This window comes from Diadema antillarum, unplaced genomic scaffold (assembly GCF_040938485.1).
Source record: "Diadema antillarum isolate AM-2024a unplaced genomic scaffold, OU_Dant_1.0 scf00000018, whole genome shotgun sequence".
Taxonomy (NCBI): domain Eukaryota; kingdom Metazoa; phylum Echinodermata; class Echinoidea; order Diadematoida; family Diadematidae; genus Diadema; species Diadema antillarum.
In genome coordinates, this window is record NW_027270907.1 from 420,297 (window position 1) to 564,475 (window position 144,179).

At 39.4% G+C, this 144,179-nt stretch overlaps 3 protein-coding genes across 3 annotated transcripts; 2 read left to right on the forward strand and 1 right to left on the reverse strand.

The window, feature by feature from the left end:
* The first annotated feature begins 505 nt into the window (after positions 1-505).
* LOC139728099 (F-box/WD repeat-containing protein 7-like) lies at positions 506-40,599 on the forward strand. The gene is made up of 12 exons (XM_071639065.1): positions 506-787; positions 4,711-4,828; positions 6,173-6,745; positions 26,093-26,178; positions 27,199-27,349; positions 29,009-29,143; positions 33,663-33,923; positions 35,169-35,282; positions 35,896-36,077; positions 38,587-38,812; positions 39,463-39,673; positions 40,331-40,599. Exons 2-12 carry the CDS (start codon positions 4,724-4,726, stop codon positions 40,597-40,599), a joined length of 2,313 nt encoding a protein of 770 aa, XP_071495166.1. The 5' UTR covers positions 506-787; positions 4,711-4,723.
* A 9,720-nt stretch (positions 40,600-50,319) lies between these two features.
* On the reverse strand, positions 50,320-90,637 carry LOC139727548 (TBC domain-containing protein kinase-like protein). Its single transcript, XM_071638532.1, has 21 exons — positions 90,613-90,637; positions 88,868-89,116; positions 88,419-88,491; positions 87,642-87,756; positions 86,972-87,045; positions 85,210-85,501; positions 84,890-84,951; positions 83,468-83,616; positions 81,640-81,775; positions 79,552-79,701; positions 77,100-77,196; positions 74,779-74,913; positions 74,149-74,338; positions 73,933-73,983; positions 73,274-73,357; positions 71,985-72,107; positions 70,988-71,149; positions 70,198-70,379; positions 69,190-69,365; positions 51,942-52,101; positions 50,320-50,537 (listed from the first exon to the last, which is right to left on the reverse strand). Exons 2-21 carry the CDS (start codon positions 89,058-89,060, stop codon positions 50,427-50,429), a joined length of 2,715 nt encoding a protein of 904 aa, XP_071494633.1. The 5' UTR covers positions 89,061-89,116; positions 90,613-90,637; the 3' UTR covers positions 50,320-50,426.
* Positions 90,638-96,896: 6,259 nt separating this feature from the next.
* LOC139727754 (carbohydrate sulfotransferase 15-like) lies at positions 96,897-117,272 on the forward strand. The gene is made up of 7 exons (XM_071638735.1): positions 96,897-97,187; positions 98,005-98,245; positions 102,167-102,316; positions 106,343-106,496; positions 107,561-107,699; positions 115,928-116,090; positions 117,106-117,272. Exons 1-7 carry the CDS (start codon positions 96,897-96,899, stop codon positions 117,270-117,272), a joined length of 1,305 nt encoding a protein of 434 aa, XP_071494836.1.
* The last annotated feature ends 26,907 nt before the right edge of the window (positions 117,273-144,179 follow it).

Genomic DNA, 144,179 nt, shown 5'->3' on the forward strand with positions numbered 1-144,179 from the left:
TTATGATGCTATATATCATTTTTTTTTTCTTTTACCTTTTGTTGTTTCAAAATATAATTAATAATGATTAAAAAATATATATGATGTGCTGGTCACATTTGAAAAACAGTTATGTTTGTGTATCTGAAAATGATTACTCTCATAATATCAGACATGGGGAAACAAATAAACTTATATATAGAAATACTAATGTAGACATACTCTTACAAGTGCTAAAATTATGTGTTTTTCGAATTTTATGTCAAGTCAGGTAGTTTGTAGTTTCTTGTTGATCGATTCAAGACTAATAAGTTAGGTAACTATCGATTCCAATTAGGCTCGTTCATTGCAGCGCCACCATTCGACGACTGCAAACACACAAACACGCACGCATTTACGACGACGAAGCACACACACTCGGCTATGTACAAGGTTTATCACGACCACACGCTCAGCATGCACACTGCACCGACCAACTGGACATCCACCTCAACTTATTGGAGCTAGTTAGCTGCCTACGAAAGCTAATCGGCCAACTTGTTTACCAGCGCAGTGCCGGTGCTACGTGCGGTTGTTTGCTAAAATTCGACGTGATCGCTTCATCGAGGTTGTAAAATGCGTTAAAAGTTCTGTTTTTCAGATGCCAGATTTGGTAGAGAATGATCATATTGTCGGAGTGGTGGCATCGCGTGGCTCCAAATCGACTGAACTTCTCGTTTCCAGCGAACAACGCCTTGTTGGTTCGGTAGCCATCGCGGTTGCGGTGACATCCGTCGAATGTGTTTGACGTGTGGCGTGATGCGGATAGGTAAAGTGAAGTGCAGTGCAAGTGAAGTGGGGCGGTAGTAGGCACCTAGCACCTAGTCAGTAGCCTAGCTAGGGCCATCTGATCTGTTTCTCAAGTAAACTTACATTGTATAAGGACGTTGAGACTTGAGACTCTAGTCGTAGAATTTTACAGTAATTCTGATTTCAATAACCTCATGTACTAAAGCTGCATCTTCTTGCATCTTGTGTGCTTCGAAATGTCAACAAAGTAATATTTAGTAACGTGTTAAATGTTGACATAGATACAAGATAGAAATCCTAGACCATGTGATGTAACAAGAATTTCTACCGTAAGTAAGAACAGCTGTGTCTAATATTACAATAGCAGTAGAACTCTGTCACCTGGAACTCCATTTGTCAAATGTTTGTGCAAAAAAGACCTGGGCAATCATGCACTTTAGGGCCTTACACTAGATTCTAATCGGTGCGACTCAAGTGTCGGGTAGAGTATTTATACCATGGCTTCGAGAGCATGTGTTCCGATACTGTGCTGTGTGCATGTGTGTGGTATTTCCATGGGATGCAGTGTGTGTGTGCATAATAAAAGCCACACCGTTTGCATTGTTCTAATGCCCTTTTTATTTTTGCGTGTCATATGTTCTAGTAGCTGATGTCTTGATTCCGCAGAATAAAAAACACGCGAAACTCTTCTAATTCGGCCAAGCGCGAAAAATTAGTTGTGCGAAAATATCCAAAAATAACAGTAGTGACATTCCACTTTGTACATATTCCAAATCACATTGACTGCTGTTTCTTCTGTCCACCTGTGCCTCTAACCAAGGAGGTTTGAGAAATGGAGTTCCAACTGGCTGTAAACATTCAAACAGCTGTCAGTTTTCTTTTGACATACAAAAGAATTCCACAGATGTGCATTTGTAACTTTAGCCATGTTCAGACGTATTTCTAGTCGGAGTTAGAATTTATGGCTCAGCAATTAAAATTCAAGTACCACGACCCTTGTGTCCACATGACGGTCGTGGGAAGAAACTTCAACCAATTTATGTGCAAGGGTCGGTGTAATTCCCGGAAGTGGCAGGGCTGCGCACGTCGACCATGCGATTGTTTTTTACCAGTGCCATTTGTCTTCTCCATTCTTGTGGATGGAAATTTTGGCAAGAGCGGCAGCTTCTTCGTCGCGATCGATTAGGTTAGAATTGCACTACACGCGCACGTGTACTCGCAAAATGTCAACATTACGATTTGACCCAGGAGGTTGTACCTAGGTCGTAAGGTATGTAAGTTCATAGATACTCCGAAGGCTTGTCCGCACGGGCAATTTACTCCGACCGGCTAGTCGTGGTAGCGAGATACTCCTGAGAAAACTCAGGAGTATCTCGTTCGGAGGAAGAGGTTGTGGTAAGTTCCTCTGATCGGAGGAAGTTACCACGACCTTTTTCAAACGGGCACAACTCCGACCTATGTATTCTCCGAAGTTACTCTGACCAAGCTTCCTCCGACCCTCCCTCCAAAGTTACTCCGACCAAAACTGCCTCCGTCTGAACACAGCTATTGATGATCGGGATTCAATGCCGCCGTCTTTCCAAGCAAAGAGATGATTCATTTGGAACGCTAACATAATGTCGGCTATATTTTGTTTGTTTTTGTATTAAAGGAGATTAAATTTTAGCTAATGAGAAGGCATATGAAAAGGAAAGTAACTCCTGTCCAGGATTGTACGTCAAAAAGTGTAAATCTGAGCTGTACGTTGTAAAAATGTTTGGACTGCACCCTTACTGGAAAGTCGATTTTATCATCTTTTCGATTGATCACTTCCAACAAATGAAACTGATATGGTATAATCTTCAAGTGTAGTTCTTTATTCATTTATATGTTAGATTAGTGTAAAAATATGTAAAGTCAGGTAATTTTGATTCTTATTTCATCAATTTTTGTGGAATTTTTATTCGCACATCCCTGTGTCTGTACATATTGTACCTTTATGTACCGCTCATGTTTCATAAGAAGGGACAGCGAAAAGTAATTACCATCATAAAGACATATATCTTCCATTGAGAGTGACGAGTCATGATGCAATGCCACATGAATCAATTGTCTTCCTATCTGTGAGGCAGCTCCAGTTTAGCACATATACAGTACTTCAAATATTTCTTAGTGGCCGCATCAAACATAGGATCAAAGGGAATAACGTTGTTGTTACTCCATCTCTTGAACCTCCTTGCGCTAACTAGGATATTGACGGAGTTACAGTCACTTTGTGATACAGTTCAATGTACAATTGTACAGCAGTACACCATGTCCACAGTAGCAAGTTGTAAGGTAACTGTAGAATGTGTGACAGATCTTGATGTAAATAAAATGTAAAAGTGAAATGTCTATTTTAGGGATCACTTTGCTTTGTTCTAAGGACGGTGAGTTTTCATATTTGCACAGGCATCATATGGTATACTGGCATAGCCTCAGGACTTGAGCATTGTCTTTTGCATCAGAGAATATTGGAGTTAGAGCTGCACTGTATTGAGAAAAACAAAATTGTGACAGCAGGAACAGCGTTGACATTTCACAGAAATTATGTTGCTATTTGAGATGGGGAGTGGGTTACTGCAACTTTAATTACTGTGGACCACAATGGACATTGTTTTGTTTACATTACAGGGTGCAGTGCTAACTTTTTCTTTGGTGACCTATTTGGGCCACTAAAATCTTTGACTTTGACATTGTAGCCAGAAAATGTAGCCATATGTAGTTGCCCAAAATAAAATGAAACATACAATCCATCCAGTCTTATTTGTCCGAGCAGGCCACCAAAAGATACAGGCCACAGCTTATGCTGTACAGAGTATGTCCAGCCCTGCATTACCAATAGAAGTGTATACATACACTGTCTGTACACACACCCCTCTCTTGACTGAGCAGATACATGTAGGACACCACATGAGGTACATTTCTAGAAAAAGAAATTATTACAAATTCAGTGGACTCCCGTTATAATGAAGTCCTCGGGACCAGCAGTTTTCTTTCGCTATATCAAAATTTTGATATAACCGAACAAATAAACGATAAAAAACAAAGAGCAGATGATGTTGCGACCTGAATTTTTACTTCGTTGTAACTGGAATTTTGCTATTTAACTGTGTGTGTTATAACGGGAATGCACTGTATAAATACAGTATATAATTAGTGTAAATTCTTATATTGAAAAAATTCTGAAAGATATGAAAAGTTCAAATGACAGAAAAGGGATGTCAGGGGAAAGATTAATTATTTACAAGGCTTGTCATATCTTTCCAATAATAATATATTGCCCAACATATTAGTTATATGTGTATGTGCTACTAGTATTTTAATCTGCTTGTTGTTGTGATGATCACTTGAATGTTCAAACTTGATTCGTTACATTGTACATCGTATGCCTTTCTCTCCCTTCCATAACACATGTACACTTGTGGAGTTGGGCTACTGCAGTTTACCTTGAACAGTAGATGTATTTAGGGCTCATCAAACAGATAAAAAGAATTTGGGCTCATGTCCAATACTACTGTAAGTTGGCAGTACCAGATGGGGCATAGTGCAGTCTCTTTCCATAGGGCAACAGGGACTTTCCAAAACTTGTATTAAGCAGCCCAATGTGCATAAACAGAATGCACATAGAAAATGTGTTGTATGCATGCATGTATGTTTAAATCAAGGTTTCAGTTGTGTGCAGTAATACTACAGTGCTTGTCTAGTTGTACCTTCCCTTCCAAAACATGTGGAATATTGCTTCAAAGTCACTATCCAGTATATGCAAAATGCTCTGATACACTCTGTACAATATGTAATGTATTCCTGAGTAATTTAATGCATGTATTTTGCATCATGGGTGCATGAATTTTTTGTTTTGCTTGTTTTTACTACAGTTGACCATTTCCTTTTCTGTCAACATTTTGATGTATTGATATGCAGTGTTGAAGGACCGATGATGTCAAGAAAAGTGGATATCAACTCAGCTGGGGTCGACGAACTCTCAACATTGCTCGGTGTTGGTAGAACACGTGCTGAAGCGATAGTACAGCGCAGAGAGGTACGTTTAGTTTTAAAATATGCCTGGAAAGTTTTGTGCATATATGGTGCAATGTACAATGTGTGTATGTGGAACTACTGTTGTCATCTTAAAATATTGTATGCGTAGGTTTTCATTACTGTAGGTGCTATTCCAGTGAAACATTAATGTCCCAGTTCTGACATTTTACCCAGTCACTGAATGCAACAAATAAAACAAAGTATGCAAAGTTCTACAGTTGTATGTTAACTCTTTTATACCTTGATAGTTACGTTGTACATTGATCATGAGAAGGGTACAGCTACTTAATGTAACTTTCTTTTGATTTAGCTATGTATTTTTCTCATAATTTTGTCCGTTTAACTTTCCAAAATGAATACATTTATTCAATGAAAAAGATGTTATTTTAGATAGGAAATAATTACAAAGTTGATTGTAGAATGTTCACATGAGTACTCCGTGGCAAATAGCTTCATCTAATTTTTTATTTCATCACTTCGTACTAATTTCTTATTCGGACAAAATTGTGATGTTAAACTTCTAACCATAGAGTGATAGGAAAGCTTGAATGAAATCGTCAAAACAGCATGAATGGCAGCAGCTGGATTTCCTTCAACATGAAATCTGTACTGAAGTGTGAAATAATTGTTTTATTAAGTAATTGTTATTACAAATTTTGTATTAAAGAGTACCAAATGTTTTGGTCACTGTTAATCAAGTACAGGCATAATTTCTCATAACAGATTGTTAGGCTGCAGTATACTACACTGTACAGTTTGTACATGTACATGTATGCAGTCGTACGAATTCTTTCAAATGCAAGCACTTTTTCATTTGAATAGGGTTATGCTAACAATAGGAAAGACATGAAATTCTTATGTGTTTCTGAAAGTGAAGTCTTTTTACTTTCAGTGTCGTCCTTATGTGCTTTTAAAGGGATTGTGTAGTTTTGTTCGAGATGGGGGATTCAGATTTGTATTTTTTGTGAGATACGTAATTAGAAACCACATGAAATATTAAAGAGCATACAATTCTAAAAGGTATTCAAAGGTTATTTGATGAGAATAGGTACTAAAATGGCTTAGATGTAGAAAAAAAAACAAAGTAAAACAAAGTAGTCCTATTGTAATAAAAAGTGGATCCCGCCTGTTATTATGACCTGTTTGTTGACTACCTCAACCATTTCAAACCAATTTTCATCAAATAATCTTTGAATTCCTCTTAGAATTGGATGCTCTTTTATACTTCATAAGAGGTTTCTCATCATCTCACAAAAAAGTTGGAAACCTGAAGCCCCATCTCAACCAAAACTATACCATCCCTTTAACTGTGTAATGTTGTTATCTTTTTTTTTCCAACTTGCAGACACATGGCGCCTTCCACAACATTCAGGAGCTGACATCAGTCCAAGGCATTGGAAGCAATGTGGTGGACAGCAACAGGAATCGTCTCCAGTGTCACAGCCGCAGTTTGGAGCGACTGCAGCAATCGTCGTCATCTCATCTCAGACACTCGACACATTCAGCGACATCATCATCATCATCATCATCCTCTTCTGCATCATCTGCCGCCTCATCAGCCCCGTCATCATCATTATCATCATCCTCATCGTCATCATCATCATCATCTCAGTCGCAGCCCACAAACAGCAGCGGTGGCCACTTGCCCATTTTGCGATCATCTAGACACTCTCAGAGTGCGTCCTCGGCCTGCCCGGGCCAGCAGCAGCCGTCAGCGGACAATGTCGCCGTCAGCTCGCGCAGGAGATCGACCCGGCAAGGCACCTCCTTGGAGGCAAAAAATGAAAGTGACTCAGGAATGCACGCGGTGAATGGGCCCGGGTCGGGTGTCACTCCAAGGGCCTTGGGCAAAGTCCTACGGTCTGGTTCAATCACTGCCAGCGGAGATGGGGAACATTCAAGTTCTGAGAGCAGATTGGTAAGTCAGATTGCACTATTGATGAAGAGCCAAACTTCTTTCAACCGATTGTGTTCTCTGCAGGTTCATGTTTATGGGGATTTCCTGCACAGCAAGTATTGGTACAAAGTAGAATGAAAGGTCATCAGAAAGTTCAGCTATAAATGGGGCTGGTAATTAGGCATGGAAAATGAAAGTACAATCTTGACAATCTGATTTAATTATCACATATAATTTGACATCCTGTGGGAAGGTGAAAAATGGTGTCTTAGTCATTTGACAGGGAAGATGATAAAAGGCAACTTGGCATCCAGACTGAAGTCTTTAAACATATCCATGTTAGGGATAGGGCTCATGAATTCTGTGAATTAGAGCATGCCTGCATGTAGTATATTTGAGTTCAATATGATGTAAAAACTCATGACCACCTTGTTTTCATTTAAGCGGTACTTTGTGTAAAAAAAACAAATCTGGGATGGTTCTTAGATTAAATCATGGTTGCATGGCTAGGGAGCTTTCGCTACACGACGGGAAGTCGAAGATCGAGAGGACGTGGAAGCAATCAGCTGTAACGGTCCCTGCACTAGGACTCCCGTCCCCATTTCTATTAAAGCAGTTTTGCTTATTGGCTGATTGATTGGCTGCTCATTCATGCCCAACATTGGGATCGGACGCTATTTTGGCCGCAAACTGTTCTTCTTGTAAGCATGCGCTGAAACAAATTTTGCACACTGCACGCTCAACTAGCGGCGGCATCATGCCTGCGAAAGCTCCCTACAGTAATAACTGTTATGCTACTGCATTTAGGTACTAATGCAGTGATTTTATTCAAACTTTTTTTATGTTCGGTTTTTTTTTTTTTTTTGCTCAAATACTGTAGCAATTTGTTGAATGGTCTCAGTGCCCTTTTAGTATGTTACTGTTTGTTTGTGACCAAATTTATATTTTTGTAGTCTTTCCAGCTCTTCTTTAAAGCTGCCAAGAAATCAAAGGTCCTAATAACGTGCACACAATAATAAATCGTGCAGTTGTAAACAAGCACTGTCACATTGCGATATTTGCTTGAATCATGCAAACTGATATAAACTGAAAAGATAGGACTGACGGTTGATTTAGATAATGAATGATAATGATATCACTGTTTGGATGAAATGTGCCCCTAGAAATATTTTCCTTTTAAAAACAACTTATGAAATGAGAATACCCAAACGGTGTACATGTAGGTGTTCTTTAATTTAGAATAAAGTCAATTTTCTTTTGAGTTTGATTACTGACAATATGTGGAAACTTGGGAGCCTTGCCTACACAGAGAAGCACTGCAAGTGTGTGAAAAAAAAAAATGGATATTGATGCCTCTCTGCATGGTTCCATGACATTTGCTCCTGCTTCAATTGCTCCCATGAAATATCTTCATGCTAAACCAAACATACATCTACCCACAAACATAACCCTTCCCCTATCTGAATCTTCTCATCTAACTATAAACCTAAAACCCTATCTCAACCCTAACCCTTACCCTATAAAGTCCTTGGAGAAAATATCAAAGACCGGAGCAATTGTTGCAGAAGCAACTGTCGTGTCACCACTTGCATCTTCACCTTTAATGATAGAACCAGCGGCTGTCCCGGGCCCCCTGTCCCAGAATTTATTCTGCTGCTTCAATATGGCTATTGTCTTTGTGTGTAATCTTTCATTGTGATTCCTCCCTGACTCATTTTGAACAATATGGTATCAAATTTGTGGGGATCAGGCATAAGTGTATGGTTCATGTGTCGAGTTAGAATATCAAAAGGATGACATGTCTGTCAAATAAGAGAGTGCTTGAGGGACATTTGCATACAGTGTAAACATGTTAGCTGTCCTGTTGCGAAGCAATGCCATGTAATCACTGTCATTATTCACACTCAAATTGATGTTTTTAGATGGTGAAACATTTAAAGAATTCAAAATAAAGAAGAAATGCAGTGTACAGTATACACTGTGCATAAGAACAACAAAGAACTATGTGATAAGAATTGGAAAATGAGAAAGAAATGTGTGAGAAAATTTGCAAAAATATGTTCGAATGAGTGCAATTTGTTCAGTAGTAACCAAATTCCTCGCCATCGTTGCGCTTTCAGAATACTTTTACATGTGAATGGATAAAGGTTTTAGATACAGTGTGTTGCAAACTTTGCCCAAAATTTGCATGTTAAAGCCAACTGAAATTAATGAAAAACTATGCATTATATAATATTTCAGAAAATGTATCATAACCATATTCCTCACAAAATCTGTGTACACATGCCATTTTTATGTGTGATTTCTATGATATGGGGGCCTTGGAGGCTCATACAATGTATAATGTACAATTGTAACTTCCAAACTTCCCTGATTTTTTAGGGATAGTGTTCATAATTCATTTCACTTCACAATGTTCATGTACAAGTATGTGGATCATTCATTCATTTCTCATAAAAACATTTTTTTTTTCTGGTTTTGAAAGTCACATACTGTATTCGCTGAGTATTATGCGAGGTTTTCATTTTGGGGAATTTCGCGAGTCAGATGCTATTCGCAAATTTAAAAGTACCGTATGTAAAAATATTAATTCTGATTCCGATATGAATGTGACGTGCACGCATGGTTTACATTTGTACATTTCTCCTTTCAGCACTGTACTTCACAATCGCAAATTTATCCGCTCACAAAATTGTCGGGAATCCCCGATTGTTGAAAAATCAGACTTGCTAATTATACAGTGTATTCAGTAGTATGTTGTACATTAATGCACATGTACACAGTGTAAGTTTTACATTGTACCTGGTAGAAACTACTGTGCTTTGCCAGAGCCCTCTTCCTTTTGTTTGCTGGGATACAGATACAATACATTGTAGGTACAGTACATTGTACACATATGTTAGTACCGTGAAAATATATTATCATCCCTGATTGGCCTCTGCAAAGGCACAGCAAAAGCTTGGTTGTGTGCACATTTAGATCGAGTACTGGGTTTTACACAGAGCCACGTGTTCAGTATACGCCTCAGGTTGTTGAGGAGCCCACGTTATAGTCAGAATGCAAGTGTTATTATGCATCATGTCAGAAATATCCATATAAAGCAGTATGATCCAGAAGTCAAGAGGCCCGTAGTCACAGGGATAGTGTTCAGAACAAACCTGTTTACCGCGAGGGCCACGGCAGTGGCAGATTGTTGCACGACTGGCTGTTCATTTCGGCATATTTTTAGCACAAATGGAAAGGCGTCATGTGTTTGTTGATGCAAGCATGACAAAAGTGACAGCTCATGCTGTCCTAAAGCGTACTGCTGCATCGACGCCCAAATTCCCGATCCCTTAATGCTGTGAAAGTTGGAGTTGTGCCATTGTACCGTTGACAGCTGGGACCTTTAGGTAGATTGTTGTTGACCCTTTGCGAATGGTACTAGTACAATGGAAGGTGATTGCCTGTCAGTCTTGGTCAGTGGTCAGTTGCATTACATTGTATAGTGAATCTGCGTGTTTTGCAAATGGAGGAATTTGTACAGTGTACAAAGTCATTCCCTGAAAAGACATCTCTTTTCTCATATTTACCCATTCTGGTTTTATTGATGGCATTCTCGTGGCCCCCCCCCCAAAAAAAAATAATAATAATAATAAAATAATAAAAATAAATAAATAAATAAATAACAAAAATAAGGAAAGAAAGAAAATGAAAAAAAAAAATGACCATAAGAACAGCTAGCTGTGCTGTATCGTGTATACTCGTGATTAGCCCATTGCTACGATGTATGTCACACTTTTTCATGAGTGTTTCAGGAAGGGGTTGCGTGAAGTGTACATGTAAATACAATATATGCAAATGCAAAGATAACTTCACAATTTGTGTGCCGGTAAACATGTGCATCTATTTTAAGATTTCATTAGTGTCCATTTCATTCACTGATAAACATTTTATTTTGTAGATAGTAAACAATACTTTATACCCCATGTGCACAGTAGTGTACTGTATATGTAAAGTATACGCAGTATGGAAACAGACAATGTTCTGTGCACCAGTAGCATTTCCTGTTGCAATACAATTGTAGTCTCAAGAGGTGCGCTGTTAATGAAGTAATGACACACATTCATTGGTTTTTGACTGACAAAACTTGAATGCCCACTCGACCAATTCTCTGTATTTTGACAGACTTCTTGAAATATGAGCCAGATAGTATTAAAGGGCATCAAAGTCCCAGCAGTTGCCTACATGAACAATGTAGACTAGTTACTGTACATTTCCAAACATATATTACACAGTAACAGTCAGTCAGTCATTATCCTACTAAGTGTACATGGACTTGAAGTACATTTATAAATGATGTCTGAAGACTTTTGCAATACTGCATTAGGCGCACCTGGTAAACTAGGGACTGCGAGCGACGGAGAGCGACACTCAGCGACGGGGACATATTGCGAGAACAATGAAGTGCGTCGCAGTATGTTTTTACTCCGTCGCTAAGCGTCGGTCAAAGCACTACGCGCCATCATTTTGATGATACCTCGACGCTTGCCGACGCTTGCTGACACTTGCCGACACCCTCAAAAGAAGCTGTTGATTATTTTTATGTTGCGTGACCTCCGCTCACGCAAGTGTTCGTTTTGCGTTTCGGGACATGGCGCTTGAGCTGTAGCGAGATTTCTGAATGGTCACGGCCAGTGCTCAAATTGAATAGCGAGCGACGTGTCCAGACGCACCTCTCCTGATTACAAATGATGCTCGCGATAGCCCGACGATGAGCGACGTGTCCCGACGCTTTCCTTTGTCTCAACATTGGTTATGAGTTGATTTGCGTTTCGTTTGGCTATAAGATGGTGAAAAGAAAACGTAATTATGGGGTGTGATCTCACTGAACGGGGAACACTTTAAAAGTAGCGATCGAAGAGGGTTTATGAAAACACATGTAGGTCTACCCTCATACGCGAATGTATACCTTAATTAGGCAGCTCCATACATGTAAAATTTTGCATGCATGAGGTGAGATCTTTTTTTATCAGTCAAGTGACTCAAGAACTAAATACAGTGTATTACGAAGTCGTCCTATTTCTCCCGGAGGAAAAAGTAAGATGTTTGCCGTTACTTTTGGAAATGAACAGCGGCAACAATCGGCTCCGCAAGATGCTAAAATTAATGTCGGATGTTTCATTTTAATTTTGGAAATGAATAATGGTAATATTCGTATGATACTAAAACGTCGGATATTTGTTTATATTTTTGGAAATGAATAACGGTAAGATTCAGCTCCATACGGTGCTAAAATTGATGTCAGATATTTGATTTTGCGATCGGAAATGCATAAGGATAACATTTGGCTCCGGAAGATGCTGAAATAAATGTCGAATGTTTGCTTTGACGTTCGGAAATGATTAACAATAATATTCAACTCCGTACGATGATAAAATAAACGCCGCATGTTTGCTTTTACTTTCGAAAGTAAATAGCAACATTCGGCTCCAGAAGATGCTAAAATAACTATCACATGATTGCTTTTACGTTCGGAAGCGAATAGCAGTAATATTCTGCTCCATACGATGCTAAAATAATTGTCGGATGTCTGCTTTTTAAATTTCGAAATGAATAACAGTAACATTGATTCATTAAAATTGATGTTTGCTTTGACGTTCGGAAATGAATAACAATTATATTCAACTCCGTATACGATGATAAAATAACTGTCTGATGTTTGCTTTTATGTTTGAAAGTAAATAGCAATAACATTCAGCTCCGGAAGATGCTATAAATGCCGGATGTTTACTTTAACGTTCGAAAGTAAATTAGCGATAACATTCAGCTCTGGCAGATGCTAAAGTAAATGTTGAATGATCCCTTTGACGTTTGGAAATGAATACCAATAATATTCAACTCCGTGTGATGGTGAAATAAATGCCGGATGTTTGCTTTAATGTTCGAAAGTAAATATCAATAACATTCAGCTCCGGAAGATGCTAAAATAAATGTCGAATGATCCCTTTGACGTTTGGAAATGAATAACAATAATATTCAATTCCGTACTATGATCAAATGAATGTCGGATGTTTGCTTTTACTTTCGAAAGTAAATATCAATGACATTCGGCTCCGGAAGATGCTGAAATAAATGTCAGATGATTGCTTTTACGTTCGGAAGTGAATAGAAGCAACATTCTGCTCCATACGATGCTAAAATAAATGTTGGATATTTGCTTTTACATTTCGAAATGAATAACAGTAACATTCAGCTGCGTTTGATGGGAAAGTAAATGTCTGATATCTGCATTGACGTTGAAAATGAACAACAGTAGGCCCTACTCTTCGGCTTCGTACGATGCTAAAATAATATTGTCAGATGATTCATTTCATTGTCGGAAGTGGACAGCAGCATTCGGCTCCGTATGATAATGAAATAAATGTCGGATGTTTGCTTTTAAATTTGGAAATGAATACCAGTAATATTCTGCTCCGTACGATGCTAAAATAATAAGAGATTGTTGCTTTTACATTTGGAAATGATTAACGGTATCAATCGGCTCAGTTAGATGCTAAAATAGATAGCGGATGTTTGCTTTCACGTTCGGAAATGAATAAGGATAACATTCAGCTCCCTAAGATGCTAAAATGAATGTCGGTAGTTTGCTTTTACATTTGAAAATTATTAACGGTAACATTCGGCTCCGTAAGGTGCTAAAATACTAGTAAATGTTGCATGATTGCTCTTACAATCGGAAATGAATAACGGTAACTTTCGGCTCTTTATAGTGCTAAAACGTTAATGTCGGATGTTTTAAATGTCTGCAAATGCTCCCACTTTCTCATTTCAAACGTAAGTTTTGACCACCTAAATAGGCATCAACTTTTAACTAACTAACAGTGTGTGGGATTATTCCGAATGTGCCTTAGTCTGAAAACTCTTAATCCGGCACGAAAATGTATTTATTTATTTATTTATCTATCTATCTATCTATTTGTTTATTTATTCATTTATCTTTTGAGATTAACAACGTTGAGAATATCGACCCCCGTTTCGTTTTCGAGTCGACGATTCTTCAAAAAACGAAACTTTCCCCCCCCCCCCCCCCCCCCCCCCTTCGTCAATTTGGGATTTACGAGCCTTCGGAATGACTGTAACTATGTTTATTTTTTATTTTTTCAGTCGATTAGGGGATGGGGGGGGGTAATTCAGAAAATTAATGTAGATGGGAGTGAAAATCTTGAGGCAAGAAATACAAGTAAGTGAAATTCTCAGTTTGATATCGTTAATTTTTTTTTTTTTGCGTGATGTTTGTATTCTGGAAAGAGTCATGTACTTATTCCATTGGTTCGTTCTTCCGAATCTTAGCCTTCGGAATAACGAACTTTAAGTAACGAACTGTAACTTTATGTTTTGTTTTGTTTGTTTGTTTTTCAGTCGAGCAGTGGAGGGGGAAGGGTAATTCAGAAAAGAAATATATAGACGGCATCAGGGAAAATTTTGAGGCAAGAAATCAGTTTCTCAGTTTGACATTGTTAATTTCTTTGCGTGGTGGTTATTATTCCAAAAAGAGTCGGGTGTGATAATAGGTGTACTTATATTCCGATGGTTCGTTCTTCAGTATCCGAAAAACGCAAATTCCATGTTTGTTCCTACAGTAATCTGAAAGTGTACTAGGGTTTGTTAATCCGAACATTTTGTGACATTCCGAAGGTTCGTTAATCTGAAAATGGGAAATACGGTTCGTTAATCTGAAAACGAATAACGTGGTCAAAAATTTGTTTTGTTTTCGGATTAGCAGCATTTAGAAAACCAAACCTTCCTTCGTTTTTGAATTGACGAATCTTCAAAACAGCAACACAATTTTGTTGTTGCTTTTATTTTTATTTTTCGAATAACGAGACTTCGGAAATTGCAAACTTTCAAAGTAACGAACAGTTACGATCTTTTGTTAATCATTAAAGCGAGCAGTGGAGGATAATTCAGAAAAGAAATATAGACGGAAGGAATAATCTTTGATTGATGATGATGTTGGTCATGTTTCTGATTGTTTATAGAAAAAGGCTGAGTGATCTGAGTGATGGTGATGATAAGTTATTACTAATGCGAGTGTAAAAGACAGCTTTTGCTGAACATACTTCTTTCCCTTCCGGTCCATGAATGATGAAAAAAAAAAATACATACACCTCACAACAAAAAGAACCACGTGCTAGCAACCTTCGTAAAGTTAAATCTAGACGTTCATTGCCAGCAAAGGGGAAAAACACAACAGTAACTGAAGCAAAGAGATTGTGTATGCACTCTCTGGCATTACGAGAAACTTGACACCCCACCCCTCTCCCCTCCTTGTGGAAAATTTCCACAAAACCAGGTGCCAGACCCAAGGTGCCAGACGAAAGAATGCGCGCACTGGAATAAACCGCGTGTAAATAACCTGGAAATATGGATCGAAGAACTGGGTCTAGGGCAATTACCCCCTGGGCAATTACCCGCGAAGAACTAGCTCATGAGTTGTCATCGCAAAGATCATGATTCTAATTATAGCCTTTCTTTTGACCGTTAGTAGAAATATCGAACAGTTTATTATTGTGTACTTACTTGAGTATTTTAAATGTTTACTGAACTACAAATTGTATAGGAAGGGATTGATTACTCACAGAAATATACGAAAGGCCTCGTATGCCCACACAAATCCACTACGAGTATGTGATGCAGCCACTACCCGGTTAGACAGCAAAATCCTGACAATTTCACGCTCAAAACTACGTATTACTTTGGAAATTTTGAAGGAACTTCACCTACGAACTGTGAAGTTATTTGGCTATCAACATTCGTTCTTTTTGTTTTTTGTTTTGTTTTTGTTTTTTCCTCGTTTAAAAGACATGATTTCTTCGTATGGAACGTAAACTGTTTAGCGAACATCGTTATGGCAGACTTTGTGATATCAGTCAGGGTAAAAGAAACTCGAATAGTTAAGATGTTTAGAATCCAATAAATAACATGAAAAAGCCTGAAAAATAACACATGACTATGTTTTATAGTAAACAATAACTGAATATACCCAAAAAAAGTTTACATTGAAAGAAAGATATTATTCAGAGGGGTGAAGGTTCAGATGCGAGTTTCTTCACTTTGTCTCCCTCTGCAAATTAAATTTGTTCAGATCGCAACTGCTGATCTGTAAATCCACAAACATGTATACATCGCGTACAGTAGCTCAGTACATAAACACGTAGTACTCGAGAATCTTTATAATCGTGCTGCTGGTACACAAGCTGGACAATACTATTACTAAAATAACTAAGGCATACTAATATGTCGTAATGTTTGTTTAGTCAATTTTTTTGAGGACTAGCCAAAATTGAATCAGGGTAGTGATTTGACAACAATAAGTGAATAAAGACAATCTGAACTTACTCGTTGCCCTATTGTGATGTGGAGCGAGTTTTACCTTGCATTTTAAAAGGCGAGTTTTCTTTCTGTTAGAAATCATGACTGTAACTGATCTCTGCAATATTAATGTACGAGTAGGCCCTTTAGCTTCTTACTTAGTCTAAACACGATTTCAGTCGATTTTGCTATTAACAGTTCAAGTTTTTACGTTTGTAAACGGCATTCACTGGTGCTTGCTTGTTTGCTTGCTTGGTACATTTCTGTCATGCGGCTGGCAGTTTGTGACTTTAAATATAATCTCCACCTCTCTTTTACGGTCAGCAACGATTGGATCAAACAAATTCATAGGGTTCATCAACAAGATGGTGCACATCGTGATACAATGCGTATTCAGCACATTGGCGTGGTGGCATAGAAAATTAATGAACAAGCACTAAATTTTTTTTTTTTCACACATCGCACTGTGTCTTGCAAGGAAGGTGTCTCAATGACCCCTACACCACAGACTTTCAAGTACATTGTACAGAGTATTACTTTGATCAAAGACAATTAAGGCTTGTCGATTTCAAAACAGAATGTCCACGCCACGCCTCGTGCGAACAAAAGACGGATTAGGAGGCAACTCATTCACTAACTACCCAGCCCTGTCGCTGCATAGAATTGCACTGCGTCTGGTCGGGCTTACTAGCAATTCCCTCAGAAGAAGGTGACGGGCACTCTCCACAGAACTCTAAAGAAGTTCTGTGGCACTCTCCCGTTTTAGGACAATTTTCACAACAATTTAAGATAATTTGTGACTGAAAAAAAAAAAAAACAATTTTGGGAATGAACTGGATGATGACACAATCATTTGCTCCTGCGATAATTGTTCTTGCATGTATGTTGTGCATGTGAAAAAGCGTTCGAACTTTGATTCCAGTGTACCGTGGAAACTCGATGTAGGCATTGGAGATCCTGATGTAACAAAATAATACCCGATATAACAAACTAATTTCTCCGGTCCCAATGAATTCATTTTCTGTTTTGTATATTGTTTATTGCCTACTGATAAAGATTACAAAGAACAAAATATGTCTGTCTCAAAGATCTCGTCATAGCGAGTTGCCACGTGTTGACTTTGTATAATTTTCGCGTGGTGTTCGGTGCTGCAAACTTCGGCGAGGGCCTTTACTCATTGTTTTATTTCCGCTGTTTCTCATACCTCGTTTGGTACGATTTCTTACGTTTAATGTCACTTTATTCGTTCCCTTTGTTTCGAAGTACCGGTATGTAAAAATTCTTTCAGGTGTCTCTCTGGTTACTGCACGTGCATTTTCGTAACGGCGATTTCTCCGATTTGCTGTAGTGTATAATGTGTATTTCGAAGGAAGTTCGCTCCCAGCCTCTTCGGTGTGCTGTGTGATATTTTGTAGTGTTTGTGTTGTTGTCTGAGAGGTTGTTGGTACTTTGTGATTAGTTTGCTTAGGTGTTATCTCGAGTGATGATGGTGGTCGTGTTCCTTAATTTTGATACGAAAAGGGCCAAATGATCTGAGTGATGGTAATGATAATTACTGATGCTGGTGTAAAAGACAGCTTGTTGAGCTACGTGTCCTCCGTCTGATTTCATTTCTCCCTCTTTCACTCTTCTTCTCTTCCCATGAATGATGGAAAAAATACATACACCTCACCTTCGTTAAGTTAAAACTAAATGTTCATTACCAGCAAAGGGGAAAAAATAAGGGGAAAAACACGAACGGATTGTATGCGGTCGACACCCCCCCCCCCCCCCCCCCCCCCCCCCGGCCCCCGTTGTGGGAAATTTCCAAAGAAGCATGCACCAGACCCCAGGTGCTGGCCAGACGAAAGAATGCGCGCACTGGAATTCTGGTTGTAAACAACGTGTAAATAGCCTGGAAGTTAAATCGATGGAAGAACTAGCTCGTGAACTCATGATTCTACGCTACACACCATGGTTCTATAGCCTTTCTTTTTGGTCCATAACAGAAATATCGAACAGTTGTCTGTATAGTGTATTAAATCAGGCATTTCAAATGTTCACTGAACTATAAAAAGGGATTTGCTAATCACTGGATTCAAAAATATTTCTTCGTATCGAACGTAAACTGTTTACCGTAACCAAGCCATTAAGCACAGCTACTACGGCGCATTCGATCCATGGATCCGAACTTGCAGTATACAAACCTCAAAGAAGCCAGAAGCACATAGAGCCTTCCTTTGAACTTGAAAGTAAAACCACGTGTTTCGCACACTGGCACGTCCAAACACAGCGTGGCATTTAGCGATAATTATTGTTATGGCAGACTTTCTGCTTTCAGTAATGACAGAGGAAAAGAAACTGGATTCACTTCGGAAAATGATGTTTAAAATCCAATAAATTGAAAAATGAAAAAGCCTGAAAACAACACATGTCTATGTTTTCTAGTAAACAATAATTGAAAACATCCTTAGAAAGTTTTGCATTCTCTCACACAAAGAGGTCTCTTGAGAAGATGAAAGCATTCCCCGTCCCCCGTAAGGCAGGGTTACTGTTCATTATTCCGAAGGTTCGTCATTCCGAAGGATCTTTAAATAGTCCGAAGGTTCGTTATTCCAAAAATGAAATAAGGCTCGTTATTCCGAAGGTTCGTTAATCCGAAAATAAAATAAGGCTCGTTATTCCAAAGGTTCGTTACGGACCCTCTTTCATTTCGGATCAACGAACCTCCGGAATAACGAACCGTATTTAATTTCGGATTAACGATCCTTCCGAATAACGAACCCTATTTCATTTTCGGATAAAGGAGATTTCGGAATAGCGAACCCTATTTAATTTCCTAATGAACGAACCTTCGAAATAACGAACTTTCGGAATAACGCCACAAAATGTTCCGATTAACAGACCCTTTTTCATTTTCGGATTAACGAACCTCTAGGCATAGGGAATTTGTGTGTTTCGGCATGTTACGACACCGAGATAAGTCCATGTGAGCACCTCTCCAAGTTTACCGCCAAGGGACTTTGAAAGCTGTCGTGCGTGTCTGTGGGTGTTAAGGTAAGTTAGTAATCGACGCTGAAAATCATCGAAGAGTCCGTCGACGTTCAATCGACGAGGGAATTGCAAACCCAACGGCTGCTTATAAGGTACCACCAAGATAGGAAAGAATGAATTTTATGAAAACAAAAACAAATGAATGAACACGAGTGTGAGCACTGGTACCAAGGTATGTTGTGATACACATCGATAATAACATTTTATTGGTGATGCAGTTGTGTTCCCTATCTATATAAATTACCTTTTTGTCTTAATACTAGATGAATGATGATACTGTTGATTCGTGAATGGACAGAGAAAAATAAATCGTGATGAATGAACAGTCACTGATGCCAACATGTGAATGTCCAGACCCCCTTCTTTGATGAACATTTTAAATCTTTTTGTATTTAATCAGTGGGTATATAAAGACGAAATTTAGACGAAAGGTTTAATGACATAGGTTTATACAGAATTTAAAACTGCTGTCATTAATGTGACAGCTATGTAGAGCAGATCTGTATCAGCAAGATGATGTTCTCTCTTTGAAAACAATGGTTTTTACCAAGAATTACAAACAACGCACCAACGCGCGCTGGAAGATTAAATACTACGTTAGTATGCTTCATGATGATGACTACAATCGGCCTCGTATCTATACTTGCCACTAAATACAACTGTACTTAGTGGGTGCTGTTCGTTATTCATTATAAAGTAAAGAATGGCATTACAAAGTAAAGAAATTCGGCATTTTATATCCTTAACTTTTCCACAGCCGCGCGTGCAGTCACCAGCTGTCCGAAATACTTCCACAATCCCCTTTTCCGTTTCTCTGTCCAGCGTGTAGGCACTCTCTTTATCTCTTTCTTTCCCTTCTTCCCTTAAATTTGTTTTTTTTTTGTTGCTATATTCCTTTCAATCGTATCCCCCTCAGTTTAGCCATGTCATGTTGTTGTGTCTCTGTTCTTTGTTTCATTTTGTCTTATTTTCTGTATTATGTATTATGTACATGGACTTGTAACTACATTGTATAATAAGTATTTTTGAAGATATTTTAGAGTGGTCCACAATCTACAAGCAATGCTTTTTAGTGGACCCCTCAGTTCTCATTTTTTAATCCTTAAAACATAACTTTGTAATTCCAGTATGTATGCATAATGTGTGCATATCTTTGTAAGTTTGTTGTTATACCATTGATTGTTATATACTTTGTAATGTATATATGCTTATGATTGAATTTGAGATTTACTTGGTGTTATGTTTTGTGGAATGAAAGGAAAAAAATGAAAATGAGAATGAAATAAATCAAATCAAATCAATTCAAAATTCAAAAGGTTCGCTTTTCTGAAGGTTCGTTATTCCGAAGGTTCGTTGATCCGAAACACGCAAATTCCCTATACCTAGAGGTTCGTTAATCCGAACATTAATTTGTGGCGTTATTCCGGAGATTCGTTAATCCGAAAATGAAATTCGGGAATAACGAACCTTCGGAATAACGAGCTATACCCTACTTAGTAGCACGTAAGAGACGACTATCACAATTTGCTGAAGGTCTCAAAGAACGCATTTAGGAGAAGAAAACGAATCACGTTTTACTTCCAAATCCATAGTATTTAGAGTAACTTTACACTTCATTAAGACATTGTAAGATAATGATTAATCTTCTCTTCTTTGTTTGCCAGTCAGTGTATAGCGCTTTCTATCATTAAAAAACAGCAGTCGCCATTCAGAGAGGGACGCCTCGGGACGCATGATGACGCACATTCAAGCAGAAAGCAAATCTGTGATGAATTGTATGCTGTGGCGACGGACATCCAGTCGCTGGTAATCCAGAATGCGTCCGGCATGCAGGCATTCTCTACTTCATTCCGGGTCCACGCATTCTGCCTGCACTGAGAATGCCCTATTGTTACTCCCCTCAGCCTTGTGAATAGAGGCATTCCGTCGTATTCCGAGAATGGGGATTATAAAATCCTCTATTCATGCGTCCGAGAATGCAGACGCGTTACTGAAACCATTCATTCACGAAGAATGATAGCGGCCTCGTGCACCTCTACTATTGTCTTTGACCTTTAAAAGAACGACACGCCGTCCTGTTGCGTTGTGAGAAAGTAAAGTCGCGCCATATTATTATACACGTTGTGTTTCAGTGTGAAAAAAAAATGAGTAAAAGTGTCTCTGGAAACGGATTTCTAACACAGAGATTTTGTTTTTGTTCGATTTTTCTGTGTGTTGGTTAGTTTGTTTTTTACGACATAATACTCGTCGCCTAAAGTTGCGTTTCGTACCGCAGTTCGATACATTCGTATTTTTTTCTTGCCAGATTGAGACGCCAACCCTGTTGCTATACCTACCAGGTATACCGTCAGGTCTCGACACTAGCGGTGGCCCGGGGCCATCAAAAAACGCACGTCGGGCACCAAAATTTCATATATGAAGATTGTTGTTGTTCATTTTCCATCTGTGAAGATGGCTGGATAGCCCATATTCAGTTACACTAAGCTGGTCTTCCATGGGGTCCAGTTGGTTGTGGGGTGGGACCACTTCACCGGGTTAGACACCCTGCTCTTTGCGATGAATGAATGAAGCGGGATCTTTTACGTGCATGAGCTGTGACTCTCTCATACACGGGACCTCCATTTTATGTCCTATCCGAGGGAAGATTTTGGTGGACCGGTCGGGCCACCAAGAAAAGTCGGATGTTTGCCTTTATACTTTTGGAAATGAACAGCGCTAACAGTCACTCCATAAGATGCTAAAATAAATGTCGGATATTTGTTTTTATTTTCGAGAAATGAATAACGGTAATATTCGACTTTGTATGATACTAAAATTAATGTCGGGTGTTTGCTTATACTTTTGGAAATGAATACAGTAAGATTTAGCTTCCTAAGGTGCTAAAATTTATGTCAGATATTTGATTTTGCGTTCGGAAATGAATAAAGATAACATTCGGCTCTATGCTGAAATAAATGTCGCATGTTTGCTTTTACGTTCGAAAGTAAATAGCAAGAACAGTCAGCTCCGGAAGATGCTAAAATAAATGTCGAATGATCCCTTTGACGTTCGGAAATGAATAGCAATAATATTCAACTCCGTACGACGATGAAATAAATGTCTGATGTTTGCTTTTATGTTCGAATCTGTAGCAATAACATTTACCGCCGAAAGATGCTAAAATAGATGTCGGATATTTGTTTTTAATTTTGGGAAATGAATAACGGTAATATTTGACTTTGTATGATACTAAAATAAATGTCGGATGTTTTCTTATACTTTTGGAAATGAATAACGGTAAGATTCAGCTCCGTACGGTGCTAAAATTAATGTCGAGTATTTGATTTTGCGTTGGGAAATGAATAAGGATATAATTCGGCTGTGGAAGATGCTGAAATAAATATCGCACGTTTGCTTTGACGTTGGGAAATGAATATTAATGATATTCCACTCCGGACGATGGTAAAATAAATGTCTGATGTTTGCTTTTATGTTCGAAAGTAAATAGCAACAGCATTCGGCCCCGGAAGATGCTGAATGTTTGCTTTAACGTTCGGAAATGAATAACGATAATATTCAACTCCGTATGATGATATATACAATGTCACATGTTTGCTTTTACGTTCGAAAGTAAATAGCAATAACATGCAGCTCGGGAACATGCTAGAATACATGTCGAATAATTTTCCTATCTGTAATTTGCCCGTTTGCTTCATGGTTGTGAGGGTAGCTCGTTAGCCACGCTGGTTTGTAATTTCATACAGCCCTGTCACTTTAAAAACGCTTTGTAATACATTATATGTCCTGCAGTATAAGATCAGTAACTTGTTATCATTCGTAGTGACGTAGAATGCGTTTGTATTGTAGCAACAGCACTGATTTTCATATTATTATTCATATCAGTTCAATTCTGTTTGATCCAAATCCGGTTAATTTCACATGATCGGCATTTGATGACAATTTAATATGGAACTGTGCAAAAGTATAGGAGACAACATGCTTAGCAGACGATTCCTCCTTTTGATTCCCCTCTCCCGGTCTCATTCCCTCTCAGCTCACTTTGATCTTTCCTCTCCCCAGCCCACCCGACAAAGAAGAAGTTCGGTACAATACAAAAACAAAAACAAAACTAAACTAAAACTAAAACAAACAAACAAAGGAACATGTGCTAGCTGAATAAATGGGAATGATACCTATGCCCCAGCCAGGCCAAGCTTGTGGAAATTTCCATGAAAGCAGAGTGGATCAATCAATAAGTTAGTGTTGCCTGCCAGCAAAGGAATGCGCGTATGCATTCCTTCACACCCCACCTGTGTTGTAAACCACGTGTAGATATCAATTAGACAGTCTGGCCTGGGAAGGGAGTGGGAGTGAGCCAGGGACATGTCTCTAGCACTAGTCTTGAGTAAAAGCCCCTTTTGAGTTCCTGTAAACGTCATATGATACTGTTTTGTCTTTCTTTTCGCCTAAAAAAAAAGCATATAGCGAACAGACCTCACCTCCCTGATATCACAAATGTTCACGTAGCCATGCAAAAGGATTGATTTATCCCTTCTAGGCGAAAACTGAATTAAATGTCCTTTGATAGAAAATTCGAAATCTAGCATGCCTGGATAAAGACTACCTTGGTACCTTCGCAATGTATGTACCAGGCCAGCTAGAGCCACGTCTTCTGTTCGATCGTTGAGAGCTAGCTAGCTAGCTAGCGACAGACGAAGGAAGCAAAACGGTGAGCTAGTAGCGGCGATGTACGTAATGCACCTCACTGGTGAAAGCGTGGGGCTGATCGAATGCATTCTAGAAGACAAAGGCTGTGAACCCTGGCAAATTAATCCTGTTGGTAGTGTTACCGTTAGGTTTTAACAGACAATAGAGAGATTAGACAAAGTCACCCTCATTGTTAATGATGCATTCTCAGTTTCATTCCGGAATGCCCGGCTTATTTCTAGGCCCTAGAGTTTAATACGCTGAGCATTCCCAGGCGACGGCCGGAATGGGTGTAGAATGCGCGCATTCTCGAGTGCATGCCTGCAGCTGCAGCTGCGCCACTGAGATAAAAGGTATTCCGAACGCATTCTGGAATATCGAATACCAACGAGTGGATGTCCGTCGTGCCTTGACAGTAACAAAAGTTGTTGGGACCAGGGCTCAGCTGGCCCTGTGAGAGATTTGACTTGCAACTGAAAATAAGTAATACAGTTTTGCCTGAAACTTTGCGTTGAATTAGAAACAAACGCAAATTGGCATTGGATTAGTCAAGGTTGCGTTCGATATTTTCCCTACGAAATCGAGCGTCCGCTTAGCAATGAACTTGCTTGCAATAAAATGCAAATTTGCGTACGGCTCGCTCTCGGGCGGGAACTTGCATTTGTTGATGCTTCACCTCTCACAACTACTGAAATTTCCCAAGCTCAGTGCTTAGATTATGTGCACTATACCACACGCTATAACACATAATACTTTAATATGCGTATCGGGGATTTTTCGGATCGATATCGGGAGTTGTAGCGAACGAGTAGCGCGAAACGGTAAATTCGCGATTTTTGTAAGCATCGGGCAGCAATTCTACCTTCATACTTAATGCCGAATTTGGTTCGAAACTGCACTGCTGAGGAGCTGAATCATGTCAGAATTCATTTCTGTAACCTAGAAAATCAGTAAGTATAATTTTCCGGTCAAAACAGTGCGTGGCCCCAAACCCTGTCCTATTGCCGATGGCTTCTCCGCTTTGTCTGCTAGTAATATGTAGCACTTTCTATTCCATTTCATTAGTGAAGGTTGCGTTCTATATTTGCCTACGGAATCACGCTTCCTTTTAGCAATGAACTTCCTTGCGTTTAAATGAAAATTTACGTACGGTGCGGGGACTTGCATTTGATGTTTTAGCTCTCAGCACAAGTCACAGCTGTGCTTCATAAAATTTCATCGCAAGCCCAGGGCGCAGATTGTGTGCCCAAGTATACTCGGACCCGGACGCTGCACTACGTACACGCACGCGTATCGGGGATTCGGATCATGAGTAGCGAGCGAGTAGCGCGAATTAAACGGTAAACTCGCGATTTTTTAAGCATCAAGCAATAGTATATTTATGGCATTTCCTCCTTAATACTAATTGCCGAATTTGGTTCGCAGTTGCATTGCTGAGGAGTTGAATCATGTCACAATTCATTTCTGTAACCTAAGATACATTTGCACATGTATCAGTAAGTGCAATTTTCATGTCAAAACAGTGCGTGGCCCCAAATCCTGGATTGCCGATGGCTTCTCCGCTTAGCACTGTAGCACTTTAGCTTTCTATTCATTACGAAACAATAGTCGCCATTCAACGAGGGACGCTTCGAGACGCATCGGGACGCATCGGGAGGGTAGAGGGAAGGAGCTTATTTTGCGGACGCAGCGAGACGGCCACCAGGTAAGCTCCTTTTCGTACATGCAACGGTCCATTTGTGAGGGCTCGTCTTTTACAAGTATACTTGGGAGTTAGCCGACGCTTTGCGACGCTCGGCGGCGCCCGCCGACACGCAGTCTAAACTAGTGATTGTACGCCGTCGCTAACCGTCGCTGGGTGTCCTTTGACGTCGGAAATTGAAAGAAATTTGCAGAAGCGTCGCACCGCGTCGCTCGCCGTCCCTAGTTTACCAGGTGCGCCTTAGATAATTTTGTGAAAATGTGTCAATATTCAAATGATGTAATCAGTATTTATCATACTAGTTCAGAAAATGTGACAATGAGTCTATGGTATATTGTGTTGTTGCTGAAACTGAAGTGAATACTTGAATACATACTGCAGCATTTCAGTATCATGGAATTGAATGCAGGCTATGAAAGAGTTTTATATTTCAACTTGAGACTTTGTAGCGCTCATATTGAAATATTTTGTTTCTTAACTTCCAGTTCCTCAGAACATTTGATCAGTAGTGTGAATGTACAATGTACAATGTACTTCTACATGGCTGTGTTTGTAGGAGGAAATTGACTTTGTGAAACTATTTCATGCTACAGGTAAAGAGGAAGTCAGCAGACTTACAACCAGGGGCTGATGAAGCATCAACCAGCAAGAAATCATGCAAAACACACAAAATCATCAAGTGAGTGCCTTCTTCGAAGTGTCCATTTGCTTTTTTAGCGCATTTGATCAGTTTACGTCCTCATGAAAAAAAGTGCTATTGAGGTCATATCGTCGTATTTATTTAACAATCATAGTAATAATGATATGAATTTATATTGCGCTAAATCCACTCTATAGAGAATGTCCAAAAAAAAATTACAATCAGATTTTCGCATTGATATCACCTAAGTGGATTAAACTGTCTAAATGCTACTTCAGAGGCTTAAAATGTAACATCTTAGCTCTATTTTGCAGAAAACCCCATTCAATGTGGTTAAGCGGTCACAGAGAAATGTGGATTGTTGTGAAGCATGTCATGAGTCTGATTCTTCCAAGTTTAGCACTTGGATGCTGTTGTTTGTGAACACAATAGTCAGAACTTGGAGGGAAGAGATTCCTCACATGCTCTACAAAATTCCTAATTTCTCTTTGACCACTGAAGCAAATCAAATGGGGTTTTCTGTAAGATGTGGACAATGAGTTATGGTTTTGTATCCTGAAATTGTATTTGGATTGATTCACTATTTTTAAAGTTATCTTTGTGGAGGGTCCCGTTGTAATTTTTTTTTGACGTACGATAGGGTGCTCAAAGCACATACACTGTACATTGTACATACTATTATTACCCTGGTCTCTGGAGATATTATTTCCCACCAGCACTGACAGTGCTCACTCTCCACTCCCTGGGGAGCGTTCCAGCCTGTTGCCATAGTACGTGTATGTATCTGACCCTAATGGTAATGGATTTATGAATCATTATGAATTAGAGAAATGCAGTACTGGTGTACGTCAATATAATATGAAAAATATTTAGAGGTTGATATTTGTTGTGCATGATTTTTTTTTTTCAAATGTAAGTCATCAAGAACTTCTGTTTGTGCATAGGACAGTGGTGTGTAAGAGAAGCTTGACCGTAAGATTTTAAAGTGTGCTCTAGAGATGGCCTACAAATTTCAGGTGTGAGGAAAATGCGGTATCTGAATGGATTTTTCTGTCGCAGGAGTGGCAGCATTGCCCCGTATCCATTATCGCCGGTTCTGCGGTCAAGTGGGTCTTCCTCTTCCGGGTCGCCGCCGCGCAAGCGCCTCACCGCTCTACTCCAGCATCAAACCCCTCCGTCCAACTTGTCCCCTTGGCTGAAAATGTTCCAGGTATGTTATACCATTTTCGTTGTTTTTGTAACATACTCTCCCCATGATATAAATATATTTTCTGTCATTTTTACTATCACTGTGACATTTCTGCCTCCAGTTTTGTTTAAAGGTACTGTTTACCATTGGGAGCAGTGATTTTAAAAATGTTCGAGTTATCACATTTGATGCATATGTGTAGGTCACTTGTATCACAAAACATCATACCGTAAAGAAATTTTGCAATAAAGCCTAAAATATGGAGATATCACTATTTTTACCACTAAACCATAACTGTAGACGGTTTAGTTTAGAAACTATTTTATAACTATTGTCCCCATTTTGTATATTTGACAATATTTAACATTGATTATATTGATCAGCTTTTTCACACTCGTTTCTATCCCTAACTCACATTTTAGAACTATTTTGAAGCACTAAGGCTGGGTTTTTGTTTCATCTGCAAACGGTAAATGATAAGAGTTTGCTTTGTTGAGTCCTCATTTCATTCCATCCCCATCTTCTCTTTGGCTCTTTTAAAAGGAAACAAGAATTTTAAGCCTACAGCACGTATCCGTTATCTTGTATACGTGTGTGTTTCTCCCAGAGCCTAGCTGCAGCTTTTACGTTCCCCAGCCAAGTGCACTTTGAAATAGGGCATCTAGGCTGTAAGGTCACGAGGTCATCAACTTCTGGCTAGACTTTTGGCTATTGCACTCCTGTTGAATTGGCTCTTTTCCCAAAATAAATACCTGGCTTATTCTCACTTGGGTGTTGGCCAGGGACGACCCGCTTTCTTAAATGCTTTAAGAGGTTACTTACAAGTCACAAGCTTTGGAGGAGTTTGTGAGATATATGGATTTGTGACTACTGCTTGATGAGTTCCCACCTTTTTGTCCTGGGAATGAATATAGCTTTCAGTTGTTTTTTGTTTGTTTATTTGTTTATTTGTTGCTGCTGTTGTTTTTGTTTCTGTTTTTTGCTGTAGTGAAAATCAATACTAAGTCATGTGTAGGAAACTGAATTTGCACAGAACTGTGTGATACTCTGAGTATTTTTTTTTTTTTTTTTTTGCTTTACATGTTATAATCCAGCATTTCAAATAATGATTTCAACTTTATGCCCTTCCCCTCGAAGAACAACAACCAAACATATCTTAAACCTGAACAAACTACCTGTAGTATTTTTTTTTTTTTTTAGAAATTCTGTGAGACAGTGGACTTTACTCTTTTGTTCAATGTTTGAAATAAAATGAAATGAATGGAACAGCATTTATGTCATTTCTTGTGTTTGAAGAGTTTGCTGAGCTCATCATGAGAATTCTATACGTGAGCGGGGCTGAAAAATATAAATTAGTGTGTACATTTGTTTCTTATTGATCTGTCCGGTTGCAGTACACTGGCGTGCTCAAGTATTGAATGTTATCGCCAATCCATTCTTTACTGTATAAGTATGTATGTGCAAGGATGTGGTATCGATGCATTTCTTGGAATGCCACATCTCAATTTAAAAGTGAGAAGACAAGCAAAAAAGACAAAATGAAATCCCATCCAGAATTGCACTTGCTGTTTAGAGTGGTCTTGTTGGCATTTCCCTTGTCTGCCGCTTTTTCAGATTAATTTCGTATTAATTTAATTTCAAACGAGACTTGATACTTGATACGGCATTGCTCTCTCGCAGAACTGGAATGGGTCTGAGAAAAGGCAAGCACTCGATGCATTAATAGAGCGATGTGAGCCCTCTGAAGTCAGGCACATCATGTCCATCATTGAACCTCAGTTTCAGAGGGATTTCATCTCATTGCTTCCACGTGAGGTAAGTTTGTCGAAAGTTGCTCGATTTTAAAAGTTATGGAAAATTAGCGTAACGAAATGCGTTGCAAAGATATATACAATTTCATTGTTGTTGACTTGCATTTGTTCATTATGAGTCAATAAAAATTCATTCTGTGATTACAAAATCTTATCTCATTATTATACAATGTACTGTATGTCAATCAAGTCATATCAAGTCCCAGAAGAAAAAACAAATGAAAGAAAATAATTCATTGCCCTTTCCAAAGTACAGTCGCTGCTTTTTAGTCAGGACTCTCATACATAGGAGGGCTGCATGATTGGGAGAATACCATAGCAACATGTGTAAGGCATGCCATTTTTACTGAGCAGGCAGTATGCATGCAGATACAAATACAATCTGATTTTGTTGGCATTATTCAGATGGGTGCAAATTATGGTGTGATGCATGAAGACCCATGTATTGAACTTTGTGTTGAGAGCACATACTGTAACTTAAATTCTGACCTCCCGTAATCAGAAACATTCACTTAATTGGGATGAAGGTCTTACTCCCACGTCATTCTGAATAAGCGGTGGTGATTGTATGTTATAACTACTGCTTTTTTTGGATTATGTAGAAATGTGTTATTCGTTAATCATCCGATCTTGTGAAACATTTCGGTACAGGAATTGACTCTTTCCCCCCACATGTCAATCAAATCATACAGAGAGAAAATAGAACTACATTGTAGCTTAGGTTTAAAATAAATCTAGAGGCAACTTCATGTTTTTGCTATGACTTGTTGTTATGATGCTTGCAGAATATTGCACGTGATCATTCCCTTTAAGCATGCAATGAAGGCACTCTGAAAAAGCCTGCATGTAATGTACAGTAGATGTCAGTAGTGGTGATAATTTATAGGTATTTTAGATTGCTGTCAAATGAACTGCTATGATTCTGCTTTGTAATGAAAGATGAGCTCGCTGAAAGCGAAAACAGAAACACAGTCACATCAATATCTGAAGTATTTGTATCATATGCACAGTTAATACAGGATTTGAAGTGTGCATGCAGCCGCTGCCTACAACTTTAGATTAAACAGATGTTGAATTGTATTTGCTCCTGTGATACCCATTGAAATGTCAGTTCTTTACCTGGCTTGGCTATTTAATACAATTGGAGAGCTTTTCATTTCAATAGTGTTGCTTGAGTTTGAATGTGCCCAATACAAATGTACATGTACGTGATACTCCTCTTTCGCGACTCATTCTGGCACGTATCACTGACCACGGATCGGAGAAGCAGGGAAAAAAAAAACTTGAAAGGGGAAAAGGAGATGTTTGCATGCTAAACTCCTTGTTGTGGCAGTTAAATCTGGGGATAAACTTGCCTTTCAAGGCCTACTGAAAATGTGTCAGAAGCTGTGATTCTTGGCCATCTTCCAGAATGCTGACCCAAGAGACTGAAATGAAAAACCTTCGCTTGCCAACATCTCTATTCACTACTGTCAGAGCTGTTTAAGTACGGCAGTCTCTTCAATTTCAAAATGTGATGCCTACGGTGGGTGTAGATTATAGAGCACTTTGTAACTGTACATTACGTGGGTTGCATTTTGGTCTGTAAACTAGCGGTCCTTTCCAATTTGTCTGAAATGGAAACACAATAAAAGCTGTTTATTTCACTGCTGATAACAGATGTCACTTCGTAATAGCCCATGTAGATGGAAACAGCTGAATGGCCATTGTTTTGTCTCGTTAGATTACTGACACGCAGATGCAGGTATTTCATGAATTGAGCTCATTGAAATCTACACTGACGCCTGGCGTGTAATCGTCATGCTGATAGCGTGGGATGTTCACCATACAATGCACACGACATAGATCACATTTAAAAGGGATTTGATTTGGCAACCTTGATCAACACTGTAAGCAAAGGTCATTCTGCTTGAATACATTTGTCACTTTTACCGAAGATCAGAGGTGATTAAAATCGGTGTGCTGTAGAACAAATACGTAATCATAGATTTCATGTTGTTGTTATTGTTAAGCTTGAGGTGTTTTTTTTTTTTTTTTGGGGGGGGGGAGGGGTGGAGCGGGGAGAAGGAGGGATTCCAGCGAATAGCAGCTTAGTATTAGGTGTGCGCTGCATCAATTCATTTGATTAGAATTGAATTGCCTTTTCCGCTGAATAGGTCAAGCAGAATGCACACCACCTAATCTTGCACTGTTTGCTATTCATGATTGTTAATTCATAACAAGGCTATCAGTGTACAGTTGTAACTGTAATGTACAACATATAGGGGCTGGAACTCTCTCTGCTAAGCATTCACTATTGTCAGCAATATTTGGAATACAAGAAACATTTACAATGCAGATTTATTAATTTTTCTTTCAATTTCCATCTAGAAATATGCTTGAAGGGAACCATACATTTTGTTTTATCATGTCCATGAGATTTGTGTAAGGTTTTGTGTAACAGCTACCAGATTTGTGTAAGGTTTGTGTAACAGCTAAAATCAAGAAACCTGGAGTCCCCTAGATGCGTTCTCTTGTATGCACACTCTTTCATGGTGGAACAGAAAGAAGTTGTCATTAATAGAGGCACAGTTGAACACTAGTTCCAGTTTGAACAATCTGAGCTACTGTACATGATCCTACACACTACCAGTGTGTCTTATCACTTGTTAAAATGAATAAAAACATTTGCAGTTGAAAATGAATGCTTAATACATGATCAAGTGGAAATCTGTGAGTGATTTCTAAAATCTTCTATTTTCAGTTTTCCCAAGGGTAGCGTTACAGGAAACCATTAAAAAAAGGGGGGAAAAAGTGGTTTCTTAGCATGGCGATTTGGTCATCTAGGTGTAATTGATGTCTTAATAGTGACAACATAACTTGGAAATGTATGTACTGTAGGCTTGAGTGTTATTTTTAAAAATCTATTTGAACATCATTTAAATAAATTACTTTGGAATTTTTTACAATATACAGTATGTATGAAGACACCACAGTGTTACATATCAGTTCATTTTCATTCAGAGAAGATACTGTACATTTGATATCCTTAGAAATCAAATGTACATGTTACATGTGATAGTACATGTAGGTGTCAAAAGTCAAATCACAATGTAATGAAAGAAGAGGCTTTTACCTCTACCTCTCTCTCTCTCTCTCTCTCTCTCTCTGTACGCCTTGAAAGGTGATAAGATCATACACCTTTGAAATGGACCCATCCATTTCACCTTTGTTTTTGTTTTTGTTTTGTCTCCTAAGTCCTCAACAGGTTCACTTCGTAATAATGCTACCATTACCAACCAGCAAGACATGATACAAGTACATGTACATGTACAAAGGTGTAGGCCGTTCTACAATGTACAATGTCTTGTACTATGAAGTTGCAATAATGTAGGTTGTGGCTGCAAACATAGTTGAATGACCGACACATTGGTGAGGTCATGCATGTTCTGTATTCTTAGGGATCACAGGGAAGTCATGCATGTTTGCTTACTTGAGGATCAGAAGAAAGAAACGATTGTGTAGCTGAGCTTTGAGGAAGATCATTCATACTTGTAGTTTATTCAACCTTTCACAAAAGAGAAATATTTATCTTCTGTTATTGTTTGCAGTGCCCCTATTTGCTATCAAAGTTAGCTAGTACAAAGTACACAGATATTCTATGGTAGGAGTAAGGCTGAAATGTTTATTAGCATAGCTCGCAGACATTTGTCATCTCTTCTCAACAAATAAAACAATAAAACCACACGTTTCCTCAAGTGTTTTTGTCATAATGTTTGACAGAACCTTATGTTTCTGATCAAATGTGTCAGCTATGGAGAAAACATTGATACTGCTGACAGTGGACCTCTTTAGCTCTAAGGTCAACTCAGTGAATGTTCAGCTATCTATCAATCAATGACAGGAAACTACTGTGTACTTGCCCCCAGCTGACTGTCCATAGAGTGTAAATTCTCTACAATAGGTAAAATAGAGTACCAAAGCGATGATGTCAGTCTTCTGTTTGGACCTGTTCGGTTTGGGTGCTGTTTTTCTTTATGTTATTGTCTATTTCAGCTGTAACTTGGGGGGGGGGGGGGGGAGGGGGTCTTTAGTATGCCTACTATTATAGCAGTATGTGTAGTTGATATACACTTATATGCACAGACATAGCAATGCACTTGACTCATTGCATTTTACCCTTAACCTTGAATCTTCTTTTCTGATCTTTTGGAAGCCCTTCAGTTATGGCTGATATAAGTTACAGTGTTTCAAAATCGAATATGTCTATAGCTTGGATTTGTACTGGTTGAAAGCATGGTATACATGTAGCAGCAATGGTGTTCACTGATAGTCGGGCCAGGGTGAGATTGTTTAGAACCAGTTTCCATGATGATAAACAGCTGTGATATAACACTTGGGTACTCTGTGCAGTTATGACACATTGGAGATTGCATTCGATATGCCTGTATCTGTACCTATACCTGGTATATTTTTGAGGGTTGCTATTCGCCATTCGAGACAGGATTATTTCATGCCGTGTGCTACTCTTTTTTGGTCTCCAGTTGGCGCTCTACGTCCTGTCTTTCCTGGAGCCACGAGATCTGCTCAGGGCTGCCCAAACCTGCCACTACTGGCGCATTCTCTGTGAGGACAACCTCCTCTGGAAGGACAAGTGTCGGGAGGCGGGCATCGAGGAACTCAACGGCAAGCAGACGAAACGCCGCTCCAACTCCGGCGTGCCCCGGAGCCCCTGGAAGAGCATGTACCTCAGGCAGCGCCAAATCCAGTACAACTGGAGGTTTGGCGACATCAAGCCGTGGAAGGTGAGTTGATTGCATTCTCAAAGAAGTTCCATGAGCCAAAAATACTGTCAGATCGGCATACAATCGGCAACAACTCCTTGCTTAGCATTTGTCTGCATAGTTATAAAACCAAGTAAAAGAGATTAAAGGGATTATTAGGCTGGTGTAATTGACAGTGAAATCAGATTAGAATCAAGCCATGAAACTCAAGGACAAATTTCAGGAAGAACACAGAATGGTACGTACATGGGCTATGAAGAAGGAAGTAAATATGTACCAAGTATCATTGATTGGTGTTGATTTTGTAGGTGTGAAATGAAGTATCAGTGTTCATGATTATGGACAATGCATTTTTCAAGGGGAAGGTGATTATAGTGATTACTTATCAGTAAATGTGTCAGTGTATTTATATCTTAATTGCACACACTTCCCTATTAGGTATGCACTTGAGAGGACATCAGAGTAATCGATCTAAAGTTATTCACATGTTTGCATGTTTGCATGTATCTTGGTATTAAAAGAAAAAGAGTAACAGTGCTACATCTAAAGCTTTATGTGTGTCATACATACTGTAGCGTATTGTATTGTATCCTGGTGGGTTGAATGCATGTGCTATTGACAGTACACAACAACAACAACAGAGCATTCGTTAGTACTGCTAGGGAACAGAAAGGTTAATTGTACACTTGGGAATGGCGAGCTCACCCTAATTAGATTATGCACTCAAAAGGAGGAAATGATGTAGATGAGGTGAGAACGACAAATACTTTGGCCCACTCAGGGTACACACAATATTATTGGGACCAGGGTTGATCACATCCATGGGGGGGAGTACCTGCACAGATATTGGTATGTGGGACCAAGTGATTACGTGCACTGGACAACAATGATTTGAAGCAAATGCCAAAGTATTAATGGTAATATAGTTGTGTTTGGTGTTTTTGTGTGTGTGTGTGTGTGTGTGTGTGTGATTGTAACCCTGGTAGGCTTCCATGCAGTTTTTTGTTCTCTTCATACAGTATATCTTGAACTTGAAGCATCAAATACACAGCAACAATTTTCCCCCTTATCTATGGCCTGTCTAATGATAGTCTGTTGTATCTTTCTATGATCATCATGCATATGATATGTATAGTCATCGGCTGTCTTCATGATCTTTGATCTACCTGTTGAATGTGCATATATATCTGATCCATACATGTACTGTATTTATGACAAGAGGATGAAGATGTGCATGTGTTCAATACATTCTCATTGGCTGTGCAGGTTCTAAAGGGACACGATGACCACGTGATCACCTGTCTTCAGTTCAACGGTCAGAGGATAGTCAGCGGGTCAGACGACAACACCTTGAAGGTGTGGTCAGCGCTGACCGGCAAGGTGAGTCAGCTCATTGTGAACGTCCTGACAATTGTCCACTGACATGTTGTGATTCTGTGTTGATGGGTTATGAGAGCGATGGAATAGTGCTGTGAAAGGCAATTAGGTTTCAGGTGTCATAAGTTTTCCTTTCATAATAATTAGGACATTTAAAGGGTGTCAATGCATGAAATTGCCATGATGAATGTACCTACTGTGTGTGTTGTCTCTATTTAGGTTTACTGAGCAGTGCTGATCTGGCAAAAGACATTTTTGTTTGGAGGCACATTTTTTGTGTCTTCGTGTGTTTTGTCACATGTGGCATGGTGTTATCACCAGTAGCAGATTAGATTTTCAAATGCAATATAACTTGCATTTTCATGTGCCTACTTGATATCTACAAGTAATAGTTTTTTTTACTGATTGAGACTAATTAGCTTTGTTGTGTGAAATTCAGATTAGTTCTTGCAAAAGGTTACACCGTAGCTTGGCCCTGTGCCAGATCATGCATCAAGGTAAAAGCACCTAATTACTTCTGCACTTTGTACACATGTCCTCTGTGTTAATTACAGCCATGTTTATATGCATGCTTGATTTGACTGTTGGTTTCCTGTTGCATGTTTTACCTACGCAGTGCCAAAGAACATTGGTTGGCCACACGGGGGGTGTCTGGTCGTCGCAGATGAACAACAACATTGTCATCAGTGGGTCGACGGACAGAACACTGAAGGTGTGGAATGCTGACACTGGTCACTGTATACATACTCTCTATGGCCATACCTCAACGGTCAGGTGTATGCATCTCCATGGCAACAAGTATGTAGACATTTGTTTTTCTAACCTTTGAACATTGTGAGTTCGTAAGTCCTCTTCTTTATTCCACTCTTTTAACCCTATCTCTGTCACGGGCCGATTAAATCGGCCCAAAAACTGCAATAGAAATGCTTCGGCCGATATTATCGGCCCTATTTTGATTGACAGATTACTTCAAAGGCTATGACACTACCACTCTATAAACTCATTTGTGATTGGCTGACAGTGTAAGGAAACGACTTCCAGCGTGAAAAAAGCTTCTCCACCTTTAACCAATCAGGAAAGCTTTCTCAAAGTCCAAGAAATTGTGGTGGCCCCGCCCATGTTCATTTGCATTCAGACTGCAATGTATTGTGTACAGTTTTGCCATGTGTGGAGAACTTACACGAATCTGTATATGTGGGACTGTAATAGAGATCGCCGCGAGCGATGAAAAGATCGTACACGTGGGTCAATTTTCATCTATTTTATCTAAGTCAAAATAGTAAAACATGAAGTGAAAACATTCAGATTAGGGATTTCAACATCTCTGAATTCTGTGAAGGTGTATAGTTTCAGTAATATCGGCCTCATAAATGATCTGAAGAATAGATGAACACTGCTCATTCGGTGCAGCAGTTACAGCAGTGCAATGGGTCTCTAGTTAGCCGGGGCCAGCGGGGCAGGTGGAAGGAGCAATAGGGTTACAGTAGCTTCCTGCTGGCGGCTTGAAGCTGTACAGTCTTGATGTTGGGGTATGTTTGACTGTTTATTATTATTACATGATGAAACCGTCACTATGCGAAACTTCAGATCAATGCAGGTTTATCATAAAGAAAATGACTGCTGTGATAGTTAATTCTGTTTCAATAAGGAAAGTGCAGAAAGTCGTAGACTAGCATATGATGATCAACTGGAATGCATGGACAATCCAACGTCGATATTTTCAATAACATTTTTTATCCTTAGATTATCTTATGATTATGGCATTATCATAGGACAAGATTAATATAAATTTGAAAGAAAAAAGCACAATTCAATTTATATTTTCAGCTTGACAGGATACAAACATGCTTTGTCTACTTTCAGGCCAACGTCACTCAAAAAATCAGAAATTACAAAAATGTGTGAAATCTAGGTTGTAATTGCCACAGACTTTTGTTCATAAAATGAAAAGTACTGATGCTATTGATGAAAAAATCATACCATCTGAAAGCTGAATAAATTCTCTACAACATCTATGAGACCTTTTTGTGATGCAAGCTTATGTTGTGTGGAAAAATGAGGTGGTAACATGTAGAAATATGTCTGCATTGATAATTATGTGACATAAGAGGGCGTCCTACTTAAAATTGAAGTGCGCCCTCACTCAGATTATTACGGAAAATTAAAGTTTAGACCATAAGCTTTCAAATGATGTATAACATGACACATTAATGTCAATAATAATAATCAGAAATGGCCATCAACAATCTTGTGTCTGTGCACTGCAAAATGTCTGAGCAGTCTGGCTACGGCGTATGTGACAGATATAGGGTTAAAAAAAAGAAGATTTTTGCCACCAAAACTTGTTGGACACATCCATAACAGTGCAAAGGCTGAAGTTTTTATAATGAAGTTGATAGTACATGTATATTCCTCTTGTATTACATTTTGTAAAGGTGTACAAGCAATTCACAGCATTCATGCTACGTTTAACTTATTGTCCAAAGTATTTAGCCATATATTGTACCTGTGAATGATAGGTTTTCATAAAAATATACCTGAAACATAATAAAGACTGACATTGTGCATATGGCCTTCTTCTGGCAATGTAACAGGGAGTATAACACAGAGTCCAGTATGGGTGCTTTGTGGAGAAAAACAATTTTGAGTCCCCTCGCGTGATGGTACCGACAGTGCTGATAAAATCCCCACAGTCACGACAGGGAAATTCCAACTACAACAAGTTTCCTGTGATGTCATTCTGTAGTGGCTGCAACCACAGAGTGGCAAGATTGTTTGGCAGCTATGACTCTGTATCTGTTGTTTGTATATGTTTTTGTTGTTTTTTGCCAGCCATTTTTAGTTGTTTCTGTGAGACCAAACCAAAACAAACTTGTTTAAAAAATTCTGGGAATATGTGGACTTTATGCTTTTTAATAAATTGCTTGCTACATCACCATGCAAAGAATGGCACATGACTGAGGAGATGTGAGAGTTGTAATTTCACAAACGGGCACATGATCCAGAAGTGGCGATAGTGACAGTTTGTATTTGTGCTAAGAGGAATGTTTGCAAAATTTTTGTCAGTTAGTTAAAATTTTGAATATCGAGTGAAAGATACATGTAAACACTTTGATGTGACTTGATGCACCATATAAGAAATCAAGGGCATTCTCCTTTTCAGTCAGAGCACTATGTGATGATATAGCATGTTGATTGGAAACTTGCTTTGGCACTGATAAATTATCAAGCCATATGTGTATGTATAATCACGGTGTAGGTACAATGAAGATATATATATTCACCTTTACTATTTTGTATTCTGCAGGGTTGTTAGTGGGTCAAGAGATGCCACGTTACGGGTCTGGGACATTGAAACAGGTCAATGTCTCCACGTGCTCATGGGTCATGTGGCGGCGGTCAGGTGCGTCCAGTACGACGGCCGAAGGGTGGTCAGCGGAGCCTATGACTACACGGTGAAGGTCTGGAACCCAGAGACTGAGGAGTGCTTGCACACGCTACAAGGTCACACCAATCGGGTCTACTCATTACAGGTCAGTGAGAGAGGATGGAAGAATAGGAGAATATAGGATGGACAGATAAGAGGATGGAAGGAAATGAGGATGAAATGATAGGTGGATGGATGGATAGATAGGAGGATGGCAGGATAGGAAGGATAGGAAGCTGGAAGGATGGGGTGGAAAGATAGATTGATAGAAGGACAGGATGGACAGATAGGTGTATGGAAGGACAGGAGGATAGATGATAAGAGGGTGGAAGGATAGGAGAATAGGATGATGGAATAGGAGGAGGATAGAAAGATAGGAGGATGGAAGGATGGGAGGATTGAAGGATAGGAAGATGAAAGGATAGGAAAATAGGATGATGGAATGGTAGGAGGATGGAAGGATGGGAGGATAGAAGGATAGGATGATGGAAGGTAAGATGGAAGGATGGGAGATGGAAGGATAGGAGCATGGAAGAGTAGGAAGATGTAAGGATAGGAGAATGGAAAGATAAGAGGATGGAAGGATGGGAGGACAGAATAATAGGAACAGTGAACCCATGATGATCTGGGAGTGACTTTGTGCACGTTTCTACAGAATGCTAGAAATGAGGTAATTGATGTCATGTTTTGCCGCACCAGCATGTCAAAAATTTTTGCCAATCCATGTCCGCTGGTGTTTCTGTGTATACCACACAGTTTGACGGGGTCCACATAGTGAGTGGTTCGTTGGACACGTCCATCAGGGTGTGGGATGCGGAGACGGGTGAATGCAAGCACACGCTGACTGGTCACCAGTCCCTCACCAGCGGGATGGAACTGAAGGACAACATCCTGGTATCAGGGAATGCCGACTCCACCGTCAAGATCTGGGACATCACGTCGGGCCAGTGCTTGCAGACTCTACAAGGTATGAAGTCCCACCTGATTTTGCATTCTTGATAAAGAATGAAAAACAAGAAATGATCAGATCAAACTTTTGTAGTCATCTGTGATGTAGGAACTGGATAAAAAAATATAAGCTTAGTGTACACAGATGACAAACTAATATTTGCCTCTGTGTTGGTGCAAAGCATATTGACCATGCCTGAAATGGGTATCAAAGATAGCACTTTGTGCTGCTGTATGAAACAGTTGATGGACATTACTTGTCTGTGAAGTGTGATTGAAGCCGCAGTATGTGCTTATAAACTGCTCAAAAGAAGTTAAGGACTACTTTTTTTTTTTGGTATCACTTCATGTGGTCAGCTGTTACTCCATGAAGTGCAATAATGACAGAGACATTATACACCAACTGAAACCAACTAGATGTGACATTGATTACGGTGTGTTTGAAGTCATTCAGGAAAGTTGTAATGGGGTATTTCCAGAAGTAAAATACCGGTACCTGATATAAAAAAAAAAGTTATACACAAAAGAAAAAGTGGATCTGAACTTTTTTTTTTGAGTAGTTTAGTTGAGAGATGAATATAATACATAAGATATGGATGATGCGATCTGTGAAAAACAAGGTTAGAAGTGTCCAAATTTCACTGAAGATATCACTGTACAAATTGTCTGATGGCAGGTGCCAACAAGCATCAGAGTGCTGTGACCTGCCTCCAGTTCAACCGCAAGTTTGTCATCACCTGCTCGGACGACGGCACCGTCAAGCTCTGGGACCTGAACACCGGCGAGTTCATCCGCAACCTGGTGCAGCTGGACAGCGGGGGCAGCGGAGGCGTCGTGTGGAGGGTGTGCGCCAACCAGACCAAGCTGGTGTGCGCAGTGGGCAGCCGCAACGGCACGGAGGAAACGAAACTCTTGGTGCTGGACTTTGAGCCCGACAAGCTATGACTAGGGCTTGGAAGGACAAACGAGAAGGAGGAGGAGGAGGAAACTGAAATGGGAGTGCTGCTTGTCGAGGATGTGACTCGAAGGAGCTTCCGGGCCGGCGCATTTGCCGAGATGGAAGGAGGAGTAGGTGTGGCGGCATGGCCCGACGGTGTGTTTGCCGTCGAATGTGTTCTGCTCTGACGCTCGCCATCTCATGCCAGTGTCCGTACGGTGGGGTAGTGCCACAAATTTAGCAGACGTGATTGGTAGAAGTGTGTATGTGTGTGTGTGTGTGTGTGGACGGAATAAAAAGAGCTTTGCTTTGCTTCTTTTTTTTGTTAAGGAAAGGAAAGTAAGAACTTGCGTTTGAAAAGGTACCTTTGAATCAGGTGAAATTTGAAATGGATGGTGGTGGTGGTGGTTGTTAACAGGTATGGGAAAGTGGCAAAAGTTGGTTGGGTTGTGAGAGGCTTGTAGGCTTAGGACATTTGATGTGGGAAAAATTTATATGATACGAGCAAAATGGTATTTTTCAAATACTAGAAAAAGCAAGAGCGTAATATGTCAAGATATGCGATGTTTAGCCAAAATAGCTTGATGTTCTTAATCTTTTTATTCAGCAGTTATGAAATTGATATTGCTTTTAAAATGAATTCAAAATTATGGAAATGAAATTCGTCACAAATTTGTTACATGTGCATTTGGGGTATGGAAATGAACTGAAAAAAAAATGACTTTTTTTTTCTTTGTATTTTCAAAACCGATAACTTATAGCATACAAGGCATATCAGGTGAATACTATAATTTTATTTAAAGGGAAAGTTCTCTCGGCAACACAATTTCACAGATTGTTGTCATCTCAGGAATTTATGTGGTTTTTTTTTTCATCGCAAAAGCAGCCATCACACATGAAATGACGTTACCGCACAAGACTATGAAGATTAGTTGAAGTCGTCTAATGCCCAGACCATCCAGACAGAATATGCTCAAATTGTGAGCTTCTTTCGTGATCGATTTGTAGGTGCACGGAACTGCGAGTGGAAAGCGCTCTTTGTTTTTTTGTAGGTTGTGATCATCTGTAGCGTGACTGCCATTTTTGTTGGAAATCGAGGCTGTGTGAAAGTTTGGATTGATTCCTCTAGTGGATCTGGTGCACACGTACACATGGCGAGGGCCATTGTTTAACCCTGTTGGACGTCAAGACTGCAATGTTAGGATGGAAAAATGCTTCTCTTCTCTAATTCTTTCCAGATAACGTGTTGAAATGTTCATTGCAATTTCTTTGTTTGTGACTATTATTTTTTTTTAATTCAATCATTGAAAAGTTTATCATGGGAAGGGTTTGAGTCTGATTTTTTTTCAGTAAACCACAGGACATTAAAAATAAAAGAGAAAATATTTCCCTCTCATGCCCCAATAAGCTATAGGCCAAGCACCCGATACTCATGTCTGAACAGGTACATGTAGGTGGCCATGCTTTTCACTGTCCCAACAGTAAGATGTAGTTGCCCAGGCAAGCGGGGAAAAGGAGTGTGTAGTACCAGGTACTCTTTTTATCAGGCCCCTCATGATAAGGTACACAATACAGAGCAGACAAAATCACATCATTATACTAAACAAAGCGAAGAAAAAAATAAACCAAACCACCAAAATCATTTGAGTGGCACTCACACAAAATACTAGCGATATTAATCCTTTACATTTTGATAGACCACGTCCAAGAGTAAAGAACGCAATAAAAATTTGCTAGTCTTCCGTCTAGGTATCCATGAGTGGATTCAGATCTCATAAGGCCCAGGGAACTGTGATCCACAGATCTCCTTTGTCAGGTTAGGTCATGCATGATTGTGTGAATGATCCATAGATGAAATTGAATTGACAAATCAAATTTAGGTCCATTTCTGTTTTTATAGTGTGGTAGGGGAAAAATTACAAATATTGGCAAGGTATTCCCATGAAATATTATTGGGAATATTAGTTTCTATTTTTCATTTATTTATTTATTCATTTATTAATATTATTATTATCATTTTTTTTTTTTTTGTTGATAAGCTTGATGTACTGTCTATTTGATGAAAGCCAGAATTTGCCTCATAAGATGTCGGAACATTGTGATATCGTATTGCCATTGTAAGTTCAATGTTGTAAGGTTGCTACGTGCATGAAATGTCTTACCAGTGTGTCTTCTTTCTTAAAAATGAGCAAGCAGCAGCAGTCACATCTGGCATTCTTCAGGAGTTGTACCTCTGGCGAGGTTTTACATTAATTGTAGTAAGAGCAGAAACTATTTGACTTAATATTCACTGAAAATGCCAGTTTCTGGAGTAATTGACTTATGCTTGCTGAAAGGGGGGGGGGGGGGGGGGAGGGCTTGCAGTAAACATCATTTTGTCTTCATTCTGTGCTGAAATTGCTAAACCCAGAAGTAAGTAATAACAATTTTAGTAGATACTCAATTTACCAGATAATGATTGGATCTTAAATGAATGCATTGGCAGGAAGCATAGACCGTACTGGAAAGTTAGATTTGGAGTCACAGTATTCACACAAGTCAGATAATGTATGGTTCCAGCACTGTGAGGATTGTCAGATTGTGTTTGTTTTTAAGTCGTTGACATGTGTTTTCTCACAAGCTACAATGTGTGCATATGTCGTTGCTGCTTTGTTTCAGTGGTCTTGTGAAACAAAAAAAAAAGATTGTATGTGTAACTGGGAAAATCCTTAAACAGTAAGAATAGTGGCTGTGGCTTTGAATATTATTTGGTGTTTATATTGTTTGTGGTTGTTGTTATTTTATTTATCTATTCATTTTCAGTTTGTTTATGCATTATTATTGTTATTATTATTATTATTTTTTTTTTTTTGGGGGGGGGGATTTTTTGACATGTACTGAAGCATCCGAGTAAGACAGTAGCTTGATTTTGTGTGGTATTGGCTCGGGTTGCTGCAACATGGAGAAGAAATGTAAATCATGTTCTCCAGCCAAAGTGACACGTTTCTGTTTTGAGTTTGAATTCATATCACCAATTTCCACTGGTGGAGCAGTTCAGTGCTTCCAAGCAAGCAAACACAATGAGAAGGGAGTAAGGCCCTACTGAGAGATCACTGAAAGACCACTGAATTTTTCATGAAAGACTGCCTAAAGACTGTTTGGGACTACTTCAAAAAAAAATTTGGAGACCACAGAAACCGTGAAATTCACTGAAAGATCATAAAGTAATAATGAAAGATGTCAGAGATCACTGAAAGTTCACTGACAGATCATCGAGGGATCTGTCAATTTTTGTGGTCTTTTAGTGGTCTTTCAGAGGTCTTGCCCTGTGTGGAATGGGGGTGCAAGGGACTTGATCTGGGTTCCCCAAGACTGAGAGTCTATAGTCTTATCCACCAAGCCCCAGCAGGGTTACCTTATGTGGCCAGAGTTGCCCTAACACCATCTACATGTATAAGGTGGTGTATTGTTTGGATGCAACAACCCTATCCTCTGACCCGTGGTATATCTTGACATCTCAGGTATGTTTGGATGTACCTGATGTAGATGTATTTACAAAGCATCTTAATTCTACTTCTGAATATCTCATGCCCCATCTTCCACAATTTTTTTTTTTTTTTTTTTTTTGGGGGGGGGGGGGGGGAGGGAGTTCAATATTTGTTTATATGTTGCTATTGACAAATTGAGTGACAACCAGTAGGTGAATTGCTCACAAAATGATGTGACATACATAAGTGATAATGATGATGATGATGATGATGATGGTTGTAGTAGTATTTTCTCTACACGGTCTAAAGGGGAGGGAGAGTAGGAATTTTTTTCAAGGTGCACAGTGCTTTTCCCCCTCCATTTTGCAGACAGCATTCCCTTATGCCCAGGTCATGCTGTTAATCGGCCCTAACCATCCGCAGCTAGCTTTGCAGAAATACGCGCACAAGCTCGGCTCATCTATTTGAAAATTGCAAGGTCACTACTAGGTACTCCCATATCCTCATTTTGTGTCTCAGGAAAGTGATGTCGATTGTAAGAAACTTACAGTTTGTATGAAATGATGATGATAATGACAATGAAAATGATGATGACAACATTGATGATTATTATGGTAATAATGACATTGATTACACTCACTATTATAATGTTAATTGAATACAAAACTAAACTCCATATGGAGAAATACCACGTACATGAACGGGTAGTATGCTAGTGTTCATCACTATACCTATCTTACCCACCATGTGAGCTAATTTGTCCCACGACGAAACAAAATCGAGTATATGCTATTCCTCTTCCTGATATGTGGATGTGACATCTGGTGTTTTATTTTCGACACTTGTTCATTTACTGCCCAGTAAGAGGTAAATTGTTGTGCTGTTGAGTGAGAAAGAGCGAGAGACAGAGAGAGAGAGAGAGATGGAGAGAGAGAGAGAGAGGGAGAGCTTGCGTCTATCGAGACTATTTAATCGTTCTTTTTTGACAGCTGATAAACCAGTTACTTCAGTATTGACTTGCTTAGCTCGTATGCAATGCAAAAAGAAGGAAAATGTCTGTCGTATATGTAAAGAACAGTAGTTTAACAGTTCAAACAATTGCTGTGCAATGACGTGATAAAAGTGACAGTGTCAACTGTCTGCCATGCTTCCTGTAAAAGTGGGAAGACAGGGGGATGACTTTTGTTTTTTGATCGAAATGACAATCTCTTGTTGATACAGAACACTCTCCAATTCTGTCTACTACCGTACATTTAAAAAAAAAACTGACATATGTAAATTTCTGTGACCATCAGGCAAAGTTATGTTCTCAGTAGACTTGATAATTCGTGCCAAAGTTGTGTTGATTGTCGCTTTCAGTTCTATCGGTGTGATGATTTTATTACCGCGACGTTTTTTGTCGACAGTGTGTCCTACATTCTTTTGTTGAATCACTGCCATGTATTATGCTCTGTATTTTTCAAGGTACTGGTTTTTGTTTGTTTGTTTGTTTTTTTTGTCATTGTATGATTTGTTTGACTGTATGTTGTGTTGATGAACTGGTCTGTGTGATGAAATACCTGCACGTTGGACATACAATACATATTATATGCTATGGTATGTCTGGTTTGTAGTACTGCATTTCTTTCTTTTTTTTAATGCAAGCACATGTTAAGTTTTGAAATGTTTGTCTTTTCCCCCTATCATAGCAATTCCCCACTTTGCTCTTATACAAGCTTGTATGTATCACCATAAATCCCAAAGTACACAATATTTCTGACGATATTCATTTCGATACCTCTCTTTTTGACGAGTATTAGTCCATTTGACTTCCTTCAAATTTTATCACAGGTACACTGTCAAGAGTTGCTGGTTACTTATTAGGGGATTGTGGGAGTCGAAAACCTGTGTGATGTTTGCACTTTGTGCTGTCGTCCATTGCACTCGATTCCTCTGTGCTGCTGTTGCACAGGTACCCACTCCGCTGACACACTGTTGTGAACAGGCACGCAAGTCACTCTTCTTTATGTCAGTGAGTTTGGATCTTGTTGACTTGATGACTGATGCAATGCTGGCCATTTTTGAGAGAGACTCGGAGACTACTCTCTATTTTTGTGAATTTTAAGAGACAAAGGGGTCATTTTTTTGTCTCTCCCATCATTGGATAATGCATACAATGGCCCTTCAACATATATCCATTGAGAGGGGAATATACTAATGGCTGAAGCAAGGTACTGTATGCACAAACTGAAACACCCATCTCTTTTTTTGTGTTTATGCTGACACGCAGAAGTAACTCACTGTGTTGACTGTCACACTGAATCTATTTCTCACGCTTCTCAAATATTTGTCAGGAAGGCTAGGTCATGGCTTCAGTCATTGACATTGTGCAAATTGGCCTGTGGAGTGTATGCGATGACCTGTGGCCAGCAGTGATGTAACAGTTTATTCTACTTCAAATAGTTGCGATGTATTATGTTCATAGTCGGTACAAGTGGTGCTAAATATTTACTTTTCTTTTTTTTGTCGCTGCTGGAAAAAAAAAAAAAGAAGTCCACTTCTCATGTTCTTGCGGAGGATGCAAGAGTTTTTATCTTCACACTGTGCATTTTTAATGAATGACCCTGCAGATACGCCGCTGCATAGGTAGAGCTCTTTCTATGTATACTTCATTCAATTCTCTTTAACATTCAGAAAGCAATGCGAGACTTGCTGTCGAGGTGATGCGAGGGTACAGGTGATTGTACCAGACGTGGGATGTTTTCAATTTGTCAACTGGTTCAGTGTGTGCAAGTGGCTGCATTAAAGTCAAGTGTCTGCGCTCTCCCGTGTAGCGGGACGCAGACATTCATAGTATTCATGTAAGTAGCAGAGAGCGCTTTTTTTTATCTGGTGTTGTAACGAGAAATGCGCGGGAGAGCTCGTGTATCGACGATGTATACAGCTATACGCCAAGCGGCTTTTGAGAAGTCTTAGGATAAGAGACTGCTTTCAGCCATTTATATACAGAAGGAAAACTAAAAAAACAGAAGAGAAATATTTACTAATTTATGGTGTAAGTTGGTGGAAGACAGGGGGCTATTTCTGTAAAACGATATATATATCATCCTCACATTTTTTGCAAATGATTTGTTACCAAAGTTCCATAGAAATGGTGTATATATCTATGATTGTCCAACATGTAACATGTATTATGAACATTGTATATGTCCAGGTGATATATGTGTCATGACACACAGAAATACATGTTACTCACTCGACTTCAGGTTTCTCGCGTCTTATTCTCTCTCCGTGTTGCAGTATAAGTTGTCCATACATTGTATGTCTGTTAAATTCAATGAGCATGTATATATATATATATATAGAGGTACATGTATGTATGTATGCGTGCATGTATGTACAGTCAACTTTGTGTAAGTTGATCTTGAAGGAACCGGGGAAAATGCTTTGCCTTAGGTGATGTCCGATTTCTGTGTGTAGAGGAACAGCACATGTGAATTAAGGCTGTGAATATGAATTGGAACTTTTTATTTTCGTCAACTTCATTAGCCGATAATTTGGCATACGCGTCATTGACTTACGCAAAGTTGATCGTATTGTATGTATTGTACCAACTTTCTGGTGTATACAGGCATAAAGCTGTCAGCCAGTGAGATTTTTTCATATACTTCATACGCCGAATACTTCGCGAGGTTTTTATTTTCACGAATTTTGCGAGTCGGGAGCTATTTGTGAATTTAAAAACACGCAAAAATATTAACTCTGATCCCAACCTGAATGTGGCGTGTATGCTAGCACTTCTCCATTCGTTACTGTACTCTACAATTGCGAATTTAACCACTCACGAAATTGTCGTGAAGTCCCGATTCGCAAAAACTTCGACTTGCTAAATAAATGATGTACATATACAGTAGTCGACCCATCACATCCTCAAACAAGAACAATCCAATGAATAATATTAATTTGCACATGTTTAATATATACGAGTAATCATTCTTTTGTACAGAATTTTTTTTTTTTTCTACACAACTGTACACAGCACATTGTATACAGCTCACAGTTGCCCAGTATAATACGCTATGCACCACAAAGTACCAACAGTGATGATAAATAACAGGTGCTGCAATGCGGGTCCGGCAACGGTTAGGTCCTATTTTGACATTGACATACCTGAAAGCACCTACAAGATAATTTGCCATTGGTCTTGTGGCAGTAATACATGGACACCAGTAAAATGCAATTTAAGACTGTGCAATACTTGTATTATGTCACTAAGAGTTGCTTCCTAAGTACAACCAATGCACAGACACAGGGGTGGGTCACTAAATTCTTTTCCTAACATTGCACGATTGCGAGACAATATCTTTATTGGAAGATATTGTACATGGTGATGCTAGGTGTATGCAACCCTGTATCTTGGTCACATGTCATGGATACTTGTGTGCTAATCTTGTGCCGCTGACCAGCAGTGAAAAAAAAAAAATAATTGTGATCAACAGGAGAGAACACAAATCCATACAACTTGTGGAAGAGGCTTTTGTCAAACCATGGCCCCATTACAGAATACTCTATGTTAGATATTTGATGAAATCTCATTCATACCAATCAGAAAGTTAATCTCTTTGTTTGGATATGAAACATGATTTTCCATGCTACGGTGCCAAATTGCCAACGTAATTGACTGCTATATTGTTTTACCTTTATGACTATCCAATCAAAGTTAAATAGTATTGATATATCAAAATTGTTTATTGATAGGCGATCTAGTCCCAATATATTGCAATATTTCATGTGAACCAAACGACAATATCATATGCCTAAGAGCTGGTGTATGCTTAAATGTACAGATTCATAAAAACACCCAAACAGAAAAACTGCAGCATGATGTTCAAATAAGGAAAAAAACAAAAACAAATGAAAGCCTTCATGGCATACTAGTTATGTACTCCCAAGCAGAAGTAATTTACAGTAAAAAAAAAAGAAAGACATGTAAGCCCCTCCCAAAATTTAAGTCAACTAGAAATGTCGCTATGGCGACTGGTATGCCTCCACCATAATACATGGTTCTACGAATAGGTCTATAGCACAATGTCTTGACAATATGTGATGACAGTTTCACATGACTGGCAAAATATTAAAATGACAGGTTTGTTACAAATGTGCTGAATGTTCACTTTCCTTGAACTAGGTTTAATTGGATGAATGACTAAGTTGTCAGAGTGCAGGTGTTTGGGAATTTGAGGATTTTTACTTTTTCTGACCCTTTTATAAGTTTATGCATTGAGTAATTCACAAAGTATGGAGAAAAAGCGTAGTTTCAGTATTAAATGGTAAAATATTAGTATTTAAACCTGGCCTTTGACCCTTGACCTTTGACCTTTAAGTTCCAAAGAGAGTCACGTTAGGTAGAACATGCATACATGTAAGTATGTAATAAGTTTCATGACGATACCTTGAGTTATTTTCGAGATATGGAAGAAGTGAAATTTAGCACTTGCACTTGACCTTCGACCTTTTGGCAAGAAACTTCTCACAGAATAACTATTGGGTCATACATGTATATTTCAAGTTTCAAGAAAAATCCTGCAGGCATTGCATAAATATGAGGTAAGTAGTCACATTTTGAGGAGTTGACCTTGACCTTTGACCCCCTGACCCGTGACCCCCAAATTCCCTAAATAATCACTGCCAGTCAGCACATGCATATATACATACTAAGTTCCACGAAGATACCTTGAACCATTTGCGAGATATGGAGAAACACATACAATTTCAACATTTTGACTTGACCTTTGACCTCATGACCCGAAACTCTCTCTGGAGAATCTTTATTCGGTAGTACATATATACACCAAGTTTCGAGAAAATACCTTCAAGCATTGCATGCATATGGGGGAAATAGTGAAATTTTGAGCATTTGACTTTGACCTTTTGACTTTTGACCTTGAGCATGTGCACCTAAAAGTTGATAGGCACAACTTTGCCCACTCATACATATACATGCCAAGTTTCATTAGGATATCTCAAACGGTTTTTTAGTTATGCTGTCCACAAAACTGATTATGGACGGAAGGACGGACGGAAGGACGGACAGACGGACGACCCGAAAACAGAATGCCTCCGGCACCACTTCGTGGCGGAGGCATAAAAAAGTTTCCCAGAAATGTGACATGTTTTTGGATAAACTTCACTCTTAAATGTACATTTCTTTCGCCCCCACAACCTGAACAATCATGCTGAAATCTCCTCCAGTGAGATTCTTCTGGCTTGGCAACAAAGTAGGTGGCGCTGCATCGTTGTCTTTCACTTGCAACTCTGAACGCAAAAAGAGACGGATGGCTCAGAATGGGATGGGCTGTCACTGGACACAAGGTCAAAGGTCACAGAGGTCAGAGGTCGGGTGAGGAGATGGTGAGTATTCCCGTTGGCCGCAGGCAATCAATCCCACCGTGCATGACACAGACCTTCATGAAGCCCAGGCGTATGAGTTCTGTCGCAAACTGAATAAGGACAAGGATGAACATTATTTTATTGTATGTAAAGCTTGAGCTTGTAAAGAAAACGACTGTGTGCTGTCCATACAAGCAGTTGTCTCTGTAGAAGCATACATCCCTTTATCACTACCATGCGCTTCGAATGATGCTTCAGGAAAAAAACTAGAGCAAAAGTTTGATCCTCATTTCAGTGAAGCCAATGGGGTTACAAATTTAGGAACGAAGTGGTCCACTATTTGATTTCTGAAAACTGCTAAATCCTCCCCAAAATCTGGCTTTACATACTAATCTGCTAATATTTGGTATGCTTCTATGTCAATCACATATTGTACACTGCAGTATGTTACTGGATATTGCACTATGATGATATGGATACGAAAGAAAAAAAAAGTTTAACGGAAGAAGTTAGATTAACCCTATTCTATAGCTGGGGGGGGGGGGTCAAATTGACCCCCCCTCGACATTTCGCGCAATGATTCCGCAGCGCACAGAAATTTTGCCACGTTGTTTCATGACTTTTTTCATTGAAGTCTCCCGCATATCATGAGACAAAATTTGCAACGCCCAGGTACACCGTTCTGAAGTTACGTAATGTTTTGCATATGCAAGTCAACCCGAAAACGGCTCCAATTCTTGATATTGTGTGCAAATCCAATGCAAATTGTGTTTTTTGGTTAAACTTTTAACCATTGAAATTAATCAATTCTAATGTAGATAAGCTTGAAAAAGTGCCTGCAACAAATTTTGGCAAAAAAACAATAGAAAACAAAAGGTCGAAAAAACAAGGAAAGACATAAGAAAATTAATTAACAAAACAATAAAAAACAAAAGAAACTGATTTTGATTGTGCAATTTCCAAGAAAATTGTTCAATATGTCTTGAGGAACTCTGACACAAAAATTAAGCAATCCTTTAGTCTTTTTAATGGAGTTATAGGTGAAAATATGATTTCATGCCTAAATTTGCATAATTAATTTACTAAAAATAGAAAATCTAAATTTTTCTATTGTATGACCACGTAATCTTGTAGTTGACATCCCGCTCTATGTTCAGGCAAAATTTTGCGGCGATCACGCCATCGAGATCTGAAGGGGGGGGGGGGGGTCAAATTGACCCCCCATAGAAACTTGGTCTCAAATACCCCAGTTAGAATAGGGTTAACGCAAGGAAGGAAAAGTGAAGTATCTTTGGAATGCCAGACTGCAGGAAATACCTTCAACCTGGAGTGCAGGTTGTATTTTAGTCGAACTTGATCACGTTCTCTGACAAAGCTGATGAAATAAATGTCATTTCTAAGTACTGTACTTAATTTGCAATTGTGTACACAATACAACTCTTAAAGTTGTTTTTGACCTTTGACCATGGCGATTAAGAATGATCCTTGCATTGAAGTTGTGAAAAGCTACTTACATTGGGTGCATTCTTGCCCCTGTGTCCCACCACCGTTATGACCCTGTTGCGGTGGTTGTAGAGCTTGGTGACAGCAGGGCAGGGATTCAAATCCCCCTCGGGAGAGAATGCTGTGTTGAAAGGAATGTTGATGCTACCTGGGATCATACCTCTGGAAAAGCTGTGAGATTTTAATTTTGAGGTTAAGGAAATGCCTTCAACTAGAAATTTCGTGCTCGGCGGGTCGCGCAGCCGAGCACATGTATCCCCCGAACCCACAGCATCAAGAAGCATACCCTATTGGATTTACCTTTTCATGTATAAAGACGGAACAAGCGAGCGCCATCACCAAAAACCATAGGCATCTTTGTCTTATCATAATACACCTTCATGCCAAATTTGAAGATGATCGAAGAAGAACTGCAGCCAGTAGAGCGCTCACAAGCAGACCCTATTGGATTTACCTTTTCATGTACAAAGACGGAACAAGCGAGGGCGCCATCACCAAAAACCATAGGCATCTTTGTCTTATCATAATACACCTTCATGCCAAGTTTGAAGATGATCGAAGAACTGCAGCCAGTAGAGCGCTCACAAACAGACCCTATTGAATTTACCTTTTCATGTATAAAGATGGAACAAGCGAGGGCGCCATCACCAAAAACAATAGTCCTCTTCATCTTACCATAATACACCTTCATGTCAAAATTTGAAAATGATCGAAGAAGAACTGCAGCCAGTAGAGCGCTCACAAGCAGACCCTATTGGATTTACCTTTTCATGTATAAAGACGGAACAAGCGAGGGCGCCATCACCAAAAACAATATGCGTCTTCGTCTAACCATAATACACCTTCATGCCAAGTATGAAGATGATCGAAGAAGAACTGCAGCCAGTAGAGCGCTCACAAGCAGACGCTATTGGATTTACCTTTTCATGTATAAAGACGGAACAAGCAAGGGCGCCATCACCAAAAACAATAAGCGTCTTTGTCTTACCATAATACACCTTCATGTCAAAATTTGAAAATGATCGAAGAAGAACTGCAGCCAGTAGAGCGCTCACAAGCAGACCCTATTGGATTTACCTTTTCATGTATAAAGACGGAACAAGCGAGGGCGCCATCACCAAAAACAATATGCGTCTTCGTCTAACCATAATACACCTTCATGCCAAGTATGAAGATGATCGAAGAAGAACTGCAGCCAGTAGAGCGCTCACAAGCAGACGCTATTGGATTTACCTTTTCATGTATAAAGACGGAACAAGCGAGGGCGCCATCACCAAAAACAATAAGCGTCTTTGTCTTACCATAATACACCTTCATGTCAAAATTTGAAAATGATCGAAGAAGAACTGCAGCCAGTAGAGCGCTCACAAGCAGACCCTATTGGATTTACCTTTTCATGTATAAAGACGGAACAAGCGAGGGCGCCATCACCAAAAACAATATGCGTCTTCGTCTAACCATAATACACCTTCATGCCAAGTATGAAGATGAGCGAAGAAGAACTGCAGCCAGTAGAGCGCTCACAAGCAGACGCTATTGGATTTACCTTTTCATGTATAAAGACGGAACAAGCGAGGGCGCCATCACCAAAAACAATAGGCGTCTTTGTCTAACCATAATACACCTTCATGCCAAGTATGAAGATGATCGAAGAAGAACTGAAGCCAGTAGAGCGCTCACAAGCAGACGCTACTGGATTTACCTTTTCATGTATAAAGACGGAACAAGCGAGGGCACCATCACCAAAAACAAAAGGCGTCTTTGTCTAACCATAATACACCTTCATGCCAAGTTTGAAGATGATCGAAGAAGAACTGCAGCCAGTAGAGCGCTCACAAGCAGACCCTATTGGATTTACCTTTTCATGTATAAAGACGGAACCAGCGAGGGCGCCATCACCAAAAACAATAGGCGTCTTTGTGTAACCATAATACACCTTCATGCCAACTTTGAAGATGATCGGAAAAGAAATGCAGCTGGTAGAGCACTCACAAGGAAATCTCTGCGGCGGCAGCGGCAGCGGCGGACGCGGCGCGACGAGGCCAAATCCATAGTATCCTCCGAACTCTGTTCGGGGGATACAATAAGCTATGATTGTGGAGTTCTCCCTCTGAAAATGTGCACTTGTGTCCATTCAACCATTGGGAAAGCTGTTGACCAAAATCATTCATGCACCTACAAGTATGCATGATACATACTTACATAAAATGTACACGTATATTGGAACATGCATTACCATTTACGTACGTATTTATGTGCATTCCTAAATGCATTCATTCATTCATTCCTTCATTAACATCATTCATTCATTCATTCATTCATTCATTCATTCATTCATTCATTCATTCTTTCTTTCTTTCTTTCTTTCATTTACTTATACATTAATTCATTCAGGTTCTTATGTTTTTGAGTTACTTTCAACTAGTAAAAGAGCAATCACCAAAGGAGAGAAAAAGAAAGGTGCCTTAACATTATCTTTAAAGATAAAATGGAGTTCCTGTTAAGGTGCATTTCACCGAGTGAAACCATGATTCAAAGTATCAGGATATAACTGCTAGTCAGTATGATGCTTAGGGAGCATTATAACTCATGTTTGATTACTAGAACGTCAATTTAGATGAGAACTGCAGTAGTGACTCTCGCAAAATAACGGCTCGTTTAAAACGGAAGGATTTGGTCTCGAGCGCATGATTCACAACGCCCCCTTGCGGTCCCGAGAAGAAAGTCGGTTTTCGGATACTACTGATACTATAGACCGATTCAATTTCGATGGCCTATTCACCTACCGCCGCTAGCGGCGCTATAACGGCCGCCATAACTGGGGGCCAACTGGGGGGCTTCCAGCGAGCTAGCTACCCAGCGAGTTGCACTGGCAGCTAGCAGCCTATAGCGTACCCATCGCGCAAAGTTAGCCGGGCGCGGCCGCTGCGCCGCGGCCGGCGACCGCCGCGCTAAAATTGTGATTGTTTACTCACTGTGGAAAAGTCATTCAGTGGCATTTAATGCCTCTCTTATGGACAAATTGAGTAATTCAGACATATCGATCTAGATTGAAAGCTTCAAAGGAAAGATCAGAAAAAAAAACACATATCGTGCAGTTGTTGGGTGCACAAATAACAGGAAACCGGAAATGGAAGCTGCACGTCAGTGTGTGAAATTCAGACACCACTGACGCATGATGAATATAAACACTCAAGTGAAATACAGCGGTATAAAAAATGCACGAATTTTCGAAAGAAACTTTGGCCTATACCTACTTGATTCTCTATTTAATTAGGCTATCACTGCATATTCGTCAAATAAAGTTGTTCATTTTAGAGGACAAGTTCAGATCAAAGATTTTGATAATTCACTGATTTTTTTTTAAATGCTTGGTGCAATACTTACCAAAGTTAGATTATAGAATACACTTCCTGACTATATATGACAAACATTTTAAAGCCTACACTACAACTAAATGAATGTTTCAAGATGTGTTTAATTCTTATATATTTGTTTTTACTTCTTCACTAAAGTGTTCAGCATTGAATTGACCATATTCAATTTAGCCTGGAACTCTGAATTTGAATTAATTTTTGATAAAGTGATACTTACAAATATTAAACTGCAATGAATGGTGGCAAACATCCGTTTCATAATCATATTAAGAAAGTTCGATTTGAAAAATCACTTTTGTAGATTATAATCTTAGGCGTTAGCGCGATGTTAAATGCAAAGTTACTTAGACCTAAACAGTAGAAGTTTTGGTTGTTGACATCAGGCGAAGTAAATTAACTTCTTAAGTTTATACGGCTTAGAAACGTTTATAGATTTGCCTTCCGTTTGGTTTACTTAGTTAGGCTTGCCGGAAGTTAGTGACAACCGAAAATGATATAATAGGATGTAGCTAGGGTTCTAGAAGTCAGTATAGGTCTAGACGGGTCTATAGGCCTATCTAGTCTGTTTCCTAGAATTCTAGACAAGATCTTAAAAACGTTAGACAGATTCTACCCCCCTGGCCCAAGAAGAGGCAAAAGCCTAAACAGGTTTAAGTTAACTGATATTAGTTGCTATTTATAGCATCATATCTAGCTCAAGATTCTGATTCATTATTTGTATTTAATTATATCAGTTAACTTCTCAGCAGTTAATAGGCTTACTAGCAAGACGTCTGCCTGCGCCTAGCCATGGTTCTCCCCAAGTGTTTTTATCTTCTTACACAAATGTGAATAGATCTAGGCCTATACATGGGGCTTACACGCGAGTACCAAAGTCATCGATTAGAGTCTACAAACACTCACGAATCGTACCGATATTTACCTTGAAATTCAAATTTTGGCTACAGCCGTATAATTATGCCATCTACCCATTCGCTCATAGTCGGTATAAGTTGTTTGATTTATTTATTTTTTTTTAAATTAGCTAGCGAAAAAAAAAAAGTAGACTCTAGTTGTCACAAAGCCAGATGCGTCGATTGCTGCCAGCGCCAGAGATAGCTAGCTGGCCGGCTGGCGCCGGGTGGTAAAAGCACTGCCTGCCGCTGACACCCTTGCCACGCACGCACGGCGCTTGCCGACCCGGCCTGGTTGGCCCCCAGTTATGGCGTCGCCTTAAGAGGGCGCACTTCCATGAACAGTCGCTTGAATCGGTCTATACTACTTACAGAAGTCTTGAGAGAGCTCTGTGATATACTACTGAAGTGTACTGTACACAAGCGCGACCGCATCCCAGAGGCTACGATCCGCGATCCGTTTATAGCAGAGCAAGCTGTCGACAACTGCGTACATTGTGTGTATAGCCACTGTGTGCGTTTTATGTCCGACGTCCAGTAGTGTACGATCGAACGATACCCCTGTGCGGTGTATGTTGTGTGTACGTATCATGGGGGCATGGATGGGCCAACCGTATACTGTGCACGTGGGTGGCCATGAGCATGCTATCTAGTACCCATATTGTACACATGCCCCACGCGCTTTCCCCACTCTTTGCCTTCCACCAGGGAGGTGAGACCTCCCTGCATCCACCAAAAAGTCGATACTCTTTGCTAGTCATGCTTCCACCAAAGAGTGGATTCAGTCCACTGAACAATGTAGTCCGTGGCGATATCGTACTGGCTTCCGTTCGCTATGACAATGCCAATCACTGTACTAGTGGATGGTACATGCGTGGCCATGGCAAGCGAGCTGGCTTCGTTCGTTCGCCCCGTTGCAAGCTACTAACGTATTACACGTATTATGTACTTGGGTACTGTTAGTATTCATACGACCAGCTGCGAGCTGCGTGCTAGTGGACTGTTCTGCAGATCTATATAGAGGCGGTCCGAAATGCATGTTCAATTGCCATGTTTTCATGCTATAATAAACAATAAGATTCTCTCGCCATATTATGTGTTGACAAGAACAGATAAAATAACTGAAACAAACAATCAAAGGTAGCCCTCCCATTTTTCTTGTTTTTGTTATTCTGTCGATAAATGAGCTTCCAAGTAAAAAAAAAAAAAAGAGTAAACAATAGTGGGCCTGTACGTTTTGTGAAGGACATGTTTGTTGTTCGTCGGGTGATTTGTTGACAGGCCATGGACCTAATATAGGCCTACTAGTACAAGGACATTCATCGTACACATTTTTGCACACGCATAATACCTTCCCTACAGGATATACCTGTCCTCTACGAATACCGATCCCTTTTTTTTTCCTTCTTTTTTTTTGTGCTCTGGAATATGCTACGGAAAAGTGAAATATTGAGATCACAAGTGACAATCATTCTTCCATCATTTCTTTTAAAAACTGCCTGCTTTTCCCTAGCGAAAGTGTTTGCTTTGAGGTATGATTTCCTAACATACACCTCAAGACTGCACATTCACTTCATTTGATTTTTCTGCGTTATTTTCTTCTGCGCATATAGTTTTAGATTTATCGAATCTCCATCTTGTTCTTCTCCCGGCTTGCTTGCGGTGACAATCATGGGATCAAAGCAGTACCCTAAAGCATGCTAAAACTGTCTTTGAGACGCTTTTGAGATGTAGGCCTACAGGTGGCCGTGCATGATTGACACAAAATTTCTCATGATCTCAGGTATTGCTGCTCCTCATCATCTGTATCTATTCAAAGACATTTCTGTCTGAAAAAGGCACATCTGCAAAACAAGACTGAAATGAGGGAAACGATCCTTTTGTTAGTGACGATACATGATCACACAATCAAGTAAAGAAAAAATGCCAAGTAAACCTAAGAAAGAACAACAGCTCTCATGTATTTATTACTGATGATCATCTACACAGCCAAAGTTGCCATGCAGTCGGTAGATGTTGACGCTTCCGCACGTACCACATGCTGTTCATTTCTAATCTTAAAGGGACTGTACAGTACTGGTTGAGGTAGGGATTCATGTTTTGAACATTCCTAAGTGAGATAATGAAAAGACTCTTATGAAATATGAAAGAGCATGTAATTTTAAGAAGGATTCAACGTTTATTTGATGAAAATTGGTTTTCAAATGGCTGAGATATCCAAAAAAGTGCTAATAATAAAAGGCGACATGCCCCAACTTTATTAGGATATCTTTGTTTTACCTTATTTTTGGATATCTCAGCCATTTCAAAACCGATTTTCATCGAATAAACTTTTGATACCCCTTAGAACTGCATGCTCTTTGACATCTCATAGAGTAGTTTCTGAATATCTCGCAAAACGTTAAAAGCTAAATCCTCACCTCGACCAGAACTGTACACACCCTTTAATTTTTTTATTTAATTTTTTAGTTGCATAGGCCTGATTGTCAGAGAAAGACATAATCCGAAATCGAAAGGATTTTTGTTTTGCCTTTTTTCTGTTTTTTTTTTTTTTTTACTGATTGTTTGTAATTTTCAAATTAGTGGGGCCTGTTGAGATACGTTTTGCGATTGTAGGACATGTTTGTTGTTGGTCAGGTGATTTGTCGAGAGAACTGACAACCAAATTTGCTAATCCTGTTTGTGTTATTGTCGTTTTAGGGTTTTCTTGTTGTTTTTTTTTTTGGATTTGTTTGTCCAGCATGGTAGGGCCTACCTGTGTTCTGTGCGTAGTTACTGCGGCCGGCGTGTAATGGCGACAGGGTCTTGTTCAATTTGCCATGGTTTTTACACTATATCATTTATGATGAAAGAAAAGCAATTCTCTCGCCGTAAGTGCTGACAAGCCAAATCAAAAAATCAATAACAATCTTTGCATCGTTTTTGCCAACTCTGTCCATAGCCTAAATGAGCAGTCCAATAAAAAAAATGCACTAAATATCGTCAACTAAACCTACAGAAGTAAAAACAGCTTGATGATCTACACACGGTCAACGTTGCCATAGTTGACGCTTCAGCCTGTATATGCTGAGCATTTCTTTCTTAATTTCATTCCTTTTCTTCTTTTTTTTCTCAGCGTACTTTTACTGATTGTTTTTCAAATTAGTTGGGCCTATATGCGTTTTATGGAAGACGTGTTTAATTGTGTTTTCGTTTTGTTTTGTTTTGTTTTGTCAGGCGATCTGTTGACAGAATAATATTGATGACCACTAATCCTGTTTTGATTACTATTAATATTATTTTGGGTTTTGTTGTTTGAAATCAAAAATTGTCTGCACTTTTTTTTTTCCTTTTTTTGGCCGATTATGTCGATAAATCAGCTGTCAAGTAAAAAAAGAAAACGATCGCCGACTAAACCTAACTAAAACATCAACAACAAACCAACAACAACAAAAACAAACCCAGCTCGGTTGTTACTGATGATCGTCTATACACTATACGTTGCCAGAGTTGGTGCAGTACATGACGCTTGGCACGAAGCATTAATTTTATTCAAATTCATGAAATTCTTCCGTCGAGATGTTTTCATTGCAGCTGATTGACAAATTGCCCTACATCGACGTATATCAGTTGCAACGTAGCATTTATGCTTGACATTTTTCCATTTGTCCATTTTTTCTTAGCGTAAATAGCATAGGTCTGAGTGTCAAAGAATTATATGGATTCCGAAAGGTTCGGGTTATTTATTTTATTGTTGTTGTTTTACAGATTTAGTAGGGCCTATATGCGTTTTGTGCAGAACGCGACAATGTTTTTTGTTTGAGCAGATGATTTGTCGACAGATTGTACAGAAATACTAATCCTGTTTAGATTATTATTGTTTTCGGGTTTTTGTTTTCGTTTTTGTTTGTTTTTGCTTCATTGCTCCATTCACGTGGTACCTGTGTACTGTGTGCAGTCAAAGAGTGTGTAATGGAACTGTGCTGCAAGATGGTATAGCGTTCTTCTAGAATAATGTTCAATTGCCATGTTTATATGCTTATCGAAGAAAAACACTTCTCTCGACATATGTGCTGTCAGGTCAAGATTTAAACAAAAAAATGAAAGAAATTATTTTTTAAAAAAGTCTTCACAGCCTTTTTTTTTTTTTTTGCTCATTCTGACAATGAATGGGCTGTCTAGTCAAAAAGAAAAAAAAAATCGCTAACTAACATAATATAGAAAATCCGATTGTTAATGACGATTATCTACATGGTCAACGTTGCCATCAGAGTAGGCATAGGCCTATCATGGATATTGACGCTTGGCATGTAGCATTTTATGCCGGACATTTTTTTCTTATTTCTTTTTTTCGTAGCGTAGTATGCGCAGGCCTGATTGACCAAGAAAGACGTATTCCGAAATGTTATGTTTTCTAGTTGTTTTACTGACTGTTTGTTTTTACAATTAGTAGGGCCTAATATGCGTTTTATGTATAACATGTTTGCTTGTTGTTTGGGCAGGTGATTTGATGGAATTGATTACCACAGTCATGTGCTGGTTCTGTTTGTATTATTTTTTGTTGTTGTTTTTGCTTAGCGGCCAATTTTGTGGAGAGAATTGGCAGAAAAAAAATTAATGTGAAGAGGACTGGTTTGTTTGCTTATCAGGTGATTCTGTGAGACAATTTTGTCAACAACAACAACAACAAAGCAAATCAAAGACCTCTTCCATCTGTGATTGTGCGACCGTCTTTTCCCTTTTTTCATGATGACAAATGTCATGACAAGAGCATAATCTTATGCAATCTCTTTCACATAACACAATCCCAATGGAGATCGAGGGGGCTTCGTGTTATAGTAAGCTATAATCAGTAGTGATCGAGGTGGCTTCGTGTTCGACCGGTATAACAAGCAACGGTGGACAGCTCTACACGTATGCCATCAGGTATGTATCACACGTATATATATATATATATATATATATATATATATATATATATATATATATAAGATATATATATTGCATCCTTTCTTTTTTATTTCTTTCTGGTGCCCCACTCGGGATTAATCGGCTGAATAGGAAAAAAAGGCTCCCCCATGCATTTTTTCCCCTTCAGTTTCTCGTGAAACCAATGCCCCCTCGTTACGGGGTTGTTTCCTTCCTAAAAACAAATATCAAAAAATAATATACCCGTGGTCACTGCAGAACCTTGATGATATACATTTTAAAAGAAAAGAGAACTAACTATACCCTATAGGGGGCATGGGGGCAGTTTTCTTTCGTTATAACGAAGTTTCGTTATAACCGAACAAATACAATATTACACGAAAACAAGGAAACCACGCATATAAATTATGATGTTCTGTTTGCTGAATACACTGGAAAGCTATGTAAAATGGAATGGGACCTTTTAAATTTCGTTTAAATATTACAATTAAAAGAGAGCATAAAGTTGTTTGTAATGTCCGAAGGTTCGTCGATCGGAAATTAAAATGATCAGGTTCGTCATTCCAAAGGTTTGTAATTTACTAACTGAGAAAGGATCACTATTCCGAAGGTTCGTTGTTGCGAAGGTTTTTTAATCCGAAAATGTAATAAAGTTTGTCATTCCGTGGAAGGTTTGTTAATAAAAAAAAAAAATGACACAGGTTACGTATTTCGAAGGTTCAGTTTTCTTATAAGACGATTATAAGGTTTGCAATTCCTAAGATTTGTTAGTGGACTTACCTTTTCTTTTCTGGATTAACGAAACGTTTTTTGTTTGTTTGTTTGTTTTGGGGTTTTTTTTGTTTTGTTGTTGTTTTAGGTTGTTGTTTTTTTAATGTTCCAATTAATGAATGTTTGGAATTCCTATCATTTTCGGACAAACGCACCGTCGTAATAAGAACCATATTTTTATTTTTTTTTCGGAATAACGAATCTTTGGAATAACGCCAAAATGTTCGTGAACAAACACTGTTTCATTTCCGAACTAACGGACATTTAGGTGTATCAGAATCTTTGTGTTTTGTAATAAGGAACCTTACTCAATTTCAGATTATTGTCAGATTGTTTAACAATAATGCAAGTTCTCCTCGAAAACTTGTGCGTGACACACGGATCGAAAACGCAGTATTGTGAAGCATTCGCCCACGCAGAGACGCTATAAAATGCTTGTTCCGCTACGTATTTTCGGAAGCGATCCGCATTTCGTTATAACAGAGCACATTTCTTTTGTTTTTCTTTGTCAGTGGCGCTCGGAAAAGACTTCGTTATAACGAAAATTTCGCTATAAACGTGTTCGTTATAAGCGAATCTTTTTAACACAGACTTTAATGGCGAACATTTTGGGAACAGAAGTTTTGCTTCGTTATTACCGTGTTCGTTGTAACGGGAGTGCAATGTATTGCAAATAAGCCATAAACATCACATCTCATTATTATTGTCATAAATTATCAGAGGATTGTAATTTCCTGTGCACATATCGTTATGTATGTTTTTTATATTGTTTTTAACAGATTGAACAACGCTCCGTAAAAACATGACATGCTGTCCCTATATAGCACCAGTAAATGAACGTCACTGGAAACACGTCCTGATGAACTTCAAGATGATGTCAAGTCAAGTCGCATCAATGATCATTGATGTACCGCAAAAAATATGAATAACACATTATCCCTTCCCACACATTGTCATAATAGGAAATTAATCATGGTGACGTTATTTTGTTTTTCTTTAATCCGGAACAACAGAGAAAACGTAAACTTTTCACCTTTGTCACGCTGAGTGAAATAGGTCAGCTTCTAATTATTTTCAGCATCCAGAAATGTACGGTATGACATTAATTTTGGTGAATGTATGTTACTAAAATTTGTAGATTCTTTGCAAAATGGTAACATCAAGGCGATGGAAATGTCCGACCACTATACCCTTTATACCATTGGCTAATGTTTCTTTTGTGTCCATGAGTATACGTATGTATCAAAGAGAGGTCAGTCTTTATGCTCCACTGACATTAATTCGCTCCGCGAGAATGTGCTCCACAACATCACCCCAACGACATCTGCTCCGTCGACAATGATTGCTCCGCCGACGACTGAACCACCAACACTTGCTCCGGTGATGTTTCCTTCGAAGACACCACAATGAATTGTCCCGCGCCCCGGCGACATTTTACTCCAAGGATACGGCAATAACATTGATCTACCATTAGTTCCAGTGGAAATGGCTGCATTTCATTTACCCAAATTCTGCTGGCATGTCCTCATGAACGAGATCCGAAGATATCTTATGACATCTGCTGAACTCAGCTCAATATTGAAATTGTTCTTATAACTCACAATCTCATGTTCGCATTATATCTTGCCACATTCAAAAAATATGCAGGAATTGTTTTGCACAAGACATATAGTTGTTTCTTGAAATACTTGAGGGGTGCTGCCGATTATTTATAGGCAATTATTAATTCGTTTAAATGTTTTATTGGTTATTTAGAAGGCCTAGCTAGTATACATATGCTACGATTGTTTTGGTTTATAGGTAATGTTTAGGCACTAATCTTCAACATATATCCGAAGAGTGTTCTTCGTAAAATAGCATTGCGTAAGCTTGTGATTCTAATTCATCGGAGTATCAAGCCTTTGTACTTCATTGTCGGATATCACCTTCGGAATAAACATTCTACATCCGGCACTGGTGGATGTTTCAGAAAATTATTGTCAGACGGGAGGGGAAATCTTAAAAGCAAAAATGAATGTCATTCTTAGTTTGATATGTTTCCCCTTGGGCAGTGGGAGATATTTGATTGTCTGTTAATAAATGATTCACCGTAAAGTCCCAAGGTAACAATGATACATTTCAACTATAATAACATGGTATTACAACCAAAGGTAAACGTATGGATTGCCCTGCTCGCAGCTCGGCATTCATGGTCGTGATGGTCTTCCGAGGAATCCAATTTGACATGAATAATAAAATTGATTGAAACTCCATTTAAAATGAAACTCTTATTATACGCACATAATCTACACATAACGAAATCATAATTATACAAAACAGTATTCGAATACCACCCACGAACAGCCCTCTTCATGTAACATAATCATTTACATTACGTCGGGATACCAGATCACATACATTTTCATAACATCCAGTGCAAAACATAATTATTAATTGCTTTCTTATATAGGAATTACACGATGGTGAGGGTGAGGATATCATCCAAGGTAACAGTATTGCATAGATGCCCCACGATAGGCGAACATGCGTTTATTCTGTTCTTGTTTATTTTGACGTTGTTCATTTCTTTTTCCTTTTCTTTATCGAGCAACGAGAGACAGACCTATACTTCCGAAGTAGGAGCCTTAGTATTGACGGAAGGGGGAATTGGCGGGAAACTAATCTCCCTTTTTGACATCGTTAATTTCTTTGCACGGTATCCATTACTTTGGGTGATAAGTACACGTCATGTATAAGGTTAGTCAATCCGGGTCCCCAAATTCCTGTTCCAGATCCATTTGTTGCTCCGAATATGAAGGCGTTAGTTATAATCCGAACATTTTTTATTCTGAAAACGAATTAGGTCCTATACGTGGTACGAAATTTATTTCGTTTCAGGATGAACGAACACCCGTGTTCGAATCAAGGAACCATAAAAATAACGAAAGTGTTTCTCTCTCAGAACAACGAACTTGCAGAGTGACGAACAGTAACATGATTTTCCCTTTTTATAATCAAGCACCTCTGAGTCACCGTCAGAAAAGAAAGAATAATGATAGAGAATCTTCCCCCTTTGGAGGGCAGTGGGATATATTTCAGGAAAGATATAAAGAAAATAGAAAAAATGACATTATTTTACGTCAATTGATTGAAAGAAATGTAGAATCAGGTAACGATTGCAATCCTGCCAGTGGTCTTCCCCGGAGTCTTCGACTTGAGCTCGCTTCGAAACATCCTTTTCATTCCCGCAGGCCCCAGACTGTTTATGACCTCAGCAGGAATGCGCCACCGCGCGGATTTGTGGTTTACCCCCCGCCCTCCCCCTCCCCCTTGAAGGTTGAAATTTCATGTTTTTCTCCATATCTCGCAAATGGTTCAAGGTATCTTCATGGAACTTAGTATATATATGAACCGATGGGCAGTGATTATCTAGGGAAGTTGGGGATCATGGGTCAAAGGTCAGGGGTCAAAGTTCAAGGTCAACTCCTCAAAATATCACTACTTTTCTTATATTTATGCAATGCCTGGAGGATTTTTTTAACTTGATGTATGCATGTATAACCCAATATATATTCTGCGGGAAGTTTCGTGCCAAAAGGTCAAAGGTCAAGTGAAAGTGCTATATTGCACTTCTTCCTCCATATCTCAAAAGTAACTCAAGGTATTATCATGAAACTTACATATTTATGCATGTTCTACCTAACAGTGATTCTCTTTGGAACTGTGAGGTCAAAGGTCAAAGGCCAGGTTTAGATAATAATATTTTACCATTTGATACTGAATTTATATTTTTTCTCATAACCTTGAAAATTACTCAATGCATAAACTTATAAAAGGGTCAAAAGTCCAGTAAAAATCATCAGTTCCCCCAAATACCTGCACTCTGACGTTTTAATCATTCATCCAATTGATAGTTCTAGGAAAGTGAACATTCAGCACATTTGTGGCAAACCTGTCATTTTAATATCTTGCCAATTGTGTGAAACTGTCATCACACATGGTCAAGACATTGTACTATAGACCTGCATTATTGCGGAGGCATACACCTGTCGCCGTAGCGACATTTTTTATTTTTATTTTTTTTTCATTTTTTTTTTATGAAGATGTTCGCACGCAGTGTCTTTTCCCCGTACCACTGCGCGTTCTGTTTCAATTCGTTTGGGTTGTAGGTTTTTTTTTCCTTGAATTTTCACTATGCCCTATAAACACGTGGAACACGCACCAGCCATACACCACAGGTAGCTCACCGCAATTTTTGCAGCCAAATACTCGACTTTGTCAACACGAAACCCCCTAAAACAATAAAGAGATGATGGAGTACCTTGTATCGATGCATAAACGAAATACCATTGATGGAGAATAAAATATTCTTTAAAAAAAAATGAAATAGAGTTCAGCCAACATATGAGTTTGTCGTCCCACAAGTTTTACACGTGTTTTTCACAAATTTGATAACACTTATATAGTTAGAACATGCATGTCGCCAATTCTCGAGGATGTCGCACACAATGTTGCAGGCTTCTGTTGTGTCGCACAATATTATTACAGCGACATGCTCATACCCGTGGCTACACTGGCGTCGTAAATAGGTAGTTCATAACTACAATCAAACTGAAGCTTACTAAAGTACTAGTATACCACCCACAAGATCTTGCGATATTCCTCTGAAACTCACAGAACTTGGATTTACTTATGTTACCTCAACCTCGGTATGCGCAGCTTGATTTTCTACCCTTTGGAGTTGAATGTGGAGGTTTTGTGTTTCTCTGAAGGAAGAAGAGCGTGTTCGAAAGAAAAAAATAATCCGGTAAGTCCATTTTCCTTGAAAATCAATCGATTAATGATTTACACTGTCAATCTGAATATAATCTGTATGTAAAACTAAAAAATAAAAAAACAAACACGTAACTCGGATTATTTTCAGTCTAAAATCATGTTTTGGGGCCAATAGGCCACTTATCATAGGCCTACTATAATGCACCATCTGCATAATGAAAACACCAACGTAACTTTGAAATACAAAAAAAAATAAAATAAAATAAATAAATGAATAAATTAGTGCAGGCCGAACTAAAGGCCAAAGAGTGACCTACATATCCTAAGCCCACCGCACACTATTGGAATACGACTCACGACTATGACTGACCGACTTTGGATTTGAAAAAACAAAACAAAACAAAAAACAACTCGTTTATGCTGAAGCTGCTGTGACTTGTTCAGGATCCAAACTCTGTCAGTCCTATAGTCGTGAGTATGGGATGGGCTTTATTCCATCAAGGAGCTTCAAGCTCTGATTCCATCCTCGACTGTATCATGGAGCTACTGGCACTGTTCTCCACGATTGCGTCATAACGAGGCAGGTTTGTGAAAATGTGTCTTTCCCTCTTCCTCTCTCTCTCTCTCTCTCTCTCTCCCTGCAATCTGATCACTCCATCTCTGGCGTGGTTTCTTCTTCCTCTTTTTTTGTGAGTCTGACCCGACTCAAGGTCAATAAACGTTCGATCTATTTCTGTACCCGTGTCAAGACAGGTGGACTGGAACACTCCCTGGTGTCAGTGCGCTTGTGAGTATGTGTGTGTGTGTGTGTGTGTACTGTGTGTGTATGTGAGTGTGTGTATGTGAGTGTGTGTGTGTGTGTGTGTGTGTGTGTTGCTGTTCCAAACGTAAACCAGCGCGAGCGGGTATTGCATTCATGCATGCATCTGGTCGGGCTGGGAGCTGGTTGAGGTAATGTCTTCCTTCATGTACAGTACTGAATGAATAGAGAGTTCCCGTCTCCCCGGTAAACCACCTCCCTGGTAAAACGATCGACTGCTGAACAGGGCATGCTAAGGCTGCTTACAAGGTAGATGTCATCTATCTCATAGCAAGTCCGCGTGATAGTCTAGCACTGTGGTGGAGCCTCTAAAATCACGAGAGTTTACCAACATATGAATTCAGACAATATTAAAAATATCTAACTACATTAAAATATCATGTAGGAACTACTGTCTTATTTGGCAGCACAGCAAGTCACTTCTCACCACCGCAGTGTTGTCAAGTTGTGTGCGCGTACAATCTGTATGTATAATCCGTGCTTCGCTGCATAACGAGCCTCGATCTAACCAGGGTGGCCGGTGGTGAGTAAAACGCAGCGCCTAGTAGTATACAAAGTATACTGATGCATATCTGATCGCCTCAAAGTTGCCGCAGCTATACTCGTCTTTTTTCCCCCTCCGGCAGGATTGACCACTGTTTATGGTCTTCGTATTTGTTTTTGTTTCCCTCCTGCAATGGCTGTTCTATGTCAAACCCGTCTTCGTGTACCATACTACTAGTCCTAGTCGTACATCCTCGCCTCATGTACCATAATCTGTGATCACGCATTGTCGGCACTGTACATACCGCTCGCATGCATGCACGCATTACCGCATCGCACAAACAGCTTCAGAGGAGTGTTAGCGCTGCGGCACTGCCCGGATAACTGGCGGTCACAGAACTCTACACAAGTTCTGTGCTGGCGATCCGGTTCTCACGAGTTACACGCAGAATGATCGTTGAGGGAGCTATATAAAGATTCGAACGATTCGAACGAGCCGTTAGTATTTATTGACGTTGTACAGCGTCGATAATATCCGAAACCATTATTGCATGATTACTAAGATATGAGAGCACTTTGGGGCGAGTAAGTCTCACTGTGTTGGTTATATGAAAGGTACTTTAACCTGAAACACAAACTAAGACAAGGCAATCTCAGGGAAACTTTGTAAAGGTACCAAAACTTCATATTATCTTTAAGTAACTGTGACACTCTATAACCGTCGCTATCATGAATAGAGCCCGAGTATTCAATACTTACAAAAGCAGAAAGGAATGTGCGGCACCTATGCAAAACGATGAGCAGAAATCTAAAACAACAACTAATCCTGCTACTTGAATCAGATCAAGACTTCTAGTATCAATGAAATTACTGATACAACCAACACGGTTCGAGGAAAATTTCGTACAACGAAGTAAAACTTAAGTTCCCAAATTTGTTATCTACATATCTTTCAATACTTTACTTGTTTGGCTATAAAAAAATTTTGATATCATGAAAGAAAACCGCCGGTCCCTAGGACTTTGATATGACAGGAACTGCCTGCACTTTGCTATTTCTACAAAGTTTAATCTTGCCAGTAATCGTGACGAAACATTGTGATCACAAACAAGTACTGATCTACTCTTTCCATTCATGTTGTGCTGCTGCAATGAAATCAGATTAGAATTAGAACTAGCGGCTTCCAGGTATGTGATTCTCAAACAGGGCAAGAGTGACTGGTTGCCATGGCAACCCGGCAGTCAAAGGATACTCCTCGCTGCTCCTGATGTCGATGATGAGCATGACGGCCTTGCTGTTCCTGTTCTTCTTGGTGGGGCTGTGGGAGTTCTTGGATCCGGCCAGGTCGCAGAGCTCCAGCAGGTCCTCGGCCGAGATGCGGGGGGCGACCTCGGACTTCAGCTCCGACAGGCTGAGGGCCTCCCGGGACTTGGAATTTTTTATAGGGAAAGAGCAAAGTGCAAATCAATGGCGAGAAAGAAATTATTTAGTAGGAGTTTCAAAGTTTTGTACCTCTGACTTCAGCTCCAACAGGTTGAGCGTCTGAGAATTTTTACGATAAAAGAGCAAAGCAGGGAACAACAGCGTGAAAGAAATCACTCAGTGGGAGCTTTTACGTGTCATGACAAAACTTGACTATTAATTCTCTGCACTTAACTTCTGATTGGGCAGGAAATCAGAAGTCAGAATAGACAATTTTGGATCCCCTTTCACAGGAACAGAAGGTGTCTAAGCAGCTTTTTTTGTGTGTGCGTGTGTGTGTGTGTGTGTGTGTGTGTGTGTGTGTGTGTGTGTGTGTCACTGCATGAAAAATCTGCAGGAAATATGTCTCAAAGTCTTCATTTCAGGAAGATTGTCACAGGCAGAAAATGATACTGAGCTACACATTAAAGTCTACTAGGGAGAGAAAACTGAATATCACATATTTGCAAGCGTTAGGGAGAGTACACTCTTCAAAATATAGAAACATCTCTAACTATAAAAAGCGTCCCTTCAACTTTTCAAATGCGTCATTTCTCATCAAGTTAGATAAAGACACTTTTCTTTTGTGCTACACTACTACTAATTAAGGGTTGACAAATTTTAGAAACTGAATTAACTTTATACCCCCAAGAAAACTATAGCAACAAACAACAACCAAGTTCTTCTACTTTTACTGTTCAGTTTTGGCTATCTCTTAGTAACTGCTCAGGGCATTATAAGTCTGACCAAACACCATCTCCCCAGCTCATATCAACTCCTTTGGAGACAATGATCTCACCAGCTCTGATCTGGGCATGTCATTGTAGTCTGTGCTGTAGTAGGAAACGGGCTTGATCTGCGAAGTGGCCGTCATCTGGTCGGTCTTCCGCGGCGGTCGCGCATGCTGCCTGTAGGTGGCGCTCTTTGGTGTGTTGCAGAAGATGCGGATGGAGTCCCGCACGCATCTCTCAATGTCAATCTCTGGAAATTTCAGACGGAATACCAGAGCAAATGACTTAACATTGCATGCTGCCACTTTGCGCAAATAACCGTCCCAATATGAATAGTGATATGTACTCTCCTAGTCTATGATATATAATTTTTTTTTTCCCCACCTTGATTAATGATAGATAGGGTGGGCAGATCATCAAGAAGAATCTTGGAACACAAGATGAAACATCGAAATGGGTATGTCATCGATGCTCTTCAGTTAGGGCATTTAATCAATATGTCCATACCATCTACACTTAAAATTCTATTTTGAAAAATTACAAAGATTGGAACACATATAATGAATGAAACAAAAGTGCACAAAACAAGCACAGTTTATGCATAATTGCTTGGGGCCAAACATGGAGACAATATGATGTGATGTTGGCACATACTTCTCTGATCCAAATTTTCAATTCAAAGATATAGCTCTATATTTGGAAGACAAACCCCCCCCCCCCCCCAAAAAAAAAAAAAAAAAAAAAAAAAAAAAAAAAAAAACAGCAAAGGCTTGTAAAACAAGGCTTCCGCACTTGTGAGTTCATCAATGACTAGATTTTGACCAACCGGTGAGGAGCGGGAAATTGACTCTACCTCACCTGGCATGTCGGAAAAAAGCAGGATGCACTCATTGAAGCCTGATGCCAACAAGCCCGCCCTCAGCTGCTGTAAGATGGCAACTCCAATGCAGAGAGGAAAAGAGGATGTCCCCAGCAGGAGGGTGTCCCACAGATGGAATATCTTGTGCAGAGGGAATACATCTGGAGAGCGAAACAACACAGAATTGATAAGAGCGTGTATGGCGCACAACACTTTGCCGATTTCCACCATTCCCTTTGCCAGAAATAGATTTTGGGGATTTTTTCTTTATATCATGCATGATGGCTTGTAATTCTTCCACGCAGGGGACTTCAATTCAATGTCCAACTCAAGGGATAGGTGTTCCTGCCTCTTATCAGAAAAAATGGTATGATATCGTGTCTTTTAGTGAGACATTTTCTGCTGGATTAATGTGAATGTACAAATCCACATGGAAAATAGCATTACCATAATAGTCATCACCATAGTCATCATCATTACCACCACCATCGCCTCCAGCACCATCATCATCATCATCATCACCATAATTGTCATCATTCATATCATCATCACCATCGCCACCATCACCACCATCATAGTCATCATCAGTGTCATCATCTTCACCACCACCATCGATAGCATCATCATCGCCATTACCATCACCATCACCACCATCACCATCAAGATCATTGCCATCATCATCATCATCCATCTTCATCAGCATTATCATCATCATCATCATCATCATCACTATCATCACCACCACCATTATCATGACCATCATCATCCAACAGCCAGTTTCAATGAAATTCTTGCAAGAGTCTGCTAAATATTTTTAAACAAGACATGACTTGTTTGCTCTGTGCATCTTGAGAGTGAGATTCAGTAGTCACACATCAAGAAACATTTCACCCAGGTTTTAACACAACAACCTGAGGAGATGAGCGAATACACAGACACACAGGCAGAAAGACTAGCGGACAAGAAAAAAGAAATAGAACAAGCGGACCAGCTCACGTGAGAACATGGTTAGGAACCAGGGGATGGCAAAGAGCTCTGGGATGAAGCCGATGCTCTGCATGTGGTTACTGAGCTCAGGGTCATGGAAAGCGATCAGGTGCGAAAACACAGCAAGGTACTCTGAAAACAGAAGTAAAGACCGCAAACAAACAAAAATAAAAACCAAGCAACAACAAAATGTAACAACCTAGAGTATGACATTCGACATGGAAGAGATAGAGTACTGTATACGCTATATATTTCGCGGGGGTTTTATTTTCGCGAATTTCGCGAGTCGAGAGCTATTCGCGAAATTAACAACACGCGAAAATATTACCTTCCAAAACGAATCCCTTGCCATGATGATACGAACATTTCAGTACTAGTATACAGTACCATGTCACGGCTTACCGAATAGACCATACTGGCTAAGCTTGTTATACGTACATATAGCACGTCCACGTCTACTTACGAATACTATAGAGAGCCAATCCATTATCGCAAGGGGACCACTCGTCAGAAATCTAGCGCGATGGACTTAACCACTTCAAAAATGTTGAATTCTAACTTACTAGTTCGCAGAGTTTGGTAAGTTTTTTTCATGCAGTGTGTAACTAGTATCATTCTTATTTGCTAGTAAGTTGAAAATTCACACTTTCTTTGCCACTTCATATTTTCTCTGGTCCCCCAATCGCGAATTTAACCACTCGCGAAAATGTGTGACAGCGGCAATTCGCGAAAATTTATGTAAGCGAAAATTATAGCGTATACAGTATTCAGTGCACTCAATGATTATGCTTAATCAATATTTTGATTCGGTTTGTTTCTTTTTTTGACCTGTTGAGGATGGGCTGATTTTGCTACAACACAAATTTCCCATACACACCTGCCCAAGTATACTCGGGACTCGTCCTCAACAGGTTAATTCTAGTTTTCAACCAGTCATCAAAAACATGCATTTCTTTATAGGTGTCTGTCCACCCTGGATCATACATAAGGACATTTACCATTCATTACGACATTGTATGATATGTCACTTATATTTCCCTATACCATACTTCATATATTAAACTTTATGACATAATAATGGACATTCAGTCATGAAAATATTTCTTAATTCTTTAATTTCCGGGGGAAAAAAATAATACGGGTGGCATCAATAGATTCCTCCCTGACGATAGGAGAACTTAGCATCTACCAAACTTACATTACAGAGAAACTCTCAGTGATGCAGAGAAGAATTAAGAACCAATGCCCAGGACAAGGAAGTAATAGGAAACGTGTGATGTTATTCTTTGCTAGCTCACCTTGAATCACAGCTGAGTTGTCTTTCATGAAGAATTTGTAGAGATACTTTGGGATGAAGGCGTTGAGGCAAGCATAGGCCAGAGCTGCATCAGTGAAAAGAAATGACAGCCAAAAAAGAAAGTCAGCCTTGACTTGAGAACACACATTCTATGTCTGACCTGTTCTACTACACTCACGTGAGTCACTATTTCCATGCCCCGTATCCGTACCCCTCCATTATACAATTTACATCTGATTGAGTACATAGTATATGCAACATAACTTCTCATCAAATACAATAATCACACACCTCGATTTGAAGTCATTTAGAGCATTTAGTACATACATGGAGGATAGTTTCTCCTGTCCAGAAGAGATTGTGAATTATCGGGTCAAACTCTTTGTTACAGAGAACATCTACCATAGTCTATTACTCCACAGCCTTGCAATCAAATGAAAAAAAAAAATATCTGGAAAATAGCCCAATAGTATTGCTGTGATATATTTTGCCACTTGAAATGAATGAGCCGAATTGACAAGAGTAGTAGTGCACCCATTGTTAATATACCATCTGCTGCACTGAGATGTTGTGTTGTGATATGATTTACGTCTAAAGCTCAGTATTGCTGGAAACCTTTGCGAAAATTGAACAGACATGTGAAGTCCTTCAAAGGCATACCTTCGTTGTTGAAGTTGAGGTACAGGAAAGGCGCACACAGGGAGTCCAATCCTGAATACGAAAATAAAGAAATCACACTGCTCACTGCTCATGTTGAACACTAAAAGAAAGCAACTAATCCATCCACCCACGCATCCATCCATCCATCCATCCATCCATCCATCCATCCATCCATCCATCCATCTTTTCTTAAACCAATGTACTCGATGAGCATACCCTGCCAGTATGTGAGCTCCGGGTGGGACACCACCCATGCCTTGAGGATTCTCTTGAACTTGGTGTGGGCGACGTGTGAAGAGAGTAGCTCGCTGTACTGATGGCACCGAGGTATGTCCACCTCTATCTGTCTGTCAGTGGTGGTGGGCGTCTCCTTATCAATTGCATCGTAGTTTGCCTGGATGTCTCCCTAGTGAGTTGGAGAGAAGTCAAGACATCATTTATTTCTTGTTTTTGCTTCCTCCTTCTATATGAAACTGTGCTCATAATTCCATTACAAAACCACTTGCCTAACAAGTTCACCTGTATAGAATTTATGTATGCTTTCTTCTTTTGTTCTTCTTTCTTGAGCACCTAATCAATCATGCATTCTTATGTGAAGTTGCTATGTCATCCTCCTCGTCCACTGCGATTTGTTTTTATTTTGAAAACGTTATTAATCCTCTCCCCAATCACTACAAATTCAGAAACTCTGTATCCAGTATAACCAATTCATAGACGTTCAAATGCAAAAGTCTAAAAATCATCTAGAGGTCTCCTTTTATTTTTCAAATCATGGTACTTATAAGTGAAATCATCTTTAAAATCCCCCCCCCAAAAAAAAATCACAAAAATACACCCCAAACTCACCTCTACCCCAAGGAGAGCAGCCCAGGTCTCATCACGATAGAGAGGCGGGATGTCCGTCCTCGCTTCCTTCCATATCCTCCCGATGGTGTAAGGGTATCCCTTGAGAAGCCGGTCAAACAGGACCACCCGATGGAACTTTATCAAGATTGAGATTGGTCTCAAGTGATGACTTGGTGTTCACCAAAAAGAGTGGTATATTTACTCACCATCAGCATTATAAATCATCTATTTGATACCCAGAGCAGATACTCATTGGTTTAAAGGGAAGGTAAACCTAAAGAACAATGTGGATTGAGTGAAAGCGGCAACATTAGTAGAACACATCAGTGAAAGTTTTAGGAAAATCGGACATCGATGCAAAAGTTATGAATTTTTAAAGTTTTGGTGTTGGAACCGATGGGTGAGGAGACTACTAGAGGATATGACGTATGAGTGGACAACAATACAAAGAAAATATAAAGGAAATTCAACAAAAATTCACTTTTCTAGAATCATGAAAGAGCAATGGATCAACCGCTTTCAGAAAGCATGAGGGGGATAATTGCTATCCTTAACATATGTCAATATCAAGTTGATGGAATTTGTAATTTCCATGAAAAATTGATTTTTCCAGAATTTTCTTTATATTTTCTTGGTATTGTTGTCCACTCATACGTCATAACCTCTAGTAGTCTCCTCACCCAGCGGTTCCAACATCAAAACTTTAAAAATTCATAACTTTTGCATCGATTGTCCGATTTTCTTCAAACTTTCACTGATGTATTCTACTAATGTTGCTGCTTTCACTCAATCCACATTGCTCTTGGGGTTTATCTTCCCTTTAATAACGAAATAAATACTTTGTTTGTTTTATTTTGATTTTTCCTTCAGTCTTCTCTTTCCATCTTTATCTCCTCCTCTTCCGAAACTTTTCAATCATATCAATCAAAAAATGTGTTCAAATTAGGTTATGCTGACAATAGAAGCCTAAAGGTAGTGTGACATATCGTATATTATGACATATCTGTTTTTTTTTTTTTTGGAGGGGGGGGGGGGGGAAGAAAAAAAAAATGGTGGATCAAAGGTAAAACAAAATGTGAAATTTTGGTTCTTTGCAAAGCATCGCCTGTAGTTGTGAGGATAAGTGGGACTCTGGGAGTTCAGTCAGTGTTTTATAACATCATCTATCACACTCAAGTGACAGATCAAAGTGATACAAACAGACAAATTTGGGTCACCCGCTGCCTCTTGCACTTTTAAAGCTGAATTCTACTGCAGCTTTTCAAATTACGATGAACGATAGTGCTAATCACATTCACAATATGTGCTGTGGTTTAGTGTCTAGACTTTGTGTCTTTTATCCTGATTAAGACAAGTAATGAATCAGAGAACATCTTGGACCTGGTATTTCATATTTTCTGATCTTGATTAATGAGGTGCAAACAGTGGTATTTGCAAACCTTTCCTATCTGTGGCATGAATCAATCAAAAAAGCTTAAAGGGCTCGTATAGTTTTGGTTGAGACCTAACTTCAGGTTTCTTACATTTTTTTGGTGAGATAATGAGAAACCTCAGGTGTGAGTTTTTTCAATTTGTCTGTTAAGATCGCAACTGCTGATCTGTAAATTAACAAACATCTTAACAAATTTAATTTGTAGAGCGAGACAAATTGAAGAAACTCACACCTGAACCTTCACCCCTATGAATAATATCTTTCTTTCATTTAATGAGAAGCCCCTTATGAAATATGAAAGAGCATGCACTTCCAAGAGGGATTCAACATTTATTTGATGAAAATTGATTTAGAAATGGCTGAGATATCCAAAACAGAGTGATTCTAATAAAAGGTGGGACCCACCTTTTATTGGGATTGCTTTGTTTTACTTTGTTTTTGGATGTCTCAGCCATTCCAAAACGGATTTTCATTTAATAAACTTCGAATTCCTTTTTGTAATAGAATGGTATGCTCTGTACTATTTCATAAGTGGTTTCTTGCTATCTCACAAAAAAAGTTAAAATCCTAATCCTTGCCTCCACCAATACTGTACCATCTCTTTAATCTACTACTTTCAAAGTTGTGCATCATCCTGATCTTGATTGATGAGGTGCAAACAGTGGTATTTGCAAACCTTTCCTATTTGTAACACGAATCAATCAAAATAGCTTTAAATACTCATTTTGTATGGGCATTGCTAACATATTTGTAACTGGGCACTTTGAGAAGGCTTGATGACCTGGTGCTATTGCTAGTCATGTACAACAACAGCATATTTTTGTCTGTGTGGGGATGCAGGCATGTATCTGATGACCCTAGTAAAGAATGTTGAACAAGCCACGCCTACCTGATACTCTATGTCCCTCTCTCTGATGATGAGGGGTAAGTTGGCTGCCTCCGAGAGTTCCGAACTGCTGGACGATGTCGGCAGACCTTCATTCGGTCTGATGAGGGAAGCAGAATCGAACAAAAGTAACAGTAACAGTAACCGCTTCCCTTATTTGGTATTATTAAATCACCGGGTCCAACTTTTTTCCGTTCTCCATTTCTCTTTCACAAACACTGATTACACCGGGCTTACAGCCAAACAAGCTTGCTTTCATGTAGGTCCCGTCATACTTCTCTTTGTACAACCCGAACCGAGATTCGACCAGTTTTCATTATAACTACAAGTACTATGTATACCATGTATGTACATTCTATTTTTTTTTTTGTTTCTTTGGTACATATTATTGACTATTATTGACATACAATGCACAAGAACTTTGGAATGTGCTATTACTTTTGATGTAATATTGATATATACCAGAAGTATGAAATGAATTGAAATTGAATTGAATTGAATTGATTTCATATCAGAAATAATATATGCAGCTTTGTATGTTTATCATACCATAACATACTACACATTACATAAAATCTTTAGTATTATAGTGGCATAAAACATTACACCACACCATACTATGTGAAATGATCAATAGTATATGGAAGTGCATGGGCAATCATTGTCATAAATATACGTATCTAAACCACGGACGTCAAATGTGACAATTATGGCATGCAATCATGTACCTCTCTACACTCATTGCTTTACATTGATGGATTCCAAACAGTGTCTACATTGTAGGTGTCAGTGGCACCCGGAGTCAGAGTATGATGCATTACTTCCATATGCTTTGAGTTGTCTTCTGTGTTTGTATTTGGTAGTACGTACTCTTCATGAAAGTATATCAGGTACATACAAACAAATCACGTCAAATAGATCTGACAAGCAGCGTTTCCTTACCCCTCGTTAATTAAGAGCAGCACTGTACATTAAATACCGGCAGTTGCATTTATTGCTCAAAGACCAAACATGAGGGCATGGGTAGGATTTGAACCCATGATCTCAAGGAATAAAAACATAAAGTTGGGTATACACATTTATCTTTTGGTGATTGTGAATTCTGTAATCTCATTGGTCATTCACACTCAGAACAACCACTGAATATTTTCCTTGTTCCGTGATATGACATCATGATATTCCAGGTTACACAGCAAAGACGCTTAACTGAAAAGACAAAGAAAGTGCACACTAATCCTGTACAAAACAAATGGACAGCGCGCGGTCCTCAAGCGTATTACGCACATCACCTGAGACCACTCAAAGACGCTTGATGAACAACATCAAGAACTTCAAAGTCAGCGCGTCTCAGGTGATGTGCGTCTTTGCCTGAGACGTGCTGTCTTACAGCTAGCTACAGTAGCTGCGCGTGGATGTATGCGCGCATAATCAGCTCGCGAGATGTAAGTCAACATGGCTGACAGCCAGCGATTTCAATATCATTCAAGAAAGGAAAACAGCGAAAAGAAGGTTAGCACTTACACTTAAAAAGATAAAATCGTTACCCCCTGCTTGTTCTTACGAAATACGGGAAATATCTACGGTCTGGTGCCATATTCCATGAGGCCTCCGGCCTCATGGAATATGGCACCAGACCGTAGATATTTGGCCGTATTTCGTGAACAAGCAGGGGGTAACTAATAATACCCCAGAAGCTTTGGTATACATGTACATATATGAAGAGATTGATCGCAAAATGGGTTAAGCGCCATTTTTAAACAATTCAAAGTACAGTCCACCATCAGATAGAGCAAAATATACCCTTTCCAGAGATACTTCACTTGTTACATACCAAGGAATATTATTGAAGGCATAAATAAAAGTATTTCATATTTTCTTATTATATTCTTCGTTTTTTAGCAGATTTAATCTGAAATATCTCAAATTAACAAGAATGGAGTTAACTCATTTTGCGATTGAATTTTTCATGTGTTCCATGTATTCAAAGATAATTGTACCACCTGCCATTTAAACTCAGTGATGCCTCACTTGCTACACACCAAGGAATATTATTGAAGGCATAATTACAAATATTTCAAATTACAAACAAGGATGGAGTTAACATGTTTTGCAATTGAATTTTTCTTGTGTTACTGTAAAAGTGGAAATTTTCGAGCATTTCGCATATATCCAACAATGTATTCCTTGTTACATATTATTGTTCTTATGTAATTTTTGTATTGTGGAAACTTTGAATAAACTTGAAACTTGAAACCAGAAACTAGCGCGAAAATAAAAGCACGCGAATATTTTTACATGCCATATGTTCCAGTACTTACTGTCTTGATTCCGTGGACTTAAAAACATGCGAAACTCTTCTCACCGGGCCGAGCGCAAAAAATTAGTTGCGCAAAAATATCCACTTTTACAGTACATGTATTCAAAGATAATTCTACCATCTACCATCTGAACTCACTCCTCGTCCAGCAGCGGGTAGAAAGCTTCCTCCTCGATGTTCTCCAGCCGCTTCCTCAGCTGCTCCAGGGATAGGATCACCACGGTGTCATCGTTCAGCGAGCTGGTGTCCCTCTCTTTCCCGTGCATGTCCCCACCATCAGTCACAATGCTGCCGGGGAAAGAAGGCAAAAATGCACACCAGTCTATGACGTATTGACCCCATTTGAGTTTGCAAGCCATATACATAAAAGTGTAATCTTCACAACATGTGTACAAATGTCTCATGCATTTCTGCACTGAGAAGGTCACATATGTCACACATTTATATCTGGTACTATCAGCCCAACTGTGCTCTGTGTGTGGAGTCCCCTAACAGATATCACTGCTAAAACAAGAGACATTTCTCTCGAGCACACTGCTTTTGCTGTCAGCTCACATGCTGGTTCTTCATTTTCATCCTGACATGCTCACACTTGTACCACTCCATCTGTATAACACCATGTATACCACTACTAGTTTCTCCATCTCAGTTTATTCCATCAATGTATTTTTTTTTTGCTTTAATGTGTGATGATATATGTACATTGTATAGGGCTGCCAACCTTTTGAGACTAAAGAATATACTGATGCAGAGAGAGAGAGAGAAAAAAAAAAAAACAAACTCAGACCTTTAGGTAATGTGCCTAATTATGTTTTGCTGTGCACAGTTGAAATATACTAAAAAAAAAAAAAAAAAACTAGAAATGTCGCAATGGCAACTGGTATGCCTCCGCCATAATGCTTGATTCTCCAAATAGGAGTATAGTACAATGTCTTCACAGTGTGTGATGATAGTTTCACATAACTTGCAAAATACTGAAATGACAGGCTTGTCAGAAATGTCTTGAATGTTCACTTTCCTTGAACTAGGTTTGCTATAATTGTCTAAGAGTGCAGGTTCATGTATTTGGGGAATTGAGGATTTTTACTTGACTTTTGACCGACCCTTTTATAAGTTTATGCATTGAGTAATTTTCAAGGTATGAAGAAAAAGTGTAATTACAATATATATATATTTTTTTGCTTTTTAGCCTGGCCTTTGACCCGTAACCTTTGACCTTTGACCTGGCAGGAAATTTCACAAAGAATCTCCATTAGGTAAAACATGTATACATCAAGTTTTAAAAATAATCCTGCAAGCATTGCATACTAGTATATGAGGGTTATGGTGACCTTTTGAGGAGTTGACCTTAACCTTTGACCCCTGACTATTGACCCATGACCCCTAAATTCCCTAGATAATCCCTGCCAGTCAGTACATGCGTATGTACCAAGTTCCATGAAGATACATTGAACCATTTGCGAGAAAAGTGAAATTGTAACATTTTCACCCAACCTTTGACCTTTGACCTTTGACCTTATGACATGAAACTCTCTCTGGAGAATCTTTGCGCAGTAGTACATGTCCACACTAAAATTCAAGAAAATACCTGCGGGCATTGCATAGATATGGGGGAAATAGCAACATTTTTAGCATTTGACTTTGACCTTTAACCTCTTGCCAATTTCACTATTATACTTACTACTCCACAAATTGCCCCATCAAACATCATCCTTGGACAAAGTTCGGAAAAAGTTGCTTCATCCAGTTTTGATTTATCACATAAACAGATAAATTTTAGGATTCGACCTTGATCTTTGACCTTTGACCTCTGTCCAATTTCACTCAAAAACTGATCAAGTAATTTCCCATCATACATCATCCTTGGACAAAGTTTGGTGAAATTTGCTCAATCCAGTCTTGAGTTATCGTGTAAACGAATACAATTTCATGATTTGACCTTGACCTTTGACCTTTTGCCGAGTTCACCCAAAATCTAATCAAGTAATTGCCCATCATACTTTATACTTGGACCAAGTTTTGTAAAATTCCAGTCAATATTACTCAAGTTATCGTGTAAACTAATGCGGACGGGCGGACGGACGTACGGACGGACAGACGGACAACCCGAAAACATAATGCCTCCGGCACCACTTCGTGTCGGAGGCATAAAAACATGCTAGTTGGTGGCTCTGTGTGTGCCATGGGGGCACAGATGCATCAAGTTTATCCTATACGGTCACTCACTTGGCCAGAGCACAGATGGGAGGCTGGCTGCGGAGGAGGCCCTTTTTCCTCAGCTCCCCTTCCAGGTCCCCTCCACCCAGGGTCCAAAGGTAGTAGACCTCCTTCATGGGCCTTTGGGCCAGGTGGTCCTCATCATCTAGGGGAGAAGAGTGGGAGGTGGAGTTCATCAAGATCTCGCTTGTGAGAGGTTTATCAAAATAAATATTACAATACCATGGCAGACCTCCCAACCTTTCTAACCGAAAAAATAGGGATGACGTGGCTCAAAAGTAGGAAAGAAAGCGCAGTTTCTGTTGGAGTGTGTAGTAAATTAGCAAGAAAAATAAGAAACTCCCAGTGAAACAAAAGCTGGGAATAGCCAAAATCCAGATTCTTTCCTCCAAATTTAGAATGGTGTGGAGGTCTGATGTGGTCTTCTTCAAATCCATGGTTGCCTCTTCAGTATTGCAGAGACTCCAACCCAAAGCACCTTCTGATCTGGAGATTCTCCCGCCTGAAACCCCTAGCAAACGGGAGACTCCAAGGGTTCTAAGATGCTCTCTGGTGCTATCTATTGTTAAGGCTTATTTTGTCAACATACATGTACAATAGCAATAAGTAAGAAATCCTTTCCAACGGAAGACACAGAGCCAGGGCGGGAGAAATTAAATCTCAAGCGGGAGAATGGGAGATTTTGCAAAAATGGGATTTCGGCGGGAGAGTTGGAGTCTCTGGTATTGCCACTGCTTTACCCACGGGCCCTGCCATTATCATTAACCTAACATCGACTGGTGCCCATTTATTCACCTGGGTCGAGAGGGACATGGTGGGTACAGACATCTTGTCCAAGGACGTAAGCAGTGGGCTGGATTCAAACTCTGGTCCTCAAATTGAAAGTCTGAAGTCTTATCCACTGTAACCCAACCAACAGTGCAGCATGCGCTTTGGATACCATATGCTTTGATGCCAACCATATTTTGAAATTATCAAAAGATATTTGGAGGTCTGTTTATGGCTTTATTCCCCCATTTGGATGTGTTCTTCTCCTATACAGATAGTATTATGGATGACTACAATTTTGGAAGTCTGAAGGCTCATCCAGCATTTCAGGGATCTTTCATGGGGTTTTGGCATGCAAGATTTCAACCTGTTCTGGGGGTGGGGTCCCAGTCAAATGTGAAAAGGCTCGCTTTGGGTGAAAATGATCATCCTCTTTACTTGCACGGTGAACATTAATACTAATCATGCTTTTAATTGGAATATGAATGTAAACTGACAAAAAGTTTCTAAAAGGTGACTGATAAAACACAGGAGGTACAAACAGCTAAGAGAATGAAAATATACGACAGAATTGTTTTCATTTCTTACAGCCAAATTCGAGGATCATTGATCCAAAATTTGATGCAAGCTTTTCCTTGTATTATCTATATGATTGAATTTTCATATTTCAAAAAAAAAAAATTAACATGGACCGCAAACATGCCTTAATTGATAGCTTTTCTTGATTACAGATTAAAGGTGTAAGTACCTCTCAAAGAAACTGGACAATGTGTAAGCTGGCTTCACTTCCCCAAGACTGGTGAACAAAGTCAAGTTGTATGAATACTGCACCAAAGTGCATAAGGACATAATAATTTGGCATTAATCCATTTGTTTTTGTTTTATTTTTGGTCTTTTATTCTTTACTCTGACTTGTTTATTCTTGATGTTCACTCTCATTTTAGAAGTTAACAGTGTTTAAAAGTTAACACAGGCTTGTTCACAAAATATTGCAAAGTAACAAGTAGTAGGAATCTGAATAACAAAAAGGTTTTTTTTTGTCAAAACCCTAGAAGTCTAACGACAATACCTGCTATGTGTTCGTCATCCTCGGAGAGTTCCAGGTCTTTGCAGCGCAAGCCCTGGTACCTGAACATGGTTAGACTGCTGGGAGCCAGGAGTGGCAAGGGCTCCCTTGCCTTCAGCATTTCTGTCCTAAGCAGCTCATCGGCACTTGGTCTGTGTGGGGGTGTCATATCAAGGGCATATACCGGTAGGTGGCAATTTTAATGAGACAGACTTGGCATAAGTTGTACATTAATATAGGCACCATCCTTTGCTTTTTGTTTTGTTTTTCAAAAAGCAAAGTTTGCAATTTTCCCACTGCAGAGATGATTTATACATTGCATATGCGTTACAGAGGCAATATTTGGGATTTTTGTCAATTTGCAAATATCAGTTGACTAGCAAAATTTGCAAAAATAAAACTACTGCCAACTATATGCCATATAAAGTACAAGTGTTCTATTTGTCAAGAGAAAGGGACAGGGAATTTGAATACCTAACTTGATAGCTAGTTCTAAATTCTAACGCTACTAATAATTCAAGGTGTACACTGTAAACTGACCTGTTATAAAGTATACAAGAGATTTTTCTCTCTTTAACACTGGTTGCATAGATGAACAATGTTCAGCACTATTAAATCAACATCACTCATTCCCATTTATTTTCTCCGTAAAACTGGTGGGAACAAGTTCTATGCAAGGCAAAGTCAAATTCAAATTTGAGAGGAACAGCATCTTTGTGCCCTTAGCCTAGGTCTTCATCAGACTACTCAAAGCCCGGTCACACAGCGCTTTACGACGTAATCACGGCCAAAACATGCCAAAAAGTGGTCTCCCGTGAAGCAGACGATGTTGTTTGCGTTGATGTCGAGTTTAAGATGAGCTACGGTTGATTTATAGACGTGGCAGGACGCGGGGAAAAATTGGAACGCGTCAGACGCGGTAAAAAGTTTTGAACTGCTCAAAATTTTATTCCGCGGACAACCACGGGCGGCACACGTGGTACAGACGTGCAACACACGTGAAACACACGTGATAATCTGTGTTCCAGCTGTGATTAAAACTTGGGGAGACGCGGTAAGACAAGAAAGTTTAGCGGTCTGTCACGGGCAGAGCATGGTCATCTGACACGTGTTACGCGTTGGTATCACGGGAATGGCGTGTGTTTAGCGGCTTATCACTGACAAATGGATTTTTCCGCGTACATACACGTGGATGGATGTGGTTAGCCGTGCTTAGGTAGTGCTTCAGCAGTGGAACAGCCGCCGACGGCCATACCCCGTACAAAGCAGGGCCAAACCAAAATTTGACCAACAAATTACCACTTACGACCACGACCACCAGATTTTCATAACTTTTTGTATGTGATTTAGACTTGGAGTGCTGTGTGACCGGGGCTTTAAATGAAAATCAAGTACGCTGAATCTGAAAAATTTGGGAAAACTTGCCTTTGCTGAGGAGAAGCTGATAGACACTGTCTCAGGAATAATTGCAGGACAGCTGGATATTTCTGGGGAGAAAATATAAAACACACAAATAGACATCAAATTTCAATCTATGTAGCATTCCAGCACAAATGATGGAAGGTAGCTGACTTCACAATGTTCTTAAACATGAACAACAATTTGTGTCACATGGCCATACAAAGAAGAAAAAGTAATATGAAGGTAAATCTCATCACATGTCTGGTGACTGCATAATAGTCATGAATCAATGTTGTTCTAGATAAAATGTTATTAGTATCTGGTTTTTGAGGAAAGTCTCTTACCTGAAGCTGCTGCCGTCCACCATGTTCGTCCACTATGGTGTCCAGCGGGTGGACCTGTGACCCGTGCTTGCCCAGCAGCATTACCTTGGCCAGAATCTGGGACAGGGTGGCCCGCGGCCAGAGCTGCTGACCGAGGCACAGCTCCAGGATGACCATGCCGAGGGACCAGACGTCCACCTTTGGGCCAGACGGGAGGTGAGTCTGGGGCGGGAGGTCCGAGGTGGGGGAATCCCCGTTGGCCAGGGAGGAAGGACCTCCCCGCAGGACTTCGGGAGCCATGTATCTCGGATGCCTAAGGAATGGCATACACAATGCAAGCTTGATTATTACTGGCTGTGTTGGTATGTGAACACTGAGAAGTCCCTTAACATTAGTTGACCCATACAATGCAGTCGACTGCCTAAAACATAGTAATCCGTAGCACCATTTCATGAAAGTTGTCAGCCTCTGACAATTTCAGTAAAATTCTTGGTTTTGATAAGCTGAGGAGCTCTGATCACTGACTGTTACTATGGTATTTGTCAGAGACTGACAACTTGTCAGGGCTGACAACTTTCATGAAATGGTGCCCATGTCTCATAATATATCTTTTTCTTCTCTTCTATCAACCCTCTTACCTGCAGCATGCATGACATGTTTACAAGGAAGGAGACAAAGACACTGCTATCATGATTCACATGGCTGCACTTCTTTCAGATTAATTCGATCACAAGTGCAACAAGACAATCAAAGGGAAATGCAAACATGAATGAATTGTAAAACATATACTCAATGTTTCCCTTGAAATATAACTGCATTAACCATAAAACTGGTTTTTGATAACATGCTTGTCTGGTATGACGAATACAGAGTGTTAAAAGCACCTCCACAAAGGAGTGAGCTTTGCAGTACTGAATTATATATCACTTTTGTAGGTATCATTCAGACATCTTTTACAAGCTGCGGCATGCCTTGCAAATTCTACTCAGAACAGCGGGGATAATACATGTATATGTATGTTGCTGCTTACCATCTTTGCAACATCGCTCTTGTTGCTATAGCTACAAAGCAACCCCATGTCACACCTCTTGCACAGGAATCACAAAACGAAACATGAAATATGAACAGGCTGGCATGTTGCTGTTTACAATGAGCCATTTTCCTTTAATGACACCCGCAATCCTTTGCAAAGATCACTACAGTGCACTCCCGTTATAACGAAATGCTCGGGACCGGCAGTTTTCTTTCGTTATAACCAAACAAATACAATATATAACGAAAACAAGGAAACCACATATATATATCATATTCTCTTTGCTGAATACTCATCATACACTGGAAAGCTATGTGAAATGTGATGGGATAACTGTATTACAATAATAAACGCAAGTTCCCCTCAGAAACTGTGCGTGACACAAGGAGCGAACACACAGTGGTGTGAAACGCTCACCCATGCAGAAACGCTATAAATGCTTGTTCCGCTACGTATGTTCGAAAGCAATTCGCATTTCGTTATAACGGAGCACATTTCTTTTGTTTTTCTTTGTCTGTGGTGCTCGGAAAAGACTTCGCTATAACCATGTTCGTTATAAGCGAATTTTGTACCATAGACTTTAATGGTGATAATTTTGGGACCACAAGATTTACTTTGTTATAACGAAATTTCGTTATAACCATGTTCGTTGTAACGGGAGTGCACTGTACAAACTTTCCACCCAGCAGCTGGAATGCTCCAACACTGCTTTGTATCATTTACAGTGTTCATTGTACATTCTATCCTCACCCTATGGGAAATGTGACATCCGTGCCTCCGTTGGTGATGTGATAATGCCCATACTTCGCAAGCCTCACATGACCCTAGGGTACGTGGGAAGAAGAGACGTTCATAAGAAGATCATAAGAGAGGTAATGTTTTGGCAATCATGGCATGTTGTAGTCTAAAATCATGTGACAGCTTTAGTGACAAGATATTACCTAGTATATAAATTGTTACATACATCTTGTCCATATATGTTACAACCATGTCTACAGTGGCCACCTGTCTACAACGACCACTTTTTTCATCCCCCTTGGGTGGCCACTACAGACAGGTTTGACTGTACTTTCACAAGCAATTGGTCCTCAAAAACACATGGCATAACAAATGCTTACTAGTACCCTGCTAAGTATCACACCATCATGTTAGGTTAGTTTATCAGATTTTGATAAAACAGATCTAAGGTTTAAACCTAGTTTCTATATTTAAATCTATCTGGGTCTTTTCATTTTCATGAGGATGACATTTGTGGGTTACATTTCATGTTCAAAATTTCATGGCAAGTTATCTTCAATTTGAAGGTAACTCCTCATGAGCCTACCACTATCAACCTGCAGGTGAAAAATAAGATATGGAATAATAAAACAAATGCCCACTGATAGGCACTCTGCAGTTAAGTGGTTGATATTTGATGTACCTCTGAATCTAGGAGAATGCTAGTTGGGCAAATTCCTCGATGAACCAGTCCATTCTTGTGCATGTAGCTCAGTCCTTCAAGGGTCTCATGAATCACTTGCAAAATCTTTTCAGGACTGAAAAGAAACAGAAACAAGAAATGTCACTAAAAAAACAGTCGAGCAAAACCAATCAAATATAAACATCACACAAACCCCAAAACAACCCTTCCTTATTTTATCTATTAATTGACCTTTTTTTTTTTTTTTTTTTTTTTTTTGGGGGGGGGGGGGGGTGTTCTGACAGGACCTGAACAAAGATGCTCCCCCTATAAACCAGTGATCATATAATTGTCTTCCCAGGTAGACTTACCATGTATGTAAAATATCATCTTTACCAACACTGCTATTAATCAAAACAAACAACCACAGCATGCCCCTGGCAGTTATTTGAAGCACTCATAACTGCCTTACTGCACATAAAATGAACGCCATCTTGAAAAGCAAACAAACAAACATCTCCACTCCATTATTTAATTCATATCAGAACAAATTTTCAAGTGATGATTATACTAAAAAAACAGAAATTTTCACATGCATTAAAATTTTGGGAATTTTGCTAGGAACCACGCTTTGTAAAGGTAAAATACATGTGAAAGTGTTTATCTACAAAATGCACTGAATGCCAGAGGCAATTCGTGAAAGTTTCATGCTGTGAAGAAGGCCATCAGCTCTAATTCATGAAAGTTTTGTGCCGCAAATGTTTCTGGTCTTACAGTATATAAGGGTCTGATACTCACTCTTGTAAGTTGCCATTCTTCCCTTCCAATTCCACATTATTGCCATAGTGCTCTGCAACTATTATCAGCCGCTCTGTACATTACAAAGATACAAAAGAAATGCATCACAGCAACAACGCAGACACTTCACGAATCATGGACAGGAGAAAATGAAAATGAAGAGACTGAAGCAGGACAGAATTTTGCTTGTTAAACAAATGGCATTACAAGGAAGACATGATTTTTTATCATGCAATTTCCTTCACCCTATTATCGTCCAATTTCTATCATAAATTTCCCTTTCATTTTGTCCACAAACTTTTGATTTTAATCATGCTTTGCTTCTCCTTCCTACATAAACTCTAGAAATTATGCACAAAACAGGCCTAAAATGTCATGTCTGTAACGCCGATGATATATAATGCATCATGCACACCACACCACTGACCACAACCCTGGGTGATGCTCACCGTGCTTGCCCCTGACGACATCCAGATATTGGCAGAGCCTAGGATGGTGGCGGACTTTCAGGGCCTGGAACCGTCCCAGAATCTTGATGGAGCTAGGGGTCAGAGGTAGGCCATCTGCGCCGCACTGGTCGTTGGCGTACCTTGAGGCGAAGAATGTGGACACACCAATCTCAGCTTTCCCAATGGCCTGCATGGTACAGGATCACTCCTGCATCTACACACCTTCCTGGTTTGCTTTGTTGATGACCCCTGTGGACAAGGTGATTGGAAACAGATGTGCTGTTTGACTACAGGTGCTACATAGATATACTATCAACACGTTTTAAAGACAACAATCACACTACCCGAAGGATTCACTGCTCAATCATCACATAACATTTGTTTAAAAAAAAAGTGCCAATGCGTGCTTTCAGCATGTGTGTACCACCGATCATGTAAATACTGTCAAGAAATTTAAGATATTGAGCAGTCTATATCTTGTCGTCAGGGATATGTTTCACGGAGACTACATCTTGCTTCACAGAATCCCCTCCTTCAGCTACAAAACTAGTTTTAATAAAAGTTTTTAAAAAATGTAAAAAAAAATCCTCCAGACAGACAGATTTTCTCTATTTCAGATAGCACCACAGTCATCATGCAATAATGTCATGATGGCAAAATCATGAAATAGGCCTCATCGCAGTGCGCGTGCAACCGTACATTAGAAGCAAGATTTTAGGTTGGGGTTGTATTTATAGTTTAATTGGCCGCTAAATTAGTCAAGGGACATTAGTAGGGAGTCATTCCAAGAATAAAAAGTTGAAGACCAAAGAAATAAATGGGAGAAAGGGAGGACGAAAGATGCTATGCTGTGGAAATCGGCCCCACTGCAGTATCAATCTCACGTAAACGCCGTTTGGTGGGGCCACATTCACAAGTAAATTTGGAGTAGGCCTATTTATATTGTGGAAGAAAGCCCCACCGCCTTGCTTATCTACTGATGAACGCCACACGGTGGGGCTGAATTCACGAGTATAAATAGGCGAGCCGCCGTAGTATTACTATTAGTACGGACACACAGTGATGCAGGTGGGGCCTATTTCACGAGTATGCCGTCATCATCAGCCATATCAGTTTTAGTACACATTAATCCATAAACTCCTCATAAAACTTGTAGTTTTCCATTGTTTTTGCGTACAAGTAGAATCTAGATCTATTTTCTAGCTGGGTCTGACTCCTCCGTCCTCGCCTCGGGCACTCATGATGATAGCTCTACAACGTGCAGAACATTTACACAACACTGCAGTCAAGATAGTGTTATGAAAAAAAAAAAAAAAATCTCTCTCCCTCAATCATTTAAAACTGGCAGTCAGACTCAGGGCATATAAAAATGTGAAAAATGACAATTCACTTTTTTTTGTAAAATGTTTTCACAAACATTCGTGCGTAAGATTTAATCATCTTTAAGGTATACAACATAGTAACACTGAATAACGTTAGATTTTAAGTGATTATTGGCTCATTTGGTTGCAATGTCATGAGCTCACATAGTTTTGAATACATGGGACTGATACGGGGCGTAAACGTCGATTATATTGACGATGCCAACAAACAAAGCAGGCAGCAAATTCTCGTTTGTTGAAAGAGACGAAAATCTTGCAGCATATTATACCTCTAACAATACGTACAAAAAGGCAGTGGCAACCTCGTGCCACAGAACTATAATCTCTTTTACGAATTACAAGGTCTGGATTAGTCTTACTTACCGCAACCGGCTCACAGAAGACACAGGCTTGTGTATGTTCACTACAAGTGACAGAAACATGGCACAAGATGGCGCTTCTTTACCGCTGCTGGCTGCTAGCTTGCTGCATGCATGCAGCTCAGCACTCAATGATGACTAAAATACCAATATTTTTCTCCGCTCTCCCTCCTATATCCTTCCCTCCACCTCAGTCTGTCTATTTTCTCTGTTTCTCTGTAATTTCCCATCATTTCATGGTGACTATTCTTTATGATGTTAATGATAATAGCAATGACAGTATTGGTCGTCAGCATCATTCATCATCATCGTCATCATCATCATCATCATCATCAACATCAACGTCATCATCTTTTATTACAATCTGATGAATCATAAATTATCATGATTACAAAATTATATTATTTTTGATAGGACTATATTAAACAGATTTCTTATGTATTCAATGTAAGATATATTTTCAATATGCCTGCAGAAACTGTCTATTTCTTCTCTAAAATGGACACACAATGCATAATAAAATTGAATGTGTGAAATTGCGTTATGACAACACTATTTCAGTTGGTTAATGACGAAAATGCAAAATATTACCCCAAAAGAACGCAGACGGTATTGCAATCTAAGAACATACTGTAGGTCTATAACCGATTGTGGTTGCTACGTTATGTTTCACAGTAGGTATTATATATAAATGACAAATCGGACCATGGTGGTACATGTATCCATCGAACTTCCGCGCGAGAGTCGGAATTTATGATTTATGCTCATTTTGTTACAAAGAGGAAGAGTTATAAACGCATATTTCACACATGTGAATATAATATATCGGGTGCAATATCTTTTTTATGATTATGTTCTTTTACAAAATATAGGCTGGGAAGGGACCACTTTGGAACTGATTTACCGTATAAAGGAAAAGCTCAATCAATTTAATTATTGGTAACTATATGGGGAAAGATGCAGTATCTTATTATTATTATTAGTAGTAGTAGTAGAAGTAGTAGAAGTATTATCATCATTATTATTACAATTGTTAGTATTGATATTATATTATTATTGATATTATCATTATTACTATAATTGTTATTATTATTATTATTATTATTATTATTATTATTATTATTATCATTACTATTATTATTGTCATTACTATTATTATTATTATTATTATCATTATTATCATTATTATCATTATTATTATTATTATGCTGTTTCACGTTTTAGGGACAAAAGGGAATATACCGCCAACTGAGCTGGTTTATTAAAAGCCGAATAGAACAAGATAGATCAGAAGAGAACCGTTGGCGCTTTATGTGAGAGTGGGAATATCGGAATTATTCATGTTAACAGATATTCCTCGTTTCGCGTTTTATTCATTTTTTTTTTACTTATTACGGCGAATAATCTTCCCTCCCGTTTAGTGTGTCTTTGGGTAGTATGTGGGGGTGTATATTTTGAGATGAGTGATATGTTGCTGTTGGGCATGTATGAATATGACTGTGTGCGGGGGATGAGAAATAAAGTTAGACTTGCCCAGATGTTTACGAAATATATTAATCATACTTCTTCTTTTTTTTTTACTGTTTACAGTGTTATATGTCATGAATTAAGTAAAAGGAGCAATATGATGATTTTGTTAAGTTTCGGGGTATGTTTGAGAATCCATCATGAAATGCCCTCCTGCCGGACGTATAAGTTCTTTCGTTTTCCCTTGCCTGCAAAAGTAAATCGGGGTAGTGTAGGCGAAGCAGGAGGAATATATATATATATATATATATATATATATATATATATATGTGTGTGTGTGTGTGTGTGTGTGTGTGTGTGTGTGTGTGTGTGTGTGTATGCGTGTGTGTGTGTGTGTGTATGTGTGTGTGTGTGTGTTTTCCGGAAGCAAAACTTCATTATACATTGTTATGTAGACTGAATAATGTTGACTTTTGAAATGCTAAAGAAGAAAAAAAAGCGTAATGAAAAGGCATGAAATAAAAATTGAATATATTCTTTTGTACATTTATGATTGTGGAAAAAAATTCATCGAAATGTACTAGATATTGCATCACTGTGAATATATTGTATATTGTTTTGCAAGAAAAAAAAATCATTGATGATCGATGAAATATTTCTGAAAGTAAAAGAGAGAGTGAATCACATCATAATATGCAGATTTCCGGGGAATACGTTTGCTGTAGGGCACGATCGGTCATCACCTAACTTTCTACCTCTATAGCTACGTACGTTACTGAACTGAAAGAACTCTTCGGGTATAATAGAGTCGTGTGTACTATCATCGAAATCATTTTACACTTTTGGGCCTCAAAATACACTCCAGGACCCCATTTCATGAAAAGTTGATATGATAGCAACTCTTGCTGGAATGGCAGTTGTCATGGTAACGACAAGAATCCAGCTTCATGATTGGCTGTTGCTATTGGAAGTTGCCATTCCAACAAAAGTTGCTATCCTAACAACTTTTATGAAATGGGGCCCTGGACCCCATTTCATGAAAAGTTGATATGATAGCAACTCTTGCTGGAATGGCAGTTGTCATGGTAACGACAAGAATCCAGCTTCATGATTGGCTGTTGCTATTGGAAGTTGCCATTCCAACAAAAGTTGCCATCCTAACTTCCTTTGTGAAATGGGGCCTGAACAACTCAGTGTCATTGCAAATCGTGTCAGACAGACGGCCAAGTTCCATTTCCATGTACGATATTGCAGTCAACTTCCAAACGGTGGAAGATGACTTTCTAGCCCTTCTGAGAACTATCATGTTTTACCTTTAATCATTCTTGATTTCAGGGTGATACGCTCCACAAGAAACATTATAACGTTGTTGTTGTTGTTTTCGTTCTAAGGATGCACCCTGCATGTAGTTGATAAATCCATGAACTGCCGAGACAATGTGTTGTATCTTTTTTTTTATCTTGAAGGGGAAAAATCCTGAAAAATGAAATGAATGTAGATCACTTACATAACTAATTTACCTTTTAGTTTAGAATACAGATGTCTGCAGAATCTATGATGGCACATTCGTAAAATGATTGCATAATTTGCTTGACATTATGCACTCTTTACGTCTTCATCGGACATTCAAAGGCCAGTGAAGTGGTGAATGCGGTCCAACTGTATCACATGGCAGGGAGAGAATACAGCGGAATCAATCACGAAGGGGGGGGGGGGGATAACAATTCACTGCAAGCTAACACGCGAAGAAAAAGCGCAAACAAACAATAAAGCAGGTTTGATTGTTTAATCCCCGTTAGGGGAAGAAATGGATCTTTCACTAGTTGTAAAATCAATCGAGGTCGTGCGACACTGTTGGTCTTTATGAAAATATAAGTTTGATTATTGAACGAAAAAACTGTTTATTACGTTTGGGAGTATTCAGGTGGGGTGCGGAGAGCTATCAATACTCTTACACCTATGCTCTGAGATATTGAACCGTTGAAGAAAATGAGTATATGAATATAAGAACGACCCAAGTCCAATTTTTGGCCAAATTCAGTTTGACATGGGAAATTGTAGCTTATGCATGGACTCATCTTGTGTATAAATGATAAATCCTAATTACCCCCGGAAGTGCCTGAAATAAATGAGTTAAATCTTATATGAATGTAAGAATGAAGGACTTGGGTCATTCTGACATTCATATTATGGCGCCCTCTCTCGTCCTTCTCTCATCTCTATAGCAGAATATCATGTATATGAATCAAAGAACGACCCAAGTCCACATGAATCAAAGAATGACCCAAGTCCATCACACAAAATGGCCTCTCCACAATTAATGTCAATGTTAATTGTCATAATAATATATGTTCTAATTTGTATATACAATGTTGCCTTCCCATCACAGTTAAATAGAATATTATTGGACAAACAAAAAAGATATGAAGTTTTTTTTAGTTTACTCGAAATGGTCTTCCATGGACTTGGGTCGTTCTTATATTCATATACTCAAATGTCAATATCATCCAGCTATCAGTACAAATGTATATACACTGTCTTTAAGATTTTAAAAAAGAACAACAAATGCGGATGCATATTTTTGCGGGTCGAAGTTGGGCTTTTTATGGCTGATTTGGATAAAAGATCAAAAAGAGGGACTTTGCAGGCCGCTTGGCCTTTCAGGAACCACATCAATTGTTATCGACAAGACCAGATTTTGGTCTGGGACACTGAGCTTTCCCAAAGCTATAATGGAGCTCACGATACAATTGACAGTACAAAGATCCTCTCCCCTCGGTATTCTCTGCTTGGTTAGCCTTCCTGTATGTCGTACAGGAAGTTAACTTTATGTTATGTTTACCTCTTACGACGTGGCTGTTTCACTTGACTAACCCCCAGTGTACTGCGAGATGTGCGCTTTCAACACGAAAAGTGCCAATTAAGAACGTCGATCAGCCGAAACATGGCCCCGTCTCATTGAACGGACCAGGCCTTGAAACCTCCTCGACAGGTCTGCGAGGACAGAGGATCTAGCATACGTTGATTATAGTTCGTGGTTGTTTGATGAATTATTCAGCCAGTAAACACCTTGTGGGCTAGATCAGCATACAGAAGATTACCTCGGCTGGAGCTGGTATGGTCTCATGTGGTTCCCATTCCGTTGTGAGTGCATGGTCTGCTAATGTCCGTGTCCCGTGATTGGTAAGAGCAACTGGGTGAGAGTGTTTAATGACTCTGGTATCGAGCTTTATAACATTGAGCACTAACACAACACATACGAAACATCTCCTGAGCCACGATATTTCAATATTCACACGATGATGACGAATACATAATATATATATATCTTCTGTTTCTTGAAATTTGTTCAGATGAGTGAGTGTGCCGGGTGCAGGATTTGACCTATTTCTGTTGAAGGATATAAATTCACTATACCCACTGCGCAGTGATTCGATTAGTATGCCTTATAGGCCCACGTGGAATTGGAGCGCCCTATTTATACATAACTATACTAATGATTTATGTGTATTCATCATCGCTATTTTGTTCCAAAAATGTTTCGTAATCATCTGTGTTCGATGTTTCTGCTCTGCTTTTCAACGGTAAAGAAGAAGATAGACTCCTTGTTCCGATCTTTGCATTATCGTTTGAAAAAGTTTGAACGGATCCTTAAACACCGGTTTATAGGAAAAGACAGTGGTCATGTATGGAATGATTTATAGCGCTGTCATAGTGTCATTCACAATATGACTATTATTATGAACTGAATTCAAAATTGTGTGACATCTGATCAAACCCTTCTCAACTCCATATTTCCTATTTCACAATAAAATCAGCTGTTGTCTATCTGCGCTACAGAGTGGTCCATTAGCCATCTCCGGTGAAGCTTGTACTACAGTCAGTGTTTCCATTCATTAAAGACAGCGTGTTCACATGTACCGGATAAAATGAAGGTGAGAGTTCCCCGACATAAATTAAAAAAAAAAATATGTAAAGAAACAAATAAGCAAACAAAAATGCAATGTGAGTATCTTGAAGATGATTCATACATGACAACAGATTGATAGACGAGGAGGTATGATGTTTGTTGTAGTCTGACATGAGCTTATAAACAAGTGGATAATAATATATATCATTTTTATTTCATGCATGATACAATGTACAACTGTACGTCAGGTCGTCAGCCCTAAGTTATAAATCAAGAGTTTACTGCAAGTTATGAATGAAATGACATGTGAATATGATGCAAGCCATTTCATGGAATATAAGGCAGTGGAATGTGTACTGCAAAGTGTACTGATATCGGAACGCTGGCAATGTCATGACATGCATGCGTCTCTGTGATCTTAAACTAAATTCAAGTTCATTCTCACTCATCATGCTATGAAAGGAAGTGGCTCACAAGATTCATACAAACATCAGGTGGGGGGGGGGGGGGCGTTTCATGAAGCATTTTGTCTGACAAAATTGTCGGACAAATTTGCTCTCAGCCACAATCAGATGCAAGGATTTCAGTAGCTTGTAACAGTTTGTCAGAAAAATATCCGACCAAAACGCTGCATGAAATGCCCCTCAGGTCTGATATCTTGACAAATCATTACCATTATGATCCTCTTCATATAGCTTTCATGACAGCGTAGAAGAGTCCTCATATGCCGTATAGGGATAGATGATAATGAATACATATCATAATGATATCACTTAGAGGAAATAACAGTAAGCAATGACGGATATATTTCCCTGCTCCCCCCCCCCCCCCCTTCATTCTGAATGTGCATTGGATGATTCCTTATTTTTATTACTGGGATATAGCGAAGACGATCTTGTCAGTGTCTTCTGATGCCCCTGGCAGCGGCCGTCATCTGCTACGTGTACTATGTCATCCTCCTTCGCCGTCCTGATGAAACCTCGGACCTCGAACCCCGAAACAAGATGCCCCAAGCCAATAACCACGTGGGCATACACCCTATCATCCAGACCGTGAGATTCGCATCCCATGGAAACGTCTCGAAGGCGGGATTTGTAGAAGGAAGGACGGAGGACGGGGTCATCGACCAAGAAACTTTCCAAGATCTTCCCGCGAATTCCAGCGCGATCACGAACAAGCAACTGAGAGAAGAGGCAATTAAGGTATGTCTATAAACCAGAGTAAGCAAATGTGGAGTTTACCATGGCCTAACCACATGAGTAAGGTGTTGCATCAGTTTCCAACCGAGATTGGAGTAGAGGAATACAACGTACTATGGCTTTAATGGGAGAGCAAGAACCTCTCTCCACGATCTATTTTTTAACTCTCTGCGTCTCTCTGCATTTCTCCTCTTGCCTCTCCACCCAATTAATACGTACTTGATGATACGGTGTCTACTCTCTCTCTCTCTCTCTGTGTGTGTGTGTGTGTGTGTGTGTGTGTGTGTGTGTGTGTGTGTGTTGGTGTGTCTGTGATACGCAGACATTCATATATCATTATATCACTTGCATGCACATAATCATTTTATGAATGTCTGAGTGTGTTATGTTTGTGTTTGCTTTCGAGGAAAACGTGAAGGATTGGATGCGCACACAAGAAACGGCAGAGCCACGTATTATAGTGCTCCTTCCAGCTATTATGACAAATATGATATTACATTTCCAGCTTTTGGAAGAATGTTATAAAGATTCGCACCAACATTGAAGATCAAAATGAAAGACGCCCTTATTCCCAAATACAATAATGTATAGGAGACGTTTCGCCACCCTGCACAGATTTCTAGCATACTTATACGACCAAAGATGAAACATGATGATGATGATGATGATGATGATGATGGTGATGGTGATGATGATGATAATGATAACAATCATAATCATAATGATAATAATAATAGTGAAAAATAACAATGATTACAACAACAACAACAATAATAATGATAATAATAGTAATGATAAGTCATATTTTTCCTTTGCCAAGATTTGGAAGAAGGTTCCGCGGACGTTCTTGCCCGAATACCGCAACCCGTGCTGGCTGGGCGAAGACGGTGAACTGGCCTGTCTGCCGTACTTCTACCTCATCGGGATGTTCAAGTGTGGCACCACTGACCTGTGGAACAAGCTTAACTCTCACCCGGATGTGATTCGCGTCCCGAAGGAGCCGCAATGGTGGGGCCCGAGACGGACCGGATGGACGGGGCTTGCCTCACATGGCGCAGAAGGTGCGTGTTGACAGAAGTTTACCCCAACCCCATGACCCTTAGAAAAAAAGCCATGCTTATCAGAACGTGAAATGGAACGCAACGGTTTGATGAGATTTGAATAAAGTCGATCATAAAACAATAGGAATATTTAATCGGTTTGAAAGCAAGTGTAGACACCTGGAAAATTATTTTGTTGACGAGAAGTATAGCCTTCCTTAGGTCAGTTGACAGTAACGTGATTTCAGGAGGATAGTCCCTATTCTCTTTGCACGCTGAAGTGCTTAGGAGTATTATTTTGAAATGCTCTTTTTTTTTTTAGTCCTTGGGGGCGTTAAGTATGGGACTGAAATATCCCCTTCCACGTTTTTATACCATTTGATCATGACAATTGTACCATGCAGGGACAAATATCCCGGTCATAGCTGTATAAGTCAGGTTTAAAGTCAGTCGAGAGATGTTCAAATAACCCGACATGTCATAACCCAAAATCTGGGTCAAAGTGAGCTCAGTTGCTCCGTCGATTAATCAGACCCCGTCACGCGTGCCCGCTCGTGTTCACATCGTGCTGGAATGATTAAAGTTGTTGCATGCATGGGGACCCTGGTGAAATATAGAACGTTCCGACATGATGCCCGGCATTGACGAACGGATCTGACAGCAGCTTTCAGGCGACTTGCTTTGACAGATAATAAAATGTTACGTTTGGACAACACTCTCAGCTCCCTGTTTGGATGTTGTTTCAAAGCAATTACGTGTAATCACACGCCTCCTTAAATTGTCAACGCGAAGTGTTTAGACATCGTCCGCGGAGAGCAGTGCCTACGGCTTAACAGTCAGAAGCCTCACAGCGAACAAACTAATAATAAACAGAAGAAAGTGAATAAACCGAATGCAGATCAACGTCTATAACAATCTGACATAAGTGTGTTTGCGCAACTATTTTATGAATTTGTCGAAAACAAGTCAATATCGTACACGACTCAAATAAACCTTTGCCTCTTAGAGAAAAAAGGCACTGAAAAGAATTACGTGTTTTTTCGAACTGAATTGAAAACAGTGTCAAATAAACAACCAAAGCTTTATAACTGTTCCCGCCTTAGAAAGTAAAGTCTGGATAAGATCAAACAAAAAAGAATACATATAATGTCAATATGCCTGATATACATATTGGCATTCCTTTTTGTCCGCCCTCATTTTTTTTTCTTATTTTCTTCAACTTTCAAATAAAGCGGGAGCAAACAAAGTGACTTTGATAACATTATGAAAGAGGAGAATTCGGACAAGTTTTCAGCAAGATGCTTAGAAAAGTATAATGAAAATGATCCAAATGAGAACGCCAGTTCCTCGTCTTATATGCGTGGCTTCTAAATGACGTCACAAATCACATGACCTCGCCTCTGAAATGAAGTCCCACAATTCTCCCATCAGCACTCATGAGGCCTCTTCTAAAGAGCACTTCGTGAAATATACTCGCGAGAGTCCTTGCCCCCTGTGAAATACAGAGCGTATCAAAAAAAAGGCAATCCAACTTTGGAGGGCTATTATTTTCGTAATTGTCAAATATGGAGAGCGCAATGATGCTTGTAAAGAAAGGGGAATTCTGCTTCTTTCCTTTGATACCTCATTATGTTGACAAATGTCATGCATGACTGAGCACATGAACTTTAAAGACAATAATGACAAATTGCACTTTTTCCAAGTTTGCGTGTTATTGTGAAGGAACAAAATTGTTCCTTCACAATAATGCATGTCTCACTGCATGGATGAGATCTGTCAATGAAAGTGGTCAAATCATCAGGCTAGTCTGCACGACTGCAGGTTCGTGTTTCTTCTAACCTTGTCCATGTTGTCAATAACTTGGTCCTTCCCATAAAGGCTAAACCATTATCTATCTTTCTCTTTTCATATTCAAGACATGGTTGGTCGATGCGAGCTATGTGTTGAATATGAACAGAACAAAAATGGACTGTTGGCTCGCCTCTGTTGGAGTGACGAAGTTATCGGACAGGTGGCCATGTTAGAGGTTATGAACCATAATGTTAGGATAAACCTTAAACACAAACCTGCATTCGTACAGGCTGGCCTATTTGGCCACTTTCATGGGCAAATCTCATCCATGTAGTGAGACATGCGTTGTTCCTTCATGATAACACGCAAACTCGGAAAAAGTGCAATTTGTAATGATTGTTGTCTCTAAAGTTCATGTGCTCAGTCATGCATGACATTTGTAAACATAATGAGGTATCAATATAAAGAGAGTTCCCCTTTCCTCACAACCATCATTGCGCTCTCCAAAGCTGACAATTATGAAAAAAAGTAGCTCTCTAAAGTTGGATTACCTTACGAACAGTACTTTAGAAAGTTATATGCGCTTTTTAATCACGTAATTGTTTTGTTTTGTTTGTTATGTAACATGAATAGATGATCTTCGTGGTTTCTATATTATGCAAAAGCTAGTAGACAGTATGCTTTATTGGCAAACTTTTGCGTTTTCATCATTATTGCCATTTCCGCAATAATATTGATAATGGTAATGATAATAATTATCATGATTGACAACATCATCTTCCTTTAACCATCATCACATGAGTGCAATATTGGGGTTACAGCTCGTTAATCCGAAGGTTCGTTAATCCGAAAATGTGATGGGGTTTGTTATTCCGAAGGTTCATTAATCCGAAAATGAAATAAGGTTCGTTATTCCGAAGGCTCGTTAATCCGAAAATGAAAGAAAGCTCTTTATTCCGAAGGCTCGTTACGGACCCTATATCATTTCGGATCAACGAACCTTCGGAATAACGAACCCTGTTTCATTTTCGGATTAACGAACCTTCGGAATAACGAACCCTATTTCATTTTCGCATAAACGAGCCTTCGGAATAGCGACCCTATTTTATTGTCGGATTTACGAACCTTCGGAATAACGAACATTCGGAATAACGAACAACACCCCAATATTGGTACATCACAGTATGTTACGTTTATATTCAATACCATTTTGCGCGTATTGAAATATTTGGTATGAAGTAGTTTGGTGAAAATGAGAATTATTTCATCATGATTGTTTTGCATATTCTTTTTAGTGACATCGTAACATTTTTGTTCTCATTACCATCACTCTCTTCATTAGAACACCGATTTGTTGCTATTATCATCACTGATATTGAAAGTAATGATTTAATTTTTCATTGTCATCGTCAACTGTTCTCAAAATGAATACAAGCATCTCCATCATCACTATTATCATCATGCCATCTCAAACTGTCATCAGTGTGACTACTATTATCGTCATTATGATTATCATTATCATCATTGTAATCACCGCCTGTTATCAATGTTAATAGAAATATCACCGTGATCATCGTAACTGTTCTGTAATCACCAACTGTTATCAATATGAATAGAAACATCGCCATTATCACTATTATCATTGCCACCACTAATTGTTATCAGTAGGACCTATGAATACAATTATTGCCATCATCATTATCATTGTAATCACCAAAACGTACTAACATGAAAGCATATATTGCCATCATAATCATTATCATTGTCATCACAAACTGGTATCAATATGAATACAATAATCGTCATCATCGTAATTATCGTTGTCATTACTGACTGCTTTCAAAATGAATACATTTTCATCGTAATCATCATCATAATCATTGTTGTCATCAGTAGCTGTTATCAAAATGAATAAAATCATCGTCATCATAATCATGATTATTGCTCTCATCACTAACTGTGTAATCGTCATCATCACCATAATTATCGTTGTTACTGTCTATCAATATGAATACAAAAGGGGCTATAGCCATCACCATCATTGTCATTGTCATCACTAACTGCTATCAATCTGAATATACTAGTAATCATCGCCATGAATATCATCATTATCATTAGCTCACTCATCATGGTTATCCCCTTCTCACGCAGTGCTCCAAGTGCGAGAGATGACTGGCAGCGGAGATGACAGCTCGATCGATTGGTATCTAAACTGGTTCAAGAAATTCGCTGTGCCATTCATCAAAGACACCGCCGCCGAGGTCACGTCGAATGGGGACAAGATTTATCCGAAAATATTTGGTGAGCGCTCTTTCTGTCCGCCCATCTTTGTAAATTTCATTTATTATTGCTCCATATCTTCAGAAGATAACATGCTTACCGAAGTTCGGACTACTATAGTATACGAAGCTATCTATGATTTAGCTGTTAGAAGTGAATATGTGCTCACTCATGTTTTTGCTTTTCAAATTCAAATTATTTGAAGTCAATTTTTAATCATTCTTAAAGATAGAATGGCGTAGCTTGTTGCGCAACTGTAATCAATCACCATCGCATATTCACATTTGCCTTGCCTTTAACTGGTAAGTTTGTTAACTTTGTTACTGTTAAGGACACAATATTTGCTCAAATCTAGCTCTTCAGCCCTATATAACCTTTTTGCCCTGCTCCGGTTCTGCCAGTTCTCAGTGAATGAATACGATAACTTTCTGTAAATGTTATAATTGTTAGACGCCAATGCCGCCGATGTTGATGATTTGATCACCCCTCTCGATGACTTCATGTAATTAATCCACAAAAGCCAGTATGCGCAATAATCAGTTTGGAGGAATATCTTAGATTTTGTTATGAGATCCCACATATGGAAATCCCACATGGAATTTATGTGACCCATGTGTACGCACATTCCTGGCGCTCAATTTCAAAAATCAGTCGCGCGTCACAGATTAATCGGGGGTAAAGGAGTGCATTGTCGTAAATTTGGATGTGTTCAATTAACGGATCACCGGGGAGTTCAACAGCACCCCGAACTGTTGAGCCACGAGGAGAATTAATATCAATAATTGCCTCTCTCAACCAAAGTCTTCGAGCTACATGCGCGTGAGCTGCCACATTACTGAAGTCACCACACATTAGAGGGGGGTCAGTGATCTCTAGAGACGAGTGGAGGGGATAGATTCTGTGACGTCGAAGAAAGAAGGCGCCCTCTGTGTTTCGTATTCCTCACGGCTGAACAGAGAAGACATCTCCATGTTGTATCATTCCCGCCTAGTAACTTTAGGTTTTGATTTGTTTTGTTGTTGTTTTATTACACCTCCTTCCTCAGATTTCTATCTCACTACTGTCTATGAAAGCGCTATTTTCACTTCAACAGCGAGAAATGGGAAAAAACCCCGAAAAAACTGATGGAGAAAGACCACAAGTGACGTGGGAACGGCGCGGCAAACATTATTTTGTAACAAAGTTGGCGACTGCATTCACATGGAGGCAAATAACCAAGAACTCAATCAATACTACTGGAAAATGGGGGGGGGGGGGGCAGTTCTTTACTTTGTTCAACCTGATTTTTTTCCCCTGGAATTTCAATTTGTGCGCCTGAGTGAAACAGGTTTTGTATGATCGCGGTGGAATTATGCAGAGAGCATGTAAGTAGGAGAGCGTATGCAACTATAGTCGCTAAATCGTCAGGACAGATAGTGCTAGTAGCTGTTGATATTGACATATACAGTGTACAATAGCCATGTATGCCTTTCCACCGTACTGAGACTTAATTCACATCAACAGCTGATGTAGAGGAAACCGGAAGTAAGTGAATCGGTTTTCTAAGGGAGAGAGAGAGAGGAAAAAAAGAAAGAAGAAAGACTTTGTCGGGATACTGTACTAAGTATCAGGCTCTCACGGTAACTCTCTGTGTGAGCAGCGCTTAACGTTCATAGCCTGCCTGCGGCGTTCAAATGAAGCTTCGCAGTGATCGTTACTACAGTCTTAACGAAATTCTCGCGTTTCGATGGCAGCTTTCCAAGCGGAGAATCATCGGTGAAGTACGTCCCGTCAAAACGGCCACTCGTCAAGAGGGTCGGACGGTCAACCGATTTCATCCCCGCGCACAGAATAGTCAAGACGTGTGTCGTTCCTGACTTGACACCACCTCGGCATTTCGAGAGGACAATCACAAGTCACAAGAAATTGGCTACGAAATTTTCCCACCCCTCCCCTCTCTCTCTTTCTTCTCATCGATTACCAAGTTTTATGTCAATAGGAATTTTGGTCTTACTAGTCTTGCAACGTTAGCCAAAGATTTCTCGTGGTCCAAATTTGGATGTCATATTTGGAAACCCCTCGCAAAGTAGCGCAGATATACAATGTAGATAACCATAAAAAGGACTGTTTTGCATATCAATTTCTTTGAATATACGTAACATTGGCATAACCGAAACAAAATAAAATATTAGGTCGTTATCTATTCATGTTTTAACTTTCACAAAATTCTCTCTATATGGACGTGGGTCTTTCTTATATATAGGTTTTCACATAAAAGAGAGAGAGGGGGTGGGAGATGTGGAGTCAACACATGGAGGATATCGTATGACTAGTGATAAATCGTTTCAGATAATAGACCAGCACTTTTGTGGAATGGACATTATTGAAACACATGAAACTAAGAAGCATGAAGAAGGAAAGTAGCTGAGGCAGCACACGATCTGGGAGTCGTGTAAAAAGAAAAGTAACAGAACCAACGACAAAAACCCAAAACAGAATATATTGCAAGTCAGAGACCATTACACAACAATCCTCTTATTTACACTCCAATTTCGGCTTGGCGTTTGAAATCATTGCAGTATTACTCCTGTCACTGTTGCATTATTTCAATTCTGACTTGCACAAGCAAAGAATATTTTCGTTGGTAATGAAAGCTTGTAGAAAGCAATTCTTTCGTCATGCCATGTGCCTTCCCAAGGGTTGGTACAGCAACGAACTACATCACTGTACCTCGGGAGAAATAAGTCCATTGTAACTTGTGACATTCTTCATCTAGGGTTTCATTATTCGCTGGACAAACAAAATGCATCGTAGATAGCCACCCCTCCTCCCAGAAAAGTCTGTTACACGTCCAGCACAATGTACTTGTCACGGCTTACCCTGAGGGCATACTTTGTTCCTTAGATCTCATTCCTAGCAAAGGAGAGAGAAAGAGGGGGGGGGGGGTGGGCGGAATGGAATAGATGAGGGTGAGAAATATTGTAGCAGTTGGGTTCTGCTAATCAAGCTATCTTTTGACGGAAGTTTTGTTTATTTTTGTGTGTGTGTGTTTTGCCCCATCGTGACTCGTGACAGACAGAAGAGATTGCTAGGATCGATGAGAGACAACGATTTGTTACCATGGGAACGACATTTTTGTTTTTGGTTTTACGTCGAGGAATCTCGCATTTTTGTCTCGCGTTGCTTTCCCTTTTTATTTTAATTGGCGGCGTGATTTCGACATCATATGTCTATCCCGGGTTTGTCATCAATATTGGAAAGAATGTAGACATTCGGCGGAAGGCAAATAACTCCTTGCCCCTATAACTGCATTATCACTCCGCATCGCTTTGCTCGGGAATGGCTATGAGGGCAAGATTATTTTGCGAAGTGTCGTGTTTGTTTGCAGACGATCTGCGTGCACAACCTCAGAGCAGAGGGATCACGAACGCTGGTCCAAGACATTTATATGTTTCTGATATTGATGGCCCAGACGAAAGAAAAGCACCAAGTTAATTGACAGTATCATTTTCAACATCGCTCAAAAGTTGACTGGTTGAATTTGTCAAGACGTCATTAAGAGCATGCTATTTAGGGAACAGCAGATCTTCCCTTTCTCTGATGGTGCGGGGAAATGTAAGGACAGATCAATAGGCACCAACACACTTTCCTTTTTATTGTGTAAGTTGGTCGACATGAGGGCTAACATGGTAAATGCATCATAGGGGTTCTAAAAACGAACAACGACATACAATTTGCTATTACAAATATTCAGGAGTAGTCAAAAGCTTGCACGTGTTTTAGCTCATTTTTGAAACGTCCGTCCCATATCGGAACACTGAAACAACAACAAACAAACAAACATTCACGGTACACTGTTATACTGTAAATTATTATGCGGATAGGTCTGGCAAAAGAGAACTCATTTTGACAAAACATCAAACGTTCACTTCATCGCCAGACTATTGTATAAAACAAACAAACAATAATAGTGTAATGAATTCATAAAAAAAAAATTGATCGTATCATTTGAGCAAACTTTGATGGTAGTGCCCATCGTTAGTACATACTTCATTCCTCTTTATGTAGGCGACGGTTCGGTCAGCACATCGTACGCCATTGGGAACGACTGGGCGGTGTCCGAGCCGGCAGCTCCGGGTCCACCGTACACCAATGCCGACCTGCTTCACGCCATCCAGCCCAGTGCTAAGATCATCGTCATGTTGAGAAATCCGACGGAAAGGTACATTCTGAAACAGAGCCGTTTCACCTTCTTCATTTTCAATTTGCTTCTGTGTCGCTGTGTTCAGTCTCAAGAGATGCGTTGTCAGGATATAGTCGCGGTAATGTCGGGGTAAATGGCCTAAGGCGGCCTTATAGCGTAGAATTTGACAAAAGTTACCGCGACAACGTCCGGACGACACCCGATTATTTCATTTTTCTCTCAAACTTCCATATTCTATCAAATTCCAGGTGTCCAATATCTACCAAATTACCACTCCCAGAAAGCATTTCATCTCCAAATACAGTATTCCTGAGTCAAACAAAGTGTACTTTTTTTTCTTAATATCATTTTTAATTTTCAATACAAAACATGTTCAAAGCTTTTTTGATTGTTTTGGAAAATTAGACGTTGGTATTTCCTTATGAACAAAACGATCTTGTTCTCAAATGATCTCAAATGAATTTGATTGCAGCAATCTTGATGCAATGTTCTCTTCTTTTAAAGCATATGTTTTATGTACTGCTGTTGACGACACCCAAGCTAGCATTATCTACCAACAATTTCTTCTGCGACGAGAGCGAGAAATAGTGTAATTATCATGTGCAGAAGACCCTTCCATGGCGACACTTCGTAAGCAACTTAACTTAACGCAGCATGTGAACGTGCTATATCGACAATGATGTTGTCTGTACTGGTATAGCTCTTCGCTTTCAGGTTGATGAATGTTTGAATAACGCGCAATCTAGATGTTAATGTAAATGTTTCGTGCTAATCATGCATGACACCTATCTCTGGCTTGTAGTGTTACACTGAATATATATATATATATGTATATATATATATATATATATATATGAAATGTTGTTCAGCTACAAGTCACCTGTTTTGTTTTAAATGATGTTTCCCCTGTGTTAATTCAGGGTTTGAAATCACCATTAGATATACATGCATATGTAAATGCATTCATTGCCGATGGGGCTTTTTATTGTAACTACTTGATATTGAATACTAGTATTTTGTTTTCTCCCTCCCCCCCCCCCCCCCACACACAAAACCCCTCCTTTTCCTATCCTGTTCGGTAGAGCTCGTTCCTGGTACTATTACACACATCCGTGGGAAGGCGAGGACGGCCTACACGCCTTTGTCATGGACTCCATCGCGTGCTTCAACGCCTGTCTCCTGCAACACAGCGAGAGATACTGCGCATATTCATTCGGTTGCGTGAGTAAAATTTATTTCTTTTGTTGGGGCTTGATCAATTTAATCAATTTAAATCGATATATTGACATAAAGATTTCCACAAAAGTACATTTGAATATCCAATTCATAGCTCTTGGCTCTTGTTCACTTATTCATGAAGAGCAGAGCGAAGCAGCTATGTACAATGCATCCGCGTGTGTGCGACAGGCGCGTCAGCGCAAAAGATGCGTCAATCAGCACGAGAACGAAAGTACTGTAGTGTATCACAAGAAACTGACTGCTGAACGGACCCGACATGAAGCACTTTACATCACATTTGGATCCTTTGCGTTTCTGTCGCCGTGGCGCAAACACATATATCCCCTCCTCCCCAACCCCCTTAAAAAAGCCCAACAACCATATAACAAAAACAACAACATTGCAAGAAAACTAGCAGAATAAACTCAAACAAAATCCGATGGTTTGTAGGATCGTTTTCATTGATAACTGATGAATGGATCCGACAAGAAGCACTTAACATCAGAGTTGGATCATTTGCGTTTCTGTCGCGCAAGCGAATACACGTGTACCCCTCCCCCCTCGAAAAAAACATGCAAAATTGTCAGAGAAATTTGAACAAAATCCGATGGTGTTTTTTTTTGTCATAAAATTACCAGTATTTTGCACTACTCTATTATATCGGGGAGATGAGACGAAATTTTACCTCCCTGATTATATGTAGTGTAAAGCTCAGTAACTGAAAAGTTATACCAGAGAGTGAGACGAATCGTCTTACCTCCAGGATATACATACTCCTCATGTCTGCACTCATTAAACCCGTTTTTACTATTTTTTTTCTCTTTCGCGGGCATTACAAAGTTTACCGAGTAAGCAAGAGATGTTTTGATCCCATGATGAAGCGGCTAGTGTATGTGAAATGCCCAGAGGCAACCATGGTGGGTTATATACAGCGACATGAAAAGAAAAAAACAGTCATCGTTTTTATTTTCCATGCACCTTTAGTCAGACATTGCTGTGGGACTTAGTGAAATTAAGCCACTCTTTGTTTTCACTGCGGCTGTGCTCTTCTAACTCTGTCTTCTCTTGTAGTTAATTTACTCTCTTTATCTGTCCTTCATTCCAATTTGTTTTTCACTCTTTCGTTCTCTGTCTTTCCCCTTTCATTCACACACACACACACACACACACACACACATGCAGCTGTTCTATAAACCTAGCTTTTCCTCATATCGCGCCCTATTTTCCCACAAAAAAAGAAGAAAAGATCCGAGGGCATGATGCGATCCATTACAATCATAAATGGCAGCACCTGTTGATCCGAAACGAGCGACGGTTCCCTTGATTGCAATATTAAGGCACGCCGATCATCACAACAGCGCGTGAGCTCAATCATCTCTTCTTCTTTTCGCCCCCGCCCCCACCCCGCCCCACCCCAGCTCTCCCTGCCTCGTTCTTCTCGCTGAAGGTCGTTGTACCGGAGATCGTGGCGAGTGTAGGCTTCGTGGCTAACTGCCCGTAATCATCGCTTACGGGCAAATCACTCTGCTGATCGTGTGGACTGAGGGGGAGATATCATGCAATCCGTGCACGCTGCCTCGATTTTCCACTTAACTCGTCAACGATGCTTTCATAATGTCTCCAAGAACGCTGTTGCCAGCTCCACATAACGACAACCACAAAAATCTAGTTGTTTCTGTTTTTCGGCCGTTCGCATTCCCTTTCTGGCTGACCGACGAATGTTCTGAAGAGTCGAACTTTGTGTAACAACAAAGCTTAGTCACTTTCTTCATTGTTACATATATAGGTGAGGATCGAGTATCGTCTAATGATTGTAATGAAAACAAACAAAGGGAAAACTGACCAGAAACCTATGATACATAGTGAAAACTTTGAGCAAAGAAAATGGGTTTCCATCGGGATTCGAACCTGAGACCTCCGGATTGCTATAGACCGGTGCTCTACCGACTGAAGGCCCGGTCACACTGCCCAAAAGTCGCGTAAACGCATAAATCACGCAAGAAATTTGGTTGTGCGTGCTTGTCCGTCGAGAATTTTCGCTGATTTACGCGATGAAAATCACCGATGAAATGCGCAAGAACTACAGAAAGATCAAGCAGAAATCACTTACAAACCACGCACTTTCAGCGCATAGGCACGCAAATGCCCCAAATAGGGCGAATTCGTGGTTGTGCGAGACGACTGAGGTCCACGGAAAACCACACATCATCTGCGCATTATAACTAATGAACTACGTATGAATTGCGCATGATTCGCGCATGAACGCAATAGCGGCAACATTTTCGCGAACGATCACTGATATTCCACGCATAATATTTAGCGCATTGTTCGCGTAAGAACTACGCAAACTACGCAAACTTTTACGCGAAGCCGAGTTTTGAGCTGCTCAAAACCTGGAATCGCGTAAAGCGGCGCACATCGGCGGACAACTACGAAGGTTCTACGTCAGACAAACTCATGAATTAATGCGCAAATCGCGCATGTATCGCGTAAGGCTCGAATTTCTTACGTGATTCATGCGTTTACGCGACTTTTGGGCAGTGTGACCGGGCCTTGAGCTACAGAAAGCCCTAGTACGGTGCTGGTGCCATAATCATTGATTCTCAACAATATTGTGTGGTCAGAAGCTATAGTGTGTGTATGTATGCCACATACACACATTAACCTGACATAAACATTGACCTGACTTTAGATTTAGTATACAGTCATCGTGTTGTCATTCGTGTCATCAGAGGGATTGGGTCCACAATTACTTTCATCAGTGTCAGCTTTTTAGCAACAATATAAGTATCCAAATGGACGTACATGCTTGGTAGGCCTAAACAGGAAGGGTCTCTTGGCACCTTCCCGGTCTAAATCTCAAACACTTAATCTAGTCTATATTTCTCGACGAACAATCCTCCGGACGACTCCGTTTTCATTTTCTTTTCAACTGCGTGATATGATATGATATGATATGATAGTCGTTGTGCATTGGTGAAAGAGGCGCAAATTTTAAAGAATTAGATACAGCGTTGCGAATATGGGACTGAATTGCTGTGATTAGTGATACAAAAAGTTATACTTACATAGTGTTATTGTATCATGGGGGGGGGGGGGGGGAGGGGTTCCAGTCAGATACAGATGTGCAGAAAAAAAAATCAGGCCTTCTAAATCGGGAGGGAAAGGAGGATATTGGTGTGTGAGAGACATAGATGAATTCATTGATAAATTGACTGCCTCAGACCATTCTTAGATTTGAAACCGATGGTCTGTTGATCTGTCAGTCTCTTTGTCGTTCTGTTTACCCATCTTGTGCGCGATGGTGATGGTGGTAGTTGTGTGTGTGTGTGTGTGTGTGTGTGTGCGTGTGTGTGTGTGTGTGTGCGTGTGTGTGTGTGTGTGTGCGTGTGTGTGTGTGTGTGTGTGTGCGTGTGTGTATGTGTGCATGCGTGCATGCGTGCTTGTGCGGGGAGGCTACAGTATTATATCAGCCTCAATTACGGCTGGTCTGTGGGCATTTTTTTTTTGAACAACGAAGAAATAGTGCAGGGTTCGATTGATATGCATCGAATGACATTTTGCTCAGAATTCCCGTTTGCTGGCAAGGATATTCCTCTATTAGACCAGGGAGGTGGAAAGAATTCGTTGCGACAAGCATGCTAAAAGAGATAAAAATACAAGTGGCCCGTGAACATTGTTCTTATTCTGACTGCTTTTTCCTTTAAGACCCCCTACATGATACAACATCTACTAATTCGGCACCACTTCTTTTCATCAACCCCACCACCGTTAAAACTTAATCCTGGATTTACCTCTTTCACCTTCATGTCCCCAAAAATCACCGAAGTGACAATGAATGAATGCTGTATATTTGCGTGTTTCTTTTTTCCTCAGCGCAGTGAATCAAGAATTAATGCGAGGGAGTGTTAGCTTCATCGCAGAGCAGCATTTAATCGACTTAAATCGTCCGATCAGCCGAGCAATCACGTGAGCTGATTCAAGATTCTTTTTTTTTTATCGTGTAGCGTCTCTCACTTTTTAAAGTCTTTAAGGCATGAAGTAGAGACGTTTGTCTTTCACTTCACACGTGCATTTGAGATCGGAGAACTCGTGAGCCCGGGGGCGTTCCAAGATGGGGTTGATGGCGTGTGTCAGTAGTCTTTCTCTTCTGTTCTGTATGTAAATTCTTGGAGAAAGATGAGCTAGATAAGACTAATAAGATCGGCATCAAATGAAATCATACGTTTATAGTCGCACGCAATTAAAGGGTGGCGAGGTGGCTCAGTCGGTATAGCGCGTGTCTGCCGTTCAATCGAATGGTTTGGTTTTGGGCGCGGGTTCGAATCCAAGTAATGCTGTGTCTTATCATGCCGTCCCCTGTAGCAGAGGCAAAATACTCTGTGCCTCGGTTAGGACATAATGGACGTCCCATTTGCAAGAGTCATACAACCCAAGCATACATAAAACTGGGCCCAATGGCAGACCAGCTATCAGGAACGCAATGAATACATTGTATATGGACTATCCAGCCATCTTGTCAAGTGGAAGATGGAAAGAAAGAAAGAAAGAAAGACACAAAGACACAAAGAAAGAAAGAAACAAACAAACGTGAAGAGAGGTCTTAGGAACATGTACACACACACACACGTACACGCACGCAAACACACACAAACACGCACACACACACACACACACACACACTCTCTCTTTCTATAGGCTCATAAATGTATAATCTGATACACACACGCGTTTCTATGTATGTACGGATTATATAGACAGGTAGATAAATAAATGTATAAATGTATAGATGCTTAAATAGATAGATAGATAGATAGATAGATGATATTGATATGTATTGTACGCCTTGGTAGATTTCTTTTTTGTCGATCTGTACACTGGACCCTTTCGTAGCAACAGAGATACTATAACATTTACAATATTTAAAACATATCATCTCTTTAATTGCACTCATGAATCGCAACCTATTATAGGAAAAACAAATGACATACCTTTCATGTGCAGATGCATGGAACCAGCATCCAGTCTGTTCGTCTATAATTCAAGACATCAAGTGTGCTACGCATAAACCTGGAAAGTTGGTAGTTAAACACTGCCGGTTTTGCTCATTATGATCAATTTGGGCTTCGTCATGTCGTGTCTTTCACACTGTTCGATCACAGGTGCAAATTCTTTTTGTTTTCACTCTATTTTATTTATTATGTACGTATTGCCTATGTTAGGTTTTCTCTTTTTCTTTCTTGTACCAAACAAAATCTCTCTCATCCTAACGACGGCAACATTATAATCCGCAAAGTCAAAATTTCCATCAATATGCACACTGCACCAACACACTTTGCACCCACAGCAAAAAAAACAAACAAAAACCAAACAAGCAAAAACGTGTGCAGTTTCCCTTGGAATTATACAAAGTGGCAAATCATTATAGTGACATTTGTTTTCTGAGTTCTCCGCACCCATACTTTTTTTGTGCCACTATCACTTTAAACAATGACTTATGATCGTCTCGCCATTTGCAATAATCACATTTATTGTATCTATTTTACTAAAAGAATGGATCGAATATATCTACTTTCCCTAAACTTTGTTTATGATCTGATCATTTTGTCATGATTCATTACATTATCAGTGTCAAAATTTATTTTGAAATAAATGCAGAAAAGTATCAGCAAGCAAACAAATAAACAAACGAAAAAAATAATCACACAAAGGTTCTCAGCGTTGAACCCATCTAACAACATCTTATTATTTCCTTAATGAGGAAGATTTGACAAACTGCATGATAGAAAATCACCGGCCAGAAAATTTCATTGTCGATGGAATCACGCAACGCCTAAAGCCATCGTTGAAGATTGATCAGAGCATTTCTTTTCCGATCATGCAGGAGCAAGTAATTGACACGACAATAAAATACGCATGAGGTGCCTCTACAATTAAGTTCCAGCGTTATACAACGTTAACAATCACGTTAAAAAAGAAGACGTAACTCTATCGTGTCACGAATGTGGCACGACAATAAGGAATATTCAACTGTAAGAATCCGATAAGCCTCTAGTTAAGGTACTTTACAAGTAATTGAGTCATGTAACAGGACATAAAGAAAACATATAGAACACACACACAACGCACACACACACATACACGCACACACCAACACACACACACACACACACACACACACACACACCAACACACACACAAAATTCCTCTTACAGAAGATAGACTGTCTTTATACCTCACACATGGCGTCGACTGCGGCAAGATCAATATCAAAAGCAAAACGTTCTGTTTTTTTGGGTCGAAGTGCGAGCCCTACATTTCTTCCCTTGTTTATCACTCGTAAGTTATAAATAGATACCAGATTCGAATACAATCGCAAATCATGTCCCCGCCAAAGCATGAGATGGCATAAGCTATTACAGTTTGTCATTTTGTAAATTACATTTATCTTCTTATTCTTTCTTTTTGAAAGTGGGAATTGGAAGGAATTGTACGCAAGAAGGGTTAATGCCTTCGACGAGGGAGATGAATCTATGAATTCGGAATTTCTTTCTGTTTACTGGGGCAGCGTGCGCATCATACAGGTCAGGAGCGATATTGCGTGATCGATCGCTACAAAGCTCACAGGGGAATCCGCTAAAGGTTCACCAGGCATACAGGGCCCGGAGTTCGGATTGACCCCATTGCTCTTTGCTCACCTAGACGACCATCGCACGAGTGTTTACACACTTCCTGCTCCGTTGCCGAATCGAGGAGGATAATATTCCTCATTTTTCTCCAATCCTTATTTTCTAAAGAGATGATGAAGGAAAGGAGACAAGAAAAGAGAAGGGGGTGGGGGAGGTCCCTAAAGTACGACTCACTAAAGGGCCAGTCAGGGGCATGGATGGCCTCCATACACACATCATGCGAATCAGGAACGATCCATGCGGGTTTTAACCATACCCCCTCACAGCAGGGGGGCGAGTCTCACCTCCCTGCTCACAGTATAGGTTGTGGCGTGAGTGTAGAGAGATACGCCCGTGCAAGGGCGCCAATTTAGCTCCGTCAACAGCAATGTGCCGCTTTCCATGCCGTCTGTACTCTCTCATTGTTCGAGAGTTTCGACATGGGCCTCACGCGCAGAAGTGGACGGACGCTCTTCATAACAACAATTCCTCTTTTGTCTTTATTAAGACCTGTAGGATAGCTAGGCTGAGTAAAGATTACTGCATCCACCTTTCATACCCGTTTTCTTATCACTCTATGTGTTTAAAATGAGGTCTTTGACCGAGATAAGGCTTTTCGAGACTCATAATTATTATGGTGACCCTTTCCGCGGTTTTACAAGCGCTGAAATCGATCCTCGCTGGTCAGAATCATTTACATCCTTCTCTTCTCGGTATTTACAGCTGTACTCTTATTCGAATATGTCTCAGTGTGGCTTGACTTGAAGTTGATCAATCCCAGGACAAGTAATGTACAAAGCGTGATTCGTCGTGCGTTGTTCATCTTACAAAAAAGGGGGTGAGACATTCAAAATAATAGACTTAAATTAGATCATGCTTAAAGAAATAATACCCAACTATGTGTGAATTGAATAAATGCAGCAATATTAGTAGAGTACATTATTGAAGTTTGAGGAAAATCGGACAAGGGTAACCATTTCTGAAAGAGGTATTTCAAGTGCTCTTTAAAACAAATAACCTTAGTAAAATGGAAATATCTTGAATTCTTTGCAAACTTGTTATACTTTCTTGACATTCTTGTCCTGCATTGACGTCACGAAGTAATGTTGTCTTCTCATCCAGCAATGGAGGCACCGTATAAAAATTCATAACTTTTGAAGGGATTGCCCGTACTTCTGCAAACTTCACTGATGTGTTCTACTCGTATTGCTGCATTCACTCATTTCACAAACATAATCACGGGTCATCATTCCGTTTGATATAATGCGATGTGAATAGCTTGCTCGGTGGGTAAGCCTCCATCTTAATCTTTGTCTAATCATCAGCGCAACGTTTCTTCTGTTTCTCCTTAACTGAAAAATAATATCAGGAGGAGCATTAAACAAGCCTGGAATCGAAGTTTAAGGGTTTATGCATTCTTGCACAAGATTTTCACGTTTAAGACACTTACTTGTACACCTGCAAAGTGTTGTGTGTGCTTCCGTACATACATAACCGGAAGTTCGTTGGAAAGTTCTTTTTGTTGTTGGTTTCACGATTTTCATTTTTTTTTCTCCACACCAGCCGTATACGACTTTTCAAGGTCTCAACGTGGGATTGTATCATATTTATTTAAAAGACTGGCTCAACGCCTACTCACGGAAAGGAGTCTTGGTACTGCGTCTTGAGGACTGGCATGAAGACCAGGTGGCCGTGTTTAGACAAATCGTGGAGTTCCTGGGAATACGTAAGTAGCCAGTATGAAAGAGAGATGAAATATATATATATATATATATATATATATATATATATATATATACTTTTAATGTGTCAAGTTTCCAAGAAGAAGCAGCCATTCAGACAGTGACATTGCAGGTGCCTTTGAAACGTTATTTCAACAAAGATTCAAGTTCTAAAGACATCTCATTATATTTATGCAACCGTCACACCACTGTCCTAGTATTGAGCGATGATGGACACACAATAAAGGAAATGATGATTCGGCTCTGATCGTATAAACCTACATTGTAGGGCCATAATTCGTGAGGGCATCTTAAGCAACCGTATGACGGCCAGTGGAGTTTCTCAGGCTCCAGCAGCAAGATCGTGAGGGGTGGCATATATCTTCGTGTAGCCGTCGTATTTCCTTCGTGTTTCCTTCGGGTAAACTTCTTGCTAAATATTTGCTTCTTCGTCCTGCCCTCATGTGTGGTTCCTGTGCCATCGTGGGACCTTCTTTAGGCATCTTACTTGTTTGGCTGTTGATCGGCTTTTGACCGATTTCATTGCCAACTTCGCACATGAAATTGAGAATTCCATATTATTCGTATTGTCATCTTGTGGTAATTTCGGGACAGCGTGACGCCACCTTAAAGAAGAACAAATATCTTTTTTTTTTCACAGATATCTTACTGATCCAATTGTCGCGAATTGGTTGGAAGGCCAAAGGTATTCCACACACACGCCGTTATACAGCATCCATAGCTCTGTAATCTATACGACCATTTTTAGGAATTACGTATTCCTATTCCTAGCTAACCCTTTGCGTGCTTTGAGTGACGATTGGTACAGAAAACCTTGATAGACGTTTCTAGACTATACTGTCCAAAGTTCCTGGCAGTGAAAGGATTAAGAAACCCTACTGCGCTGCTGTACCTATCGTTTACACACTTCAGTGTGCCAGTGTACAAAACATCCAGCGTCTACCATCACCTATTAATGAGTGCACGTCATAATGCCAGTTATTTTGCTTCCGTTCTCAGGACCTCTGACAGCAACGGAGGAACACAAAGTTCTTGGGACGAGATGGACCCAAATCAGTCAAAAGACGGCGCGGGAGGACACGCGACAAGCCCTGAATGCCTTCCACGAGCCATTCAACAAGGAACTGGAGAAACTTCTCGAAGATCCGAAGTTTCGCTATGACTGAGCGTTAACAATATACTCTGAGGACTCTGTTACGTTCAACTGTGATGATTGACAGTTTAATTACTTGTTTCATGGTGCTCTTGTATTATCACAATTTTGTTTTGTCTTACGTAGAACTCGAACTATCATGGGAACAGATAAACCAGGTTAACGCTGACGTGCTTTTGAATATACAACAACCTTTTCTTCAAGCCATGCCAGCTGGAGAACAGTTTTTATAGTAACACACCCTGAAAATAATCTTGTGGTGTGCTGTGGAAGCTAATGTGACGATTGGGTAGTTTGATTTTTCCCACCTACACTCCAGCTGACTGAACCACGCTTGCTCATGGCTCATTAACTCGCGCAACATACAAACTTCATCACAGTCACGTATATTTTTTGCAAGGTACTACAATCCCGCGACAGTATAGCATGATGATATTCGTTTATGTCTATTCCAAGTTTTGCTATGTTGGTGTGGGCTCTTTTTTTTTCGTTGCTGCTGGGCGTTTGAAGCTCGCATAGATTGAATGTGAAAGCTTCGCAAATAGAATTCAATCGTGAATGAAGTTAATCTTCATAATTATTGTGTATTCTGAGGAAAGAGTAATCAGATGACGAAACCTTCGTAGCGACACAAATTATTTTATATTCATTAGAAACTATAACTGCTGTTATCGTAACACAGAAATAGTATTATGTATTTATTGTTTTTATTGATTGATCACCGGTAATATCTGATATTCTATGTGTGATATGGGTTGCAATAATGTAAACTCTAATATTGTTGTTTTGTATCCCCATGTACGTGTCTAAACCTGCCATTCGTTTTGAATGAAACGGTGGACCTGGTTCTTTTGTATATTTGTTATTCTCACACTTACTTGAACTTGAATAAAGTCATGATTAAACAATTATTATTATTATTATTATTATTATTATTATTATTATTATCATTATTTATTCGGCTTTCAATCACAAATACATTTTTCGAAATTGTACATTGGAGTGGTAAGGGTGCACGTTATATACGTGTGGTACGTTATGTTAATATCAAATAGTTATATACGAATATTAAAATATAGTATCATATTTACACACACACACACACACACACACACACATATACACATATATATATATATATATATTTATATCTATACATATGATATTTATATGAAGGTATACGTTGTGACTGTGACATGACGATGGGGTCTTTGAGTCTAATAGATGTTTAGTCGATATGATAAATTTGATGATTTCATCGACATTGATTACTAGTACTCCCCATTCTGACTAACTCGCTTCGTACAGTGTACCACAACTCAGAAAAAAATTCAAATCCTGTGTATTGTATATTAGTATATTTCCTACTTACTAATCCCATCCTAGGGAAATGTACTGTATACAGTAACACTACTTTATGTCTACATTGTATTGATAAAATTTTCCATTAATGCCGTTTTCGTGTTTCTTTTTTTTTTTGGGGGGGGGAGGGAGTAATCGTGTTTTATAGACAATAGACGTGCAAAACCTTTATAAAGTGTTGTGTGTTTTGTTGGTGGCGTTTATAAGGGTGTCGATTCTGCCTTGCGGAGAATAAATCAACGGAAGTGGATGTTGGCTATCCGCTATCATTGTTTCTTGTTCACGACAGAGGCAGGGGAAGAAGTAAATCCGTTTTGAATAAACCTTTAAGACAATGAACATGATCAACAACAGCAATGTTCACTGTAACGCGCAAATATATTTCAGCCTAATGAAAGATAGGTTACGTAATGTTGTTGTAAGAATGCCGAATGATTTCCCGAGATATGCAATAGAGTCTAAGATCACCACTGCATCTTTGTCGTTACCAGAACTGTATGATTTTACATGCCTAATGCTGTGCAGAGGCTAGAAGGCTATAAGGTTAATCCAGTCTTCTTCTTTTTTTTAGCGGAATAATCCAATCCAATATACGGACATATAGCCTTTCAGTGTGCAAACCCATACTTTTGAATCAACTACCTGGAAATACTCAGGACTGCTTTTATCTGGATAATCTCTGGTCTATTTTGAGTTATATACCTCATAAGTGAGATTCGTATCACTGATTGGTCAAAAGTATATCACGTGACAAGGTGTAGTCCCGTCTATCTTGCCTTAGGGTTTTCATGTAAGTGATAGAAAGGCAAAACCCTCGTGATAGAAAGGCAAACCCCTCGTGATAGAAAGGCAAAACCCTCGTGATAGAATTCGTAAACCCTCCGTGACTTTTGTACACATAACAAGTACACTAGACTTCGCGCGCGGTGTCCGCAACCCCTCCACCCACAGCCCAAGGACGTTTCACTACGCGCATCGTATAAACACATGCAAATCATCGCACTAGCGCATAGCAGGCATGTTTCAACGTGGCATGGTGATCGAGCGCTCCTCCGTGATTTGAAGTGAGCTGGATCAAAGATCGTACACTTTGCAATTAGAATTTCTTAGGATCCCGAAGCAGAGACAAATCTCAGCATGTCGGAAATATCGAATTAAAACACGAGCGACGGGAAACTGGAGGTATACTGTAATCTTCTGCCAAGATTTTATGCAGGAGCTCGCCGAAGGCCGTGTGAGTGAGTACAATGTACCGTGCGTACTGGGTAGTGTACGAAATGCACGAAAACCATGCAAGCAAGCGCAGGCTGTGGCCTGATTTTAAGGCTAACGTTTAGGCCTAACAGTTAGAATTTACTTCGTATTTGCCTAGCCCTAGATCTTGGTTAAGTCTTAAACGATGAGGTATATAAAACAAATATGAACTGCTCTGTATTCGGATGGTGGTGGAAATTATCACTCCCTCGGTGCTTTTCATACCGACCCTTCCATCACCCCTCGGCTAACGCCTCGGGGAGATAGAAGGGTCGGTATGAAAAGCACCTCGGGAATGATAATATATCTCTGCTCTGTATTAACTACGTATATTCGCTTGGTTTTTGTATTTCTCTTTTTAAAAACGGTACAATTCTTGATATAATATGATGTAATCTATGCTCTCTCTGTATTCGCAACTTTCATTTCGATTGTGCCATCTTCTTTCATGTAGAAACCAGAGAAACTTTTATCGAATTTTGAGCTTAACAAAATTGAATATTTCTTCGATTTATTTTTATATTGTAATGAAGAAAAATACATTCCCTGCATGCAAGAAAAAAAATGGGATTATTAAATTCATTTCTATACGATGTCGTTCAACATGGAAATGAGTCCATGTGAATATCCTTGAATATACTAGCTGTAATATGTATTGAATTAACTATACATTTTTTGATTGACTACACAATGTTCGCATGAGAAATTCTCCTGGTTGAACAACTTTTATACCGTCTCATAGATTAGATATGAATTACATTATTCTCCTTATCCTAGTTGCTTTTACCTTGGCCAACGTAATGGATAGATATAAGTGAGTGAGTTTGCCTATGAATATGATAACAAGCTGGGAAGGGAAGGAGGGGGTGGGCGGAAGAGTGCAGCAAAAGTTTAATGGAAGAGCTTGACATGTGGATTTGACAGCTGTATAGATGCTTGAACGAACTTTCACCTAGATGGAAATCACGTATCTCGTACAGAATATTTTGCCTGACATTTTCATTCCACGTGCCAACCTGAACCACCAGATCCGCCGCACATAAAATCTGCGACGTCGATTCTTTGCTTCGAGAAATTTCTGCCGTTTTCGTGTCTCTGCTTTCAGTGCGTGGCTAATACATCAAAATGCCATTTTGGGTAAATCATTCTTCCCATATGCTTTACCCTGATGTGTAATCTTACCTTGAAACCTTTGAGGCAAGATGGACGATTTGTTTTTTCTACTCTGATCGAGTACAGCCTTCATGCTAGAAGAGTCACGTGGCATGGGTCAGACTTCATGAAGGTTTTTTTTTTTTTTTCAGCTTCTGGTCTTCTCCCTTTCAGATTATATGGAGCATTTTCACCATTTTCAATGATTAGCAGAAATCATAAAGACAAGAGAAAAAATGTCAGTTAATGGAAGCAAAACTCCGACTTACTAGCAGATGGATGATGATATACTTAATATATATATATATATATATATATATATAATATACATACACAAACAACGCACATACACCCACATTTTATTTACATATATATGTATACATATATATATATATATATATTTCATTATATAAGATAAACAATAGAGTCGAAACGATAGAAACCCAAAGACGAAACTAATTGGTATACCTGTTCAGTTCAGTTTTATTTTTTTTCCACTTGTACAATGAAATTATTGTGAAAAACCCAAATATATTCACATCAAAATATAAAAAGAGTACTTAAAAGAAAACAGGTTTAACTGCATGTAAAACATAACGTGCAGGTCCATATATTTCATCTTATTTTAAGGTATATATGCCTACTACAGATGGGGGAAATTGTTATCGACAAGAAATTTGCTTTACTGGGAAAACGGCCTCTACACGATATGGTATCTTATAATTCATAAACCAAATCTTCCGAAAAGTATCTTGAATATGCCAATCAACTTATTGTTCCTTTTTTATTTTTAGATTGATTTATCCTTGTCATTCTTTAAAAAAAAGACAACAATAACCAATCAGCAATCGCTGGCTCACCTAGACTTCCCTTTCCCTCCCAATCTGAAGCTAGCACATTTTAACTTGACTGCATAATTATCATACATCATCAGGCTACCATATAGTGCACTTTAACAGCATGCTTTCTTCTTCTTCTTCAGTTGAGGTGAACAGTGACTTACATGGCTTGAAAGGAGCATGAAAGCAAATATGCAAAAAAAAAGATGAGGATAAATCGTGAATTTTTGATTTGTCAAACGAATGGTCCAAAAAACGTGTGTTATCGGGAAGGTTGACGTCACGCAAGGCAACGTATAGATTGAGTGGAATAAGCGTTCTAGAATAAATTGTCTTCCTTTTTTTCCTTCACCACCCCTATGTGAGGTCAAACCTCAAAATGCCAGATTTCACGATAGAAAGAACATAACATAGTGAAAAAGAGTACAAGCATGCAAAATGCAATGTATTTTACGGTATGTCAATTTTATTGCTTTTATCACTTTTCAAATATGGCGTCAATATTCTTGCGCAATACTTTAGGGATGCAACTTCACATAATTCATTAAAATCCTTGGCATACGCGCGTTATTTACGTACATAATTGTATGGCTACTAGACTTGCGGGGACACGGGGAAATTTAAGGCAAATTCCACCTACCCCTTCATCCGTGTTATTTTGAGTATTGTTTGTCCAAAAAGCGATAAAAACATATTCACTGCTATGAGCTACATTCTAATTCCATACTATATTCTACTTTTACATAAAAATGCATATTTGGAAATGGAGAACATTGGGGGCAAATGCGTATTTTTAATTTTATCGCTATACATAGCTGTACCGTTAATACCAAGGGCAAAAGTTTATCGTAGGCGAAACAGCAAGAATAGTTATTTGATTCGTTGTTTAATAAGCTCCCATGCTTCCCTCTCCCTCGCACACACGCACACTGACACACACACACACACACACACACACACACACACACACACACAAACAGGTGTTTTTGTGCTTTCGTGATCTTTATTGATTTCATTCGAATCATGCTTAAATTACCACCCGTTCTCGATACAAAAAAATGCAAATACATTTAAGACAATTATTAACATCTTTTTGCGGCATTTACTGCAATAATCTCTCACTTAAACATCGATATTGATAATAAATCAATGAATTAAACACACACGCACACACAAACACAAACAAAAACGCATGGAATACACTAGGTATTAGCTTTACATATGGCTGACAGGGCTCCCAGGTTATATTTTGACTGCTCTGGATTGGACGTGGTCCAACAGCGTGTGGTTTGGAGTCTTTGCATATCAAAGTGGACAACGCCAGTTGAATGCACAAAATCATCTGTCCACAGAAAAAAAGGCAAAAGGGAGATAGCAAGAAAGATAGAGATTAAAAGAGAGAGGGGAGAGGAACAGAAAGAATGAACTCGACAGAGATGGAGAGATTGTAAGAGGATAAATGAAAAAAAACATGCAATGTCGTTTTGAGGCAACAGGTGGAAAAAAAAGAACCCTGCCGTCGACTTTAATATAGCTAAAATCCTGTTGCGCACAAAAGTCAGCCATCGCTCATTCCCCCAATCAACCACTCACGCACGTCATCAACATCCATTCTGAATCAGTAAATACTGTGGAAGCAGCATTCGAGGCGATGTCCCGCAGGCTTATACCACAGTAAAGCGGGCTCTTTGATAAAATTTCATGTCAGAACAACATGATGCTCCCATGTCCTCTGGTATTGCATTACGACAATGAACATTCCACTCATATCAGAAAAAGAAAAGTACAGAAAAAAATGGGAGCGTGTGATGAAGTAATGTTCCCTGATGCATTCAAATTAATGAACTTCATGAGACTTGGGAGTTTTTCATGAGACTGGAGGCAAAAATAAACATTTGGAAGATGAAGATGGCATTCAGCAAAATAGTATCAACAAAGGGAACATCATATCACTACAGGGCACGAGAATACACACAATCATGCACACACACACATATAGAGAAACATATACGCACACACACACACACACACACACACGCATGCTTACCTGTATGAGTCTGAATGCAAAACAGAAACAAAAAAAAACGATTTTCTATTATCTTCTTTTCAGCAGCTTTAATGTCAAATATTTCAAATTGATACTAATGGATATACCTTCTTTTTTTCATATTAGCCTATTCATATAATGCATGTGTATGATAATACTTTCACATGTACTTGTATATATTTATATACGTGTCTTTGTTAGTGCATGTCGCACACATTTCATGCGAAGTGTTGACATCGAAGAGCAGTAACCTGTCAATATTTCAACATTCCCTCATTTTCATGTATTTTCCTTGTCTTCTGTTTAACCCTTTTTGTGTGTGAAATATAAGACCAAGATAAATTGTGTACTAATGAATACGCTAATTGATGAATTCAAGGCAAGACGTTGTGAATGCGGAATTGATATTTAATCCGATCCCCCTTCCGTACCTTCCCTTGATCTCGATCTCGTTCTATATAATTTGTGTACCTGGCAACCGTATCAGGGTAATTACCCCCGGCTAAATAGTGGTTAGTGATAAGGTTAGAGTAAAGATTGAGGTTAGGGTAAGGATTTGGTTTAGAGTTTGGGTTAGGGTTAGGATTGGGTTCAGGATTAGTATTAAGTTTAGGGTCAGGGGAAGGGTGTGGGGTAATTGCCCAGGGGGCAACTGCCCGAGACCCCTGACGACATCTGCATCATTTTCTATTCTTCGTTTGGTATGACACTGTGTAACACATGGACGGATCTAGCTTTTTTGCCTTCTGCTAACAAAGGTTCTGAAGGGGAGGGCAGGTGACCCAATGACAATTTTCTCCCCGAATCGGCTGACATGCGAAAAAAAAAACATAAGGTCTTCACATTTAATTTTCAATGAGAAAATCGGCTGACAAGCCACCAACACGTGTGTGGGTTTTGATACATGATGACGTTTCATTTCAGCCCTAGGGGCCGGGGGGGGGGTTAAACCCGCTTACCCCCCCCCCCCCCTTTCCCGTGGAGCCGTGTGAGGGAGGAAGGAGAGAAATGGATAATAGATTGCATATGAGACATAGATGAAGGGATAGAAAGAAGATTGGGGTGAGGAGGAGGAGGAGGAGGAGAAAGGATATCATGGTGTTCCATGCAGGTAATAGGGAGATTTAAATTTGCGACGCAGACGTTTAAAGGCATAATTTGCCATTTGCACATGAAACAAAATCCCAGTATTAGTGCTTAAAATTAGTTCTTAAATGTGAGTGAGTGATAGAAACAACCACTGTAAAAATTTAAATAGGTAAAATCAATGTTAAGTATAGTTAAGAATACAAAATGTGAACAATAGTTGTAATAAAAATGTTTCCAGACTAAACCATCTACAGTTACGGTTTATTGAGAAAAATACAGATATCTCCTTATATTTTAGGTTTTATCGCGAAAATTTTATATCATAGGATGTTTTTTATGGTACGACAGACCTACACATATGCATTAAATGTCATATCTTGAAAATTTTATAAATCAATGTTCCCAAAGATAAACAGGACCTTTAAGATGACCATTTCGTTGGCCGTCCTCCTCTCTCCTTGCGTCGTGTTGCAAAGTAGCGAGAACGCAGTTCATACAAAATAAAATGGCGCCCCCATAGAGTCATTGCATCAAGTAGCTCTCTGCGATGTAAATTTGAGCGGACGCAAAAATGGCCCAGAACCGATAGTGCAAACTCAGACGACGCGAGGTCGATTTTTTTTAAAGCAAATTTGCGCATGCGCAGAACAGTTTTTTTTCCTCTGAACGTCCGCGTTGCGAAAATCTAAAGCTCACTAAAGATGGACGAGGAACGCATTGTTATATGGCGTGGATTATACCAATTGGCAGTCGAAGGTTTCATTTCATTTCATTTCATTTCATTTCATTTCACTTCACTTCACTTCACTTCACTTCACTTCACTTCATTTCACTTCACTTCACTTCACTTCACTTCACTTCACTTCATTTCATTTCATTTCATTTCACTTCACGTCACTTCATTTCATTTCATTTCATTTCATTTTCATTTCATTTCATTTCACTTCACTTCACTTCATTTCATTTCATTTCAATTCACTTCACTTCACTTCACTTCTCTTCATTTCATTTCATTTCACTTCACTTCACTTCACTTCACTTCATTTCATTTCATTTCACTTCACTTCACTTCACTTCACTTCATTTCATTTCATTTTCATTTCATTTCATTTCATTTTCACTTCACTTCATTTCATTTCACTTCACTTCACTTCACTTCACTTCACTTCACTTTATTTCATTTCATTTTCATTTCATTTCATTTCATTTCATTCATTTCATTTTCATTTCATTTCATTTCATTTCATTTTCATTTAATTTCATTTCATTTCACTTCACTTCACTTCACTTCATTTAATTTCACTTCACTTCACTTCACTTCACTTCACTTCACTTCACTTCACTTCACTTCACTTCACTTCACTTCACTTCACTTCATTTCACTTCACTTCACTTCACTTCATTTCATTTCATTTCATTTCACTCTGCTACGTGTGGCTGTATAAGATAAGATAAAAGTGACATGGTGCGAAAACTTAAGATGTAAAATTCCATGGCCAAGATACACTTTAATCGCACAATATTTATGATACTGACTGCCCGTCATTGCATTCGTCTTCTGTAAGTAGCCTAAAACATAAGCTTGAAAAATCCTTTTTATCCTCTAGTCTTTCCAGCTAAAAAAAGAATATAATTTTCGTCGGGGACTTTTCGTATGCTGTTTACCATATTGCATGCTATCCATTCATTCATTCATTTATTCATTCATTCATTCATTCATTTTATTTCAGCACGGCACAAACTTCAGCAAAGATAAAAAACTAAACAAAAATACCATGATATAATTCTACAAAACAATACAGTGCGTATCAAAATAAAAGGTAATCCAACTTTGGAGGGCTAGTATTTCATAATTATCAGCTATGGAGAGCACAATGTTAGTTGTTAGGAAAGACGAACTCTTCCTCTTTTCAGTGATACCTAATTATGTTAACAAATGTTATGCATGACTGAGCTCATGAACTTTAAAGACAACAATGACAAATTGCACTTTTTCCAAGTTTGCAAGTTATTGTGAATTTGGAACGATGCATGTCTTACTGCATGGATGAGATCTGTTAATGAAAGTGGCCAAATCGTTATGCCAGCCTGCACAACTGCAGGTTCGTGTTTAGGGTTTCTTCTAACCTTTTATGCTCCATAACCTTCAACATGGCCACGTTGTCGATAACTTGGTCCTTCCTATAAAGGCTAAACCATTATCCATTTTTCTCTCCTCATATTCAAGACATGGTTTGTAGCTGCCAGCTATGTGTTGAATATGAACAGAGAAAATGGACTGTGTGGTTCGGCCTCTGGGGGAGTGACCAAGTTATCGGACAGGTGGCCATGTTCAAGGTTATGAACCATAAAATGATAGGAGAAGCCCTAAACACAAACCTGCATTCGTACAGGCTGACCTATTTGGCCACTTTCATTGAAAGATCTCAGCCATGCATGTAGTAAGACATGCATTGTTCCTTCACAATAACACACAAACTTGGAAAAAGTGCAAATTTTCATTGTCTTTACAGTTCATGTGCTCATTCATGCATTACATTTGTCAACATAATGAGGTATCACTGGAAAGAGGAAGAATTCCCATTTCCTCACGACCACTATTGCACCCTCCATAGCTGACAATTATAAAAAAGTAGCCCTCCAAAGTTGGATTACCTTTTACTTTGATACGCACAGTACATATGAACATGCAACACCATCGATCATTTCCATACATCCACACTCATGCATGACTGTTATCAGCCATATCAATGCGTTAACATCTATGAAAGCTAACTACAAAGTAACTTTAGATTATGGAAGTGCTGTGTGAACCTACCTATTACATGTTAAGTTGTTCTTGATTTTTTTAATAAGCTCCATTGCTGTCAACGGGTAGAAAGGACTTCTATAAATTGAGAGATCACAGCATACAGTACAATCGCTTTCTTTCTCTCTATCTCTCTCAGACATCTGCTGCTCCCTCCCTTCGTCTCTTACGTCACTCTTTCTATGAATTCACTGGTTCACGCATAGTTAGTGTACGTATCTCCAAAATAGCTCAGCAAACAGCTTCACGGGCAATGAACTGATGGATTCGCCAATCACGATCACGATCTCTTTCTTCACAAGCAAAGTCCTCATTTTAGTATCACCCTTAATGCATGCTCGCCATGTTCGCATGAGCACACATTGTGCAACGCCCAGAGTTATATATATATATATATATATATATATATATATATATATATATATATATATACAGCGGATTCAAAGATGGGTAACATGCATTTGCTTGATTGAAAGTGAAATAGGTCTTGATTGAAATCCGGACTTGTGAGAAATTGCGTCGAGAAGCCTGATCCTGCATGAGAACCTGTCCTCACCATGGCATTCTCCGAGATCGCTACAAGAGTTTGAGGGATGAATGAGGAGGGGGGGGGGGGGGAATGGGGGGAGGGGATGAGAATTAGGAACTTCAGGCTACAGGAAATCGGAAGGATCACTAATGTTTCCTCGTTTCTAGTAGCCTGTCATATGTCGGCAAAAGATTGAAAAAAAAGAAAGAAACCGGGAATGGACCTATCTCTGCCAAGCCAGGTGAAAGTGGAGCACCCGTGTTTTCTAACCGAGACTTAGATGAGATGCAGCAATCAATAGGAGATGAATAATAAATATAGAAATGGAGCTAGATAGACAGACAGACAGACACACAAAGAAAGAAAGAAGAGAGAAAGAGAGAGAGAGAGAGAGAGAGAGAGAGAGAGAGAGGGGGGGGGGGGGGGGAGGGGGAAAGAGGGGCAAATGGAGAAAGATATGTACTTGCAACGGACGACGTCGATTTACCCCGGGGCTGAAAGCCATGATTATGGAAGAGAAACGTCATCGTTTGCCTCGGAGCGACAGAATGGTTTGATCGCAATTATTGTCTCAGTTTTCCTCTTCACAATATCATGGTTTCTCCTAAGCTTCTTTGTTTGTTTGTTTTTTTTTTTCGTCTCGGAGAAAACAGGACGGAAAAATAACAGGAAATAAGTGAAAAGAAAAAAAAAGTTTAATGATGACGTACTATGGAGTCGGAAAGAAGTGACATGCATTGGGTGTATGATCAAAAGCAGCGGAAGAGTGTGCACAACAGAACCATAACGAGCAAAGTTGAGCCTGAGGTGCTAAAAATCCGAGGAAGAACAGTGAAAACTGAGATTATGTGGGAAGAGAAAATCGTACCTGTTGAACGCATGGAACACGCTGTGTTGCAAAAGTCAGGGAAAAACCACCTGCTCAAGAGTCCTAAACTACTGATCAGGGGTTTTAATTCTGCGCTACCAACAGAAAAGTAAAACCCTACCATACACAAGCATGATAATGTGTTCGCTTGCGTGCATAATCTATGCACGACCGTCTGCATGTGCCTTTCTTTTTATCGTTTCATATATTTGAGAAGAACTGCGGAAGCGTGGGTGACCGAAATGATCGTTATATGAGAGAATTAATTACACAACAATTTACGTATCCCCCGCGGTAACGCATGCCGTATGCCATCGAGACGTATTTTTACCTCGTAACACAAAAGGTATTGATGGCATGTTAGAGTTTGTGTGTGTGTGTGTGTGTGTGTGTGTGTGTGTGTGTGTGTGTGTGTATTCGTGTTTGTTTTTCGAAGATGTCCACTCAAAATTGAAGTCGTATGTAGGTCACGAGAGCAAAAATTGCCTTGAGCAGGTAAACTTCCCGTACTATCTACACAATTGCCGTAACGTAAGAAGCATCGGCGAATAATCACGTACATATTGCTGCTGACGACAGGCACTTGTTTTCAAGTTCAAATTAGATCGGTATGCCAAGGGCGAAAAAATGGCGTTAACGAAGCGATGATGTGGTTATTCTTGCAACGCCTGATTCTGTTTCTGATCCTTATGTGATTTTTTTTTGGGGGGGGGGGGGGGGGTGGGGGAGATTATTCTACAGAACACACTTGTAGACTTAATACTACGAGCCCTGAACGACATTTTCCCCTTTTGTTTACCCTGTCTTGTTTATTCAAATTAGCTCTTATGATGCAGGCCGTCACAAATAAATTGCATGGGTCACTAGCGATATGCTTTTTTTTTTTTTAGAATATTGCAAACTATACCACTTGTACCTTGCTTGAAATATGGAATCAATGTCAATAGTTGCTGGTAGGTGTTCAAATTCAACAGTGATGTGTCTGTCTCTGACTTTGCTTTGCTCTGACCCATTTAAGCGTCAATCCTGCGAGTTGGGAAATAATGGGAGGAAAAAGGAACGTCCTTTGCACTTTGGGAGATAATCTGATATGAGTCGGGGTGATGCCCGGGCCAAATCTGATCATTTCCATCGCACATGCAATATGACGGTCGCGGCTCCATTACCGATCCCGGATGACAGCGACGATCAATACGATCACACTTTCGACCCCTCCCCATTTCCCTCACACACGCACACATACACACACATATTCTCACACTCATACACACACGCACACACGCACATACACGCACACGCTCAATCGTTACTTTTGGCACAACCACACCAACCTCGTTCTAGTTTCAGTTCTCATATCTGCAGATTAGAATTGAACCAATATTGGTCTCCTCGAAATACAGGACGTGGATTAAATAAAGGCAAGACATAGTTTTAAGAAGGTCTCAAATTTCATCTTTCACCATCTCGAAATTGCTTGCAATATATCGAAAGGGTCTACCAAGAAACTTATCTGGTTGATGCGATTCGCCAGGATAATGAGATATTTTAGAGTATTTTTAGATCAGAAGTGTAAAATCATTTCGATCGTATGCCTGCGACTCTTATTCTTGAAGCGCCCTACCCATTCAGCAGTGAGTATAATGCGATGGCAGAACATTGCTTGATGATTGATTGTGCCCTTGAAATCGTATTTTGCAACCAGCTGCATGCAATTCAATCCAGCGCTGGAGATCGGTGGATACTCCTCTGGTCCGATTTGTCGATAAACGATAAACGATTATAAGAATTAAGCAGCAACCACAATCGTGTGATCTCTGAGACTAAAGTATACTTCCGGCGAACTTTTTGGCTAACAATTCGCATTATTGTCGTTAGCCAGCTGAAATCGTGTTATTCCCGCGTTAATTCACATAGTTAATGCATAATATATGTACATCTTAAGAGCAAAAATAGACAGATCTGCAGACATTTGAAAACTATGAATAAATCATTTTCCCTTTAAGCCAAGGGAATACTCTTTACAACAAAGGGATGTCAACTTTAAATGAAGCAGTTAGCTGCGGTTCTTGAGTGCTAAAAGTTTTTTTGACAAAAGACTATTCCATCCCAGGGCCTGGCATGGTTTCGTAACAAAATTAAGGACTGTACTCAAGTATGTTCGAATTTACGAAACACGCGTAATATTCGAACTGTGAATACGCAATTGCGCTGGAAATAGCCTTTGAGCAGGGTCCATGCAGCACTCATTCCCCGTCGAAAACTTTGGAAACAAAACATTAAATACCCTTGAATATTTTATGTAGAAAGATATTTAAAAATATTATTTTTTTAAAGTTATTTTGATAGAATGGGAACTACAGCATGTAAAGTGTGAGACTTCCAAGCTGAAAAGACAGGTGAAAGAGCATCCTATGTATATTCACAAATACCGCCTTGGCATTTCTCTGTGCATTATAAGAATGATACACGCCTGTTTGATGGGAGATGGTTTGCAATTTTCTAAAAAAATTCCCCTTGCCATTTTAAAATTGGTTCAAAGACGTCTATAAATCTTAAAAATTTATGACATATCCATATTTTTTGTCTGTTTTTGCTGTTGTAGAGTATTCCCACTGTGTGCATTGATGTGATATTTTATTCCAATATATGCGTTAATTCAATCTGTCCCGTGAACGATCCGATTTAAAATTTACAACACGAGACCAATATTAAACCTTGCAGAAATAATAGGATTGTTCCCCTGTGATGTTTTACTGTTTTTCCTCATGTACAAGTAGTAAAATTTTCTCTTCGAACCAAGAGAGCAATCCGTGGCCGAAAAAGAAAGCGTGTTTACGTTTTCCACTCTTACGAAGGCTCTGTTTTCAAGTCATTGCAAGTAGCACAGTGTTTTGCAATCTTCATTAGATCAAGCGGGTTTTTTTTTTTCAGAAAACAGCATTTGATGCATATGTGATCCTTTGATTTACAACACGAGGTTTGACTGTAAGCTGTGGTCATTGAACTGTACAAAATAAAAGAAATGTCATGAAAATTGTTGCCCAATTCCTTTTGATTCAAAGATTTGAATCACAATGTATGATTTATCGAAAGAAAAGTACACGTACTAATTCTTTCTTTGACGAGTATGGGTTGTGATGATCGAACCGAGAGTTTAATGGATACTTAAAAATGGAAAAATGCAGTAATCGCTATTGAGTCGCAATTTTGATTTCAAGGCAGCTCTGATAATAATAGCAAAATACAATTATTATATCATAAACGTATATAGGCAATCTCTTGTGTGTCATATACTTCACTTAAGTGGATATAGAACTGTCTATAATATGGGATACAACAAAAATAGGTTATTAAATCGGACAAAAATCTGGTGATTAAGACATAATTAAAAGGACCCCCCCCCCCCCCCCCCCAGGCGCGCCGGAAGCAGTTTTGGATTGGGGGGGGGGGGGGCAAATATTGGAGGGGGCTCACGATAGACCATACATATGTTACACATATATACACATACACACATACACACACACACACACACACACACACACACACATATATATATATATATATATATATATATTATGTGCAGTGGCGTACCGCGGGTCGAGACATGGGGGGGGGGGGCACCTTGCGCAAAAGTGATTTTGAGGGTGTGTATGCTTGCGCGTGTGTGCGTGCGCTGTCAGTCTGCAAACGTAATGGGACTACGATACATTACGGAATGTGATACATTCAACAACGCAGTCATTGAGCAACATTGGAAGTTTTCCTTATATGGATTATGGAATGACGGTGTGAAACGACAAATTACTGTCAGTAACATCAGGAGAATTGCATAGCAATAAAATGCGAGCGAGCGGAGCGAGCGAGCTTGAAAATTTTGACATTATACAGTCCCCAAACTGCCGTTTGTAGCTATATCTTTCGCTTTGGAAATTAAGGGGGGGGGGGTGGCGCACCGGGCACAACTGCTGGCAATTACTGACAGCAACATTAGGAGAATGGCATAACGATTCAATGCGAGGGAGCAAAGCGAGCGAGCTTGAAAATTTTGACATTTTACAGTCCCCAAACTGCCGTTTGTAGCTCTATTCTTTTTTTTTCGCTTTGGAAATCAAGGGGGGGGGGGCGGCCCAGGCGCAACTGCTGGCAATTGCTGGCAGTAACATTCTCTTTTACAATGGCATAACGATTAAATGCGAGCGAGCTTGAAAATTTTGACATCTTAAAGTATAAAAACTGCCGTTTGTAGCTATACTTTTTTCACTTTGGATATTAAGGGGGGGACGCACCGTGCGCAACTGCTGGCAATTACTGGCAGCAACATCAGGAGAATGGCATAGCGATTGAATGCGAGCGAGCGGAGCGAGCGAGCTTGAAAATTTTGACATTTTACAGTCCAAAAACTGCCGTTTGTAGCTATATTTTTCCGCTTTGGAAATTAAGAAGGGGGGGGGGGGGGCGCGTTGCGGGCGGGGTTAAAACTATTATCCCGGAGCGCTACCTTCGTCAGGTGTCACGTTAGTAACAACTAGCGGTGGAAGTGCGACGTATGGAAATTTTTTTTTTCTCAAGGGGGGAGGGGGGGGGGGGGGGGGCACACGTATAAAAATTACAAAACAAAGAAGAATTTTTAAAACTTGCTTCAAAAGGAGGGTTGGCATGGGCCAGCTGTGCCCGCCTCTAAATCCGCCAGTGCTTAAAGGTAACATTTTGATATTTACACGATTTTTCTAAAATCTGCAACGGTTACCGTTGAATGCGGTTAAGATAATCTGCTCACACGCAACGCAAAACGAATGTCTAAACATTTATGAGAGTTAGAATTACTAGTCTTAGCTAATAGATTTCCCTATTTGTATTGTATTTATATATATATATATATTATATATATATATATATGTATATATATATATATACATTTATTTGTTTTATTTTATTTATTTTTATCTATTTATTTATTCATTATTATCATTTTTTTTTTTTTTGGGGGGGGGGGGCAAAAACGCGTTTTGCCCCCACTCTTTGGATTGGGTGCCCCCCCCCCCCCACTTCCGGCGCCTATGACCCCCCCCCCCCCTTCAAAAACCACAATAACAAACAAAACATACAAGCACATATACACACACGCACACACAGGCGCGGGGGCACACACACACACACACACACACACACACACACACACACACAAGAATCAGTGTTGAAACTGGACGATTTTTGTCCCTTCATTTTCCAAGGGTTGAGATATGTATACGGCGCTTTTGTGGGCACCTTATAAAGTTCTGGACACAGATACCCTTTTGCAAACATCTTTGATTTGGATCTTATAAAGGGAAGGCATGCACGAGCCCAATTTGATTTCCCGCGTCGCTCCGGGGTGAGGAGAGAAAGGGGAGTATGAAGGGGAACACGTGGGCAGAAATGAGCAGGCCGAGTTACTGGAGGACGAGTTGCATCGAAATGGTTCATTATCTGGAAAATGAAGATAATTGATGAAACATGCTGTAAAAGTAATAAGTTAACGATGCACAGAAGCGATGAAATAGATCAGTTTCAACTAACCGTCCCTTTGTCAGATATTAGGGTTGATGGACGGGTCTTAACGTGTCATCAAGATTGAATAAGTGAAAAGTATATAACGACAGCAATTCAGTTCATGTGTTCCCAAAATTAGATTTCATGCTAGTTTCATGATTATATAATAACAAGATTACAGGAAATTTGTGGCTGAGTGGTATATAGGAACGACAGAATTTAGATTGAATTGACAATGATTCAGAGAGGGGGCGATCATTTAGCGACGCTCTCCATCATGATTATCGTCAACATCAAAGTTTTATTCAATATTAGTTATTTACATTATACACTTCTTAATTCATATATTCTTATACCTTAATTCCTATCCTTTGCTCTTGAGGGCAGTCACGCTGCAATTTACGGCTAGTGTCAATTTACATGTGATAATGTAAAAAAAAATAGCAGGAATTCTGTTGAGCGTATCAAGAGGAGCAAATTAAATGATTCTTAACCTTTTCGAGCTGTTGATGGATAATTGATGTGCCGTCGAGCTGAAAGATGGCACTGGCACATTTTGTACGCATGAGTCAAAACATACAGTAATAGTCTTTAATTGTGAACATAAATAATCGTGGGTTTAAGCAAGATAAATCATCTCATATTCTATATGCTTTTAATTCCAACAGGAATACGTCTATTAAAGTAAATTATTTTTTTTTGCGTCGAGTTGTTTTTTGATCGCAACTGACTGACAACTTGTCCCTCATCGACGTAATTATTAAGAACGGATTAATTAGTGTTTATTAGAAGCCATGATTAAAAGAAAAAAAAATCATTGGCAGGCATATTCTGCTAGGATTCGAACCCACGACCTCCTGATCACCGGACAGGCGTCTTATCCACTAGACAACGGATCTTCCGTTAATACGAGATATTTGCGATAAAAAAGTGCTATAAGACAAAGATTATACTAAGAATATGTGAGATATTTTTACCATTACCTCGAGGATATTCCTTGCTGTGCTACAAGTGAGGTATCACTGGAAGGGCATAAAATCGCTCTGTCTGATGATGGACGTAGGTACCTACTTTAAAATGTTTGAAAATGGCGTTTAGCCCTTATTGAGATTAAACTTTATAGATGTATAATATGCACACTCTTGCAAAATCAGGGTCAGAAATGACCCGGAACTGGGTCCGTTGGGGTCACACGCCGTTCCGGGTAAAAAATGACAGGGAATTTGGTCATGAAGACCCGGAATGGGGTCATCCTGACCCAATTCCTGACTCTGGATGGGGTCATATCTGACCCCATTCCTTGTCATTTCTGACCTGGAACGGTGTGTGACCCCATTTTTTCTTTTTGAGAGTATATATATATATATATATATATATATATATATATAGTGTGAGAGATAGTTCCCTAGGTTCCGAACGTGCGCGGTGCCTCATTGTTGGTTGCATATATGAAAGAAATTGGACTGAGGCGGGACGTTGCTCTCGATCTTAGTCTCCCTTTTATTTGTCAAGCTTTCGGCCCGTCATTAGGCCTTCGTATATATATAAATATATATATATATATATATATATATATATATATATATATATATATATATATATATATATATATATATCGAGAGAGAGAGAGAGAGAAGGAGAGAAATGAATGGGGGATAGCGGGAGAGAAATGAGAGCAATGAAGAGAAGATAAGACACCAAACAGACGGGTCGAAGATGAGGTTGTTGGGAGGAGAAAAGGAAGAGATAAAATAGGTGCGATATACCTCAAGTATACCTCAAGGAAATGACATAGGAGATGAATTAATTCACAGCGATGAGAGGGTTATACGATAGTCTTTCCGTTGACACTGAGTGACAGCAATGATAAGTCGCCCGAGGTTCTTCGTGTTTGTCATTAGAATACCGACTTCGATTTTCTATCCTCTTTTTCTTTTTCTTCTTCTTCTGGCAAGAATTGCATGGTTATGACATTAAAAACTTATAATCATAAAACTACAAAAAAAGAAGAAGAAGAAAACGCGGGTAGATATTTATTGAAGAAATGCAGCGCAACCTACATCTGTCGTAATAAAGTGATAGGCAAAAGGGGTTATATCTCCAAGATTCGATTTTTCGATCATCTTCTAACAGAGGTATTTGTTTCCCCCCACAAAAAGTTTGTTTGCGTTACAGATTGTCTCTTAATAATACCTGCCATTGTATCCATCATTTTTTTTTATGAGAAAGGGTAATATTGTAGTTAGGCAGGGCTGACATAACTTTAATTCATTAACTTCTTCCATCATTGTTGTTGTTTTTTCCAATCCACGTTGCCCGAGGGCATTCGGGATTTAGTATCTCTACTTTCTTGACGCAGCATGGCGAAACAGCACAGACAATACAATCCTCCTTTCTTTCATATAGTGTTAATTCATCTCACGGAGAGGGAAATCAGGGATTTAGTAGGGGAAAACATCGACGGGGACACGGTGTCCTTTCTCCGGGATTTGGGGATGTGATCCATCCTGACAGGCAGATGGAGTCACTCGAATGGTGTCAGCAATTCTGAAACAGACAATGAATGAATGCATGAAAGGCAAACAGGAATGATAATGAATGGGAGTAAAATTGTGCATGATTTGAATATGAAATGACTTCTTAAAATAAACTAAGAGTGATGACGCCCAAGTGATATACTGTTTATAGCGGTTATAGCTGGTCTTTATCTAGTTTGTAGAACAAACTTCGCATTTGTCATAAAAATATTGTGTGCAGAAGTAGACATTGATCTGTCCTTAAAAGGGCTTGAGTTAGTGATATCTTTGCTATGTGACGTCACATTGCAGTGTCACATAACGAACTATTTTTTTTTTCATTACCCTGTCAAAAGTCAGGCTGGGAAAGTGTCACTGGTATCTAAAATATCATATTTTACACAATAAATGTCTAATGACATGATACGATACGATACAATACAGATTCTCATTTTCACTAGAATCCTCACACCGTCATAGATTGTGGCAATCTTGATATTCATTTTGCCAGGGGACCCTCAGTCGGGTGATAACCCTGCCGTAACTGACGCGGTGGCGCCTCAGGTCGGTGGCAGAAACAGATGAAGGGCTGTGATGCGGTAAATGCCGTCGATGATGGGGGGGGGGGGGGGGGGGGGAGGGGGGGGGGAGGGGGAGGAGGGAGGGAGGAGGAGGGGGAAGATGGTTGCCAGAAAATGAAACAAACAAACGTATGGGTGTACGCTTGATGAATACAGGCGTCCCCTTGCCGGGGATATGAATACATCTGTTACACAGAGAATTGATATCTGTGACTTTTTGATCGCAGTTTGGGTAAGATAAAACTAACTGGGACCAGGCATTTGATCATTTCTCATTCCAAAGCTGATATTGTCTCTCTAACTAGCGCTGCTTTTCTGAGAAGCAAAAACAACAAAGAAAAAGAAAAAAGAAAAAAAAAAACCAAGAAATGCATTAAAAAGCAAAAACAAAACAACAACACAAAAGCTGAAACTAAATCAGACAAAATGTAATGAGCCCTAACCTTCCGCTATTACATTTTAATCACGTGCTGCTATTTTGGGTCGGGACTCGGGATTGAAGGCATACTATGGCGCTGTATCAGTCATTATCCGAACACTGATAGGTACGTGTCTCTTCTGTCAAACTCTCTTTACTTTCTTTCCTCAACCCGTCCTAGTTTGCAATACTGATCGAACCCGCCTACTCATTCATTGCTGGAAGACCTTTCGCATTGTTGACGAGGCCATGTTTCTTGCTTGTGGACGGGCGCAGACGCGCTTTCAAAATCGATGTAGACAGATTATGAATTCATAATGCTCCATATTTCTGGTTAAAAAAAATCCACGCGTTGTCCCTGAGTTTGCCAGAGAAAAATGTTTAACAAGAACATGACCATTGTTGGCGTCATCATCACTACCATGACTGGGTGATATAAGGTTCGTGTATCCGAAATTGAAAGAAAGTTCTTCATCCCGAAAATTCGTTATTCCCAGTACACAAATTCCCTATAACTAGATGTTTGATAGTCCGAAAACGAGAAAGGATTCGTTATTCCGAAGGTTCGTAAATCTGAAAATGAAGTAAGGTTCAATAATCTGGAAATGAAATGAAGTTCGTTAATACGGAAATGAAATAATGATTTGTTAATCTGAAGGTTTATTTATTCCGAAGTTTCGTTAATCCGAAAAAATAAGGTTCCTTTCTTATGTAAAAACGGAAAGAAAGGGCGAACTAACGAACGTTTGGAATAACGAATCTTATTTTTTTTTTTCGGATAAACGAATATTCGAAAAATACGACCATTTCTATTTCATTTTCAGATGGATGATCTTTCGGAAGAACAAACCTTACTTCATTTTTAGAATAACGAACCTTCGGGATAATAAACCTTCGGAATAACAAACTACAGTGTAAATAGCTACCCACCGTCATCGTTATCAACGTCGTCGTTATCAACGTCGTCGTTATCAACGTCGTCGTCGTCACTATCTTCACCATAATCCTCATAAATTTGTAACACATGCAAGTATAGCTAGAATAGCACTGGAAAGACGACCGTTGTAATTTGAAGAAGAATCTAAGAGAAATGGCCCCATCTTCCAATATCAGCTGATATGGAAGACATGTTCTTACTTACATGTTCTTAATTCGAGAGGCCATGCTGGCACATCGGTTCATTGATACCCAGGTTCGATAATCCGAAAATGAAAGAAGGTTCGTAGTTCCGAAGGCTCGTTAATCCGAAAATGAGGTTCGGTGTAAAAATGGCAGAGGTAAAAATGGCAGGGGTAAAAATGGCAGAGGTAAAAATGGCAGAGGTAAAAATGGCAGGGGTAAAAATGGCAGGGGTAAAAATGGCAGAGGTAAAAATGGCAGAGGTAAAAATGGCAGGGGTAAAAATGGCAGGGGTAAAAATGGCAGGGGTAAAAATGGCAGAGGTAAAAATGGCAGAGGTAAAAATGGCAGGGGTAAAAATGGCAGAGGTAAAAATGGCAGGGGTAAAAATGGCAGAGGTAAAAATGGCAGGGGTAAAAATGGCAGGGGTAAAAATGGAAGAGGTACAAATGGCAGAGGTAAAAATGGCAGAGGTAAAAATGGCAGGGGTAAAAATGGCAGGGGTAAAAATGGCAGGGGTAAAAATGGCAGAGGTAAAAATGGCAGGGGTAAAAATGGCAGAGGTAAAAATGGCAGGGGTAATGTCAGAGGTAAATAATTATGTCAGTGGTAAAAATGTCAGAGGTAAAGTCGTCAGTGGTCGAAATGTCAATGGTCAAAATGCTAGAGATAAAAATGCCATTGATAAAAATTTAGTCGTTGAAATGCAAAAGGACGAGGTAAAAGTGACAGATTTTTTCTTCTTCATGTTTCTGACACCTTTCTCGCAATACGCGCTTTTCGTGTCTTCTGAAATAAAGCACGGGGGAGACCGGGGAGAAATGGGACACGAGAAATATGTGACACTCATGTAACTTGAAAAATGCTCGGCCAGTCAACAATCCAATTATATCAGTAAAAAGATGAGCCTCGGTACACCTGAAAATTGACATTAAAAAAATATTAACCACTATACAGCTCTACAGGTATCTTGTCAGTAAAATATCAAACTTACTTTAGATCTGGTAGGTCCTATACTATTTTAATATAGGTATCTTAATATCAGTGTGCAAACTTCTGAAAATAAAATTGCTTGATAACAAACATGCAGGTATGAAAAATTGGCAGGGATCTTTTACTGTTTCTGTTACCACTGGGAGAAATTTAACAGGGCAGTGTTACATTTATCCCCGCGGCACATGTAAATTCTACTTTGGTCATGATGGTTATCCAATTTCTTTCCAGGTTGTCTCATTTCTCCCCTCTTGATGTCCCGCTCCCCCAAAATTAGGGGTTAAAGAAATAATTAATGACACGAAAATGTTTTGGGGTATCACTATAAAATACTCTTAGTGAGGCAGCTTAGCAAACCTATCGTGCATTTTGGGATACAAGCACCAAATTTAGCACAAAATGTACATTAACATATTGCAAACATTTTCAGATATTGGGCCACTTGGAATTCTCTCTTTCCGCCATATTGAATTTCAAAATGGTCGCCATTTGAAATCTACAGTTGCGATTATCTCAGGGTCTAATGGTGCTATTGACCTGATTCTGGTGTGTTCCGGGATTTACACCCATGCAACAGCTAAGTTTGAGAGGCATCAAACATTTACATTTTTTCGCCTGCGGATTCGTTCAACAATAGTTGAAAGAAATCCAATGGCAAACTATCGGTTTTTACTCTCACTAGAACAGTCTATTGCTAATGTTCCTCTCCAGTTTTAATAGGCATAAGTTTGTAAAATGACCACAAAGTGTTCATTAAACTTCGAGATATTTGTTTTTGCGTCATGTGATACTTGTAATAATGTAATAAAATGTTTTGCAAGAGCTTACTTATGTCTGCCGGTACATCTGCTATAGTTTTTTTTTTTTGAGTTTTGTATTTTTACTTGTACATTATGTCGCGATCAGGCCTTGTGAGATAAATAGACTCCTACGAAACATGAATGTGAGAAAATAACATATAGAACAGATGACAATTTAACGGTTTGCCTCGACTATGTCTCCTTCACTTCTTTACACTAAACAGTTCAAAAAATGAAAAATAATGACAATATATATTTATATATATATATATATATATAATGACAATAGCCTGGACGTGAGCGGAATTCGTTTGTGTAAGGGTGTGTATGTGAGAGTATGTACATGTGTATATCTGCGTATAGAAGTATATGTTTATACCAAAAGTGGGTTCGTGCGTGTGTGTGTGTGTGTTTGTGTGTGTGTGATAACTTCATTGGGCGAAACAATGTAGGATTATACTGTTTAAGGGCTTTGCAGCATTGTTGCAACCCCCTTATAATGATAGATAACATTAATAATAATAATGATAATAATAATACTGAATAATAAAATAATTTCCCATAGGCCTACTAGGCTCTCAGCTGGTTTATCATTCCTCTGAACAGACAGATTACACCACTGCACTTGAATCAAACTCAAATACTCAATCAAACTCAATCAAATAGAGTGCTATAATCTTTTTAAAACATAATCCAATAAACTTTCTTCAAATCTGCAGTTTGGATTTGATAATTCGATAACAGTTTGATCTGGCTAGGTTATCATTCAAAACCTCTTCATACGCTTATCTCTGACGAAATCACTCTCATTACTTCTAACATTTTACCTCTGCCATTTTTACCTCTGCCATTTTTACCTCTGCCATTTTTACCCCTGCCATTTTTACCCCTGCCATTTTTAACCCTGCCATTTTTACCTCTGCCATTTTTACCCCTGCCATTCTTACCCCTGCCATTTTTACCCCTGCCATTTTTACTTCTGCCATTTTTACCTCTGCCATTTTTACCTCTGCCATTTTTACCTCTGCCATTTTTACCCCTGCCTTTTTACCTCTGCCATTTTTACCCTTGCCATTTTTACCTCTGCCATTTTTACCCCTGCCATTTTTACCTCTGCCATTTTTACCTCTGCCATTTTTACCTCTGCCATTTTTACCTCTGCCATTTTTACCCCTGCCATTTTTACCCCTGCCATTTTTACCCCTGCCATTTTTACCCCTGCCATTTTTACCCCTGCCATTTTTACCCCTGCCATTTTTACTTCTGCCATTTTTACCTCTGCCATTTTTACCTCTGCCATTTTTACCTCTGCCATTTTTACCCCTGCCTTTTTACCTCTGCCATTTTTACCCTTGCCATTTTTACCTCTGCCATTTTTACCCCTGCCATTTTTACCTCTGCCATTTTTACCTCTGCCATTTTTACCTCTGCCATTTTTACCTCTGCCATTTTTACCCCTGCCATTTTTACCTCTGCCATTTTTACCTGGCACCGAAAAGGAAATGAGGTATAGACCTATACTTTTGTTAGTCCGAAGGTTCCTAAATCCGAAGACGAAATAAGGTTCGTTATGCCGGAAGGTTCGTTAGTACGCACCTTCTTCACGTATTCGGATTAACGAACCCCTTTAGCGAACCCCTTCACGAACACCTAGGATACGGAATTTGTGTGTTTCGAAATAACGAAATTTCGGAATAACAAACGTCACCCGTTAGCACATACCATCTGCTCAGGAGACCGTACATTTACGACAGAGTGGGTGCCAAATGTTTTATTCTGTCGTTGCCAATTCAGGGGAATTCCAGACAATTTTCATGATTTCACATCATGCAGTACATAAATCAACAGCTCCATGTATAGATTTGTGGAATTTATTGTGGTTCTTGAGCAGAGAGACAATACTTTGAAAAATCTTATACAAATTACACTGAACAAGGATGATGACATAGGAGGCTCACATATTTCAGAAATGTAGCAGTGTAATTCCATTACAATACCGCTTGCTTGCGAGTTCACCTGTGTATAATCTATGCATGCCTTCTTCTTTTATGTTGCTTCCTTGAACTCCAACTCATGCATTCTAATGATGACTCTGCCATGTCATCATCCTTGTTCATTGTAATTTGCTATAAGTTTCAAAAATATCCTTATTCTTCATCCCAATTTTCATAAATTCTGAAACTCTGTCCTCAGTATAACTAATTTATGGTTGTTCACATGTTCAAATCTGAAAATCATCCGGAGGTCTCCTTTAAGTAAGGCAGTTTGACCATGTTGACGCGTGCTGTATCTACATCAGACATCGGATCAGACACGGCAAGAAGAGCTTGAGTAGAAGCCTAACCACGTTATACGTTCGGAGAAGTTGCTTCTTCAAGAAACTTGCCGATTGAAATGATAACAAACAAAAAAGTACCAGATCAGTTTTTCAAGAAAATAATCGTAATCTAAAGAGCAGCAATTTGTTGGTTTTTTTTTAAACAAGAAAACCTTACTTAAGAGATTAATTAAAGCAGCACGTTATATTCTACATGGGAAATTTTGAATGATAATTTGTGCAGGCCTACTATCTGTAATTGTAAAGAAAGACACGTATTTTTGTTGTTGACATGCACACACACACACACAAATGAACTGAAAAGTAACCTCATGTTCAGTTCGGTTGGTCTTGAAATCGATATCAATGAAAAGTTATTGTCCTTGGATTTGATATAGGTAACAGAAAGATGAATCTTGTAAACTTTTATTGTGAATTATCCCCAACTTATCGTTTATAGGAACTATGTTAAAGAACGTAATGAAAGAAATAAACGTCTGCTCATTGCGGTTCTAAAATTTTATATCCGTTTTAAAGTGCAACCAGACATGATTTGATGAAAGTGGAATATAGAGAATACGTAGCTATTTCGGTTGGGTGCAATGATATACTTTGTTTTTCTGTCAAAATAATTACGTTGCGTGCATATGGTAAATATGGGGATGATGAGAAATCGTAAACATGTATTGTGAAGT

Bases quoted from the DNA above. Each gene is read 5' to 3' on its own strand.
- LOC139728099 (XM_071639065.1), top strand. From the start codon at position 4,724: ATGATGTCAAGAAAAGTGGATATCAACTCAGCTGGGGTCGACGAACTC. The intron at 35,283-35,895 runs GTGAGTCAGCTC...TTACCTACGCAG, and splicing joins GGTCAGCGCTGACCGGCAAG to TGCCAAAGAACATTGGTTGG. The intron at 38,813-39,462 runs GTCAGTGAGAGA...TATACCACACAG, and splicing joins ATCGGGTCTACTCATTACAG to TTTGACGGGGTCCACATAGT.
- LOC139727548 (XM_071638532.1), bottom strand. From the start codon at position 89,060: ATGCAGGCCATTGGGAAAGCTGAGATTGGTGTGTCCACATTCTTCGCC. The intron at 87,757-88,418 runs GTGAGTATCAGA...GTTTCTTTTCAG, and splicing joins AAGAATGGCAACTTACAAGA to TCCTGAAAAGATTTTGCAAG. The intron at 85,502-86,971 runs GTGAGGATAGAA...GCCATTCCTTAG, and splicing joins GATGTCACATTTCCCATAGG to GCATCCGAGATACATGGCTC.
- LOC139727754 (XM_071638735.1), top strand. From the start codon at position 96,897: ATGCCCCTGGCAGCGGCCGTCATCTGCTACGTGTACTATGTCATCCTC. The intron at 102,317-106,342 runs GTGAGCGCTCTT...CTCTTTATGTAG, and splicing joins GATTTATCCGAAAATATTTG to GCGACGGTTCGGTCAGCACA. The intron at 106,497-107,560 runs GTACATTCTGAA...CCTGTTCGGTAG, and splicing joins TTGAGAAATCCGACGGAAAG to AGCTCGTTCCTGGTACTATT.